Source organism: Phacochoerus africanus, chromosome 15, assembly GCF_016906955.1.
Source record: "Phacochoerus africanus isolate WHEZ1 chromosome 15, ROS_Pafr_v1, whole genome shotgun sequence".
Classification (NCBI taxonomy): domain Eukaryota; kingdom Metazoa; phylum Chordata; class Mammalia; order Artiodactyla; family Suidae; genus Phacochoerus; species Phacochoerus africanus.
This window is the reverse complement of record NC_062558.1, coordinates 131,205,087-131,349,265: the sequence shown is the minus strand read 5'-3', so window position 1 is coordinate 131,349,265 and position 144,179 is coordinate 131,205,087.

Sequence of the window (144,179 nt, the reverse complement as noted above, 5' to 3'; positions counted from 1 at the left end):
TGATTCTAACTCTTGCTCTTGTTTCCTTTCTGGACCACATCTATATAAAATGCTGCACATGGCACACGTGTTGCTGGATGTGCAACAAAGAGGAGCTCTTCCTTATATTCCTGCCCTGGCATCCACCCTTTCCTTAGGTGACATCCTTTTTTCATTACGTCTAATCTTAGCAGGGCCTTCCGTTGAGATGCTCTGCCTTCTCTTGGCCACGATAGGAGCACATGACCAAGCTAAGCCAATCAGAATTTCCTCTTCTGGGAATCTCTGTATTACTACACGAGTAGAAGCTGTTAGAACTGATCCTTTTTAATAGCTGCTCCCTAAAGAGGTTGTCATTATTTCTTGCTACCTGAATTCCTGAAGGTGCTCTGAATCTTTGCTCTCTGATACTTGATATTTCATCCTTTTCTTCAGCTCTGTGTGCACCCCATACCTTCCCAGTATTTCTTTTCTTTTCTTTCTTTCTTTTTTTTATGTTTAAAGGAATTCTGGTTGGTTTCCACTGCTGCAAAAATGAGTTATGTTTCAGCCTATTTATTTGCATTTGCTTCACAATCATAGAATTTCAGTAGGATGGAACCTTAGAGATAAACTCAAAATGCATTGAGTGGGGTCTGAAAGGTTGGCTGAGCTCCTGGGCTACATTATAGTTTCACCTATTAAAGCGGTCCAAAGAATGGTTATCTGGAGACTGACAATATTTTTATCCCCTCGATTGTCCCCTGGTGATGATAATTAAAGTAAAAAAAAAAAAATCCTCTTCATTGTAGACTTACAGACTCCATCGCTCAACGGGCATTGCTACTTGTGAGTCTCACAGGCACCTCAGCCACAAACTGTCTAAAACCACATGCAATTGCCTCCAGTCTTGCTCCCCAGGGAACCACAGATAAGGACCAGAGGGTTCTCATTTTCATTCTGTTGCAACGTCTCACCTGGCCTCCTTATTAGAAAGGTGACATCTAATAGAATAATTTAGGACTGGGGTTTTTCTAGAAGCTTCTAAGAGCTTTTATCTGTCTCTTTATCGATTATTCTTTATCATTACTCTTCATTATAGATAATTACTAATTTGAGGATATAGACAAGAAAAAAATCATACCCAGTCCTAGTGTGCAACGACAGCTCTTGTTACCATTTTGATGTAGTTATTTTCCTGTGGATTTTCATGTCATGTTACTAACAGATCATCCGCATTTTTCATCTTGCTTTTCCCTTAACATTGTATAATAAGCAGTCTCTGTATGGTAATACAGGTTTCATAACCATTCTCCAAAGAACTAGGTATTATTCTATTAAGTGGCTATTCTGTATTTACTGAGCCATTTCCCTTCTGGACATTTAGACAGGTTGAGTAAATATAAAATACTTATACCTACACTTGCAGAGGTAGAGTGCTTCAGCCAACTCCAAAACTTGCCACAGTGGGAGATTTACACACTGTTTGCATTTCATTTGGTTCTTTAGCTACTAGAGATGGGATTGCTCGGATGTAATTGCTTATCACAACAGAAATAAATAGCTGTGATCACAAAGCGGTGGGAAACTTTTATAGTCCAAATTTGATGCTTACGCATGAAAATTTGAAAGAACAATAGTTTTTTTTGTATGCCTAGCTGCTAGAGTTGGTAAGATTTGACTAATTTGTATTTAATTTCTATCACTGAGTTTATTGGGTTTAAGTTTTGGCTCTCAGTTTCTTTGGATTTACTTCTGCTCCTTCCGCTATATTCCGGCAGCAAGTGATTATGTTTGGGTTTCCACTCTTGGAGGGCAATCCTTGGTCTGAACTGTTTTCATTTATTTTATTTTAAAATCACAAAGACATTTCCAGTTATATTTGGTTTTGCAATTCACTCCTCCTCTGTTTCACAAAAACCATAAAACCCACATTGTCTAAAAATGCTGTGTTGGGCAAAATGGATTCCGTCCTCTTCTGCAAGCGAGAGAGGATGGAGCCAGTATGTATTATAAACATTTCCAGGGAGATTGTCTCTTTCCCAGAATTGCTTTTAGTCAAAGGCTGCTGACCAGTTGTGTGATTTCATTTGGGGTTGCTGACCCTGGACCGTACTTGAACTTGACTGTGAATGTCATGTAGGCATCCACTCACATCGTATCTATGTCCTCAATCTCCATTCCTGCTGGTTCAGCCCCTGTCATTACTTTTTGAGGACCCGAGCCGTAAAAAAAACCGAGTTTGGATTTCTGAATGAACGCGTCTGCTGTTAAACTCGGTGCTTTCCTGTCGCAGAGGCAAAGGCTCCGTGGATTCTGATTGTTCTGCAGTGTGGATCTTTCTTTTCCGGGCGGATTAAACATCCTCATTCCCCTAGGTTGGAGCATTTGATCTTCCACGTTCAGCATCTGCTAATTCTTTGAACAGTTTATTTTCAGCAGAGGATAGCTGGCCTTTCATTTTTCCATGCCGAAGAAAACCAAGTGGAAAGTGTGGGTTTTTGGGGGGATTTATTTTTTTTTCCTGTTTGCCCTCGGATTTCCTTGAGGACTGTGATAGATGGAAGTCAGATGGGGGACGTTCCCGTGAAGGCCCTTGCTTCTCTGTTTAGGCACTCATGTTCTAAACGTTTGACCAGAATCATACATCCCTGGTGTAACATTGCAGGTATTAGGACCTGGCCATTGTGTCAGTGGCAGCTGTGGTCCCAACCCAAAACCTGAGCGACAGTTTCGAGAGAATCCGAGCCTTGCTCCTTCCGCAACCTGACTCCTTCCACTCACCATCCTCCTTGTCATCCCCCAGCCCTCCTTCCCTTCTCTGATTTGGGGGAGTGGAGAGAATGGGGGGGATATGTGGCGAGCATATTGCTTACATGCTGGTATTCTTGAGGTGGGGAGAATTGTCCACGGGCGACAAATGGCCATGCTCTTTTTGGAGCACCTATGGAGATGCAACATCCCACTCCAGTCTCCCACACACTTTCCATCCCCTCCTGGGCTCACTCACGATACTCTTGGTATTTTTGCAATGCCTTCTTTCTCTGCTAAACTATGATCTAGCTGAGGGTAGAGATACAGCTTGATCAGCAAGCGTTTGTTGAGTGAATAAACAAATGAGTCATTGCCGAGAGCCTCCTGGGCCTTCTATGCTTAGAGGAGGATTGGTGACTTCCTAGTTGGATTTGAGGAGGGTCACAGATATTCCATGGGCCTCCTTTCCCAGCAGCTCCCTGTATTGGATTCTTGTGGCTCCTATAACAAATTCCCACAAAGCAGGTGGCTTAAAACAACAGACCTCTGTAGGCCAAACATCCAAAATCAAGTTTTTAGTGGGGACTCTCTCTCTTCAGAGGCTCTAGGGGAGAAGTCTTCCTTGCCTCTGCTGGGTTCTGGTGGCTCAAGTGTTCCCTGGCTTGCATTCCATCTTCCCGTGGCTTCCTCCTCTCTGCTTGTCTACTGCTCATAATCTGTCTGTCATGAGAACACTTGCCATTGGATTTAGGGCCCACTCCTGTAATCCAGGATGTGCTCATCTTGAGGTCCTTAACTTAATGACATCTGCAAAGACCCTTTTCCCAAGTAAGGTCACATTCACAAGTTCTGGGTTAGGATGTGGACGTATCTTCTGGGAGACCACCTAACGCACCCCCAGCCTGAGCTGTGCAAAAGGGAATTGGGTTTCAGTGGTTTATAGTCTTCGTCTGAAAGCCGACGTTGCATTAGGGTTTGGTTCTGCCAAGTAGCTAGTCAAGGGCCATGACTGTCTCGTGCCCCCTCCCTTCACTTCTGCCCGTTGAAGAGAAGAGAAGAAGAGAAGAAGGGCAGCTTCGATGTTCATCTGTCTTATCTTTCCATGTTCAAACACGGATCCTCTTCCCCGAGGACCAGGGCAAGAATTCCACATTGGTTGCTAATTCCTTGTGAACACGCAACTGAAAAAAAATGCCTTCTTACTTAACGATTCATTTCTTAATAACGTGTTTATTGTTTATGTAGAGACAGTTTTGTAAAACATATTTTTGGCTTGAGTCAGTCTTTGACCTGCCCTAAGCACTGATGAAAGAATGAATTCCCTCCCCTTTTCAGAGATGGTTCTTATTTGTTCTGTGTCAAATCAAGGCCCTTTCAGCAGCGGATTTCTAAGGACAGCCCAGATGTTAGGCAAACAGCTTCTTTGGAGAAACTATTACCTTTTGTTTGTTTCTCTCATCGCTTGATTTAGTGATTTTTGTTTGGCTTAAGTCAAGTCCTGACATTACAGAATCAACCATTAAATGGGTTTTTAAAGGCAGTTCATAAAGGATCCCTTAGAGCCACCTGAGGCCTGCCCTAGAAATAAACAGAGTGAGTCAACCATCTCACTTTCACTGAAGAGTCTGAGCTTTAGTACTTGAGTTTAAGAAGAGAGAGAGTAGACATGATTAGGATCAGAGGATAGGAATTCTGGCTCCTTTGCTAACTGATGACACAGATGTGTCATTTCAGCTTCTCTTGTCTAAGATGGTGTTTCCATCGTACATGGGTCTCAAACTCTCCCTCCTCTAGCTGTGAAAATCCAGTGCTCCCTGGGACTCATTCTAGCTCTAAAATTAGTTTCTACAATTGTTACCTTTATCTAAATTATTTGCAGAACTAGTTTGGAAGTTGGAAAGAGATAATCTATGATGTTACCCATCACTTTCTATGTATTCAGTCCTTTTCCAAATGTATATGTATAAATATTTATATGTATGTGTGTGTGTGTGGGGGTGTGTGTGTGTGTGTGTGTATTTCTTTTTAGATTGCAGCTTATAGAGTTCCAGGTTGCTTTAGATGGGGAAAAATCTTGGATGTCCTTACCTGGGTCTTAGCTAATTCCATTTCTCCACGTGGATTTTTCATAGCTGCCGTGGTTTCTCTTAAACAGGAAGTTGTCTAAAATTTTAGGGGGAAAGTAGCTGTGTGAATCAGCATACTTCATGCTAAGAGCAACTCAAATGTCAGTGACTTAACACAATAAAATTGTATGACTTGCTCACACAAAGTGTAACATAGATGTTCCTGATGTGGAAATTCTACGGGGAGGAAAGCTTCTTCTCCAAGCTGTGACCTAGACGTCCTCCATCATATGATTTCTCTTCAGAGCCCATGTTTATGGCCTGGAAGGAAGAAAGAAAGAGAGGGAGCACAGAAGATGGCACCAGAAATTATGTGGTCCCAACCAAACTGCCAAGGATGTTGGGAGGGCTGTCTTCCTGACCTAGCCACTCCGCCCCAGGAGAAGGAAGGATGCTGAGAGATGTTAATTTCATCTATGAAAGTGTCTGGACCCTTTAATAACACCTTTCCCAACTGCTACAGTTATTCTTCAATCAGTGTCCCCCAAAGCACAGCTCCTTTGGCCAGGCAAAGGAAACAGGTTTGGTGAGCATATGGTATTATCTCCGCCATCATAATTCTGCTTCCGACTTTGGAGCGATGAAGACACAGAGGCCAAGTGATTACCCTCAGCCCTTGTGATATAGCTGGGTACATCTCAGAAGAAAAATCTGTAATTTCCATTGCACTCCTGAAGACATTGATCCAAGCTGGCCTTGTCATCATGCCTTTCCACAGAAACATTATGTTACCCAAGATTGTGGTTTTATTCTTTAATTTGCATCATGTGCTCCCAATGCCTCATGGGAATAAAATGGGAAAGAATGTGCGTGACTGACAGCCTCTGCTCATGGAGGCTCATGCTTGTAAAAGGGCATCTAACCACATCTTAAGAGGTTGGAAGGGTAGTCATCATGATAATAGCCAACATCTATTAAGTGCCTGCTGTATCCTTAGCTCCATGGTGGGCATGACTTAGATCTACCTTATTCAATCCTCTCATTTAATCTTCGAGTCTTACTTTTTTTTTTTTTTTTTTGCCAAGTGACTTGGACACCGACTAATTTCTGAGGACAGACCTTTAAGTGATTTTGAGGAGAAGAACAATTATAATTCTTTTTAAGGTGATCCCCTTGAGAACAGCAATCATTTGGATGGACAAATTCTGACGGATTTGTGAAAACATTGGTCATGTGATCAGAGGGTCCCATTTCAAGTGACTTGGTGGGGGCCTGGGGCTGGCCTGTCATCACTTCTGCTAGCAGATGGGGTTGTCCATCTGCTCTTGATTTTCGATGTTGCCTGCTCAGCGAACCAGCTTGCAGTCAGAACGTTGGCGAGATCCCCCCTGCCCATCTAACTGGACAGAACTATCTATCAAAAATGGAGTGTGTCGGTATTCTCTCGGGGTCTTACGTGTTGGGGAGCTGTGCTTTGGGGGACACTGATTGAAGAATAACTGTAGCGGTTGGGAAAGGTGGTATTAAGGGGTCCAGACACTTTCATAGATGAAATTAACATCTCTCAGCATCCTTCCTTCTCCTGGGGCGGAGTGGCTAGGTCAGCTCCTTGTCCAGCAAAAACTTGGGCTCCCTATGCATTATTTGGATTTATCCTATATAAAGGTATGTGGTTGAGGGATGTCTGAGTCTTTTCATCTCTTTCTGACAGCTCTGGAGATGGCCCTAAGGATAAATTTCCCAGGCACTTTTGTGGGGCTGGAGTGGAGTGGAGTTGAAAGTCATCAAGCTGTTAGAATGGACATCTAGTCTTTAGACAATGGAGACCTTCAGTGCAAAATATGTTTTTATTTGAGATGGACACTCACAAATATTTTCAGACAGGTTTTCAAGGGACCAAGACAATGGGAGACATTTTTCCATAACAGAAGAGCTCTGCCTGGTGATGTTTGCCCTGCGGTACCAAGGTGATCAGAATCGGGGCCAAGAGCCTTATGAATTACAACCTCTGTTGTAAGTAGGCATTAGGATTTCTGATGAAAATGGGCCAAAGCACAGTGTCTTTTAGGTGTAAAAATCATAGCTTTTAGTTCCTGAAATATAGGTTAAATTCCCTGAATATTCAACTGTCCAAGGGGAGGAAGAAAGAGGCAAGATGGCAAATGCTTTGAAGCCCTCTTAGGAGAAAATAGCAGGTTTGAGCACAAACCCTTGACCCCCTATGTTCATCCTCTCCCAGGACCTTTTTTCTCGGCTGGCTGAATTTGTCTGTGATGACTCCACCACACAGCCTCGAAAAGAGGTGAGCTTCCTCTTTCATTCATTCTTGAGGCACTGAACTGCTGAGCTGGAGGTGGTCTACATGCAGTAGATGGTTAAATAAGACAAGATTAAAAAAAAAAAAAACGAGAGTTGGGAGAAGGGAGTTGGTGGGTGACCTTGACGTTTTAGGAACATATACTCTGTGAGTGTGGCATAGACCTTTCTCTCTGTTTTCTGATCACAAGGGATTGTCTTTGGTCTCAGCCCTGATGCTCCTGGGCTCTCACGGCACCAGGGCCAACAGCCCCTGCCTCCTCGCTGTATATCCTGGGCCTGGTATTTATAGAATAATTAAATAGAGCCTCTGAACAAGGATACAGTATATCAACAAGGTTGTTTGATTTGAAAGTCTTTCTCTAAATAGCCATAATAACCATAAACTGCAGGAGACAGGCTGATGATGATCATAAAATTCATTATTGAAAGTATGTTATCTCCCTGAGAGATGCCCTCTCTTCATCACAGTTGAGCTGATTACATTTCCATGGTTAAAATTTCATTACGGCCTGCGTTTGGCTCAAGGTCTCATAACTGGCTGAGAACTTGGAGCCTGTCAGCTGGGAGCTCCTTTGGGGAATTTGATTTTATTAATATTTTAGAGGTAGTGGCCTTTAATTACTGTTAAATGAGACTGATATTCTAAGAGCACTACAGAGGACTTTTCACTTGGGTGTCAAAATAATTTACGGTGATTAATAAGCTTTAAATGACCATCAGAAGAGATCATTTGAATTCCATTTTGATGGTAAGGCATTGCCCAGAATATGTTTATAATTTTTTTTTTTTAAATGTGTCCTTGGGAAAAATTTCTGTCCAATTCTGTGAGCAACTGTTATGTGCCCCTTAAAAGGTGGCTGTTAGAACAGCAGGCAAAGAGCTGCATTGGTGGCCTGCACTGCATTACTATGGGATGCATTATGGGGTGACTGAGCCAGCTTTATTTATTCACCCCTTTCCCCTCCTACCCACCCCATTCAAGACACACACATGCACACACACACGCACACACACACACTCACACTCACACTTCTATTCTGGGGAAAGGTGGCATATAAACAAATAAAAGCTAACATTTACAGAGAGCCTGTCATGTGTCAGAGGTGCCCTATTTATAGGCAGCATCTCATTTAATTCTTACAGTAACTCCCTGAGGTCTTATTCTCCCCATTTTATGGATGGAGCAACCAAGGCTTACTGTGATTAATGACTTGCCTAAGGTCCTCAGCTAGTAGGCGGCAGAATAAGATTTAAATGAAGTGAGTGTCAGAACTCAGAACCCGTATATTATGCTGTTTTTCATGGATAAGCAGATACAATTTCAAACCCCCGCTCTCCTGCGGGCAGGCCGGGGATTCAGGGTGGGTCAGGGGACAGGCTCTGTGAAGCATACCAGGCATGCTCGATGGAGGGAGAGGCCACATCACAGTGGCCACCACGGTACCCAGTGGCAGTGGGTGGCCTTCTGACCCATTCTCACGGGCAAGCAGCTTTAAGGGGGAAGCAAGTTGCTGGCAGTGGGCTTTGTTGAGATAAAGAGCTGTCTTGACTGCACCCTATTTTGTAAACATTGCTCAATGTGTTTACTATAAGGTTTTCCTTCCCATATTTTTATATAACACATTAAAAACAGGTCTGAAGCATCACATAGATTCGAGTTGGTCCTGGCTTACCCCTCCCTGGATCACCCAGTGCCAAGTTTTAACTCCGTCTGCCTGCCCCTGTCCTGGAGCTCCCTTGGGGCATCTGGTCCCTTCCCACCTTCACTGCAGGTTCTTTTCTCTCTGAGGGATACAGACTCCTTTGCTGGAGGCTTGGAGCCCAGCATGACTAGGACAGTAAGTGACCCCGGGAGACAGCACCAACTCCTCTTATTAGGCAGCTTCTAGGTCCAGGCATGGCCTGAGCATCCCATGGTTCTCTTCTTGGTTATCCTTCACGGCAGCTCTGTCTCTGTCTCTCCTGCTAAAACCACGCGGAGATGCCTGCAACCACACACACACACACACACACGTGCATGCACACTCACAGTACAGTACACAGGCACACTCACACACGTATGTGCACACACTCAACACTCACACACACTTGCCTGCACACTCTCTCTCACACCCCCCCCCCAAGTGTGCGTATGTGTTGATCATGAGTCTTTGGAGGACCTCAGCCTGCTTCTCCCCAGGCTCCTGGGTGTTAGGGGGTCTGGGGGCAGTCACAAGGAAGCTCACATCACTGGGTCCCCAAGCAGGCCAGGCAGTCTGTAGGTAGACCTTGTGTCACCTTGGTTGTCACCCTGTCTTGCCCCATGGGAGGACTGGAGCCCTTATCACCATTGCATCTTCCATCTGTGCCTGCGTTTGGGATTGACGTCTGCCTCCACCCATGGCTATAGACTCCAGGGGGACAGGGGCCCTTCCCCTTGCTTCCCCGAGGTGCTCAGCCTGCGTTTTTGGTCTCCTGAGTCCGGGAGGGTGGGGTGGGGTTGGTGAGCTAACACTCCGGGTTCGGGCTTGCTGTGGTCTTTGCCCACTGTCACATGTGCTGGGTCCATGGATGTGGTGTCACCTCGCTCCTGAGCCTTGTTCAGCAGAGATGCTGGCGGGTCACCTGCGGAGAACAGTCTGAGAGACCACGGGCCCTTCAGGTGCCCATGGGTTGCCCGCGACTTGCCCTCACATCGGATCTGCCAGGACAGGGGAGCTGCTGAACTTCAGAGCTGAGAAAAGTAAACGTCGCCATAGAAACGGTCTGCTTAATTGGTTGAACTTTATAATGCGCCCTCCCGGAGAGGCCTTGTGACCAGAAACTGGTTTCTCTCAGGTCCTGGGGGTGGGGAGTCTGCAGTGACAGCCCGGCCTTTGCTATCGCTGCCCTCCCGCTGTGCAGTTGCTGCGGCCTCCTCTTGTCCTGTATGTGTGTGCACGCACACGACCGTGTTTCCATGTTTGTGCTGTGAGCTTGTGCATCTCTGTGTGCATGTGTGTTGGGTGTGAATACATGTGTCTGTGCCTGGTGTGAATGTGCGTCTGTGTGTGCTTGGATGATTGTGTATGTGTGTGTGTATTTCCATCTGTGTGTGCATGAGGTGATTGTGTACTCGTGTGTGTGTTCGTGACTGGGTGTGCCCTTGACCGTGTGTGGAAGCATGTGTATCAGTGTATACATGTGGATGTCTGTACGTGTGACTGGGTGTCTGTGTGTGCTTGGATGTGTGTGTGTGTATTTCTGTGTGTGCATAAGGTGATTGAGTGTTTGTGGAAGTGTATGTATCAGTGTGTAAACGTGTATGTCTGTTCTTGTGAGTGTGTGTGTGTCTGTGTGTGCCCATGGCTGTGGGTGGAATGTATTTGTCAGCATGTGCGTGTGTGTGTGTGTGTCTGTGTCTGTGTGCACATGGCTGGGGCAGTGTATCTGTCGTTGTGTGCAGGCGTGTGTGTCTCTGAGTATGTGTGTGTGTCTGTGTGTGCACTTGGCTGTGGGGGGAATGTATTTGTCAGCATGTGCACACATGTGTGGCTCTGAGTGTGTGTGTGTCTGTGTGCCTGAGCGGCCCCCGCTCCCGCCTGTGAAGGAGACGCTGGTGCACTGGGCTCCCCATCTCTCCGCATGTTGATATTATCACTTCTGCTTCCCAAGTCTGGCAGGAGACGCAGAATTAAACACAGACGCTCTGGTGCCAAAACAAAATCGTGAAAAGATTTGAAGCCCCCGTTCCCCCAAACTTGCAGCCTATCAAACTGGGAACAAGCCTGGCTTTGTTTTATTTCCCGCATTGAATGGGGGTAGAACAGTCTGGAGCCACATTGGTTCTGATAGAAGAGCTGACTCGAAGCCAGGGAATTTAAAATTGCTGAAACCCAAGGCAGAATGGAGACAGCAGGATGTGATGGGAAAGGGAAAAAAAACCCTGTGCGTGAGGGGGGAAAAAAGACCTTCTTACCTCGAGTTAGGAGTGAGGAGAAGTGGCAGCCCCATCTCTGAGAAATATAGAAACACAAAGAGGAAAAAACAAAACACTGATTCAGGCAGAGAAACCCAGCAGAGGTCGGCGGCCTCTGATCCTGCCTTGCCGGGACCTGGGGCCAGCTCAGTGGGTGGTACCCACCATAAAAAGGGGCAGGAGGAACCAGTTCCATTTGAACGTGTTCCCGTGTCCTACCCTTAATTTCACTTCTGGGGAAGTAAAGGCCCAGTTGGGAAGGCGCATCCCTGAGGCACAGGGGTCTAGGGCCAAGCAGTCTGGGGCTGGGGTCTCTGGCTCCCTGCACCTGGAGGTCCTAACGGGAGGCGAGAGCTGGCTTCTCCGGGCATCTCCCACTTTGCTGCCCTCCTGTCTCCTTGCTTCACTTTCTGAAAACAAGTTCTTCTCTTTTACGTGGAGCCTCTGATCTTGAACCTGCCTAACTTGAGTTTTCTGTGTTTATTTTAATAATAAGGTTCAGCACAATGGTATCAACCAGGTCGTGTTTTCACTGATTGTGACTCAAGAGTTTCTTTCTTCACATTTCCCCCCTTTATCGGCCCCAAGGGCATCAATGACCATAGTTCCCCCAAACCCATGGATCTCGAGGAGGCTGGCCTCTAGGTCAAGATGTCTGTGGGAGGGGCAGACAAGGCCAGGAGAATAGACTTGGGGGGCAGGGGTGGGCATCTGAGTCAGCCGGGAAGAAGCCCTCAGATGTCAAAGGCTCATCACCAACCTCATGGAGTGTAGACCGTTACCCCAGAGGCAGTGTCCCTGTGAGCACACAGGGCCCAGAGCCTGGTTCCTGCTCTTGGCCCGGCTGCTCTCCTAGAGGTGGCCAGGCCCGGGTGTGGGATTTCTCCCACGCTGCTCTAACCCTTCCTCCACTCTCACCTGCTGGAAGGGCCACAGCTGCATAGAAGACCAGGCCTTCCCAGGAAGAGGCCTTGCTCAGTTCAGGGACTTGCAGGCTGTGGGGTTTTTAAGCAGTGACTACTTCAGCTGCTGACTTCACTGTTGCTGACTCCATCCCGTAGGCGTCCCCTACCAGCCCTTAAAGCCACATTTCTAATCTGCTCAGGTTCAAATGGTAACTCTTCCCTCTCTTATCTTTTGCCAAGAAAACTGTGGATTATAAATCTCCTTTATTGGGGCTTGTAAAAAGGATTGGGGTATAATCATCAAGGAGACTACTCCATGGCAGCTAAAAGGACTGGGGCAAACTTATATATAGGAAAGATATCCATAGTATCATTCCTGATTCTTTCCCTTTGTGCAGTGAAAGAAGCCAGCTGTAGAAGAGCATGGCTTGTTTGATTCCAGTTTTATTACGTAATGAGTATATGTGGCTGGAAAGCCATAGACCCAGCTGATAGCAATAGTTATCTTGGGGAGGTGTTGGGAACTTGAAATTTTTATTTTATGTATCTCTGTTCTACCCCTCTCCCTCCCTCTTTCTCATTCATTCTATTGAGCATAAATAGTTTTTAAATTAAAAAATCTCAGTCCAAGATGGCAAGAGTTCATGGTAAACCCTGTTCTCCTGCGCCCCCCCTCTTTTAAATGGGAAGAACACAAAGGTAAGAGTTTAGGAAACCTGGCTTTTCTTTTAGCCAGGGGTTTTAAATCTTTCTTATGCCATGGGCTTTTTTGACAGGCTGATGAAGAAAGGTCCCTTCTTAGAAGGATGCTTCAAATACCTAAAATCAAATTCACAGAATTACAAAGGAAACCAAGAGTGTTGAGGTATAGCTATAAAAATATTAAAAAACAACAACAACAAATGTTTGGAGTTTCCATCGTGGCTCAGCAGTTAACAAACCCGACTAGTATCTGTGAGGATGTGGGTTCGATCCCTGGCCTCACTCGGTGGGTTAAGGATCCAGTGTTGCCGTGAGCTGTGGTGTAGGTCATGGATATGGCTCGGATCTAGTGTGGCTGTGGCTGTGGCATAGCCTGGGAAACTCCAGGTGTGGCCCTAAAAAGTTTGCTGTGGTAATAATAAATGTGCTCCTTAATGCATTAAAATACAAGATCTATCTGCAGGTCTCATAACTACTGTGATTTAGAATTAGCAAGAACATACGTGATATTTTGAGAAATCTGCAACAACTGAATGTTACATGAAACTATCTGTGATCACCATTAGTGACAGAGTCAGATAGGCTAAGACTACTGTGGTTTGTCATTCTCCTTCATAAATGAAGGAGATGCTAAATTATAGTTAGGGGTATTGAAAATGAAGATTGGTTTTTATTTCCCATCCACTATCACAGACCCCTGTTTGAATTTCCCAGGCTGAGAACTCATGCTCTTAACTAGCTGTGAGACAGTGAATCATATTATTCCCTCTCTCAGAGTCTTAATCTCTCCATCTGTGAAATGAGGGACTTAGTTATGGCACACGGTGTCATCTTACATGTTGACTGTCCTTGATTGACAGTGACTTGGTGAAGCATGTTGAAAATGTTACCAAGGTCACCTCTGAGATCAGCTGGAAAGGATGCCATGGGTACTTGGTGACGTCTGCCATGGGCACTAGGTGGGAGACAAGGAAGAGTGTGATGGCACGGACTTCCATCCAGGGACTAGAAGAGTCCATGGTCCCTTCCAGCTCTGATAGTCTAATCAGCCTGAAAATAATTATTCTCTTCTGACTCTAATTAAAAATATCTTCTGTCCGACAACAATAACAACATCAAGGACTATTGGTCCTTCCTGAGGGTTTTGTATATTTTTTTTGGGGTGGGGGGAGCATTGGCACCATTCCCTTCCCCCCTTAGACCCCATCTTCTGAAAGACTTTTCTTTACATGAAATTGTTAAGCATTACCTCAAGTTTCAGCAATAGAATGGTTTCTGGGAACAGATTGTCTAGAAAGAAAACAAGAATTAGTAAACACAGTCTTACAAATGAGCCATCTGGAGATTTATTTACATAAGAAAAGAAGGAAGTCTTGGTATTTTCATGCTAGGGTTTGTTTCTCTTGCAAGTAGCCACAGGGGTGTATTTGTCATGAACACACATTGAGCCTTTTAGCAAAGATTGCTGAAAGCACGAAAAAGCAATGCTCATTTGGTTGGTTATTTGAGGAATGGGAAGAAGGAGAAAAGAGTGGGAGAGTCACACACACACACACACACACAAAACCACACACATACACACACACTCCCACATTTTTTGAATGAAATTTAGCCTATGGGATTTCAAAATAGCATTAAGGCACTCACACCCTAGTTTTAAAATTATACATTATCCCAAAGTATCTAATGAGAATGATTTTCCCATACCAAGGTCAAATTTGGAGGCATTGAACTTTCTTGGAAATGCAGAAGGACCATAGAATATTGCTGGGGGATTAAAATCTAGGCAGTTTGACTAGAGGTCGGAAGAGTGGCCTTTCAGTCCCAGAGAGCTCCCTGGGTCTCAGACCAGCTCTGCAGAACCACTGAACCCCCTCAACTTGTGCCTTTTCCACTGTTCCCTCAGGAAACACGTTGAAATAGGAGACCAGTCACGTGACCTCTCCTCCCATCCACCCAGTGTTCGTGAGAATAGATAAGACATGGGTGGGGAGGGTCCCATGGGTGACGTGATCACTAAGCCTCCCATCCCCATGTTGCATGACACCAAGGAGGCCCAGGTTGCAGGGTGTGCTACGCCTGCAAAGTGACAGTATGGGTAAAAATAGCCCCACTGTGTCTGGACAAGCACTGTTTGGCCAATAAATTCTTCTTTTTCTTCTCTCTCTCTCTCTCTCTTTTTTTTTTTTTTGGTCTTTTTAGGGCCACACCCATGGCATATGGAAGTTCCCAGGCTGGGGAACCAAATTGGAGCTGCAGCTGCCGGCCTATGCCACAGCCCTAGCAACTCAAGATCCGAGCCACATCTGCAATCTACACAACAGCTCATGGCAACGCCGGATCCTTAACCCACTAAGTGAGGGCAGAGATCGAACCCACATCCTCATGGATACTCGTTGGATTTGGTACAGATGAGCCCCAGTGGCAACTCCCTGTTTGGCCAATAAAATAGAAACTAGTAAGACAACAGTTGGACAGACTTTATGGAAAGATAGCTTTCTGCTCTTGCACTGGGCTGGGTTGTAAAGTCTCTTACATGTTTGCACTGGATATTGTATAACTCAGGGCAGCCTTTCTTTATAGGGGCAAGAAGAGACATGACTGAAAGGGCTGAGCAGGTCTGCTGCCCCAGGGCTCCTGGAGTCAGGAACAGCTGCAAGGGGGAAGGGACGTAAAGCTTGAAGGGTGAAACATAGCTGGAAGGCACCCAGCAATTCAGAGCCATCAGCATAGAAGCTAATTACCTGCTGACAGGTCTCTGATGTGTACCTGGATGGGGACATGTGTGTATTGCGAGGCGGGGGGGGGGCATACACACTCACACAGGCAGGCTCTGGTTAACCAAGCTTTTGCAGGCAACTTAGGGGCATATTCCATACTCCATACCTGGGCAAGAGGGAGAAGAGCTCCTAAATAAAGATTCAGAATACTTAAATATTGTGAATTACATGTGAAATCTGCAATTACATGTGAAAATGTGGAGGGTGTAAAGAAAAAAAAAATACGAAATGTGGGAAGCTCCTGGAAGAGGCAGAACCAGAGCAGTGCTTTGGGTAAGTGTCTGGTTTGGAGATGTTTCACAAACAGCTATAAAGGAGTGTATGATCAATTGACCAACTGGCCGAAGGGAAGTATAAGAAGAAAAACAGCCAAGAGGGATGGTAAATACTTGGCTTGGCTCTGGGGCTAAGACCCTTCGCAGCCCAACCCACTGTAGACATTCTTCATGGATTCATTTTCCTGAAGAACATCCTGAGACTGAGAGCAGGGAAGTAAGTTGCCCAAGACTATCCAGCTGGCTAGAGCGGGGGCTGGGACCTAAACCGACATTGCCTGAACCCAACACCTGTCTTCTTAGCTATTACTTAAGCAAGGTGACCTTGACCTTATGGAAATGACCGACAGGAGGCTCTGTGGAGTGGCAGGAGCATTAGAGTAGGAGAAGACCCCCCCCCCCGCCCCCCGCCCAGAATGTTGGGCAAGTTATCATTATTTTTCTGTACTCTTCCTGGTGTCATTCTCATTACAACCACGAAGATTTATCACTACCAGTATATGGAACAGGACGATAAAGTTGTAGCATTTTGGGTTTTGTTTTTCACATTTTTAAACGGATATTATTTATGGGGTTCTTAAAGTGACATTGGACAATAGTGAAATTGGGTAGTCTTCTAGTTCAGTAATCCCAACCTTGGAGGACATCCAAACACACTCACGATGTCTAAAAATTTCACAGTTCTCAAACTGTAGTTGTATATTTAGTACCCTATGTTGGCGAAATGCATAATGTCAAAAGCTACTCTGAAGTTAGAAATTTCGTTAAGTGAATTGGTACGTAATTGTTATGACAGCATCTGCACGTATTTGAAAACGGTCATATATACATGGAGGAGATGATACGATTTTGTAGAACACAGAGCAGGCTTTCTGGCCAAGGGTCGTTAGGAAGATGTGTTTCCATCCTAAAATGAGAGAGGAATGGGTACTTTTCAAGTGGCATAAATATGCTTATCTCTTTAGTACCAAATGGACCCCTTAACTGTCTGTATAATCCAACTTTATACCATGCAACCAGTATGATTTGTTCAAAGAACGAAAGTCGAGCTCAAGGAAATAGTGGTCCAATTTGACCATTAAGGATGTCAGGCTAAGAGTCTGACTTTCATGTGAAGTAACGGATGAGACTTGTTCCCCCAAACTCAACCCAGAAGACGGGACTAAAGGGGCTGGCAAGAAAGACATGAGTTCAGGGCCCGTTTTCCACTCCCGTTTCCTATTATTGAGAGTCTTTGCTGGTTCTCTGATGATAATAGCTGGGGGAAATGTGATCTATGGAGAAATGAAGCCTGCAGCTCTACTGATGAGGTACATAGATGGTGCTCTCCCAGCCTCCCATTTCCAAAAGCAGAACTGGCTCTGCTTAATTCACTCTTGCTTTTTCAGCTCTGATGCCAGGAGCAGCAAATTCCACAGGCACTTGGTAGGGTTTTATCTGATGGTCCCTCCCAGGGACTGACATAGTGTAACTCATTGCGGATGGAAATGAAAGGTAATGTAATACTGATATTATGCTACTTTTCCACAGAGGCCTGTAAGTAAGCATCATGTTCATTATCCATTCATCTTTTGCCCTTTCTGAAGTTGGCAAAGTTTAGCCAGCCAGAACAAATTTGTGTCCTCTGTCATCATGATAGAACTCATGGCGCTGGCATTTTCTAACATTCCTGGTATTTTCAACCTGAGTGCCAAATAGAATTCTTTTTCCTGAGAAAATGAATGATCTCTGAAATTTGCAGATACAGAGACAGGAGGCACTATGTCTTCCTCTGTCTTGACACATAAATACCTACCCAGAGAGGACAGGGGTGTTCGTGGTTTCCTCTCACTTCTGCTATTACGTGAACTTGAATGGGATTACATTACATGAGTGGCAATTCCTTTGCAACGACAATATTATGCATTTTGCTAAGCTCTCAGAGAGAGCGCAAGTGTTAAGGATTCGACAATTATTGGGAGGAGACTCTAGTAGGCTTACAGTTTCAACTTGTTTTGGGGCTCCACTTCTGGAAGACAGCCTACAAAAATAGCAATTTACAGGAAAAAAAAAAAAAAGCGGGTCCTGAGGCATTTGGTCAGGGCAGACATTAGTTCTATTTAGGGCTTAAACCAACCCACAGTTAATTGTAGGTCTCTTGCATTAGCTTGTAGGAGCAGTAAAAGCATGTAATTCAAGCTAATCTGATGGGCAAATGAACTGGGTGCTTGGTGCCAAGTGAGACCGTGAAACAAAAGGACACATGTGTTTTCAGGGAGGAAAAAAAGAAAAAAAAAATCAACACAACACAGTTTCAACTGTTGCACACGTGAAACTCTGGAGAATGCTTTGGAAGTTTTGTCATTTTAGAAAAGGACCCTGAGGGTACAGTGGATGAACTCCTGGAGCCCAGAGCTCTTGGTTTTACCTGGGCAGTGAAGCATGTGGCCTGGAACAACTGGGGGGTGGCTTTCAGAGGTTTATTGCAATGGATTGTCAAAACTCTCTTTAGAAAGCGCCTCTGTCTGGTGGGTCTTGGCGGTCATCTTCCCTGAGTGTGTGTTCGAATTAGCCAAGGCCCCGTCCCTGTCAATATGGTTTCATTGGTTTGGGGTAGGGCTCGGGAGTCCCGTGCTTTCTCTAAGTCCCCTCGAGATGGGTCCGATATGCTGGTGCCGTTAGGATTCAGAACTCCTGATTTAGCAGCACGTATGGCTGAAGGAAGGGGCTGCTGTGAGGTTAATACACTTGCCTGTAGCTGCCTGAGAGGGAAGAGACACAACAGCCAACCTATGGTTGTTAGTGAGCACTTGACCTTTTACAATGAAGCCATCTTGTTGTCCATGTTTTAGGATTTGTGTTCCTGGGGAGCTGATGCACTGGTGATTTTCCTAATGTCATTTGTCCAGAGACTGACTTTCTTGACCAGAAATGTAATGTGACCCTATATAAGATGAATTCTGTGTGCTGCCTGCCAGAGCAAGCCCCCCAAAGAGATGACCCTGCCCTGCTTTCTTTGATCCTAAACCTCAAGTGGGCCTCTGCTATGTTTTTCCAGGCAGGGCTGCCCTCCTGGTGTCCCAGGTACGAGTCCCTGTAGGTAAGGTGCCCTTAGGAGAGTGAAAGAATCAGGCAGTTGAATCGTTTAAGTCAGAAATTATCCATTTCAGCCAAAAAGTGTTAAGCCAGTAATTTAAGAAAATATGTTAAAACAGTACTCAGTGTGCTTTGAATACATTTTGCTAATTTAAACTAATTATGTAAAAGGTTGTGTTAAAAAAATCAAAACTTTTTACTATTAGAAGAAAAGAAGGCAAAAACAATTTTAGTAGCAAAAACGTATAATTTGGACTGAATGTGGGATTAGCATCCTCAAAAATTGGAGGCAGAAGATTAAATAGTAACTCAAACATAAGCTGTTACTTGGCTTAAAAATGAGATTAAAAAAAAAGAAACCACACACTACTGATTAATAGTTTCATCAATCTTTTCTGTTGCAGACTAAATATTAACCCCACATTAGAGAAACAATGGTTATATTGTTTTAATACTCTAGGTGTTTATCTATATATATACTCCAGAGTATAAAACAATGAGTATATTGTTTTATACTCTAGATGTTATGAGTGGAAACTGAATTACTGCATATTGAGTTTGCAGGTCAATACAAAAGTTGCAAATATATAAATTATGATCTCACTGGAGGGCATAACGAGCAACATCACCTGTCCTCAGGTGTGCCATTAAGGATCTTAGATCAGGTGATTCAGGTATGGGAAGGAGGATGGCAAAAATGATTTCTTAACATACATTTAAAATAGTAACAAAATATTCATACTTAGGTAGGAGCTTGCGAGCTGGTTAAGTTTGATCATTTTGCTAGTATTTTAACTTTCCTGAATTTCTCAGAGGACTCTGAGTGATGGGCCTAAAAGGGCTCCATTCCAGGGTCCAAGGATAATTCACTTCTCCCTCCTTCACACAGTAAATATCTTGGAACATCTACTCTGTGCCAGGTGACACCACATGGCACATTTATGGAAGAAGAACTCTATGTCAGACAGTATTCTCCAGAGAAACAGAGACAGTAGAATATGAGAGAGAGAAAGAGAGAGAGAAAGAGTTTAAGAATTGGCTTATGCAGTTGTGGAGATTGGCAAGTCCAAAATATGCAGGGTAGACCAGGAGGCTGGAGACCCAGGAAAGAGCTGATGCAGCTCAAGTCTGAAGGCTCTCTGCTGGCAGAATTTCCTCTTCCTTGGGGGGACATCAGTCCATTTTCTGTTAAGATCTTCAACTGATTAGATGAGGCCCGCCCATGTTATGGAGAGTAATCTGCTTTATTCAAAGTCTACAGATTTAAATGTTAATCTCATCTTAAAAAAATACCTTCACAGAAACATCTAGAGTAATGTTTGACCCAATATCTGTGGTCTGGTCAAGTTGACACATCAAATTACCCATCACAGCCAGACTCCTTGTTGTGTGTAGGATGAAAGAGTCAGGAGTCTAAGTGGTGGGCTCTTTGGCCCACCTTGCTGGTCCATGCTTACCCCCTCTCTGTCATTCCCAGGGAATACTGAAGATGCTCCCTGATGTCCCACGAGCTTGGTGGATGGGTATAACCAGATGAGGCTCAGAAGGCAAGGAAAGGGGCTTCTGATTCTCTCACATACAATTTTCTCTTGCCAAGATGGAATGGACATGTACTGAGAAAAATCAGCAGCCCCTGTGTGGAGTTCAGAAAACAGGAGGAAACTCCTCTATTCATTCTTTGTCCATAAAATTGTCCTCATCTCTAAGTTTATAATGGAATCATGTGTTGACTTTCAGCTAAAACTCAATGTTTCCTTCCCCTGCATCTTCACTAGGGGCATCTGGTGGCTGTTATTTGAACATAAATAGGACTAGTAAGACCGTAGTCAGTAGTGCACGTGGATTAATGGAATTATTTCCCATAGTATTTGTATGATTGACTGAATTTCTTCTGATCTTTTCTATATGACAACATCTCAGCAAATTGGGAACATGGAGGAAAAAAAGTAGGCCCACCACATCATACTTGTGCAGTCCCCTCTAAGTCCTTTTTCATATAAATACATTTGCTTGCATGATTATTATAGAGTCCATATATTTTTTCCTTTCCGCATTAACATTTTATCATAAGTACATTTCCATGTCTTTTATAGTTAGTCTTTGCGGAAACATTCCATCAAAGGGATGTAGCATAATTTAATTAACTAACCCTCATTGTTGCTTATTGAAGTTGCCTCAAGTCTTTTTGCTGTTATAAATCATGTTGCAGTGGTTTGTTTTTCTTTAGGATAAATCATTGAAAACAAGATCTATGAGCAAAAGACAGGAGCATTTCATGACACTTCGCACAGACCGCTTTTGTTGGATTTGATCGGATTATGTGCATTTTTCTAAAATTTTGGGTTTTTCATTTCGTTTTTTTTTTTTCCCCTTGTTTCTTTGGTAATAACCTCGCATTAGCATGTCTGGTTTCCAACAACGACCTCTGCAGCCAAGGCGACACACAGATGCCCATCCCAACTTCCTGATTCCTTCGGTCATATCTTTCTGACAAAAATAGTCTTCGAGGCTAAAAATGTCCCTACCTAGTGCTAGCAGGAGAGAGATTTATAGCTTGGAAAATCTGCGTACGATCTCTGCAGACATTTTTCAACCGAGAGTGGAACAAAACTACATTTCACACCTAAAAGCAATTTGGGATTTATTTTTGGTTCTTTGATAATTCACGGAGACTTTGAAATGCTTCACGTCCCATGGCTCCTCAGCATAACTGAAGACGAGCCCCAGGTTGAGAAATTTAAGGAATGATAGTTAGAATTTGGAGCAAACATTATAGAAAACAGAAGTCAATCATGCGACTATCTCTCTAAAAAGAGTTCATTTTTATTTTTTGTTGCAATCTTTGGAGCTTCATGTTAAACATCAATGTTCTGTTTTGTTGGGTGGAGTCTGGTAAATATGATTCAGGGCTCATTTTAGTACAAGGAAGTAATGTATTTAAAGAAGTCAGTTTAAAAATTGGTGTTAGGCACAGTGCTAGCCTTAAGCGTGAGGACTGAATTACCTGTATTCTGGGAAAATTGTTTATACTTGAACCCATATGTTTTTGCAGATGAATGGAATTACACACTAGGTGGCCTTTGGTGACTGGCTGCTTTCCCTTGCGTTATGTTTCCGAGGTTCCCCCATGCTGTAGCATGTTTCAGGTCTTTGTTCCTTCTTATGGCTGAATAATAGTCCATTATATAGCTATGACACATTTTATTTATCCCTTCGTCATTGGGTGCACGGCTTCCACGTTTTGGCCACTATGCATCATGCTGCTATAAATATTTGTGGACGAGTCTTGGGTGAATGTAGGTTTCCATTTCTCTGGGATATATCCTTAGAGGTGGACTTGCTGAGTCCAGTGGTGGGTCCATGTTTAGTTTTGTAAGAAACTGCAAGTATGTTGTTTGTGGCTCGCCCATGGAGATGGACGGGATTATGCGTAGGCCTGCTGGTGTCAGCTTGAGTGAAGGGACTCCCCCTGGTTGGGAGTAAGAAAGTGGTGGGGGCGCGTCTGACCAAGAAAGTTTTAATGAGCATGGTTTTTTTCCCTCATCAGCCGTTCATTCAGAACAACCTTCTCTGTAGTTTCCAAGCATATTTATTTATGTAATAGCGAAGTTGTAGCAGGATATTAGTGGTCTGAAGGATTAGAGGTGATCCATGTATAATTTTAAATGCCTCATTTACTTTTTAAGAATTAGCTGTTGCTTTGGAAAGCAAATACCCCACCTCCCCAACACCTCCCCCCCAAGCTTTCTCAATAAATATCCTGTTTGCCCTGCTCATAAAAACACTCTCTGTGCCGGCCTTCAGTTAAATATGCTAATGGTGATTTCTTGACAGCCAGTGAGGGAAACCAACAGTTCCCCAAATGTTTGAACTCTCCCTGAATTCTGCTGTGTATGTGAAGGTTCTAATAAAACGGGTTTATTTTACCCCAAATCCCTTTAATAACATGGAGACAGTGTTTGGGGAACATTTCTGAAATTGACATTGAATACATTTAAAAAGATACACTATACGCATGTTGATATTACTATCAGATGCTTATTTTTTCAGCTCGGAAACCTCCGAATGTGAGGACCTCAGGAATGCGATACGAGCCTCGGTCTCAAGCCGAGGAAGGTTCATTCACGTCAGTGTTGGCCGTGAGGATCCCTTTTCCTCTTCTTTAGCAGAAAGATGATATTAGCTTGTGTAATTATATCCCTAGGTGGCATTAACCACAGAATTGAAGGTTTGGCTTCCTTCTGGCAAACAAACCTCGGTTTTTGACTCGACACTCGCACTGCTTTTGCTTGTATAATCATGCTACATGTAAAGGGTGGAAATTAGAGTGGAGGATGGCTGATTTATATTCCATGAACTGAGTTTTCCCGTGCCAGCCCAGAAAGATCTTACCATGGCTGAAGTGTTCAGTGTTTTTTCTTGTGGCTTCTCCAGGACTTGTAAGTGATCCAGGAGGCCGCTTTTGGTACATTCCGGCAGAAGGCCTAATTATGGATGTAATGACTGGGGAACATGGAAAGCAAGAGCCTACATACTAAACCCGGACCTTCCTGTTTTTGAATTAAAAGGTCAGTAACCCAGTGTCAACAATTTTAGACGGCTGGGGTTATACCTCGAAGAAATAATCGAAGTCAGCAAGAAACAACAAACCCAAACCACTCCGCTGCTTCTAAGTGAAGGAATCCAGTTGTCTTAAGTGTTGTAACCGACACGATTTGACATGCTCATTTTTTTTCAGTCCTTGGGTTTTGAATAATTGCTTCTTGCAGAAAGCCTATATTTTCTGTACTCTGTGGTTGCCAAGCTGTACTTGACTTTTAAAAAGAGAGTCAAAGGAACGTATTCTTGTGAGAAATTGCTGCTTTGTGGAGTACAGATGAGAGGTTTCATGATCTTTGAAGCTAGCAAGGCCACATCTGACTTAGAAACCCCATCGCCAGGCGGCATTTTAATATTCTCCATCGCTTGACTGAACCGAATTGTCCTTCTGTCGGTAATGAAAAGAAAAAAATGTCGGGGTGCGTTTGGATTTAGATATGTGATTTTCCCCATCTGGCTCAGAAAGCAGAAGGCTGCCCTTGACTACTGACTGTAATGCAGGACTCGGGCAGAACGGCAGGCCGTGCCCCTCCTGCCTTAGACCTGTGGGTCTCAGCTGGGGGAGATTTCTGTCCCCCAAGGGACCTTGGGCAATATCTCCAGTTGTCCCAACTGGAGGGGGGTGGTGCTACTGGTATGTAGTGGGTAGAGCCCGGAGATGCTGCTAAACAGCCCACAGGGCACCGGACAACAAAGAAACATTCAGGCAGAGATGCTGACTTAGAGAGATGACTCTTACCAGCGGGTGTTCTGCTGTTGACAGGGGGGCAGAGAAGAGAATGAAGATCCAGAGTCTTTCTTCCAGTAAAACGTTCTCTTTTGTTTGGCGCTTCATTTCTTGGGTCTGCTCTTCATTTCTTGGATCAAGAAACGTGAAGCAAGCTGTCCACGTGCACAAGTGCCGTGGAGCCAAAGGACAGGCACACACACGGCCAGTGTCACATAACTTCAGCCTCTCCCTCTACCGCTCGGTGAGCAAGTGGCAAGCTCTTACAGGCCTGGACTTATTTGCTTTATTTGTCAGATGTCTAACTGCTTTCGCCTCAGGTTAATTTTCTTCTTCTTTGTTATGAAAAAAAAAAAAAAATTTTTTTTGTTTTTGGTTTTTTTTTTTTTTTGGTGAGGAATTAGTTTTTAAGCCTTCACCTTCCCTGGAAGGGAAACACTTTGACAAACAGATTATAAAGTCATCCAAAGTCACCATAACCCCTAGTAGGTTGGGGGCCCTGCTGATACATGAGTGTTTCTGTTTTCCTTCGCTGTGTCTGCAAGGAAACAAAACTGCTTTCACCTCTTTTCTAGAGTCAAAATCCCCAAGCGTTCTGGGGGTCCGTTGTGGTCTGAGGGCAACTGTGTAACCCAGGGTGGCCTCTTCCCCAGGGTCTGAGCCTCGACCCCACTGTTCGAGCACCGCTACATCCTGGGGCTACTCCAGGCAGGAGAAAAGGGAATGAAAGATTCATGCTAAGATGTTCACGTTCTAGCTGACGTCCCTTCTCCAGTTTTTAAACAAAGGGCTCAGAGAGAGTGCCACAAGCTACAAGGGTGACGGTCTGCCATGGCTGTTTCAGAAATTGGTCGTGGTGGTTGGGTGAGGAGAGATGCCTTGGAAGCTGTGCGCCTTCTGCATCTCCTTAACATTCCCAAATTGGGCCAACCCTACTGAGCATCGTCACTATCAGCAAATACCGACTGCACTACCCGGTGCTAAACTATGAAAAATGAGAAAGTGAATTAAGTGTGTTTTGTGCCGTGCACTTCACTGGGGCTACCTCATTTAATTAAAAAACAAAAAAAATCTGGGCGTTCCCGTTGTGGTGCAGTGGTTAACGAATTTGACTAGGAATCATGAGATAGCAGGTTTGATCCCTGGCCTTGCTCAGTGGGTTAAGGATCTGGCATTGCTGTGAGCTGTGGTGGAGGTCACAGATGAGGCTCGGATCCCGCGTTGCTGTGGCTGTGGCGTAGGCCGGTGGCTCCAACTCTGATTGGATCCCTAGCATGGGAACCTCCATGTGCCCCAGGTGCGGCCCTAAAAAGACAAAAAGACACACACACACACACTCAAAAATCCCATGAATGGAGAACTTACATAATTTTCATTTTGCAGATGAGGAAACTGAGGCTTAAGAAATCAAGTATTTTGTCAAAGGTCACAGAACTTCTAAGTAATGCTATCAGCATTCAAACTCAAGCAGACACCTGTGTATTTTCTAGATTCAGTCCTAAAAGTAGGCGCTCAACAGATGTCCCCTGAGCTGACATTTTGTCCACACACCCAGTGAAAGCATATATATGCTTTTAACTTTTCATTTCAACTAGGTGTGCTGAGCAAACTAATGATCAAGTCTCAGGGATCTACAGAGGGTGGGAAATGGCTGAGGAGATGCCGTCCTTTCTCTGTTGGTCCAGAAGTGTGTCCTGGAAGTGAGAACACCTCGCTCAGTGAGTGATTCTGGTCCTTCAGGATAACGTTCCATCTTGGGCCCCAAGTGCAAACTCTCGATTGTGGTTCTCAACTAAAGAGACAGGGGCCTGCCTCAACATGGGAAGAACTCCTGGTTGGGTTGCCCTTCTGGAGATGTGGCCTCTCTCTCTCTCTCCAGCAGACACAGTGACACTCTAGAGCTGTACTCTCTAGTCCTTGAGATGGCTACTGACCATTGGAAATGCGGCTAGGCTGAGTTAAGGTGTGAGGCCGGTGTAACATGCACACTGGATTTTGAGGACTTAGGATAAAAAAAAAAAAAGTGAAAACATTTCATTAATAATTTTTATGTTGATTACACGGTATCGTAATATTTGGGGTAGATTAGGTTAAATAGAACATGTTATGAAAACACATTCGACCTGTTTCTTTTTGCATTTTTAATGGGCCAACAGAAAGTTTTAAAATACACATGTGATTCTCATATTTCTATTGCACAGCAACAGGCACGTTAGTGAGTTTTCAAAGAAAATACGACCCTATGTGTTAACTTTCTAACCTAACTTCCTCCTACCCAACCCCAAATAAAAATTTGACTTTATGATAACTTTCAAAATAACCCTGTAGGAGCCGGTGTTGCTGCATTTTTATAAATGAAAAATTCAGTGTGTTGGCGAGATTAGATAATTGAGGCAAATTCTTGCAACCATGGTGGTCATATTTGGAGCTGAATTCAGCTCTATTTGAATGTTCTCATTCATTGAATGGTCTCTTTCCCTTATAGTTTGCGAGGAAGAAACTCAGAATGAAAGGGGATGGAGTTCCTGTCGTGGCTCAGTGGTTAATGAATCAGACTAGGAACCATGAGGTTGCAGGTTCGATCCCTGGCCTTGCTCAGTGGGTTAAGGATCCGGCGTTGCCGTGAGCTGTGGTGTAGGTTGCAGATGTGGCTCTGGCGTAGACTGGCAGCTACAGCTCCGATTCGACCCCTAGCCTGGGAACCTCCATATGCCGGGGGAGTGGCCCAAGAAATGGCAAAAAGATTAAAAAAGAAAAAAAGAATGAAAGGGGAGACATGTGGCCACAAGCTTTCTGACAGTTTTTGTTTGTTTGTTCGTTGTAAATCACTGTATTTACTTAAACAGAGAAGGTGGGCAAATTCCAGTGAATTGAGGGTTCTGGTTAGTTGGTCTTCAGTGAATACAGGTTTCATGGAATATGTCAATTTTTTAATTCATTGTAAAGGTTAGAGAACATAAAAGAAATAGCAACTTTAAAGATGACAACTTTTGGAATTCCTGTCATGGCTCAGTGGTTAACGAATCTGACTAGGGACCATGAGGTTGCGGGTTCGATCCCTGGCCTTGCTCAGTGGGTTAAGGATCGGCATTGCCTTGAGCTGCGGTGTAGGTTGCAGAAGCAGCTCGGATCTGGCGTTGCTGTGGCTCTGGTGTAGGCTGGCAGCAACAGCTCCGATTGGACCCCTAGCCCCGGGAGCGGCCCCGGAAAAGGCAAAAAGACAAAAATTAAAAAAAAAAAGAGATGACAACTTTTCCTGCATCTTATTGAGATGTAATTGGCATGTAACATATTAGTTTTAAGTGTACAACATGATATCTTGACATCTGTGTCCATGTGAAATGATAACCTCAATACATTTAGTTAACATCCATCATCTCCCACAGTGACGCATCTTTGTCCAGTGTTGAGAGCTTTTAAGATCCCTGATCCCAGCAACTTGGAAATGCCCAACAGAGTGTTGTGGAAGAGAGTCGCCATCACCATGCTGCACATGACATGCATATCATCACCTCTTTTTCACTGGGATGAGCAGTTCGCTACCTGCGCATTCTTTAATCCCCATCGGGCAGGCCTCTGTTTTGGGGACCATGCCCCAGTTTTGGTTTTGTTCCAGGAGCATTTAGAAGTTAGGAAGCGTTGTCAGCCAACTTCATCACAGTCTGCTGCTGCACCCTACCTAAGGCCTGTGTCTACACAGCAGAATGTACAGCTGAGATCTGGCAGCTATTCACCTTCTCTAGGAGAGATCAAGTGGGTGGCCTTTGCTCTGGTTTGCTTGTTGTTTTTAATTTCCAGCCAAGGGGGCATAGAAACGAGCTATTTGTTCTGTGATGTCTTGGACTGGGATCTCGATTCCCACCTGGGAGATACCCACCCAAGGGTCCCTCCCTCTGTCAATGCTCCGTCTATTTGATTGTCCCCTGCTCCAGCTAAGAATTGTGTTCTCTATCCAAGTTAGCAAAACATGGGGGCAATAGAGCCAGGGTCTTCTCCTGCCCTCAAGATATGCATTTCAATTTTGCAACAATCACAATTAAAAGCTGGAGAACATGTTTGAGTGTAAGTAGCTCAGCTCCCAGTGTAATAGATGAGAGACGGCCATGGAAGTGGCTGGGGGCAAATGGGGGGTTTACTGCTCTCTGCACGGCCTGTGTCAGCCCTATTGGTAAAGCAGGTAGTGCCCAGTTGGCCAGCGTACAGCTGGGGCTGAACTGTAGGGATGAGGCCATTATTTTTGTATCCATGTCTGCGGTAATGCAATGGAAATCATGCTTGTCCCCCTTGCATATGTCACTTAGCTACACGTTGCTAATGACAGATGATCGAATAAGAAAAATTGAAAATAAACTCTGTGTCTCCGGTCCTGGCCGATCTCCTCAGCTCCAAATGGACATCTTTAGCCAAATGACATTCCCATCTAAAGGTCTGATGACCAGGGAAGCACCTAATATGTGCCAGGTATGGCTCTAAATGTTTCGGGTGCATGACCTTATTTCATTCTCACAATGGCCCCACGAAGTAGTCACGGGCATCACCCCCATTTTCCAGATGGGGAAACTCAGCTATAGGGAAGTGAAGAAAATTGCCCAAAGTGACACAGGTAAGTATTACGGCCAGAATAGAGTGCAGGCAGAGGCTAGGTTTTAGAGACTTTATTGTAACCCCCTAGGCTGTGCTGTCCAGTCCGAGAAACCCTCAAATGTATTGGGTCCCAAAGTCAACACCTATCTGCACCCTCTGCCACCCCCTCCCCTTACTGCCCCATTTCTCTGAATGGTTTTGTCACCATGCTTTCTGGACAGGAGTGAGGGATGGAGGCTAAAACCTCCTGCTACCTACACGTACTCAGAATGTTGCCAAGTCTTGTACATGTTGCCCCCTGAGAGTTTCTCAATTCTTTCTATTCCTTTTTATCACCAAAGCTACCAGGGAGCTCAGATGCTGGTTATAGCTTAGGATCATAGAGTCTTAAGGGGGAGGGGCTTTCAGGAGCATCCAGGCTCAGCTTCCTCCTTCTCAAAGAAGAGATGGTGCCTCCAACTGTGCAAGAGCCTCCTGTCCAACCCGCCAGCCTCCTGTCTCTCTCCACCCCCAACCCCCATTCTGGGCAGAGCACTGGCCAGGAGAGGAGCCACCCACAGCGCTCATGTACACGCAGGCTGTGGGTCCCACGCCAGCCATGCAGAAGCAAGCCTCCTCCATGAAGCCTGGTGTCTCCACTTTTAACAAGTTCCCCAGCTTTTCTGATAGGCAGGGTTGGGGGATCCCTTCCAGTTTATTCTTCCATCAGGCCATTCCTGTTCTGCAGGAACACCCCGGGCTTGCTCCCTTGCTGTGTCATGAACTCACCCCTTTGCTCGCCTGCCCAGAGCCCTTCGCCTTGTGGCCGGGGCAGCTGCTCCAACGTCATTTCCAGCTTCTCCTCCACGTGCACCCCGTCTGCTCCAAATCCTTCACCTGGGCGGATGCACAAGGAAATGGTTATCCGTTGGTGTCGTTCACCCAGCAGGGCCCTTTGCTGAGCTCAGGAGCTCCCGAGCAGAGATCGTGCATGTGAGCGTGGGCGAGGCCTCCGCGGTCAGACTACACGCGGTCGGGGAGCTCTCTGGGACCTGGGAAGGCATGTGCCGAGCACAGCCCCTTCTCAAGTGGTGTTTAGATGGTTTTGACCGCGGTCTGTGTTGTTTTTGTTCAGGACCCAACTCCCTAATCGGAAGGCAGAGGATGCTTCCAATTCCTTAACTGCAACCGGGGTGTTAGATTCATAGGCTGAGACTCTCCAGGGAGTAGCGTTCCTCTCTGCAACGTCCTGCCCCACCCTCGTCATGCTCTGGACTTGCCTCTGCTCCGACCTTTGCTTTGGCCCATGACCTCCCTGCCCCTGGAGGGCCTAAGTGACTCTGTTTCCTGTCCCCACCCCACAGCCCATTCTTCCATCTCTGTTGTCATCTGTCGGAACAAGGATTTCAGGACACAGCTCTGAGACAGCATCTGTGGAGGGGCAGCAGACAGAAGCCTATGAAGAAGGGCACCTGGCTTGTCAGAGGGGAGCCCCTGCTTCTCTGCCCACCCCCTCATGTGATGTCTCTGCAGAGGCAAATCAGAGATATAACCTCCCTTCATGTGCCCCTCTCTCTCTCTCTGGACCCGCCAACACACAGGATACTTAAACACCATGCATCACATTTTTTTCCTCACTTGTTTGTTCATTCATTCAATTCATAGTCAGTGACTGCCTGGGGCCTTCTCTTTTTTTAGGGCAGGTTGCACCTGCGGCATATGGAGAGTCCCAGCCTTGGGTTGAATCAGAGCTATAGCTGCTAGCGTATGCCACAGCCACAGCAATGTGGGATCCAAGCCACGTCTGTGACACCACAGCTCATGGCAATGCCAGATCCCCAACCCACTGAGCAAGACCAGGGATCAAACCTGTGTCCTCATGGATATTAGTCAGATTCATTTGCACTGAGCCATGATGGGAAGTCCTGTCCAGGTCTTCCTGCAGCCACATGACTTGCTGTTCTGCCTCAAGCGTACCCAAATGAATGCGACCACTCCTCTGCCTTTTAAAACCCATGTCTTGTTCACTGAATATAATAATAAAAAAAAGGAGTTCCCGTCGTGGCGCAGTGGTTAACGAATCCGACTAGGAACCATGAGGTTGCGGGTTCGGTCCCTGCCCTTGCTCAGTGGGTTAACGATCCGGCCTTGCCGTGAGCTGTGGTGTAGGTCACAGACGCAGCTCGGATCCCGCGTTGCTGTGGCTCTGGCGTAGGCCAGTGGCTACAGCTCCGATTCGACCCCTAGCCTGGGAACCTCCATATGCCGCAGGAGCGGCCCAAGAAATAGCTAAAAAGACAAAAACAAAAAAAAAAAACAAAAAAAACTTCATGTCTTCTTGTATCATTGGTTGAAATAAAAAACCAAACATATCTATTGGGGCTGAAAATTAGAACGCTAGTGACTTTGGATGGTTCTCCCAGCTTCTGATGAACAGCCCCACCCCAACCTGCCCACAGACTTGCCCAAATGTGAGATGCCTCTGAGTGTGATGGGCTGGATTTGTTTCCTTCCCTCTGTGGCACCCACAGCCAACTAGGAACCGTCATGGCCAAGGTGACCACACTTGCACCCAATGCATGGCAGGCACTGGTCAGTGGGGGTGAATCCACTTTGGTTTTGTAGCTGGCCTTTCCCCATCCTTTTTTGGATAAACACAAAATCTTGGAATGGCTGCTCAGGCCTGTCCCTTCTCTAGGGGTCTTTGTGTACCCTCTATTCACATGTTTTTGTCCCATCTCCCAACGAGATGGGCAGACCCCTGAGGGTAGAGGCTATGCCCTTCTTCTCTTTCTCACTCTCTCTCCCTCTTTCTTACTCATGGAGCCAAAGACCGTCCCCTCCAGTGCATAAGCTGAGATGATTAGAAAAGTAGAAATTTAAAAATTGGCGCTAGAATGCTTCCAAGATCCTGCCCAAGGGGATGTGAGCTGTCTTCCTTTGAAACTACAACTAAAAGTATGCCGTATTGTTTTTCTTTCTAATATTCCCATTTCCTTCACCAGGAAAGGATGCCACATGTCTTTGGTGAGACAGGTTTGGCCTGTGATGCTCATGGGTGGTGGCTCTCTTGCCAGGTGTGATTTTGAATCTAGAGCCAAGGCTATCTCATTGCCCTTGGGGACCTGGCTACTGGGAGTCTCCCCAGCTCCTTGAAAGGGAGAAGAGCTTTGGCTGCAATAGGAGGTAGGGTTGCTCTTGCTGCCTCCAGCAGTACTCAGTACATCCCTGTGGCAAGGCTCGCCTGTGACCTTGACTGTGACACCTGACACGGCATCCAACACCTGTGCTTAACCTGGGCCATCCATGCTCCAGGTGGCTCCCCAGGTGTAAAGGAGGGAGCAGGCAGACCAGCGAGGGCTCTAGTAACTGATGTAAGTTCTCTTAGGCTGCTAACTCCTGCCATGTTTTAAGGCAATGCAATGGAATGTCCCTTCTTGTCTATCTAATTTCTCTCTTGTCACCCCAGAGCCCTGCATTGGAATCTTTGGAATTTCGGGAAGACCTCACCCAGCACCCAAGACTAAGGCTGGTTGTCTTAGTGTCTGAAACTAACAACAGCGAACATTCATTGTGACAACACCCAGCATGGTGCATATATGAGTCACTACATGATTTAATTTAATTATAATCAAATGCTTTGAAACAAACAGTACTGTGCCCATTTAACCATGCAGGAAACTGAGGCTCAAATAGTGAGCAATCCCCCCTGAGTCATAGTCCTGGTAAGCAGCCAGACTGGGATTTGAACCCATGTCAGCCTGACTCTCAAGCTCTTACTCTTTTTCTGGATACTTGACTACAAAACAAGTTAATCCTGTAAACAATGTTGCAAAAAGAATGCTTAATCTGCCAAAGAAAGTGAATGCTTCAGCAGCATAGGGACAACATTTATTGTTGGCTGATTGATACATTAGTTACAAATCAGGTTACATTCTCCATAAAGCATTTCCTAAAGGAGCTCTATGTGGCAGTGATATTAGCAAAGTATGAATTATTTTAGTACTTGAGAATTATTAAACTGCTTGTCATTACAAATAATGACTTATTCAGACTTCCTTCTCATTCAGACCGGCAGTTTCCTGGAAGTAGACTGAGTTACCATCCATGATCATTGGCTAATTCACTGGGCCACAAAAACAGTCAATTGGTGCGCCCATAGGCTTACTTCGTCCTGGCTCTGTTTATCAAATGTGCTGATGGCTTTCGCTCCACCCCCACCATCAGAAGCAACCACATCCCCTTCCAGCTTGATCTCGTCCACGGGTCTGCTAAGGTTTTGTCTAGGAGGTGCCTGGCACAGACTTATGTGCTCAGGGGGTACTTGCTGAAGAAATGAAGCCATGTGTTTGTTTGACATTAATCAAAATGTTGAACAGGACGGGGCTGGAATGCACAGCTCCGTATGTCTTGGTGTCACACTGCCTGGGCTGTGCTACGGTGCCAATGGCTGCTTGATGGCTAAACCCAATTCTTTTCCCTCACGTCCATCCTTTCTCCTTGACTAAGGTCCAGGACAAAATTGTCCCCCCCCCCTTTTTTTTTTTTTTTCCTTTTTAAACCACCCTGTCTCCTCTGTCTCCAAATCTTGCTCTCCGTCTCCTCGGGTTATAGCCCTTCAAGGCTGGTGTTCTTCCCAGCTCCACTCTTGGCCTCCTTCTCCCTTTGGCGGCTGATCCACCCACATGACTTTTGGGACTACGTCTAGGGTGATGACTCCCCAGGCCATCTCTCTTCCAAGCTTTGGAAACACATATCCAGCTGTTTCCTGAATGCCTTTTCCTGATTGAAAAGCCCTGCAAAACAAACAAACAAAGACAACAAACAACCAACCCACCTTTTCCAAAATCAACTTATCATTTTTCCCCTTTGCCAAATCTGAGCCTCTGTTTGTATTTTTTGGCTTTTGAGCTTAGCGGGTGGTAGGCTAAGTTTCCTCATCCAGAAGCTTCGTACCCTCCCTCTCGGCTCTCCCATCACCTTCTAACTAGTTGCTAAATCCCAGAAATGCCCCACAGAGCCAGCCCTTCAGCATCCTGGCTTCTGCCCCTATTCTCGTCTCAGTCAAGTTCATCCTCCACAGGCTGCCAGATGGGAGTATCACGTGCCAGCAGAGTGGGCCAGGAGCACTGACCAGTCTCAGACTCCTCTTGCCCAAAGACTGACAGCAGTTGACTCTGTGTCTCCTCCAAACTTGTTAGGGATTGAAGGGGCTACTGCATCACACGTTTGAAATGAAACAGCCCAAAACATAGAGACAGGTTGGCATCCCTGAGCTGACCTTTCACCTTCCTTCTGTGCTGTGGTCCTCAGATCAGTGTCCAATCAGCAGTGTAGACAGGGGGAGGGTTCAGGGATCCTTGCAACCTGCTGCACATAACCCGAGACCTCATCTCTGGTTGTGCAAATGGTCTTCCTGGTGTAACATCCCCCCCCCTTTGGTTAAATGTACTATATCAACATTCTGTGTATGTATGTGTGTGAGTGTGGGTGTGTGCATGCGAGGGTGTGTTAGAGTGTGTACTTTAATCAGCTAATTCATATTGAGGAAAATCTAACCCACATGGCCCGGAAGAGAGAGATTAGGTCAAATAAGGCCAGGGTTAATCTATTAGCAAAACCCTTGTGCTTTTAAACAGGAACCACTAGAAACAGTCATTCCTCTGCTTAAAAATCTTGGTTCCCTCCCTGTTCTGTACAGGATTGAGTCTGGCCCTTTGTCCCAAGGTCAAAGTCTCTAACCTTGGACCTTGCCACTCCCCACCCCACTCCACCACAGCCTGCCCTGCAGCCATTGCACCTCTGCAGCCATACCTCGTCTTTGGAGTGGGAATGGCTCTCAGGACTCCTGCAGTGTACATGTTTCAGCCTGTCCTTTTGAACACTTTGCCCTCCTTTCTCAAATTCTTGCCAACATCAGCCCTGCTGGGAATGTCCCTGATTCCTTGTCAGATAAAATGTAGGATGCCAATTAACTTCAAATTTAGATAAGCATCCAATATTTTTTCAGTAGATGCTCCAAATAATGTAGCCATTGTTTACCTGAAATTTGAAAGGAACTATGGCCTATATTTCCATGTGCTATAATATCTGGCACCCCAACCGCTGACATTCTTTCTGCCTCCCTGTTCCCATAGAACAAGGTTGACACATTTCCTATAGCTCTTCTTACATTGTTTGATTTATTATTTCGCCCACTGTCTTCTCTATCAGTTTATGTATCCTTGAGGCAAGAATTATGACCATCCACTCACTCACTCCACATTTTTCAATCACGTCCCATCTGTGAAGTGCTATGAAGGGTGTAGGTTGTGAGACCAGTAAGATCAAGGCCCTGCACTAAAGCAGGGATTGGCAAACGATGGCCCTAGCACAGGTCCTAGCCCCCAGCCTGTTCTGTAAGGGCCATAGACACTGCCACACTCACTCATTTATGTGTTGTCTGTGGCTATTTTCACACTGCCGTGGCAGAGCTCATGGCCTCTTGGCCCCCAAAGTCTAATATATTTCCTCCCTGGCCCTTTACAGAAAAAAACTGCCAACCCTGGTCTAGAGGATCTCATCATCTAGAGGAGAAAGACAGACATAAACAAATAAAGGCATTCATCTTTCATCTCTGAAGCCTCATACCTATCAATGTGCGGTCTGAGACCACCTATCTGAGAATCTCCTGGAGCCTCATTCTGATTTCTGGGCCTGGCCTCTGCCCTTTTAACAAGCCTTCCTGGGATCCTTCGTACCCAAGTCTGAGCACCACTGCCCTGTGCCTGCTACCCTGTCTGGCATGTGTTTAGCCCTGGTCAACATTTGGATGAGCAAAAAGTGTCTGTTGGTTGGTTGCATCTCAATTCTGTTAAGAAAAAAGTCACTGGCATTGTTTGTTACATAAAGTAATATTTCAGCCTGTTCTGCTCTAAGCGAACTTAGCAAAATTGACTACCAACTCAGGCGTGGTGTGGGTGGGCTCAGCCCAAGAGCTGTGGACTGTAGGCTGCTACCCACCCCTTTTATTGGTCTCGCTCTCTCCCTCTTTCTTTTTTTTTTTTTTTGCCTTTTCTAGGGCCACACCTGTGGCATATGGAGGTTCCCAGGCTAGGGGTCCAATTGGAGCTGTAGCCACTGGCCTATGCCAGAGCCACAGCAACGCCAGATCCAAGCCGCCTCTGCAACCTACACCACAGCTCACGGCAACGCCGGATCCTTAACCTGTTGAGGCCAGGGGTCGAACCTGCAACCTCATGGTTCCTAGTCGGATTTGTTAACCACTGAGCCACGACGGGAATTCCTGCTACCCACTCTTGAGCAATGGAACAGAGCCACCCTTTAGTACGATGGCGTCTTCTACCTTGGGGTCCCTTGTCTGGAGCTGATGTGGGCGGCATCACTTTAGTAGCCATGTAATCAAAATAAGTTAAATGATTCTTTCATGTCCCCAAGCTCAGAAAATGCCGTCTGCTCATGGTGCAACGTGAGGGGCTGACAGGAAAGAAACAAGAGTGAATTCAACCCATTAGTATTTGGAAGGCAAATGTTTCCCAGTGAAAAATACAGTCTGTGACTATATATTGAGACAGATGTTCACACTTGTTACTCTTGTTAAATGACTTAAGAAAATAAATTCAAGATAAGAGAGCCAGCCATGGGCAGTCCTGAGGCCTGCATGTTCCTGCCTCTTCAAGCTTCTGCAAACAGTGATCAGGGCACAAAGGGAATAAAATATGGAAATAATTTTCCTGGTAATTCTACCTAAATTTTCTTGTGATGGCCAAGTAATAGGGGCAAATGAATTTAAAAAGCAAAACAAAACAAACCTTGTATTAGCTGATATGACTCTATTTCACCTACAAAGATCCAGACTAAATGTTCTGTTGATGTGTTGGTGAGAGAGACAGTGTTTAGACCATACCTTCTATGGGCGGTAACGGGTACCGTAAACTCAACCGGGTCACCCTTGTTCCTGCTGTTCGGGTTTAGAGCAGCCACGCTAAGGAATTTAACTGCAGTCCCTCCAAGGTAATTGAAATGTCTGGGCTTCATGGGATGCTTCAAGTTTCCCTGTAACAGATATCAACTCTCCTACTCCATCTTTTTAGTTGATGCATGAAGTTATCAGTTGTGGACATGTTTTTATATGAGTGATTGTTAAGCTATATTTTAAGTGAAATGCCACTGTATGTGCACCTTGGCTTTTGGATAGTAAAGGAAATGAGAACTGCTTTCTCTGTGACAGGATTTGGACTAAAAATCAAACCAACTATAATGGGAAAAATAAAAATCATTAAAAGAAATAAAACAAATGTAGCAAAACATATGAACCTGTCTGAAAACAAAAGGATAGATCATGAAAAATAACATCAACTTTCTGAATGTCATAAAAATGCAATACAACTGTATGCATATAAAACAACAACAACAACAAAAAAAAACCCCTAAATATCACTATACTTATCTTTGGCTCTTTTGAAAAAATTCAAACAGCCTAGGTGATTCTGTTTTATGATTTCTTTGCTTGATATATTCCTCGTATGTTACATTTATTATATTCCAAGCAGTTCATACTATACTACATTCTTGTATATGCTCTTATTCAATCTAAAAACTCTTGTACGCCCAGTTATATTTCATATTTAAGGCCCAACATTTTTTGTCTTTAAAATATAATAATAATTTAATGCTTTTTTTTTTTGGTGCTTCCATCATTTATAGAAACACACCAGAGAGGGAAACCTGAGTCAAAAATTGTCTTCTCACATTTTTTAGAAAGGAGCCTTAGAATTGGTTACTAGATTTCACCGGCACGGGACTTGTTAGCTGATTAAAGCCCTATGTACGTACATCGTGAAGGGAGGCCGAATAAATTTTATGTGCAAATCTGAGGTTTACCAAGAAAAAAAAGATCCTGACTTACGCAATCATGCCGAGAAGGTGGTGTTACACATCTAGGACACAAAATAAATACAAAAAAGCCAGTCCCCCACCATTCAGCTGGTTTTTATTAATAAACCCCCATCCATCATAAATTGCTGGGAAAGTTGGCCAGATGTTTGAAACCACCCCACTTGTCACCTAGGTCATTCCTGCAGGAGTTGCAATTTAGTTAATTTCACTCCTACAGTAGCTTGATGTAATTAAAGACTCAGTAGGGTGTGTTTTAAATGCTATTAAGTCATTACGGGGGTTTTTTAGGGGAGCAGGAATGTTCCTTCATTGCAGTAAAGAGGGTAACATTCTCTTAACACAAAGAAGCCAATGATCCCTTTTTAAAAAGTAGGAGTTGAAGTACCAAGGGGTGAAATGCAGTCCTCTGCCATCAATTATGGAAATCAATAAAGAAGCTGCAACATGCACAGTGCTTTCTTTGCCCTCCCTTGATTGAAGGAGAGACCATGGCAGAGCCAAGGCTTGGTTAATCAAAGCAATAAATTCTCTTTGTCAGAATTGCTTTAAAGATGCCCTAGGATTTCTTTGTTTCTTTTTTTTGGTGCTGAAGACTGTCTCTGAATCCAGTTTACCTAATTCCTGAGAATAAGAAAGACACAGGAAAGGATTTTTCCCACCAAACAAATTTAAAATAACCTATAGATATTGTTCCACAAATCTTCCAACAGCTCATTTCTGTGGGCGAAAATATGAGGCCATTGGAGGAAATCAAGGACTGAACAGGAATCTACGTGCAACCAAGTTGCTAAAAAAAAAAAAAAAATAGCACCAGCATTTAAATCAAATTAAATTATAATAGCATTTAAATGGAGAGAGTGGGAGTTCCCGTCCTGGCTCAGTGGAAACAAATCTGATTAGTATCCATGAGGATGTAGGTTCGATCCCTAGCCTTGCTCGGTGGGTTAAGGATCCGGTGTTGCTAAGAGCTGTGGTGTAAGTCGCAGATGCAGCTTGGATCTGGTTTTGCTGTGGCTGTGGTGTAGGCCAGCAGCTACAGCTCTGATTTGACCCCTAGCCTGGGAACCTCCATGTGCCACAGTTGTGGCTCTGAAAAGATAAGAAAATAAATAAATAAATAGATGGATTGAGTGGATCAGAAAGTGGACCCCTCTGAATGTCATTTGCTGAGGCGAGGGAGCTTTCAAGGTCTTTTTTGGTTCAACCTGTGACTAGTACGTTATCTACCCTTCTGAGTGGGCCCCACCCCACCCCCAGAGCTCCCCTGGCACTAGGAGCCCTTTCAACAGCCCCTCTAGGGCACCAGGGAAGGGTACCCACGAAGATCTACATGCTCTGAGTGCTTATTGAGTTCGGTTTTACTGTGTAAGTACTACAGCCATTAACAATCACATTCAGAGATGACTGTCATAAATCAGGACAACAGGAGTTCCCGTTGTGGCCCAGTGGGTTAAGAACCCGACGTCATATCCATGAGGATGCGGGTTCCATCCCTGGTCTTGCTCAGTGGGTTAAGGATCCAGCGTAGCTGCAAGCTGTGGTGTAGATCAAAGATGAGCCTCGGATCCAATTTGAATCTGGTGTTGCTGTGGCTGTGACACAGGCTGGCATCTGCAGTTCTGAGTTGACCCCTAGCCTGGGAACTTCCATATACCACAGGAGTGGCCATAAGAAGAAAAAAAAATAAGAAAAACAAATCAGGACCACAGCCCCCAAAGCCACCATTCCCTCCATTCTGGCAACAAGGAGAGAACAGAGCACCAAAAGCAGTTTTTTAGGTTATTCTCTAGAGCTGCTTGGGTACTCTCAGAATTGCCAGGGATGTGTTACAGTGAGATGCTGATGAGGAGTGAGAGTGAGGCTGTGGTCAGAAAAAGTTGGGGCCAGACTATGCAGAGGGTCGAATTATGCCAGACTCTCCTGGGCTCCAAAACACTTGTTTGTCTCGATCTGGAATGTTTGGGGCACACCGAGAAAGCCTGGGGGAGAGCTGGGGGCACTGGGATATCCAAAAGAAAGTCACAAAACTGTGATGAAGGGTTCAAGAGTCACAGGGGAGCTTGAATTCAAGGTCAAGGATGTGTCGTACGACTTGGCCAAAGGTGGGCTGGCTTACACAGTCACTGTCAGCAGGAAGTATGCGAAGGGTCCAGGTAGCTTGGTTTTAGCCAAGGATGGAGAGGGCATACCATCAATTATATCATTAGGCCTAAGAGGCTTCAGCATAGCAACCCCCAAACATATCAGTGAAAATCCAACTGGACCCTAAACTGGCTTAGGAAAAATAAAGAAATCTTGTCCCATGGGTGCTGGCCTAAGGCTAAATCCTCCTCACTGACATGCCTGCTCGGGGCTGTCATGAAGAAGAGGGGCCTGATCTAATTGGAACCTTGATTTCCGACTTGATCCAATTAGAATGCCTGGTTTGCTGAAGTCCTTTGGGGACTGGCAGGAGTCTAGTGACCAGCAGCAATGGAAAGTTCCTGTTTTGAGCTGGAAGGAAACCAGATGTTGCTTGCACGACTGGCTGTCAGTGTTGATCTGGGTTCACATGAGGATGGCTCCTTGCAGATGTATGAGCTAATCAAAGCCAACTGGCTTGGCTGTCTGGTTTTAAATAGATCTGCTCCTCTTGCCTGGTCCCCCACTCCCACCGTAAATGCTTCAGCTTTTACACCAGTTTAATTGCAGCTCAAGTTAAGAATTCATCCATCATTTACTGAGCACCTACTATGTGCCGGGCAGCATGCCAGGCACTAGGGATACACGAGACAGACTCCTCCTTAACAAGGACTTCAAGGTGTGATCTGTCCTTGGCCTCTTCTCCAACCAGAGCTTGTAACTCCATGCCTTTTGTGCTGTAGTCACACTGGCCTCAGGGCCTTTGCATATGTTGTCCGTCTTGGAATGTTCTTCCTCTTGCTCATCACATAGCTGCATCTGTCCCAAGTGCCTTTCCTGATCACCCACCCCTTCTTGATCCAACAGACAGCCATAGTATTAGTAAATGTGGCATCTTAACCCCACTCACCTTATTTTTTTTCTTTATAGTCCTTACTACAATTTGTAATTATTTTGTTTATGTTTGTTTGCCCCATAGAGCATCTTGTTTAAGAGAATGAGCTCTGAAGTGAAACTGCCTGGGTGCAAATCTTGACTCTCTTGCTCCCTGGCACAGGGTCTTAACCTTAATACCTGATTTTTTAATCTAAAAAATATAAATAATAACGATCTTTTTTTAAAATGTCAGTTGAATTAAATCTTTAATGAAAATATGACATTTCTTTTTTTTTACTTTGGACCATCTTTTTAGTAAAACAATGTAGCAATGACTAGAGGCAGACTGCTTTAATGCACAGACTGCATTAAACTCAAAACCTTGTATTTTTAGACTACGATTATTAAAATCACCATATATCTTTATTAAATGAAGAATTTACAGCTATAAAATATGAGGAGGAGATTTTGCTGGCCTGTAAAATATATAAAAATAGTTCCGAATTAGGAAAAGACAGTCAGCCTTCCAAGCTCACGAAGTGTTTTGTAGCCTGAGATTTTGTGGTCAGTGGACCCATGTGTGTAAAACAACTGAATTCAGATGGTTCAACTTAATCTCGGAAAAAAATAACCATTTCTAGGGTTTAATCACTGCTAGCTCTTAATGAGAGGGGACCAGGTAGTTAACACGTCTAAAATACAGCAGGTGTTAACGACAGGAATGAATTATTGTAAACTATCATGGGCAGTATGATGAGTAGCTTAAAACAGAAGAAAAATATGTTTTAAAGCATTATGAAAAGAAATGTAATAAGTTGTTGGCTATAGATAATGTTTTACAAGAGAAGGCTTGTGTTTCGGAGCATGCTTGAAAGGTGGATCTTGTGGTGAAAAGAAGCCTGTTAGTTTAGAGTCAGTATGAATTAATGTGGTTAATGTGATAACACGGCAGCTGTGGTGATGGCAAGGATATGACATATTTCCAGGACTTTCACTAGCAATCTAGAACGTCCTTTCTTCTCTAATGAGAGCATTTTGAATAATCCATGTATCATCTCTTGAAGGGTGCATATATCTTCACAGTGTTCAGATAATGGGGAGATGCAAGCGTTTTCCCTCCGTTTCTCTGATAGCAGATACTATTGGAGGTTGGTAGTCTGTTGAATGAAAGTGTCTGGTTAACTGAATGACTGTATGCAAACTGTTTAGTTTCTGAATGTTCCGTCTCACCCCCAATAACATTCACGGGACAATTAAAGCTCTTCTGAACAGCATTTCATTTTTAGCTCAGAAATGATGCTGATTGTGATGTTTTATATTCACCGTTCTGAGCCCCAGTGATCCTTCTGATGATGTAGGACTGGTTGGTTGGTCATCCCAGGTGATGGCTTGGACAAACCTATCGTTCCTGGGCTGGATATAGATTTAAGTGATGGAGTCATTCACACTTAGAGCTTTTCATGCGTCAGGCACTGATCTAAGTCCCTTGTAGTTAGTTTCTTTAATCGGCACAGCAACCCCCAGTACTAGTGTTAGTCTCATGCATGTTACATATAATGAAACGGGGGATTCCCTCCCGCCCCCCGCCGCCCCCCGAAGTGCAGTAACTTGGTAATGTCCCTCTTTATAAGCGGAGGTACTGGGATTGGAACCCAGGCCATCTGGCTCCAGAATTCATGTCTTTAAGCCATTACACTGTATTGATTTTTGTTTGTTGTGGCCATTTTGGTGGGGCTATGTGTGCAGAGACGAGTTGGATAAAAAAATTTACTTAAACAGTAGAAAAATGTGACAGTGCTGTGTGTGTATTCCCATTTTTACATGATGTATACATGTATGTGTGCGTGGTTTTTATAGGCCATTTTCACCTTTAGTGGGTAAAATTATTCTCCTACCTTCCGGATGGAAATCCCATATTAGTTATTAAAGTCTTTGGGTTAAGTTTTTCTCTCCTCTGGTGATTTTTTTTTAAATGAAAATACTCTTGGAGGAGAGATATTTTGTTATGAATTAACACTTCAAATGTCCTGAGAAAATTAGTTTTTGAATCATATTTCTTCTGTCTGTAAAGCATTCTTTAAAACAGAGTTCTCTTGAGACCCTAGACAAACATTTGTAGATTCATTAGGCTGGATCTCATTGTAAACCTTAAAACTATAATTTAAGAATGGAAACAAATATAAATTAACTCTAGTTATGGGCTACATAGTGTAAAATAAAGGAATAAAAATAATCCATCCTCACTCAAAGGCTGGTTTGCAAGTGTTTGAGAAATTATGACACATATCAGTTGTCAGCACAGATTAAAAGTATTGTTACTTCATAGAATGATGACTCTTTTATTTGATGGCTGTTTTATTTCATCGACTGTTTTTAAGTAATTTTAATTGAAATGGCTCACATATTAAAAAGTGAATAAATTATAAGTATATGTCTTGATTAACTTTTGCGAAAGAAAGACAGCTATAATTGGTACCTAGGTCAAGAAATAGAATATTAACGACCCTCCCCAGAAGTCCCCCCTCTTGCCTCATCACTGTTATACCCCAAAGGTCAACTACCCCAACTGCTAACACCAACGATTGATTTTGCCAGCTTTTGAACTTTCTATAAATGGGATTCATACAGTGTGTGTTCTTTAGTGTATGGTTTCATTTTGATGGTGCACTTTATTCCTGCTCTTGAATATAGCAGTATCTTTTCACTGCAGCAAAATATTACACTTTGGGGTTCATTCCACACGTGCCGTTTAATAAGCGGATATTCTCTCCATCCATATTTACTTCTATATCTATAATCAAATTAGTTCATTATTTGGTGAGGATCTCCCATGCTATTACTGATAGTTTGGTTGCCCTGTTGCTGAGAAAAATGTGATACATCAGTTACAATCTCTGTTAGAGTCTACTATGGTTATGGATTTGAGTATTTCTCCCTTTAGATCGATTGATTTTTGCTTTATATATTTGAAAAAACATTATTTGAGGCATGCAAATTTAGAATTATATATCTTCCTTTTGGAGTGATACTCTATCATTATGAAATATCCTCTTTAATAATGTTTCTTATCTTAAAGTCAGTCTTATCTAATGTTAGTATGTCTACTTTTTTGGGCTGACATTTGCATAGTGTATTTTTCCAATATTTAGTATTTCTCTGTCCTTCTATTAAAACTTATATTTAAGGAAAGAGAAGGCATTTTATGTATATAAGATATTATAGGTATAAAATTTTTTTTAATTTTCCCACTGTACAGCAAGGGGGTCAAGTTATATACAATACATTTTTCCCCCACCCTTTGTTCTGTTGCAACATGAGTATCTAGACATAGTTCTCAATGCTACTCATCAGGATCTCCTTGTAAATCCATTCTAAGTTGTGTCTGATAACCCCAAGCTCCCGATCCCTCCCACTCCCTCCCTCTCCCATCAGGCAGCCACAAGTCTATTTTCCAAGTCTATGGTTTTCTTTTCTGTGGAGATGTTCATTTGTGCTGGATATGAGATTCCAGTTATAAGGGATATCATATGGTATTTGTCTTTGTCTTTCTGACTCACTTCACTCAGTATGAGAGTCTCTAGTTCCATCCATGTTGCTGCAAATGGCATTATGTCATTCTTTTTTATGGCTGAGTAGTATTCCATTGTGTATATATACCACATCTTCCGAATCCAATCATCTGTTGATGGACATTTGGGTTGTTTCCATGTCCTGACTATTGTGAATAGTGCTGCAATGAACATGCGGGTGCACGTGTCTCTTTTAAGTAGAGTTTTGTCCGGATAGATGCCCAAGAGTGGGATTGCGGGGTCATGTGGAAGTTCTATGTATAGATTTCTAAGGTATCTCCAAACTGTTCTCCATAGTGGCTGTACCAGTTGACATTCCCACCAACAGTGCAGGAGGGTTCCCTTTTCTCCACAGCCCCTCCAGCACTTGTTATTTGTGGGGTATAAAATTTACATCTTTTAATGAAAGTATGTAGAACATTTATATATTTAATGTGATTGCTGATGTATTTGGATGTTTTATATTTTGCCTATTTTATTTTTATTTAAAATTTTTTTTTAAATTTCCCCAATACTATCTATTTTAAATGTTAAAAAAAATTTTTTTAACCACACCATTTTTCCTTCTTTGTTAGATCTCGATACATCATTTACTGTTCTCTTGGTGGCTAATGTAGGGATTACAACATGCATCTTTGACTTTTTGAAGTATTATTTAAATAAGTACTTTCTCTCCTCCAGACTTTGCTAGGATTTTTAAATATTTCTACACTCTATTTATCCCCTTTCCTATGTTTAATTGTTGTCATGCATGTTACTTCCCAATGTTTATATTTTACAGATTTATTTGTATAAATAAATAAAATATTTTAATAGATTTTATATTTATGTAGATTTATCCATATGACACAACCAACTCTGTCCATTTCTCTTAATTTCTTCCTGTCTTGCTGGGTTTCCATCTGGGATCATTTTTCTTCTGTCTAAAAACAAACTAAAACCCCAAACCAATTCCTTTTAGGATTTCTTTTAATACATGTCTGTAAATGATTAATTCTCTTAATTTTTGTTATTCTAGAAATGTCTTTATTTTGCTTCCAGTTTTTGTTTTCAGTTTTTCAGTTTTATTGATGTATAAGTTACGTAAAGAGCACGGATTTTATCTTTATGGCTTGATTCACTTTTATATATCTGCATACCTGTGTAACCACCACCAAGATGAAGATACAGAACCTTTACAGCTCCCCAGTTATTCCAACTAAATAATTGCTTGCCCAGGGGTAATTACTGCTCTGACCTCTAGATTAGTAGATCAGGTTAGTTTTACCTATTAAAAACATTATTATAAGTAGAATCATATCAGGACTCCTTTGTTTCTCCTTTATGTTTCTTAACATTATAGGGGTGAGTTTCATCTATGTTATATGTATAGCAGTAATTTTTATTGTTATTGCTGCATATTATTCCATTGTATGACATTACCATAATTTATCTGATCTGCTGCTCATGATCATTTGATTTATGTGAAGTTTTGGCTGTTGTAAAGAGTGCTTCCTTCAAAATCCTTGCTTAAGTCTTTGGAGGATATAGCGTAATTTACTTGGAAAAAAAAAAAAGAAGATAATGTGTCTTTTTATTGCCTTGTCTGCTTTAAGATTTTTTGTTTGTTTTTGGCTCTTTTATTGTATTTTGCTCAGGTTTTTTTTTTTTTTTTTTGTATTTCTCCTACTTGGATTCATAGCATTTCTTGAAACTGTGGCTTGATATTTTGGAAAATTCTCAGCGATTATCTCTTCAAATATTGCTTCTCCCCCATTCCCTTTCTTTTCCCCTTCTAGGACACTAATTAAATACATTTTAAACCTTTTCATCATGTCCTATATGCCTTTCATGCTGCTTTCTATGCTTCCCAACTCCTTTTCTCTTCATTCTTCAGTCTGGGCTATTTTCTATTATATTTCTCAATATTCTTTTTCTCTCTTCAGCCGTGTCTACTCTCCTGTGAAAGTACTCTATTGAGTTCTTCGTTTCAGTCATTCTATTTTTATCCTAGAATTTCCAATTATTTCTGTTCTAGAATTTCCACCTTTTTACACATTTCAGTTCTATTCCATTTTCTTGAACATATTAATTGCAGTTTTTTTAAAGTCTGTGTCTGAGAACTCTAACATCTGGGTTAACTCTAGTCTGTTTTCATTGCAATTTTGTTTTATTTTGGTCTTGGTTCTGTTTCTTGGTATGATCAGGTAACTTTATATGATAGGTCTTTCTGTATGAACCTGCAGAAGCTTTCCATACTGTTTTATTCCTCCAGAGAGAATATACCCTATCTTTGGGCAAGCAGTAGAGAGGCAGATTATTTCAGTCCAATCAGGGATTAAGGTGACCCAAGCCTGGTTTAGAGCCTTTGCAATGCTTGGTCCTCTCCCAGCTTGCTCGCAGTCCTCGGGAAAGCCATTCTCTGGTGTTCTCAAATGAATGCCTGGGCTGTTTTCTCAAGCCCTAACTCTTGGGTGGGGCAGAACTCAATTTTTTGCCTGTCCATCACTTTGAGATAGGCAAAAATTCTGTTCTGCTATTAAACCCGTCTCTTCTTGGCTTCTTAGCTTCTCTTTCAGTGCGGCTTATTGAGAAAATACTTCTAGGAGAATCAGTGAGTGTTGGGCTCAGAACTGTGTACTTTGCTTTTCTCCAGAATCTTTTCCCTCAAACTCTGGCTGTCTTGGCAATCTTGAACCACATTCTATCTCTCCACCTTGTAGGATTGCCTAAACTCTGCTGACTTCTCTGCTACTTAGCAGCCTTCTTTCTCTTTGCTTCTCAGATTTTTGCTTCATGCCAAATGCTCACAAATGCGCCAAGGAAAGAAGAGGTGTGCAGAGATCCTGGCTCACCTCTCTGAACTTCCCATCTCTCCGGGATGTGTCTTCTCAAGTCCTGGATGCCCTGGCAGTTCTCTGATGCCTTTAGACAGATGGTTTTGGTATTTTATCCGACTTCTCTCCTGCTGAGATCTACTGCAGGTTACTACGTCATAGCTGAGAAGCTTTTTACCACTTTTAAATTTTAATAAACATGTGCTCCAGTCTCCACCGAACCCAAAGTAAGAAAGATGCAGCAACATTTGACAAAATAGAGCACGATGTGACTATTTTCCAATTTCTTCACTACCTATTGTGAGGCACAATAGCTTCTGGGATGTCGTAATATAAAATCAGCTAGAGTGCAGGTTTTGGTCTTGTTTTTGTTTATGTTAAGATAGAAAAAGAGAGGTTAAAATGCAACTCAAGAATTCATCTGAGCGAAAGACCCTTGGTTTCAAGGAAGGCTGGTGGTACCACAATGAGGTCCTTGGGTGCGGAAAAGGGCTGGCACTGTGGCGAAATAATTCATCTCTATCTCGATTCTCCATATGCATGTGTACCGAAGTGTGGGCACTGATGTCCTTTATGGGCTAAGGTGAGTGCCATTGCTTGGAATCAACATCGCCCTTCTTCCTGCAAAATACGAATAGCTCCGTGGCCCCGGAAGGCTACAGCTGCCAATCACTTCTGCGGTCATCAGAGGCAGAAGCTCCATTGTAAATGAACAGTGTTTTAAAAGCTGTCAAATAAGAGCAAAAAGGGCAAGAGGCAAGCCTGCCTTGCTTGGAGCACATCTCATCTTCAGAAAGTGCCTTCAGATTTTGTGAAGGAACCAAGTGGCCATTTTCCCAACTCTCCATTCTTTTGATAAATATTATGTACTTACTGTGTGTGTTCAGGTGCTGTGAGGGATACACAGGAATACAAAACATCATCCATGGCCATTCCAGCAACTTCACACTCTAGGAAGTAGCCAAGACGTAGCGCACAAGTCAAAATAGCCCGCTATTCAGGGTGAAAATAATTTCTCCGGAAGATGAGTGCTGTGGGAGTTTGGCCAAAGGGGGAGGGAGGGGGAATCTTTGAGATGTGGAGCGTGTCCAGGAGGGCTTCCTGGGGGAGGCAAGTCTCACTGATGCCAGTGCTTGGCAGCTCTTAGCTACTCTTCCAGGGAAGAAATGGTGCCCACCTCTGCTTCATGCTTTCCACTGGCTCTTTCTTCCTCCTCTGGTTCTGTAGTCTAAACAAGATTTGACAACGGCCACTTTAGCATTCTGTGGTTTATTCCTGGGCAAATCCCTCACCAGGGCAATTGGGTATTACAGGATGTCTTCCCAGGCTTTCTTCTCCTTTGGCTCTTTGCCATCCAGATCGAACACTCACCTGCAAACAGCTCCCTGTGGTGCACTGCGGCTTTGCCTTGGCCGTCAGTACTTGCCAGGGGACGGATGAAAAGGCAGGGGGATCGGACTGATAATCAGGACTTGAGCTGCTCGAGTGCCATCGCTCAGAGCTTTGAAGGGGCTTCAACAAATTAGTGGTGGTGAGAGAAAATTCTTTTTAATCGTTTCCTCCCTTTTTCTTGTTGGCTCTGTGAATTTTCCAGAAGGCAATGGCCAGAACTTTATGGAAACCAAATGAGATGTTATTTGAGAGAAATAAAAGATAATGGATGCATACTATCAGTTCATCTCTTCCCTGTAGTTCGGTAGAAGGGTGTTCCCAGCCCCCTTGTCCTTGGAATCTAAAGGGGGTTTGTTATTGAAGGCTGATGTTGATTTGTCAAATCATTCAGCCTCAGAAATAGTTTTTAAAATAGGCTCAGGCTCCGGCAAGGAGGCATCCTGTGTATAAAGGGAGGGCACTGAGCAGGACATCAAGGAGGCAGGGTGGTGAGCCTGCGTGGACGGCAGAGCCCGAGGGTTGAGGGGGCTCCTTCTGGCAGGCAGGAGGCTCCAAGGTCAAGCGCATTATTGAGAATACAGCAGGGATTCACATTGTTCAGTCGAATTAACTGATTATTGGAGTTGAGTTGTGTTTTTTCTTCTTTTTTTTTTTCTTTTTGCTTTTTAGGGCTGCACTCACGGCATACGGAAGTTCTCAGGCTAGGGGTCGAATGGGAGCTAAAGCTGCCGGCCTATGCCACAGTCACAGCAACAAGGGATCTGAGCTGCATCTGTGACCTACACTGCAGCTCACAACAATGCCAGATCCCTGACCCACTGATCGAGGCCAGAGATCGAACCCGCATTCTCATGGATACTAGTCAGATTCATTTCCACTATGCCACAGCGGGAACTCCCTGAGTTGGATTCTTGCATGTGCTGGTCCTATGCTCTCATGTACACATTTCACCTGCCTGAGAGCGAGTGTTTCTGGGCCCCATTTCCTGCCTTGGAGAGCTATTAGAATGAGGGCTACCACCCTCAGGAAATTCTCAAATCCACCATCAACTCTCCCTCCTGGGTTTCAGCAACCTCCCATGCAGCCTGTGGGGACGTGATGGAAAAATGGAAGCCAAATGCAGTCTGAGGGTCCATATCCGGTTGAAGAAACCCAGAGGTTGATAAATGTGGGCTGAGCCCTGCTGGTGGGAGGTCTCCAGAGTGTACATGCAGTTCCAACTTCAGTCCTTGCCTTTGCTCAGCTTCACATTTTATTTATTTATTTATTTATTTTTACTGCTGCATGCATGGCATGTGGAGGTTCCAAGGCTAGGGGCTGAATTGGAGCTACGGCTGCCAGCCTACACCACAGCCACAGCCACATGGGATCTGAGCCGCATCTGCGATCTACACCACAGCTCACGGCAATGCCAGACCCTTAACCCACTGAGCGAGACCAGGGATCGAACCCACAATCTCATGGATGCTAGTTGGGTTTGTTAACAACTGAGCCACGAGGGGAACTCCAAAGTATTCTAATCTTATTGGTGGAAACTTGAGGTGATTTTGTGGGGCCTGAGGTTTGATGTCCCTTAATCTTCATCACCCTCTTCCAAAGCTCCTTAAATAAAAATTATAATATTTCTTAACGTGGAAAATTAATGTTTTCTTTCTTGATTTTACATATGAAAGGAATGAAAGCATCTTTATTTGTATTTATTTGTAACCAACACACCAACTAAAAAGCAAAACAGTATGCTTGCTGTGCAGACACAACTTGAAGAAAACTTTCTGTCCCCTCCACAGCCAGACTGCTGATCCAAGGCTTCTCTCCTGTTAGAAAACCAATAGTGATACTCTCAAAGGGAGGTAATTTTATTTCAAGTTTGTCTTTGCATTTTATAATCCCTTTTTTTTCATCAGCACTCTTCCTTGCAATGTATAAAAGAAGCTAGATGCAAGTTTTATATGTACATATATATAAAGATCAAGGTTATTTTTTTTTTGGTCCATTGCTAACTTGGAGACTCACTGGATATGAATTCCCAGCTACTCTTTTCATCTAAATCAAGACCAGGAGACTCACTGATGTGCTTGAACTTGTGGTAAGAAGATTACTCTGCACTCGGGCTGGAGGTAGAGAGACTTCATTCCCCATGTTAGAATCTGAGAGTGAGCAGCATGGATGGTGTGACTGGCGATTTAAATGCTTTCGACACATCTTCCTTCTGGTTTTCATTCTGGGTAGTTCTTTTCAGAGTTCAAAGACTTTCTCTTCCAAGGCTAGAAACTTGGTGATATATAACTGTCTCTAAGTTTGTTCTACTTTCTGCTTTTAACGGTGATCAAACTTCATTCCTCAATTTAATTTGGCTAAAAGGGCTTGGATTCTAACTTTCAGGGATTTCTTTTGGTGTCAGGGAAACATAATTCTAGGTTTCTTAGCCTTCACAATGGATAGAATAAAGAGGTTGACAGGCTTTTATAAAATAGATTATTTTCTTTGTCTTTCTCTTTTCTTTCTGTTTGAAGTCATTTTGTACAATTTAATAATATCTGCTTTCTTTTCACCATCTTTGGTCCAAAGCTTTGCGCTGGAAGAAATAGAAAATAAAAATATATCCATGGGAAGCTCTACTAACCACATAGTCTGCCTAACTATATAGCATTTCAACATCTAGTCTGGGAAAAACAGGAAAATTTGTATTTTTAACATTTCAATATGTCAGTTCTTTTAGCTCCAATTTTGTTATTAGGCAGCTCTGCACAATAACAAACACAGCAAAAAAAAAAAAAATACAATGCATCAAATGGAGACTCTAGCATTGTTTTTGATTTTGCACATTTTACCAAATGTTCCAGGGATTTTTTTTTTTTTTTTACACAAATGTTTGGTTAATACTAATAAGAGCTTTTGGGGACATGTCATATTTTTCAAAACCCAAAGGGAACATTCTTTTCACCCTTCCCAAGCGTCTTCATGGTTCCCCTAATCTGAGAATATCTCCAACCTGAAGAGCAGTTAGAAATCAGCTCACAGACCTTGACTTCCATCCTGTAAGATTCTGTTCATGTACCTGGGAAAACTTCACCAGGAAAATATTTCATCTGTACTGGAAACTGAAATGGTCTTTTGAGTAAACAGAGAATCATGACATTTGTTTTTCCCCTACGTCCCAGCCCCGCTTCCTCCTCCCTCCCTTCCTTCCTTCTTCTCTCTCTCTCTCCTCCCCCACTTTCTTTTAATTTGGCATCTAGCAGCTCAGCACGAAGATTATTTTCTCTCAAGAATGACTTCTCCCACTATATAATACATAGTTTTTGAGTTCTTTAATACGTATTCTTAAAATCAGTGTTTTTTTCTCATAAAAGTTGTATTTATTGTACAAATGGATTTTAAAAACCCTAAAAATGTAATGAAAAGAAAAATCATCCCAATGCCAACATCAAGTTTGGGTATATTTTCATCTGGTGATTTTTCTCTGCAAAACAACCTTTTTTTTTTTTTTTTTTGCTTAGTTGAGATTAGTTTGTAATGTATTTTGTGTTCTGCAGTTTTCACTTAATAAACTATTATGTCTTCCATGTTATTAAAGTGATCTATAAATGTAATTTTTGATGGCTGCATACTATTCCATAAAATGTTGACCATATTACCTTAACTATTCCACTACTGTTAGCTGTTTAGGGTGCATCTGATTTTCACTTCAGTTTATGAATCAATACAATTACATAACGCCCCTCCTCCGCCCCCCAGGGAATAAGCCATTATCAGCGTTTTACTTCTGTATCTTTTCCTCATGCAGAAGTCTACCTAGGTCTTTTTGGTGAAGGCCCAGATTGTAAATAGTACAATTACTTAAAGCCTGCTTTGCAAAAGCAAAGCAGCCACAGACAATATGCAAATAAATGGGCATCACTTGGTTTCAGTAAAACTTTATTTACTGAAATATGATTTGGCTCCTAAGACCATGGTTTGCCAGTGCCTGCTCTACTGCTACAATTTTAGATTTATGGGTCTCCAAACTTATTTTAGAATCAGGCATGTAATTAATTACAAATCAATTGCATCATTTTCTCCCAGTGAGTCCTTTAAAGTTAACATTTAGGTCCAACCGGGCTCATAGGCAATGGTCCACTGCCAGCCCTGAAGGGAGAGGAGCGGTTTGCTGCCCGCTGCTCTCCTGGCAGGTCAGATGGGCCACCTCCCAGCCTGCGAAGCTCCAGGGAAGCCACCAGCTGGCCTGGGCCAACGACACTGTGCCATCGTTTATCCACACGTCAGCTCTGTTTGCAAAGTGACTCCAGAGGGCCTTATCTCTGTTTGTACCTACATTTGCCAGTCCATCACTGGTTCTAGCCTCCAGCCAGCCAGGTAACAAGCCAGAAAAGCCAAATGAAAGAAAAAAAAAAATGCAGGGAAACAAGTCCAAGTGTCTTCACAGAGCTCAATTCTCCAAAATCTTAGGGGCCGGATCCCACGTCTCCAAACCCAGATCCTTTGAAAGTTTGAAATGAAACCAGTTGAATATGAGAGCGACTGATACCTCTTCTCAGACTGGATCACCTCGAGCTCCCCTGGAGCTGTTGCATAGAGTGTGCCTCAAAGCGAAAGGATTCTTGCATGTCTCTAGGCAGTGTCAGAAATACCTGTGTGGACACAGAATTGTGGGTGATTCCTTTGCTCTGGGGAATCGTCAAAAAGGAGCTCAGGGGTAGCGATGTCCACATATTTCCATGGATGCAAGACATGCATAGAGTTGAAATTAAAACCCCAATCACCCTGCTTTCTTCCAAGGCGGGAAGGTAGAGCTATCAGTTAAGGTTGAGCTAAATATTTCCTCAAACACCAGGAGGTGGTCTCCGAATACATATCGCCGTTAAACCAACCATATTATAGAGTAAAAAGCCAGACTGGGCTTTCATATTGTAACTTGAGATGGGATTTTTTTTTTTTTTTATTTTCAGCCCATATCAGGGTTGTCTCAAGTTCTCTGGCTGTGAACTCCAACTTATTTATAATTTATTGCTCATGAGGAGGAGCTAACGTGGGGGTTATTCTATTTTGTCTGGAAGCTGATATTCAAGAGAGAAGTAGATTCATGGCCCACCCACTCTAGGGTCTGGCCACTCGAAAGGACAGATTTGTCCTTATTTATTCTAGTCGGTGGAGGAATTTTAGAGGAGAGAAGACAAATGCCGGTGGAAAAATGTTAACTTAATAAAACTGGCTAAGATCAGATTTCCCTCTCTCTGGCTGCCTCCCTCCTGGAATCTTTCTGTTGACTCCTTGAAACTTCCTGTGATTTATGAGAATCCTCTCCTGCAGGCTGAGTGCCTTTTGATTAAGAAGTGAACCACAGCTCCGAAACCACAGGGACAGCTGTTGTTCGAATTATCCAGAACACTCACGGCCGTTTCCCACTTTGTGGTGCGAAGACATCATCTTAGTGCTGAGAGTGGCCCCGAAAGCAAGAGGGCACCCCATTGACCTAGACCGTTCTTGCTCCCCCATTTTTGCACCTTTTGGCCAGCAGAGGTCTTGAAGAAAGTCGTTGGGCATCTTAAGTGGATGGTGGGTGGGACCCTTCTAGAATGTGTGTCCTGGGTTCCTTTCCACCCTAAAATTCTGGGTGTGTTGAAGGCTCTGGGATCCTGTGAGTAACAAACATCTCAATCTCCTAAAACAGGGCTTCTAAGGGAGTGGGTGGGAGATTTCCCTCCCTGGAGGGTCCTATCAGGGTCCGGGGTGGTTGGGGTGGTGGGGGTTGGGGAGGGTGTTTATCGTTTGAAAACAACACGTGATTATGCCTGTGCGCCAGATGTTTCATGTCGTTTTAATTTCAAATAGCATTAAAAGAGAGCATGGCGTTTTCGTTTGTCAAAGGGGAGCGCCGGTGAAGATGGGAGGAAAAACTCACCCGTGGATGATGACAGGCAGGTGGGAAAAGAGATGGTGAGACGTGACTAGGAGTCTCTAAGGTGCCTCGAATGGCCAGGATGAGGGCCTGTCCTTTGAGACGAGCTGATCAATCAGAAGGACTTAATATGTGTATCTGTGGCACCCAGGAGGGGGGAAACAGACTGAGGCCCCTTCACCCAGGAAGGTAGGAAGGGTGTGAGGTTATCTCAGGGCTTAGAATGCAGCTCCCAGCCACCTGGGACATGGGGCAGGCAGGTATGATAAAGAGGGAGGGGCTGGTCTGGGGCAGTGGTTGGCAAACTACAGCCCATGGGCCCATCTGGCCCCCTGCCTGTTTGTGTGAATAAGCTTTCCCTGGAGCACAGCCATCCTGCTCATGTACACATCATCGGCGCTGCTTCTGCTCTGGCCCTTGGTACAAAAAGTTTGTTCCCTCCTGCTCTAGCGTACGGGCCTTCAGAGGGAGATGTCCCGAATGGCCCTTGAGTGGCAAGACCAGACACAGCCAGGGAGCGCTTGAGAGCAGGTGCAGGGACAGGCAGAAGGAAGGAGAGGAGGAGGAGGAGTCTGCTCTGCGTGCCCATTGCTTTTCACTCCTTTGAATTCTTTCTCAGCAGCTTTTCCCTTTGTATTTTGTCCAGTTTAGCAGGAAGGGGTGGTCGACGGGGGACGCTGCGCAAATTCATTCTCTGTCTCCTTATTGCCATGTACACGCCTTTGGGCCATGGAGAGGAGATCCAGTCTGGAACGTGTGCACAACCCTGTTGCTGAGCTTGACCTCGGTCAAGTGCAGAGACGTGTTCTCTGGTGAATCATGAGCTGAGGTCATCGTTCTATCTGAAAACAAACAGAATGGAAGGCACACCTGAGCCGGGGTATCCTCGGCAGCTTCCATAGCATTGGAGAGCCCTAATCAGGAGCCACACACAGACATGTACCTGCCTTGCCTCAGTGAGCTGACATCGAGGAGGCCACGGTGCATCAGCTCTGGCCAGCATGTGCAGAGAGGCAGGGTCCCAGAGAACCAAGCCCTGGGGAGGACATAGCCCTGCTTATTAGAGAGCCAAACGGAGGGCTTCCGGAATGTTCTCGGACCCCGTATGTAGAGTCCTCAGTGACTTGTTCCCATGATGCCAGCAGTTTGATCAGCTCTGAAGATGGGCTTCCCTTGGGCAGGCTGGGGGAGGGGACTGCACAGCCCTCAGAAGCCTGTTTGCCAGACCCGCCTCCTTTTCACTCCTTTTCCATCTCCTGAAACTTAGCAAAGCAACCTAATAGGAGGCAATCATTTTCCCCTCCTACAGAGCTGTTTCTGTGCCAACAGCAATGAGTCGGCTGAGGGTTCCACCTTCCTGATAAAGGCTTGGGGACCTAAGGGATGGGGTGGGCATGTGATCCTGATGGGATGCTCCTGTTTGCTCCTTTGGATTTTTCTAGTTCCATTTTAGAGTGTTTGGGGGCTGAGCTAACAGACATGAGCCAACAGACATTTTCAGTCCAATAAAAGATTACGTTGCAGAACTTCTGGATCTTTGACTACGATCCACTCAGCCAGGGACATGTGAATGGGGCTGGGGAGGTGGGAGGACTTAACATTTAACTTTGCCAGGAGCCAGTCCCCCAAATTCCACGATGTGTAATCTTGTTTTTCTTTAAAACAGAAGCCGAGTATTCCCAGTAGCAGGTGATTCATTGAAGTCGAGTTGTAAAGTTTCATCATCTTCACAGCGTCATCTTGTCTGCTTTTCCTTCGGACAAAGTCTCTCTGGGGAGAGGGGTGTTGTGGTCCTGAGCCATTTTTGCTGTTAGATTTGGAGTTCCGATCTATGTTGTCTGGCTGCCTTTTAAAAGCATGATTTTGCAGAAACCGTATTTGCCTGGGATTCGTTTGCAGCCTGGTCTCTGAGCCATTTGGGGAGCACATTGATACAGATGAGGCTCTCTTGGGTCCTGGCAGGTCTGACTCAATGCAGATCCTGGAGCGCCCTGCCTGCTACTCTGCTTCTCCCAATTTTCCTGCGATGACTTTCCCATTGAGGATTTTCTCTGAGTAGAGTGTAATCCCCTGATCCCCTAGTTACAGGCCAAGGCAAGCTCCTAGGAGCCCTCCCACAAGTCCAGCCACTAAGGCAACGTGGTGGCGTGGGAAGTTCCTCGACCTAAAGAGAAATAACTCCTTTTCCCTGAGATCCATCTTCTAACCATTAGAATTTCAGAAAGACTTAAGATTTTTCCTGTCTGCAAAATGGAGATGTGGGCACCTACGTGGCCTATTCCACAAGATTTTGAGACAGTAACCTTTATAAAAATACACTGCTGATGAAATAAACGAAAGGGACCTACAGGAAGAGGCCTAGGGAGTTTCATGGTAGTGATAAAGGAAGCTGGTTCAATGTGAGCCCCAGAAAAGGATCCATAAAGGGAGACATACGTCAAGAGCCAGATGCTGCTGTATCTGGGTGAGATTATCATTCCTTGAACTATGTGGGCAATATAGTTAAGCACAGTTGAGCAGAACAAGTAACAGGTGCTCTTTGGCGCTTTTATTGTTTTGTTATGTGTGTAAGACTCTTCATCCAGAGCAAAATAAACACATATCCTGGTTATTTAATAACAAGGAAAAGGCCACACACCAAATCAGAGTGAAAAGATAAATAGAAGGGGAACAAATCCTCTCCTTTGACAGGTGGCAGGTACCAGGGGGCAGGGTCCAGAGGGGTATTAAGGTGAGAGGGGTTTAGCTGCAATAAGGAACTTTCCAAAATTGAGGTCTGAAGCCAAGAGGGTTGCTGGGTATTGAACCAAATCCGACCACCCTTCTTGGTGGGTGGGGGAGGAGCCAGCACACCCTCCGAGGATGGCAGACTCCACCATCCCCGTGGTCCCGTCTGTTGGGTGGGGAGAAGTTCAAATGAGTTGCCAAATGGGAGGGGGTCAGAGGGCACCTCCAAGTCAGGGCGCTGTGAGTTAGAGAGCAGAGCTCTTTGTTCTAGGGAGTTGGGGTGAGTCAGGAGAAAACGGGGTGGAGCCAGAAGAAAAGGCAGCCGAAAAGAAGCTGGCTGCCGCCTTGAGCCTCCGCCAGATTTCGTGATCTCTTTTTATGCACCAGCTGGGCAGGGAGCAAGTGTCCCTGGGCACAGCCTCCAGGATGGGGCTGGGCAGACCTGAGGTCCCGAGAGCCCCTGGACTTCGATGCGTTTGCTGGGGCATCTCCAGTCATGGGTCTGATAAAGGGCCACCTTCTTTGGGGAACTTGTTTAAAGAATGGCTTCATTTGGTTATTTTTGTTGTTTTTGTTCTGTGATTGAGATGATTTTGAAAATAGATCCCCGTTTACACTTCCACAGGCTCAGAACCCATGCAAGCAGGGAATGGATGAAACCCCAGGAGATGGTCTTTTGTTTTGCACTTATTTGTGGAAGAGTCAATAAAATAACTTCCACTTTTTTTTTTCCTTTTTCTTTTATGGCTGCCCCAAGGTGGCATGTGGAGGTCCCGGGCCAGGGATCAGATCCAAGCGATAGTTGCAACCCAAGCCACAGCTGCAGCAATGCTGGATCCTTAACTCACTGTGCTGGGCCAGGGTTTGAACCTGTGTCCCATTGTTCCCAAGACACCACCGATCCCATCGCACCACCGTGGGACCTCCTAACTTCCACTTTTCAGAGCATCTCTTTTCTTTGGCCTTCAGACTTCCCTCTCCTGCAGATCTCTTTGGAAGTGTTTACAGCAGCTGTGTGAATTGCTGAGATCTCCTTGGTGGGAATATAACCTCCTAGAGATGACGGCCCTGAACATTTATCTTTGCAGTAACTGGCAACAATTTCTTTAAAGAGCAGGGTACACACGTGGAGTGGCCATGCTTCTATCCCCTTTTACAGACCTAGAGGCCGAGGCATGGCGAAGGCTGTGCCTTGCACCCTCACTCAGGGGACAAGGGGATGCGTCTGAATCAGTTCTGAACACACTGGGGCTTCTCCCTTTCCCCACTGTACAGCCATGGGTGGAAAAACGAACCAGAAACTCTCAAAAGGCAGAGAGTTTCCATGCGTGAACAATGATAGGCCAAGGAAGGGGAGAGCCTTCATGGCTATAGGAACCCAGATATTTATCGTCTTTCATAGAAGGTGAAAATGACAGCAGTTCAGGGCCTATGCATGACCTTGCTAATAGCCAACCAACCCACCAACCCAACCATCTCCTGACTGCCTTTCTTCCCATCAGAGAAGGGATCTGAGAGGTGGGGTAATTTAGATAAATTCTAATCAAGTCTGGGCAGAAAATCAGGGTCAGATTAAGCAGTTACTGACTCAAGGTAGTGGTTAAGATGGGCAACCATTAAGGATTAGTAAAAGAGATGCCAAATGCTACCCAAGGATCTGTCTGTCTTCAAGGTTCCTGCAAATCACTTGGTGATTTTGCTTAAAATTCACTTTAAATCCCTGATGCCATTCCATCCTGTCAGTGTCCAGGGCACACATGGGCCTGAGTGCCATGGGGAAAATTGAGCAACTGTCCTATAACTAATATGCAAAACAGGAGTTCCCGTTGTGGCACACCAGGTTAAGGACCCAACTAGAATCCATGAGAATGTGAATTCAGTGGGTTCTATGGGGCATCGCTTGGTGGGTTAAGGACCATTGTTCATCACTGTGGCTGTGGTGTAGGCCTGCAGCTGCAGCTCTGATTTGACCCCTAGCCTGGGAACCTCCATATGCTGTGGGTGCAGCCCGCGCCCCCCCCCCCCCCGCCGCCGCAAATGCAAAAATTAGTGAACCACTTGGAAAAATAAACTTTCTTTGGTGTTGATGTGCTTGATTCTTTAGGGTTACCTGCAGGGACAGGGTCCATTCCACTTCTGCCCTTACCCCAGGCCTCCTCTACTCACCCCCTTGGCTGGGTGAGGTTTCCAGCTAGATCTATAAGGTATGGGAGGGAGACACAGATTCTCTTCATCAACCGCCTTCATATGGGCATCTGGGCAGGGAAGTTAAACCACGATCTCATCTCTAGATCTGTCCTGCTCCCCAGAGGAGCGGATGCTGGAGGTGGGGGTGGGAGGAATAGGGGCCCATGGGGGCCTCTCCTCGGGCCTGTCCCTCACCGTCTTGTCCAGGGGAAGAGGGGCTGTGCCGTCCTTCTGCCATTGCTCTTTTTACATGCAGGTTTTTCAGTAACCTGGCAAGGCGGGAGGCTGATGAGGAAGGAGATGGATAGAGAGGGCTGATGGTGGGTGGGGAAGATCAGAAGGGGAGGGGGGCGAGCTGATGATCAGGGAGCTGATGGGGAGGTGGCACTGTGGCGGAGGAGGGCCTTTGGGAGAGAATAGATGAGGGATGCTGCAGGAGCGTGATGGCTGGACCACAGCTGGGATGAGGGCGACGGGATGGTGATGGGAAGGGAGGCCAGGGGAGAAAGGGAGACCAATACAAAGGGGACCAACGGGGCAGAGGGCTTCTTGACAGGGTGGGATCTGGTTGTTTCCAAAGCCTTAACCATAATAGTATCAAATTCGGTCAAAACCCTTTTCCTTAACCATGTCATTATCCTTTCAGAAATGTCGAGCTGTATGATGAAATATTTCAGTTTCTAATTAGCCCTCTAGTGCCCCATCGCTTTCTCATACAGCCAGGCTAAAGTACCAATGCCCACTGTCACCTGGTGGATTTTACCTTAAGTATAAGCGAGGAACCCTAAGGAAATGAATTCTTTAAAGACTGATGTTTTAAAACTGAAATAGAAAGTAGCAGCCGTTATCACACACCAAGTGGTAGGAAATGCACACATTCTAGTCATGATACTGGGTGAGAAAACTCCCTATCTTGCTCAGCCGCACATATTCTCACATTGCTTCCTTCTTTTTTTTTTTTTTTCTTTTGTTTTTGCTTTTTAGGGCCACACCCATGGCATTTGGAAGTTCCCTGGCTAGGGGTTGAATCAGAGCTGCAGCTGTCAGCCTACACCCCAGCCACAGCCACCAACATGGGATCCAAGCCGCGGCTGAGACCTACATCACAGCTCATGGCAATGCCAGATCCTTAACCCACTGAGCAAGGCCAGGAATCAAACCTGCATCCTCATGGAAACCAGTCGGCTTCCTTACTGCTGAGACGCAACAGGAACTCAAACATTGCTTCTTTTTGTAGAGTTTGTAAAGAGTAGCTGGCAAGCCAGAATACTTTCCTGCTGTTACTTCCCATCCCTATGTTTTGAAAGTAGATTTCTGTCTAGCGTTTAACGTCTTGAAGCTTAAAACATTATAACAACATGTTCTTTTATACGTTGAATAATTAAAATGAACCAATAACAGTTCATTAAAAAGGACACAGTATGTTTTTATTTAAGAACAATGACTAAAAATTGGGGCTATAGATTGATTTAACTTTCTACAAATGGTTTTCTGAAGTTAATGAAAGAAGCTGGCAGAAGATGCTTTGGATCATAGAAACGGATGGTAATTGGTGGTATTATTATCCCTTCTTTCAGGAAAGCTCTGTTTCCATCATGGTGTGGTGCTTTGAATGTTATCCTCTAGAAACTGAGTTTGGGAGATCTGGTCTTTGGAGGGTGAGGGTGGTAAAGGATGCGATGGAAACGCTGGTCCATTTTCCATGATGCTCAGGCAGACTCCGACACAGAATCCCGCCCCTGACGCCCCAACCTCCCAGCATCTACAGTCTGCCCCCTGGCCACCCAGAGTGAGCCTCAATGTAGAGACCTCAGGCCTGACCATTTGCTCTGCGCAAGGACCAATCTCCACCTCCTCCTTCCTGAGTATGAGAGCTTACCTGTCCTTACTTTTTTTTTTTGGTCTTTATCCCATGCCTAGCTTTTCATTCTTGAATACTTTTTCCTTCTGCCCTCCTCAGTCTCAGCTTCTTGCTGGATTCTGAAAACCCTCCTTCCTACCTTGACACCATCCCAATTGCTCATCTGACCCTCATATGAATTATGGTTCTGTCCAAAGAGATCCCTGCTGCCCAGTCATCCCTGGTGCCTCAATCAGAAAGAGGCTATGTTGTCCTCCTGTATCTGGCAGGTTGACCAGGGAGAGAGGTAGCCTGAGGCCGAATGGTGTGCCCTGGGCTAGGAGCTGTCCTTGGAAGATGTGACAGTCAGCAGCTTTGGACCAAGGGGAGTCATCACATAGAGAAGTTTAACCTGAGGGACAGAAGGCCAATCCCTAGGGACTTTCTTCTTTCTTCCTGTGCATCCCTTACCTGCCACTGTCCAACCCTCATAGTCAGGAGCTATTGACCTTGACCAACAGGCCAGCGCAACTTCAAGCCCTCAGAGCCAGTCCTAGCCCTGTGTTTGAGTAAATGGGTGGGTGGGGAGACAGGAGGCCCAGGCTTCAATCCTGGGAGCCTATGTCACCAGAAGACACTGCTTTATTTTCCTATGAGTTCCCAGTTCCCACAGGCATAGATATCCTACCTTTGAACTGAAATATTTAAATGCCCTGTTTCCCTGCCAGCTTCCATGCATACTGGAGTTACTGACCCCCTCGGACTGACCCTCTGAGACAGTTTGGATGTGGGCTAGTAGTACAGCTTTGCCTGTTTGTTCCTATGATCTTCCGGGGTGGGTGAAGACCTAGTGGAAAGTTCTGCCCCAGGGCTAATGAAAGTGCCTAGGGAAAGGCTGGACCAGGATGGTTAATAACCAACAGGGCCCAAGTCCACTCTGTGGAGGGGAGCTGAGGGTGATGCTGGAGGAATGACATTTGACATTGGAGCCAAGAGTCAACTGTGAGGCTCGAGGCTGGCGTTGAAGTCAGGGTTGAGGAAAATGGGAAGATGGAGGGGATGGTGCTATGAGGTGGAAAGATTTGAAATGAGGGCAAATCCCCCCACCCCCCAAACTGTCTCCTCCAGAGACCATAAGTTTTTCAATGTCTGTGAGTCAGCATCTGTTCTGCAAAGAAGTCCCGTCTGTCCTTTTTTCAGATTCCACATGTCAGTGAAAGCATTGGATGTTGGTGTCTCATTGTATGGCTGACTTCACTTAGCATGATAGTTTCTAGGTCCATCCATGTTGTAAAAAATGCTGGTATTTCGTTCTTTTTGATGGCTGAGTAACATTCCACTGTGTATATGTACCACATCTTCTGGATCCACTCCTCTGTCGATGGACATTTAGGTTGTTTCCATGTCTTGGCTATTGCAAATAGTGCTGCAATGAACGTCGGAGTACACGTGTCTTTTCGAGTCATGGTTTTCTCTGGATAGACGCCCAGGAGTGGGATTGCTGGATCAAATGGTAGTTCTATGTTTAGTTTTCTGAGGCATCTCCATACTGCTTTCCACGGTGGTTGCACCAATTTACAATCCCACCAACAGTGTACTAGGGTTCCTTTTTCTCCACACCCTCTCCAGCACTTATTGTTTGTAGACTTTTGGATGATGGCCATTCTGGCTGGTGTAAGGTGGTACCTCGGAGTGGTTTTGATTTGCATCTCACTAATAATGAGTGACATTGAACATCTTTTCATGTGTTTCTCGGCCATCTGTATGTAACAACTCCTTCTCTTAAATCCAAATACATTCATAATGTAAGCTTCTGGTTGCCCATTACATTTTGAGGATAGAAGATACCCAGCCCTTAGCTATCGAAATAGAGATTATTTAAGTATAAATTATTTAACGTATCATTTCTCTTTATATTATAGTTTGAGCATGATATTGATTTGATTTTTTAAACTTTTCTGGCCACCCCAAGTTTTATTGAGTACCTGGACCAGGGATCAGATCCAAGCCAGATCTGAGCCACAGTTGCTGTGGCTGTGGCAACACCAGATCCTTAACCCACTGTGCTGGACCAGAACCTGTGTCTCAGTGCTGCAGAGACGCCACTGATCCTGTTAAGCCACAGCGGGAACTCCTGATTTAATTTTTTTGAAATTTCATGTGCGGTTATGTTATATAAGCTCTGAAATTCATTACAGTTTCATAAGAAGGATGTTATAAAGTATTTATTTAAAAAAGAGGGCATGGGTCTCAAAGCATCGCACTCTGACCCTGTTCTTTGCCCGGTCTGTCTTTCAACTGGAGCAACCTGGCGTCTGATTCGTCAGGGGAGGGAGGCGTGGTACCCCTTGAAACTAAGCTCTATTCTAAGTGAGAAGTCTTGGAGACCCAGTGCCTTTAATGTGATTTAGGGCATACAATTTTCTTCTGTTTTTTAAAAAGATCAATCCTTTGCAGAAGTCTGCTTTCTTTGATGTGGCATGTTCCTGTGAAATCTCTGCAGAATTCCATGTTGACTTGGGGTCTTGGGCAACCTGGGATGAGAAGTGCCCTCCTGCAGCCCACGGCGTTTACTGATGGATGGGAAGGTGGGGTCCCCGACTCCTCTTGTGGCCCCTGGGCTGAGAGCTTCTCCTTCAGGATTTAAGCTGGGGAGGTCAAGGGCACCTGCCCTGCCCCCTGCTAGACTTCTACATCTGCCCGACCTTTGCCAAGGGCAGCATCGTGGGAACTGGAAGAAATCCCAGCACCTCAGACGTGGGGAAGGATAATGGGGCCCTTGATCACTTGAAGTCTACAGCTCCTCTCTTGCCAAAATTAGCTCGTGAGAGGCCACCCTCCAGAACACGCCATTCCCGCAGCCCTCCCAGGGCTGCCCCCTTCGACCTTTGACCCCACAGCCCAGTGGCAGAGTGCCACCACTTGTCCACTTCCACTCTGGACCCTGCTGTGCTCCTGGGAATTGTGGTCTCCAGATGGAGGCAGAAAGACAGGGCTGGAAAGAAGGAAGGGTGGGGTGGGTGGAAGCTGGGGCCATGTCAGGACATCGTCCTGGCTGGGGGACTCTGTGTCCTACATCCTGGGCACGTACACGGAGTGCATGGCGAAACCCACACTTTATCTTTCACCAGCCTGGCTCTGCTTTTCTGTTACAAAATCCAAGCACAACAGAGCAGCTCTAACTTCTCCATGCCACTTAGGCTCAGTGTCTCTTCCAGAGGTGGCATGTCATGAAATTACAGCACAGTCTGCCACTGGCACCTCTGTACGTGTGTTCAAGGGTGATACATTTGTTCGTTCACTTACTCAACAAAGATCTGTGGGGGAGCCTGTTCTGTGCCAAGGACTCTTCTGGTCTCTGGAGACACTGTGGTGAGTAAAATCCTCATCTCTTCCCTGGCAACTTTAACAAGTGAAATAATAAATAAAGTAAATGATTTAAAACTCTGACAAATGACAGGAGGGAAAAATAGAGGAACGAAGAAGAAAATAACAAGGCAACTGACTCAGGCTGGGCAGTTGGGGCAGGCCTCACGGAAGAGGTGACATTCAGCCTGAGATCTAGGGACTGGGAAGGGTCCAGGCAGATGAGGAACAGAGCATTGTGAACAGAGGGAACAGAATCTGCAAAACACTGGAGGCAGGAACGTGCTTGATGTGCCTGAGCTCAGGACATTTATTATCTCATTTTTCAAGAAGCCCAGGTGTCAGGTGACTGTTGGGGGCAGGGGCTAATTCAGTGGCTCACCAGTATCATCAGAACCCAAGCCCTTTTTGTCCCTGTTCTTGGAATGTTGACTGTGTCCCCAGACTCACTCCTCTCGTGGGGACCAGATGCTTGCCAGGATTCTGGATGTCATGTCTAGAAATGACAGTGTCTAGTTGAAGCAAAGGCCATCTCTTTCCATGTGTCTCTTCGGAGTGTGGGAGCCTTTCCTGGAAGCTCACACATATCACTGATGAGAATTTCATCATATGCTCTCAACTAATCCATCTGTGGCCAGGCCACCATGGACCACCATGATTGGCTCAGGCTAGACATGGTGGTGGCTTGGAGTATGATTGTGGCCGTGAGGTGGGAAGAAATGGATTTGAGAGTTATTCTGTGAAAACCAGGAGAGAGGTGAGAACTGCATATGGCCCTTTTTTTTGGCATGAGCAACCAGGGGTTCAGAAGTACCATTTTCTTTTCTTTTCCTTTCCTCTTTTCTTTTCTTCCTTCCTTCCTTTCCTTCCTTCTTTTCTTTTCTTTTCTCTTTTCTTTTCTTTTCTTCCTTCCTTTCCTTCCTTCTTTTCTTCTTTCTTCCTTCCTTCCTTCCTTCCCTCCTTCCCTCCTCCCCTCCTCCCTTCCTTCCTTCCTTCCTTCCTTCCTCCCTCCCTTTCTTTCTTTCTTTCTTTCTTTTCTTTCTTCTTTCTTTCTTCTTTTCTTTTCTTTCTTCTTTTCTTTCTTTCTTTTCTTTCTTCTTTCTTTCTTTCTTCTGTCTTTCTTCTTTCTTTCTTTCTTTGTCCATTGCCTTTTCCTTTCATTTCCTCCCTTCCTTCCTTCCTTCCTTTCGTTGAAAAAACCCCTCTTTACTGAAGTGCATTTGGGTAGAACGAGAACCAGACCCAATCATCCCTGTCTGGTGGGAAGACAACTAATGGGTCAGAGTCCTGGGAGCACCTGACTTCTTACTGCACTTTGCAGAATGTGGGGGAGGTCAGAGCTCCCTCTGCATGAGACATCTGCACTCATGCCTCAGTCTCTGGGCCCCTTGGCAGCCCTTCAGCACCCACAGCTGACCTGGGGGTTCCTCTTCCCCTTGGAGCTGGGCAGCCTTCTGGGTATGTGTCTGAGCCCAGGGCCCGACCCTTGTCACCTTGTTCATCTTGACTGCTGACCTCCTCCAAGGGTGTTCTTGAAATTCTGTGGGTAGAGCTGGACCTCTTCCTCAGAAGGACATTGGGTACATTTAGGCTTTTTTTTTAATTTTTAAAAAAAATTTTAATTTTTTTATTTCCCCAATACATTATTTTTCTTTTTTAAAAATTTTTTTGTAAGATTTTTATTTTCTTTTTTTTCCGATAATATCTTACTTATTTTTTTCATTACTCAGATGAATTTATCACATCTGTAGTTGTATAATGATCATAACAATCTGATTTCACGGGATTTCCATCCCATAACCCAAACACATCCCCCACCCCCCAAACTGTCTCCTCCGGAGACCATAAGTTTTTCAATGTCTGTGAGTCAGCATCTGTTCTGCAAAGAAGTCCCGTCTGTCCTTTTTTCAGATTCCACACGTCAGTGAAAGCATTGGATGTTGGTGTCTCATTGTATGGCTGACTTCACTTAGCATGATAGTTTCTAGGTCCATCCATGTTGCAAAAAATGCTGGTATTTCGTTCTTTTTGATGGCTGAGTAACATTCCACTGTGTATATGTACCACATCTTCTGGATCCACTCCTCTGTCGATGGACATTTAGGTTGTTTCCATGTCTTGGCTCTTGCAAATAGTGCTGCAATGAACATTGGAGTCCATGTGTCTTTGAGAGTCGTGGTTTTCTCTGGATAGACGCCCAGGAGTGGGATTGCTGGATCAAATGGTAGTTCTATGTTTAGTTTTCTGAGGCATCTCCATACTGCTTTCCACGGTGGTTGCACCAATTTACAATCCCACCAACAGTGTACTAGGGTTCCTTTTTCTCCACACCCTCTCCAGCACTTATTGTTTGTAGACTTTTGGATGATGGCCATTCTGGCTGGTGTAAGGTGGTACCTCATTGTGGTTTGGATTTGCATCTCTCTATAATGGTAAGATTTTTATTTTCTATTAGAGTCGATTTACAATGTTCTGTCAATTTCTGCTGTACGGCAAAGCGACCCAGTCATATATATATATATAGTTTATACATATAAACACATTCTTTTTCTCACATTATCCTCCATCATGTTGCATCACAAGTGGCTAGATATTTAGTTCCCTGTGCTAGAAGTACCATTTTCTAAGAGGAGACCCCTAGAGGGGTGCAGCTCTGCCATGGGGGAAATAAAGAGTTTGTTTGCTACTTCCATGGTGAGGGCTCATCAGACCCAATTTGCTAACTACCATCATATACTTGAAGAATATGGTACCTTTGCTTCAAGATGGACTCCCCAATGATAAATGTCTAGCACCGTCACAGGCTGGCTAGGGGGTAAATTCAAGTGAGGGAGCCCTTTCTAACTAAACCACAATGGCTGTAGCCATTTCTTTTTACAGCTAAGGTTTGCTTTAAGGATCATGGTTAAAGACCTTCATTGATACTGTAAGTTGCAGCATGGGTTTTGATGGGGTCCTCGGATCATTTTCTCTGCAGTGGACAGTTTCATTAGCCTTCTTGGCAGCCAAATGCATTACCTTACAACTTCCATGAATAATGATGACAAGAGCATTTGCCTCTAGGTTGTACTTTCTATTTTTAAAGTTCTCTGCCACATTAATGGATTGTTCCATAAATGTATAAAAGCTATGGAAAAGAAACATTCTTATCACGTTTTCAGGCTGTATATTATTTTATATGGAATTAAGACCAAAACTCTATGTGACAGCTTGGTTTGACAAACGTTTCTTGAATCTCTGTTGTTCCTGGCACTGTCCTAGGTGCTGAGAGGACAATTATGATAGTAGGTGCTCAGTTAACACCACTGACTGTTGAATGAATAGAGTTAGAGGTACTTAGCCGAGGAAGAGATAAGAGAGGCAGTTTTCCTCTTTGGCAGAGTTTCCTAAATTTCCTCTTTGTAGAAATGATGGTGGAAAAAAAAATCACCCTGGCCCTTGAGTCCTGGGATTTTAAAAGAAAATTTCCAGAGCTGAGATCTGATTGGATCTTACTGGGTGATGTCATGCTTCTCTGTAGGGTTGAAATGTGGTCTCTACAAAGGTACAGAACCTTTAAATTGATTTGAGTCTTGAGGTCCCAAGAAAGAATTCCAAAAGCCTAAACATGAATTATAGTGATGTTGGATTTGCTTGGCTAGAAGTTCCATCGTAAGTCTGAAGATTAACCAAATATACTCTACCAATCTTTTTAAAGAATAAGTTAAATTAATTTATTTCCCACTATTAGAAATGAACTTGTTTATATATTTGTTTTTGTTTTTATTATCTGTCGCCTGCTGAGACACTAGTCCTTAGGACAGTCCCTGGCATAGACAATGAAATTAAATAGTTGTTGTAAAATGGGTGAAATCCCCTCCTGTTGGAAGTTTTCTTATTATTTCTCTCTCCTCTCCCTGGATTCCAGTTACCCTAAATATTATACAGTAAATTCTTCTTGTTTAGGACTTGACTGTTTAAAATTGTCAATTTAAATTGATACCACTATAACATCCTTGAGGCCAGGAACCAAGTTTTATACTTCTCATAAAGCCAGGCTCCTAAACTCAGATAAAAGGAGTCTGTATTTGACTGGTCAAGGTGTGAAGCAGGTAGAAATTCAGAGAGGGCCCTTCCTCTACATATCACGCCCCCCTGCAGAGAGCTGTTCCTCATGATGAGAAATGCAAGTCTAGTTTCCAAAAGAAAACTCACCAGCTTCAGGAGGTTTATTTGCTTCAGGACAGTGGCACTCAGCTCTGCAGCTATGTGGCTTTGTGTGAGATTGAGCAGAGCATCATAAAGCTCTCAGTTGTGTATGTGGCTTGGAACTTAAATTTGCTGCCAGTTCACACCCCCAGGAAAGGCATAATGGCATTAGACTTGTGTATTTTTAAGAAAGACCAAAAAAATAAAAAATAAAAAGAGTCAGAGAAACGTTAAGTTTTAACATGTGCTTTCCACCCATTAAAAGGATGAGAACAAGACACTATGGCAAAGACGTTGCAGGGTGGACACAGTTGGAGGCAGGAAGTAAGGACAGATTTTATCATGGCAGAATTCTGGTTGTGTTGCTCTTGAAGTTGTGCAAAAAGAATCAGAAGAAATGTGACCCAAATTAAGACGATGCCTTTGTTATTAAATATCTTTGGGGCTGTTTGGCTCATTCTTTCGGCGTTCCGTGAAGACAGAGCTCACATTGTCTCCAAGGAGACATTAAGTGCAGCAGTGTTTGCCTCTGATGAGTGGTCCAGAGTGCAGAACGGTTCCCAATAGCTGGATTGTCAGTGAACTGGCAAGGTCAAAATGTGGTTTTGGGGTCCCGTGGATCTCACTCTCTAGAGAGACACCCTTTGGAGCAAGAGCCAGGATGGATTTTACAATTACTCTGGCTATCTTGGGAAAGTTCACTTATTTTTTGAGGTGCTCGGGAAACTGTCAATATGGCTCCCGGGGTGATTGTAAAGGTGTGTGTGTGTGTGTGTGTGTGTTTGCCTTTTCTAGGGCTGCACCCGAGGCACGTGGAGGTTCCCAGGCTAGGGGTCTAATTGGAGCTGTAGCCGCCAGCTTATGTCACAGCTACAGCAACTCGGGATCCGAGCTGCATCTGTGACCTACACCACAGCTCACAGCAAAGCCAGATCCTTAAGCCACTGAGCAAGGCCAGGGATCAAACCCACAACCTCATGGCTCCTAGTCAGATCCGTTAACCACTGAGCCATGACGGGAACTCCGATTTTCAAGGTTTTGAATTAAGTTCAGTCTTTCAGAAAAGTCCCTAAAGCAGCACAGTATTTCCATATACCCTTCATCCAATTTCTCCTGACATAAGCATGTTTTATAACTACAGGGTCACCAGCAGAACTATGAAGTGAACGATGATGCCATGCTATTAATGAAAGATCTTATCTGGCTCTCACTGAGTTTTCCACTGATGTCCAGGCTCTCATGTGGCATTTAGCTGTTATTTCTGCCCCAAGCTGTTGCCGAAGTCACTCAGTCTTTTCTTGTCTTCACAACTTTGACACTTTCGAAGATTCCTCATCATCGATTTTGTAGGCTATCCCTCGATTTGGGTGTATCTGATGTTTCCCACGACTGGAACAGCATATTTAGTTGTGCATATTTAGTAAGAATCCCACAGAAGTGATGTTGTTTCCTTCTCAGTGTATCCTATCATGAATTCTTGATGTTGATACATCTTGTTACTAGTGAGGTTTACCTCTTGGCTGGGTTAAAGTGGCATCTGCCAGTTTTCTCTGCGCTCTTTTTTAAGATCGTTAATAAATATCTTGGGGGAGATACTATGAGATGAAGCAAATTCTGTTTCCCTTCTAACTTTCACTCTCCAATTTCAGCATCCATAAGGGTCTCTTATCTGCAACAGTTCTTATTGTGGGGTGGTGCCTGTTATTACCATGTAGTTTTCTATTGCTCTTTGTCCTTCTACCTTTACTCATTGGAATTTTAGTTTGAGAAAGAGTAGTCTTTTCTCCTCTAGTGAATTTATGAATATAAATCAGTATGGACTAAAGATATTTATTCTGTATTCAAAGAGGTATCATCCAATATTCTTGTTATTGACTTGTGCCTCGAATTGTTCCTATGTAGGACATTATGAGCTCCTCTGGCTTGGTTTGTCTGTTCCATCAGCAAGCCCTTATCGTTTTTTGAGCATTCTCTTATTTTCTGGCAATAGAAGATGTTCCTGGCTCAGTAGTGACTATGGGGTGATCATTCTGGCCTTGAATTCACATCCAATTTACTTAGAAATCAGGAACACTTAAGAGATTTGATGGTCTATCATAAGGCACCTCCCATTGGTCCAGATGTCCCAGAAGATCCTATTCATAATGCATGCTAAACTTTGACTGCCCTTGTGGGAGGTGAGCTCTATTTCGCATCACAGGTGAAGGGGAGAGCTTTTGACACAGGAAGACTCAGAGGCACATCTCTACCACACATGTGACCCCACACATGTCACATGGCCACTCTGCAGAGGGACCAATTCTGACTGAGCACTGAGCTCACAAACTTCCTGTGGGGATCAAAGGAGCCATGCATTAAAACGCTTATGAACTGCAAAATGTTATAAAAATGTAAGGTGTGAGTGTTATTGCTTCTATAAACACTTGTTCTATGACAGCTGTGGTGGAGCTAGAATGGGCCTGAAAGATCAGCCCGTCCAACACCTGTGTTTTACCTGGAGCAAAGCAGAGCTCCAGACAGGTCATGTGATTTATCCAAGGCTCCAGGGTGTTTGAACGGTGACAAGAACCCAGGTCTTCTAACTCCTCATTGGGTGTTCTCTCCACTACAACATCTGCTACTTAAGCCATTTTTTTCATCAGCCAACATGTGAGGAGTGACCATGCTTTTATCTTTTTCCTTTTTTTTTTTTTTCCCATTTATGGCCGTACCCATGGCATATGGAGGTTCCCGGGCTAGGGATGGAATCAGAGCTGTAGCTGCTGGCCTACACAACAGTCACAGCAATGCAGGATCTGAGCCACTTCTGCAAGCTACACCACAGCTCACGGCAATGCCAGATCCTTAACCCATTGATTGAGGCCAGGGATCAAACCCGCATCCTCACAGAGACGATGTCAGGTTCTTAACCTGCTGAGCCGCCACGGGAACTCAGCTTTTTTCTTTTTAAGACATCTTTCTAAAATGGAATTCAAGTAGACCAAAGAAACAGTGCCAGTTTTACTTTGGGGAATGTTGTTGCTTTAACATTTTCCTGTATTCATTTTCACTCATTGTACTTGGCTCTCTAGTTAGGGCAGGGCTAATTCTCTTCTGTAAGAAACAGCACAAGATAAGCTATCTCTGTTCTCAGAAAACGACTATCTGAACCTGGTTCTGGGAAGTGATTCCAATTCTCCCTTGGAAAGGGACTCCTACACACTGTGGCAATGACTAAGTGATGCCAGACGCCTGGCTGTGTGGAAGCACGTAGATGATTTTGCCTATGTGTTTTCTCTGTGTTTGTTCTCGATGTTTGGGATCCTGGAGACAAAGTCTCTGTGTCTAGAATATCAGGGAAGAAAAGGTTTTATTTTTAAAATTGAACGTGTTCTCACAGGGTCTCGGAACAGAGCTTTATTTATGGTTTTCTTTCCTGGAATGTTTGTCAAGCAGGCACTTGGAACTCCGGAAATGTATGATTCGTAGAGACCTAGCTCTCAAAAAATTTCCATTAAGATCCGTAGGGGACACCTGCTGTCATTTGGTGTTCATACCCTTCTTTCCATTGGGTGATGGTTTTCTCACCCATCCCATGTGGATCTGGGAAATTGTTGGGATGCTCTGGTCTCTGGCTGCAGATACGGCTGTATGAAGAGCTCTTGCTAATCTTGCATCTCATATGTGTCTACAGTAATTGTGCAGAGCTGACCATCACATTTGTGTTTCTGGATCTGACTGAATTTGAGCCGCACCCCAGGACTTCATGGTCAAGTGAAAAACAATAATGACAACAACAAAACCCTTCTTTGCTGAAACGGATTGAGTTGGTTTTCTGTCTCTTACCCCCACAAGGCTTCAGAATTCCTGGTCTTCATCTCAGCAATGTCCCCTTTTACCTCATCTGCTCACTGCAGACAATCAGGACCTGCATATTGAATACGTGAGCACATTGGAGATAAGCATAGCATGGGTTTTTTCACTCTTAAGTATGTGGGTCTGTCATTTGGACCTCTTCTTCCAACAGTCATTTGCCAGGGTGCAAGAGAAAAAGGGGGAGGGGAACATTATTTTGGAACCATCAGTGAGCAGTGACATAAGTCAAAGGACAAGAAGAAAGACAAGCAGGTATCTGAATAATTCACAGACTGGATAATTAGCTGGAATGCTTAGCATCACTAGAAATTCCACTGCTCAGGATCCCTTTGTTCAGCCAATAGTTGCAATCTGTCTCATTTCATTACATCAGATTTTTAATGAGAAGGGAAGGAGAAAAAAGGACATTCATTTGTTAGAGCCACAGTACCAGCCAGACACCAGGCTGGGCGGCAGGGCCGGCTCCCTGGGCACGACCTGTGCGGTCCCAGGGTCCCAGGCTCTGAAAGGCCCTGTGCTTGGTTTAATGCTCTGCTGTCACCAACCTGGAGTTCTTAATAATTTTTGAACAAGTCCTGTGGTTTCACTTTTCATGGGGCCTGACAAATTCTGTAACCAGTCTTGCTGGAGTGCTGGCTTTCTTTCTATGAATCCTCATAGCAGCACAAGGGTATAGTGTCATTTACCCCATTTTTCTAGAAGAGGAACCTGGATAGATGTCCAGCCCAAGGTCACTTTGCAGAGCCAGGATTTGGACTCACATCCACTTGGTGTGAAAGAGCCTCTGAGCTTTCTTGTGCCTCCTCTGCTCACACACAGGTAATAAGGGGGCAGGTCCTGCCTCCGAGGGGCCTACATCTAATCTTAGGTGGGTTACATGGAACACCCAAGGCCAGGTGAATTCAGGGAGTCTCCAAACACTGTATGTGTAATTGGACTAGAAATTTCTCAAGGTTTTTTTTTTTTTTTTTGTCTTTTTAGGGCCTTTCCTGAAGCTCATGAAAATTCCCAGGCTAGGGGTCTCATCAGAGCTGCAGCTGCCAGCCTCCACCACCGCCACAGCAACATCAGATCTGAGCTATGTCTACAGTCTACACTGTAGCTGGTAGCAACATAGGATCCTTAACCCACTGAGCCAGGCCAGGGATCGAACCCACATTCTCATGGATACTAGTTAGGTTGACTAGTATCCATGAACATATGGGTTCAGATCCCCAGTCTTGCTCAACGGGTTAAGGATCCGGCATTGCCATGAGCTGTGGTGTAGGTCGTAGATGCAGCTCAGATCCCTAGTTGCAGTGGCTGTGGCTGTGGCTGCGGCTGGCGGCTGCAGCTCCAATTTGACCCCTGGCCTGGGAACTTCCATATACCACACCTGCGGCCCTAAAAAAGAAAAAAGAAAAAAAGAAAAAATTTGCTGGCCCTCCAGTTAGTGGGAAACAAAACATTAAATTCTGTCTCTGGCCTCCCTAAAGTGATAAACTGATAAAGGAATTGGTTTTAGATGGTGACAGCCTTGGAGGGACAGACACACGAATCTGAATTGAGACCTCTTTGACCACATAAATATTTATTGCAAATTTGCATCACATTTTCCAATGTCCCGTCTTCCCCCCCCCTTTTTTTTCTATTTAGGGCTGCACCTGCAGCATATGGAAGTTCCTAGGCTAGGGGTTAAATTGGAGCTGCAACGGCTAGACTATGCCACAGACACAGGAATGCCAGATGTGAGCCGCATCTGCAACCTACATCACAGCTCAGATCAACACAGGATCGTTAACCCACTGAGCAAGGCCAGGGATCGAACCACATCCCCATGGATACTAGTTGGGTTCTTAACCCATTGAGCCACAATGAGACCTCCTCCAGTGTTCTATTTTAAAAACAAACAAACAAACAAAACCCCCAAACCTCCCAGCACAGTTTATATGCCAGGGACCCATATATCCTCGTGGAAGGTTGCAGTTTGACCTGGGGGTGGGGTGGGCAGAGAGCAGACTCATGTCATGCAGATTCCCTGTTCCTCCTCTCCTGAGTTCAGCATCTCCTTACCCTGCCTTTGAAGGTCCCAAGACCCTGACAGATGAGAATCTCAGCTCCTAGAAGGGCCAAGTTTCAGCCTGGAATCACATACACCCAATGGGACGCTCCTGACACCAACTCTGCTAAAGAAGGTGGATGCACTGTCACCTCAGATTTGAACTGTGTCCTTAGAAAGCCCTGCCCTACAGTCCCTAGGTATATCAGAAGTGAGCCAGGCTGCTAGGAGGGGTGAACCTGTTGCTACATTCACAAAAAAAAAAAAAAAAAGCACAACCAGAATTTCATCTTGCTTCAAGTCCCGTAGATGAGAAAAACTTTTGCATTCATTGCCTTGCCTGGAATTATTTTGGGTGGATTTTAAAACCAGTCACAGATAACAATAATGATTATTATGAATGTTTAAATGTAAGACATATTCACTTAAATAGTGAATGTCAACAATCATCACGCAGGGTAAGATGATTTAGACCTGCAATATATATTTGCGATTCAGCTAAACGCACTAAAATTTGCATTTACGCTTGTTTTAAAACCGCTAATTTTAGTGTGCTAGTTAATTACTGGGTCATGTCATTGCTTTGTTAAGAAACCAAGCAAAGATTTGTTAAACAAAAACGTGATGAAATGTGATTTTTACAGTAAGTTGTAGAAATCTACCTGCCACAAAGCTAACGAGGATTTCTGGATGTAAAAATAGCTATTTTTGATAGTTTCATAAAACATGTGGTATTTAAATTACAATGCTGAGTTAATGACAACAGCCCAACAGACAGCCACTTCTGACTTTTGATGTACTGAAGGCAAAGGAAGAAACTCTAAAAATTGTATACATGGCTGCATCTGGCAGTAAGCAGCTTATCTTTCCTGGTATTATTCTTGGGGGGGCATTAATGAAAATGTCCTTTACAGAATGTCAAATGTGTCTGCAAATATGTGATTCCGTTTGGACTTTCTAAAGGTAGAAGAGGTTTGGAGGTCGATGGCCTCCCAGTCGATTGCATTTTATGTTCATCCATGTGAATGAACATTTTCTTCTTCCTCCTCTTCCTTCTCCTCCCTCTTCTTCTTCTCCCCTCCCTTTTCCTCCCCCTCATTTTTTTTTTTTTAGGTACTGCACCTGCAGCATGTAGAAGTTCCCAGCTATGAGTCCAATCCAAGCTGCAGCTGCCAGCCTATGCTACAGCCACAGCAGTGCCAGATCTGAGCCACATCTGAGACCTGCACCATGGCTCACAGCAATGCCAGATCCTTAACTCACTGAGCGAGACCAAGGATCCAACCCACATCCTCATGGATACTTGTCAGATTCTTAACCCGCTGAGCCACGACGGGAACTCCCTGGAATGAAGTTGCACTGCAGGTGGAGTCCTCCTCTCTACAACCCTTCTAGGGGGGCGGGGTGGTAGATGTGGAGGAGTAAGTGTATTCATTATTCTTTTACAATCCCTGCCCACCCTGCCAAATATACCATCACCGGTCATCATCAGAAGCTTTGCTTTGCAGGTGGGGGCCAGGGGCATGCTGAAGAAAGATTATTCAAAACTCACCGCTTCGTGCTTTCAGCATGACCCTGGCTAGTTTGGCAGTGATGCCTCCAGGCAGGTAGCCAGGTAGACGTATCTCCCCTCTCTCTCTGTCTCCCATGGTCCCTCTTAGCCCTTCCACCTTCTTCCGTGCTGCATCCTCTGTATGTGGATGCTAGCCTGCTTTTATTTTGATCTGTGCTGACAATGCCACAGGGACCTACTTGTAAGTCACCACTCCCCACTTGACCCAAGTTTCAAGCAATTAAACTCATTTGGCAATCATCACGGGCCAGGCACACAACAGACAGTAATGCCTGCTGGACTAGTCTGGAAGCGCTCAGATTCGTGGGGAATATCTACGCGCCTGGTTTCTGGTGTGAGAAGAGCCTCACCCCACCCCTGGCCCCTACTCGGGTCACTGTTATGGTATTGTAAACAACAGGAAATCTGAGAGAAGTGTCACCTCTCAGCAGAGCTGGAGTGCACAGGGAGTTCTGAAACTGCACCGCTCTGCTGAGCTTGTCCAACGAGCCCCCTCAGGAAACCAATTTGGCAATAACAGAAAAATACTTTTCCTGCATATTTCTTACGTTTCTTGTCTTTCCTAGAGAAATGGAGGGGGTATGTGTGCTACAAGAGAGGCATCTTCTTTCCCTGAGCTGTGAAAACACACCTGCTCTCCAACCACAGGGGCGGTGAAAAAACGCTGGACTCAGCACCGGGGTCCCAATTCCAGAATAGCTATGGGCTCGGTACCTTTGTAGAATATCCCAGTTCATTCTCTCCAGATAATCCCAGACTGAATCGGAATTATGTCCAGAGGGATCCTTTCCCACGGACTCTGCTATTACTGGGGGCGGGTGGGGGTTGGGTGGAGCCTGGTTCAGCTGCCTCGCGGTCAGGTCAAGGTCATCCCGTGCTCTTGGCGAGCACATGTGGATGGTACCCGCATGCTTTCTGCTCCAAAGACAACAGTTCTCTCAGGTTCATCATGTTCCTTTTGCTTCACAAGTTGATGTTTGGGCGGAGACACGTGGGGGGAGCACGCCCACTCCAGGCGACCTGGGAGGTTGAGTTTTAGGGTCCGCGGGTGGTGACGTCCCTTTGCCCTGCCTGAACACTGTCGTGTGTGGTAACTTGAGGACAGGATGGAGCAATCCGTTATCTGCTTCCAGGTCGCTGAGCGACACGTGCGCGGAGCACCATCTTGAATCGATGGTTCGGGAGACACACGGCAGAGGCGAGCCGCGTGCCAATCCCGCCTGCCAGCAGAGGGCTCCAAATGAGGTCATTGCTTTGACAGTTTCACAAAAGAACCCCAACAGCCTGAACAAACCCTTACACATGTTGGAGCATCCCGAACAGTCGTGAGATAAAAAATGAACTGGGACCCAAAACGTTAGGAGGTGTGAAACACCGCCGAGGGTGCCTCACGTTCAGGGAAAACCCCGAGCAAGACTGGGGAAGAGAGGTCAGGGTCCCCTCCCAGCGTCCTCTAGCCCCGGGGTGTTGGAACTTCTTGGGTGGCAGTGAGGATCTGATTAGGGCAGGACAGTGATCTCAAACCTCAGCGACTGCAAACTCCATTGAGAAGCGTCTTGGCAGCCTGGACACTGATATTCTTGGAACACCCTGTGTATTTCGCCAGTTTCAAGAGTGGATGTGTAGCAAGTCACGTGACCCCCAAGTAACATTGGAAATTCATAGAATCAGAGCATCCACTGGGACTAGTTATCATTTGGGTTGGGAAATTAGGAAAGCATATATCTTTCTTAGTTCTTTGCTGGGGCGACCACTGTGTCTTGGCTTCTAGAATCTGCATCCGTTGACAGCATCGCTCGAATCCTTAAGCAACAAATCAGCTTATCCTAGTCCTGCAAGCTTGCACCTGAAGGAGAGACAGTTTCCTGTTTTAAATCTGTGTGCTCATCAGAGCTGGGGTCAAAAGTGATCGCATTTTCCTCCTCCTTTTTGAGGTGATAGAAAGAGCCCTGGATCAGAAGTAAGTTTTCTATCTTTAGGTTCTAGTTCTGGAAACGCATGAAGGCAAAAAATGTGCTCTGTGTTGGTATAGTTTCCCATAGCGCCTATAACCAGGTATCACACACTGCATGGCTAACACAGCAGAAATTTAGTCACCCACAGCTCAGGAGACTAGAAGTTTGAAATCAAGGTGTTGGCAGAGCTGGTTCCTTCCTGGGGGGCTCCGAACAGAGGGAGCGTCTGTTCCATGCTTCCTTCGCGGTGGCTGCCAGAAATCCTTGGTGGCATAACTCTAACATCTGCCTCCCTCCCCACATGGTGGCTTCTCTGTGTGCCCCTGTGTCCACACTTTTCTCCTCTTGTGAGGACAGCAGTCTCAGCATCAGATCCCACCCCATTTGAGCACGGCCTCACTTGAACTCATTACATCTGCAAAGACCATCTTTCCAAACAAGGTCACATTCGCAGGTACCAGGGTTAGGGCCTGAAGGTGTTTTCTAGGAGGACCCTTCAATCCCCTGCAGGTGTTGACTCCTAGGCCCCTCCCCCATGCCAGCCATCTCTTGCCATCTGTAAGCTTTTGGTAAATCAAGGAATTTCTAGGCTCGAGTTTCCTCATCCTTGGAATGAATGAATCTGAGGACCCCAAATTAGACAGTTTCCCATGTCGTGCCCTCTGCTCTATGTTCCCATTCGTGGGCATTATTGCATATGTTCTAGGGCATCTTTATCTGGGTAGGGATGAAGAGCAACCCAGGAAGGACTCAAACTTTGTATGTGAATTTCAAGTTCTCCTCCATAGTTTACTCCCAAATGGGGCCATATGGGTGAAATGAGTCTTAAAAATGAAAACCATTCAAGTGCTAGTCTTCAGACCCATGTGTAGATTTTTGCTAGTGGCATAGTCTCCACACAAGATTTATGGGCTAGTGTGCACACATTGTCATTTCTCTCCTTGGAGTGGAGGGTTTGCAGCAAACTCCCTGATTTTAGAGAGACAGGCTAGCAGGTGTTCTGGGCACAGGACGGTCTTATTGGCATGCCAGGTGAAGAGGTCAGAACTGAAAGTTCATTAGCAAAGGCTAATTGAACCCCAGCAGTGCTGTCACTCCAGCTCCTCCCAGGTGCTTCTCTACTTTTACCCTCTGTGCAGTGATGTTCATTTCATCACTTCAGCTTTTTCTTATTCCCTCTCATGGCCTAGGGATTGTGAAGCCCCATCTAAAATCTCCTTAAAGGCCTTCCTCTCCTGCCATTACTTCCTATCCCTGCTCCCATCACAAGTGCATTATTTATCATGGCGCTTCATTGATTCTAGAAGCTACCACACAGGGTACACATGAGCCAGGCCTGCTTGTGTAAGATGCCAGCTGCTCCAAACTGACCATGACACAGACACTCTCTTCCAGGAGCTCACACTCTAAGAGCAGAAAGGCAGAGCCCAATAATCTAAGTGCCAGGATGGAGATGGGTTGATGGGCAGGGGCCTCATCCAGTGTGGAGGTAGGGGGTGCCCAGGAAGACTTCCAGGAGGAAACAGAAGATTCAAGGGGAAGGAGGCATCATTAAGGGGTTTCTTAGGCTGTTGAGGCTCTGCAACCTGTGGGGGGGATGAAGCAGACGAGAGGCAGGAGCAGCAAGCTAAGGGATGTGTGTGTCTTGTTGTCGGTGCCCAACTCCTACGCTCAGCATTCAGCTAGTGAACCTCGGGGATCACGGTGAGTTCGTCTTCTTCCCACAGCACTTCCTTCAGATTTAGTTTTGTCTTAATGTTGATTGTTAAGGGAGGGGGGCCTCTGCCAGCTCCCCATGCTGGTGTGATTTACTTATAACTCTCTTAAATGCATGTGTCGCGTGAAAGAGGTGACCATACGTATGGCAATTCATCTTCCTTGTTGTGAAGACACTGAATGAATGAATAGCGTGCGTTTGCTTGTGAGCAAAATCATGGGGGAGGTTGGTGGGGCAGCCCGGATCCAGAGAGTGTCCCCCAGCCCCCGTGGTGCCCTGGCTTGAAATAGGAGCAGCCTGTGGTGGGGGGTGTGGTGGGGGGATGTTATAATCCTCCACCAATTAAGATTCTGCTCAAGGTCTTTGCTCAGAGAGCCCGTGGGGGTCAAGCCTGTCCTTGACCTTATCTTCCAAGGCAGTTAATCCCTGGAAGAAAGTTTAGCTCTTCTGTAAGGTTCTGCTCACCCCAGACAACCTCCCTGAATCTGTACAAAACCCTCCAGGAAAAACTAATGAGCATGCTCCATGATTGATATTCTTTTGGTATTTTTTCCATAATAATAACATCTTCCTGTTGACAATGGTGGTCAGATGTTGTGCTTGATATAAGCATAGTGAGTCTGTACATATTCTGTCATAATCTGCCTGTAGTGGCCGTGGACATAAACCCCTCCCAGCTCCCCCTGCGGGGAGCATGTTTGCTGACGGCTTAGCCACTGTGCTCTGAGCTCACCACTACTGTACATCACTTTCCAAGCCTGTGGCCAAGTTTGGTAGGGATTCCGCCTGAGAAGTATGGGTCTCCCTTGATGAGCAACGTGGACCCCAGGGTGCCCCATCAGCTTGCTGAAGCTTTCTTAGAACTTCACAGCAGGCTCAAACTTTTCCTGCCCAGCCTACCTGCCTTCTCTCCCTGTCTCCTCCACAACCAGGTCTTTTTGGTTCCAACATCTTCTCCTTTTACTCTGCCCTGTGGCTTCACCCCTCCCTTGGTACTTGATATTGTGGAGAGCCATTCCTGCATTTATCAGTTCCTCTTCCAGGCTCCATGCCTCATAGGGGTTTTATTATCTTTAGAAGCCCAATTCCTAGCCCAGTGCCCTACAGAGTCAGTGCTTAATAATTGCTTGCTGAATGAATGCACCCTGACACCGATTCACCGAGCTATTTCTGACCTCAGTTCATCCAGGAAGCCTGGCTTTGTCCCCTCCCAGCCCGTGGGGCCTGCTCTGTCTCAGACCTTGCCTGCTGCACTTGGAATCCTCATCGTAATGGGGACTTCACTATTCTCTAATGACCTGTCTCTCTTCAAGTCTCCAAACAGAGCAGAGCCTATTATTTAAAGGCAAGGGTGGCATCGGTCGGCTTCTTCAGGATCCTCACACATCTAGCAGTTGGGGACGTTGAGTAGACTTTTGATGACTACTTTTGGATTCACTGTAATTCATTCATTTTTCAACTTGCTTGTTACCCATCTTCTTTTTGTCCCGCCTCCACCCTGACAGAGGCTGTTGGTCTCCAGGATCTTTTAGCTTCTGGGATTTGTTCTGTTCTGTGTCTTCATGCTCTCAGACATGTGTTCTTACTGGGGGCAATATTGTCCCAAAGGGGGCAGGACAGAAATGAGTTCTTGGAGGCTGAAGAAAATCTTATTCTATACATGCATAAAGCACCAGTATATACTCAGGACACAGATATACAATATAGTTGTGATGTTAAAATGTCATAGGAAATGATTAAGAAAAAAGGTTTGTTTTGTTTTGTTTTTGTCTTTTGTTCTTTTAGGGCTGCATCCAAGACATGTGGAGATTCCCAAGCTAGGGGTCTAATCAGAGCTGTTGCTGCTGGCCTATGCTAGAGCCACAGCAACTTCAGATCCGAGCTGTGTCTGTGATCTATACCACAGCTCACAGCAACGCCAGATCCTTAACCCACTGAGCGAGGCCAGTGATTGAACCCGCAACCCTGTGGTTCCTAGTCAGATTCGTTTCCACTGCGCCACAACAGGTACTCCAAGAAAAAAAGCTTTAACAGCCCTTGCAGGGAGGGGATGGACAATATTGGGGGAAAAAAAGGACAAAGAAGGTTGATAACTACAGCTTGAGGAGTCATACTGGATCACAACAGTGTGGGGACTATGTCTGTCTTATCCATCAAAATTACCCCTGATGACTCAACACAACATGTGGCAAAGAGTCAGTCATCTTTATTAATGAACTTTTATTAGGTTATTTATTTATTTATTCATTTATTTGAACATCCTTATTGAAGTATAATTTACATATTATAAACATTCACCATCATAAGTGTATAGTTTGGTAATTAAAGTGGCTTTCAACAGTCATCACAATTCTCGTAAAATCTAGTTTTAGAACGCTTCAACCACACCAAAAATTCCCTCCTATTCTTTTTTTTTTTTTTTTTTGTCTTTTTGCTATTTATTGGGCCGCTCCCACGGCATATGGAGGTTCCCAGGCTAGGGGTCGAATCGGAGCTGTAGCCACCGGCCTACGCCAGAGCCACAGCAACGCGGGATCCGAGCCGCGTCTGCGACCTACACCACAGCTCACGGCAACACTGGATCGTTAACCCACTGAGCAAGGGCAGGGACCGAACCCGCAACCTCATGGTTCCTAGTCGGATTCGTTAACCACTGCGCCACAACGGGAACTCCTCCCTCCTATTCTTACACAGTCAATTCCTGGTCCCACTTTTGCTCCTCTGATTTGCTTTCCATCTCTACACCTTTGCCTTTTCTAAAAACTTCGCCTAAATGAAATTGTACAAAATGTAGTCTACTACGTCTGACTTTTTCTACTTAGCATGATTTAAAAATTCATCCATGTTGTTGCATGTATTAGTAGTTCATTCCTTTTAATTTCTAAGCAGTATTCCATTTGGATGATGTCCAGCTTGGGGTGTAGAGGAAAGAAAATAATTTCCCCTCTACCTTCTGAGTTCTTGGCTGAGACCCCTGTAATAAATGACAGATTAACAGAAGAAAGACAAAAGGGACATGTATATTTTCAAGTATATCTGGGAGATACGCAGGAAAAAATTAGTAACTCCTAAAGTGTTTAAGTCTGAGGCATCCTAAACTACTATCTTCAATAGTTATTTTCAACTAAAGACAAAGCTGTGTGCAGAGAGGAGGGCAGTGGAGTTTTGAGAGGCTACAGAAAAGTATGGTCAACCAGGACAACATTCAATATGCAGCTTTAAGTCCATGCTTTCTCCATCATTCAGATTCTTTTGTGATTTAGCGTTATCCTTTACTTCCTGGTATGGAGAGGGAGACAACTTTGTAAGTGGAAACTTCCTTCATACATGTAAATTTCACTGACAAAAGAGTAACTTGTACTCTATTTCCTGTGTCTGATGTTTCTCAAAATAATCCTTGTGCCAAAGAAGTCTATTTTGGGGTGGTGTATTTTGCTATCCTTCAAGGACTATTATAAACAATGCAGCTATGAACATTTGCATATGTTTATGTGAATCTGTGTCTTCATTTCTCTTGGGTAAGTACTTAGGAATGAAATTCCTAGGTCACATGGTAAATTTATAGTTAACATTTATCCAAATTAACTCTACCATTTTATATTCCCGAAGGCAATGTATGAGAGTTCCAATTTCTCCATATCCTTGCCTGTAGTTTATATTGTCAGTCTTTTATTATAGCCATTCTAGTGGTGAGTAATAGCAGTTCACTGTAGCTTTAATTTTTTTACATTTGCATTTCCTCTTTTCATTTATTTATTTTTTTTGTCTTCTTTCTTTTCTTCTTCTTTTTTTTTTTAATGGCTGCACCTGCAGCATATGGAAGTTCCCAGGCTAGGGGTTGAGTCAGAGCTGCAGCTGAGGCTTACACCACAGCTCATGGCAATATCAGATCCTTAACCCACTGAGCGAAGCCAGGGATCAAACCTGCATCCTCACAGACCCTATGTCAGGTCTTTAACCTGCTGAGCCACAATGGGAACCCTGCATTTTCTTATAACTAGTGATGTTGCCCATTTTTCGTATGCTTATGACCACTTTTATATCTGCTTTGGTGAAATGCCTATTCAAGTCTTTTGTTCATGTTTAAAAAAATCAATTTGTTTAAAATATTTTCTCCCAGTCTGTGGCTTGTCTTTTAGGTCATTCATTTATTAACTAACCTTTATTTATGGAGTAGATAAATGATTATTAGAGCTGAGGAGATTTTTTAAAAAAATTTGTCATAAATGTGTAGTTTTATGGCATCACTTACCAGAATGGTGTATTTGTTATCAAGGATGAACCTACATTGACAAGTCATAATCACTTTTGGTTCATAGTTTACCTGAGGGTTCTCTCTTGGTTTTGTATATTCTGTGGGTTTGGACAAATGTATAAAGATGTATATCCATTCTTATAATGCCATAGAGAGTATTTTCAGTGCCTTAAACATTTTCTGTGCTCTGCCTATTCATTCCTGCCCCAACCCCCAACTCCTGGCAACAGCTTTTGATTTTTTTTTAATTTTTACTTTTTAGAGAGTAGATCTCTCTCTTTCTCTCTCTCTCGCTGGCTGAAGTGCTGAAGTGTTCAGAGGCTTAATGTAGGATATCAGTTCCCAGATCAGGGTTTGAACCCAGACCACAGCAGTGAAAGCGCCAAATCCTAACCACTAGACCACCAGGGAATTTCCAACCGCTGACTTTTTAATTGTCTCCATAGTTTTGCTTTTTCTAGGCTGTCATATGATGGAATCATCCAATATGTAGCCTTTTCAGATTGCCTTCTGCCACTTAGTAATACACATTTAAGGTTCTTCCATTTCTTTTCCTGGTTTGATAGCCCATTTCTTTTTTGTACTGAATAGTATCCCATTGTCTGGATATACCACAGTTTATTTTTTTATTTCTCTACTAAAGGATATCTTGGTTGCTTTCAGGTTTTGGCATTTATGCATAAAGATGCTGAAAACCTCCACATGCAGGTTCTTGTGGGGCTACAAAATTTCAGCTCCTTGGGGTAAATACTAGGGCGAGGATTGCTGGATCATATAGAAGAGTATGTTTAGTTTTATAAAAAACTTCCAGTTGTCTCCCAAAGTGGGTGCACCATATCGCATTTCAACTGACAGTGTATGAGAGGTTCACTTGCTCCACATCCTGCATTTGGTATTGTCAGTGTTTTAAGTTATGGCCATTCTAATAGGTGTGTAGTGATATCTCATGGTTTTGATTTTCATTTTCCTGATGACATATGAAGTGGGGCATCTTTTCGTACATTTATTTGCCATCTGTATGTCTTATTTAGTGAGGTGTCTGTTAGGTCTTTGGCTCATTTTTTAATTGGGTTGTTTATTTTCTCATTGTTGAGTTTTAAGAAGCATTCTTTGTATATTTTGGATAATAGTCTTTTATCAGATTTTTATTTTGCAAATATTTTTCCTCCAATATGTGGTTTATCTTCTAATTGTCTTCATATCATCTTTCAGAGAGTAAAAGATTTTAATTTTAATGAAGTACAGCTTATCAGTTATTTCTTTAATGAATTGTGTCTTTAGTGTCATATCTAAAAAATATCATCACACCCAAGGTCATTTAGGTTTTCTCCTATGTTGTCTTCTAGGCATTTTGTAGCTTTGTGTTTTTACATTTAAATCTATGATCCATTTTAAGTTCATTTTTGTTAAGGGTATAAGGTCCAAGTCTGGATTCTTTTTCTTTCTTTCTTTCTGTTTTTAATGTGGATATCCAGTTGTTCTAGCACCATTTGTTGAAGAGACTATGGTTTCTATTTGTTAATCCCCTTTGCTACTATGTCAAAGATCAATTGACTATGGGGGTCTATTTCTGGGTTCTCTATTCTGTTCCATTGATCTGTCTTTATTTTTTAAATACATCTTTTTATTATTATTGTTAAAATATAATTGATTTACAATGTTTTATCACATTCTTTTGTACAACAAAGTGACCCAATCACACACATTTCCCTGATATACAGTAGGATCCCATTTCCAATCCATTCCAGATATAACAGTTGGCATCCAACTCCCCCAATTCCCACCCATCACACTCCCTCCCCTTTCCTATCTAAAAATAACAAACAAACAAACAAAGAACAGAAACAGATTATGGCCAAGAGGAGCAGACTTGGGGTTCCCAAGGATGAAAGGGGAGGGTGTATTTTTTTTTTGCCAGTACAACACTGTCTTGATTACTGTAACTTTATACTAAATATTAAAGCCAGGGAGTGTCAGTTTTCTTTGTTCTTCTCCTTCAGTACTGTCCTGGCTATTCTGAATTTTTGGCTCTCAAGCTTTAGAATCCATCTGTTGATCTCCATAAAATAACTTGCTAGGATTCTGATTAGGATTGAATTGAGTCTACAGATTCAATATTGGTAACGTTGAGTTTTTCTGTCCATGAACATGGACTACCTCTCTTGATATTTTGTTCTTTGTAAAATTTCTTCTATAATTTTCCATATATATATATATATATATATATATATATATATATATATATGTATGTATGTATGTATTTTAGATTAATATTCAAGTATTTAATTGGGGGGTTGCTGATGTAAAAGATATCATATTTTTAATTTCAAATTCTACTTTTTCATTGTCAGTGTAAAGAAAAACAATTGACTTTAGTATACTAATTTTGTATGCTGCAATCTTGTTATAATTGTTTATTAGTGCCAGGAGTTTTGTTGATTCTTTAGAATTTTTTATGTAGACAATCATGTCATCTGTGAACAAAGATAGTTTTATGTCTTTAACCACAATCTACATGCTTTTTATTTCCTTTTCCTGTCTTGTTGCATTAGCAAGGACCTCCAGTACAATGTTGAAAAGGAATAGTGAGAGGGAATGTACTTGCCTTACGTCTGATCTTAGTGGAAAGCTTCCAGCTTTTCACCATTAAGTATGGTGTTATCTGCAGTTTTATTTTATAGATGTCATTATCAAGTTGAGAAAGTGCTCCTCTATTCCCAGTTCACTGGGAGTTGTTTTTTTTTTTTAAATCATGAATAGTGTTATATTTTGTCAAGTAGTTTTTCTGCATCTGTTGATATAATTGTGATTTTTCTTTTTCATTCTGTTGATGTGATGAATTATAATAATAAATGATTTTTGAATGTTGAATTGGTTTTATGTACCTGGAATAAATCCCATCTGGTTATGGTGTATAATTCTTTTTATGTATATTTTTGGATTTGATTTACTAATATTTTGTTGAGGATTTTTGCCTCTATGTTCATGAGAAATATTGGTCTTAGTTTTATTTTCATGTAATATCATTGTCTGGTTATGGTGCTAAGGTGATTCTTACCTCATAGAATAGTTAGAATAAGCTAGCACATATTCTCTGTTTCTATCCTCTGAAATAGATTGTAGAGAAATGGTATAATTCCTTCCTTAAATGTTTGGTAGAATTTACAGTGGACCCATCTGGAACTGGTGCTTTGTTTTGGAAGGTTATTAATTATCAGCTCAATTTCTTTGATATATTTAGGCCTGTTTATATCAGTCATTTTTTTTTATGTGAGTTTTCCAGACTGTGTCTTTCATGGTCCGTTTCATCTAGGTTATCAAATCTGTGCACAGAGCTATTCAGGGTATCCTTTTATTATACTTTTAATTTCCGTGGGATCTCTAACAATGCCCTTTCATTTCTGATATTAGTAGTTTGTGTCCTTTCTCTTTATTCTCTTAGTTAGCTTGGCTACAAGATTTTCAGTTTTATTGATCTTTTGATCACTCATAATGTTTTTACTCCCAGTGCCTACTTTCATTTATACCTTGTCACGCTCATGTTTGTCTCATGAAATGTTCAAATTGGAGTGTTAACCCCTGTATTACAATCATTAACCTAATGACTTTCTTAGGAGAAGCATCAAAGAGGAGTTCTGGTGAAACATCATCCTGGAAAGAAATCTTTTAGGGAGATTACTCTGGCGTCTTTTTGATTTTCTTTTATAAGTGGCAGCTTATAAAGGGTGGGAGCTGAGGAGTGGGATTCTGAAGGGTCTAGGAATTTCTTTTGAATTTCCTCTCAACACTGAATTGCAGCATGAGTTGCATTTCAACAGCAAGTGTATAGGTTTCACTTAGATTACACTTTTGAATGGGGGGCGTGGGTTATTGGGAGGGCGCTGGTGAAGATAATGGAAGAGTGTAAGGTGCCTTTCCCTCCAGCTGCCTCTTGGCACCATCACTGCTCTTGGGAAGTTTCCTTATATGTAAACATTATTGTACCTACTTCATTAGTAATACTATTATAGCCCCCATTTTACAGATGAAAAAAATTGATGAGCAACAGTTTAAATGCATTGTAAATATCTAGTAAGGATCAAAACCAGGATATTAAACTGAGCCTATCAAGTTACAAAGCACCTTTCCTCATCTCCTGTAGACTCGACTAGGATGCATGAAGTTTACAGATGGCAGAGTATTAGCTAATTCATTTATTTGCATGTTCTGCCTCTGCTCAAAATTACTTGCAGACTGCAGCATCTTAATTAAGAGGACTGGAATGTCGTGACTCAGGCCCCCATTGACTGAAGAGTTGCCTGATGGAGGTGCAAAGAACCCTACTTTATATATTTCTTTATTTTTCCTGTTCCCTTGGCACCTAAGCCTGAACAATAGTTTAAAAATGGCAATACACATAAGCATTAACAAATATTATACCCTTAATTGTTGTTAATCATTCCCACCCACACTTAGCGTCCTATAGGCTATCTTAGCTCCTGAAGGATGATTTTAACTAGTTATATTCAACTTAAGAAATCTAAATGCTCTGGGAGATTTCTCTTTTCTGACTTAGATGTATGTGTCAGGGACTCCCACTACTCTTGGTGCTTGGTGTGGACCTCATTCCCACTGATTCTGGGTATGTCATTACCTATTTGTAACTAAAATGTTAACTTTCAAATTAAGTCACTTATTGATCATTCCTTTGTGTTCAATGGGATGGGATGGAAAAGGTGAAGAAAATAAAAGTATATCTGTAAAGCTCAAAATTTAGCCAAGGCTCCCAGGCATATTTGCTGGACAGTCACAGACTTCAGGTCCCAATCTCAGAGCAGAATCCTTTTTATATGAAGGTTCTCCCTCAGTCTTGGGGTTTTTTAGGAAAATGGAGACAATCTAAGCATTCCAGGAATAAGGGCTTATCCGAGTGTTAGAAGAGCTGGTATTGCCAAGGTCTGAGATGTTACTGCAGAAAACCAGGGAAATGCATCCAGAAGGCTGGGAAAGTAGACACAGAAGATTTCAGGCATCTCAAAGCTTCTAAGGAAACTGCTGTAGTTCTTAAGAATTTCTGAAGAAATGCCTACCAACTTGCTTAGTCTACAGTAGCAAAATGGGTGATTCACAAGCACTGGCTGAAAAGCAATCACGGATCTCACATCTGCTCCCGTGCCTACTGAACTGATCTCTAGAACAGAATGACCTCTGCTCCAGCCCACTGTGCAGGGTTCCTTGGCAACCTTGACATGGAACCATGCAGGGGAGAGGCTCTGGAAACCAGTTTCCTAATCCTTAGAAGGTTGTGGGGGGTGAGGGCATGCTGGTTGGCAAAAGGCCATTCCAGGTGGTCCTCAGTTGGGCTTCTATGCCACTATTTGTTTTAGTGTAATTATTTCAGGTAAACCTGACTTACAGATAGCACCTCTAGGAACATTCCTTTCCTGTGTTACTTTTCTGCCTCCAGTGTCATGGTCATGCCTGAGAACTCTCCTTGTCACTCTTCCTTCTTAGTCTTGTCACCAGGAGGTCCTCATCTCCCTGCCTTGGGTTTTGCTTATCTCTTATCTGTGGGCTGATTCACTAAATGGTTACCTATCTTTTCTTCTGGGAGGATAATGGGTGCCTTGTTGAGCACCTACTTTTGGTTACATAATTAAGCCCTCAGTGAGTATAAGTTCCTTTATTCCCTTTAGTAGGTATTTGGTATTTGGTGTTTGGGTGTTTTTTACCTTCTATTATCCACTCATCCTTCTACAGGTCAAAGCAGCTCAATTCACTTGAGAGACCCTCCTTCTCTCTTTCCATAGTCATGTATCCATGTGGTTTGGATGAGGCTGACTGTTGGTTTGCTTCCTTTCTGTCCACCCCTCCACCTGCTATGGGCATGGGCATGGGCATAGGACTTGGGCTTGACCAATCAGTGTTTCCTGTCTCTCTGGTCTTCATGATTGGCTGAGAGCTGAGCACATGACTCAAGTTGGTCTACTGAGAAACAAACCTAAAAACTGAGTGGAAACTGTAGGGAAGAGGAACATTTTGTTTTTTTTTTTCTTTTTGACTGGGTTGATTAAAGTGGTAAAATGCAAGCCCAAAGGTACCGGAGGGCTATTTATCTCCAAGAGTTGAGAACCTGCCTGAGATGAAGGCATGCCAGTGAAAGCTGAGTCCAGGGATATAGAAAGAGTCTTGACAACCTTGTTGAGTCCTTAGATTAAGTTGTATCTAAGGCTTCTGGATATTCATGCCCCAGGTTAAACTCTCATTCTCGACCCTCAACCTACGGAGATTCTGCAAGGCATTTGGAGAAAGCAAGGGAGAGGATTTTAAATCAAGGGTAATGGAACTCTAGCCTGTATCAGGAAAAAGAGAAGGGAAATCCTTAAAAGTTGATTTAGACACAAAGTTCTAGCACCATGAATCTCTCATGCTCTTCTTAAACCTTCCCAGAATGTTCCAAGAATTTGTCTCTAAAATCTTTAACTACCTGCTTTAATAAAACTTGCTTTACCTCAACCATTGGAATATAAGAAAAGTAAAACATGTATTCAATACTTTTCTCCAATAATTAACAGTATAAGAACATATCAAGTAATAACTACATCTACTAAGACAGAATTGGGTATTCTCTATGTTTAAATGGCTTCTTTTTTAATTCATTATTTTCTTTTCTATTGAAGTATAGTTCGTTTACAATGTTGTATCAGTTTTAAGTGTATAGAAAAGTGACTCAGCTATATTCAGATTCTTTTCCATTATGGGTTATTACGAGATACTGAATATAGTTCCCTGGAATGAAGATATCTGTTATAGATATCATTGACCTATAGTATTAATTTTAGTTACACATTATAATGAGTCAATATTTACAGTTATTACAAAACGATCACCACAATAAGTCTAATGACCATCCGTCACCATACATAACTACAAATTTTTTTTTCTTGTGACAAGAACTTGTAAGATCTGCTCTCTTAGCAACTTTCAAAGATGCAATATGGTATTATTAGCGATAGTCACCATGCTATCATGACTTATATATTTTATAACTGGAAGTTTGTGCCTTTCAATCCCCTTCACTGATTTTGCCCAACTCCTCTGAGGTTTTTAAAAAATATGCTTAAAAATATGGATCCTTATTAATATTTTATACCTTATTTCAAATAAAATACATTTCAATTATGGGAAGGCTATAGTGGGCTTGGTGATTTAATCTGTGCATATAATCTTCATGCACCACAGTGTTTTGATTAAAGTTTTGATTTCAAATAATTAGCCTATGAATACATTTTTAAAATACAGGCTTTGAGAATTACTTGCTTCTCTAGCTTAGCATTTGTTACTACAAAGGACTTAATCTATGTATGCTCTGTACTAAAGAATGTAACTTCAATGGCAAAGAAAAAAAAAAACATGTGGAAAAGCCAAAATGAGCATGCTTTTGAGCTATGAAACTAGAAGTACAATGTCTGGCTCAAAAGTGACCCTCTGTGCTGGTTGGACCACACAGGGTATGTCAAGGCATGACAGAGGTTTGCTTTGCTCAGCTATGGAGGCACATTCTAAGGATACTTATAAACTGGAGCAGGCTAGGGGAGAGTAGTGGCATATTGGCTCATAAGAAACTCTGACAGATAGTAGAAGGACCCAGGAGTGTTTAGTTTGGAAGACAGAGGGCTCGAGGAGGACATGTGGTCATTCACTGGGTGATGGGCTCCCTTATTCTGTAGTTCTGAGGGCAGATCAAAGCCAGTGAGTGAAAGGTGGAGGAAGACAGAATAAAAAAGTCTGGGTGTGGTCACAGTTGAAGGGGTCAACCTGACCTGGCCACCAGCAGACTTAGCCAACAGGTAAGAGCTCCAGGTGTGGGGTTAGATGCCTTGGTTGGGATCCTGCTTAATAGATACGTGACCTTGGGCATATTCCTCATTTATCTGCAAATTAAAACAATGTTAATACCTAGCATTTAGGGTGGTGACTCAAGTTGACTGAGATGAAGGCAGAAGTCTTCAAGAGTATGCCAAATAGTAAGCTCAGGGATCACCCTTAGCACAGTGCCAGGCAGAGTGGGTGCAGGTGCCCAATTACGTGTTATTGAATGAACGAATCACTAAATGAATGAATGAAGCTATTGTATCATTCCTAAGGTCTCATCCGTCTGTGAGTCGGGTGCCTAATCAAAAATAGCATTTTCTATGCAAATCAAAATTACTATGAGATACCACCTCACACCAGTCAGAATGGCCATCATTAATAAGTCCACAAATAACAAGTGCTGGAGGGGTTGTGGAGAAAAGGGAACCCTCCTGCACTGTTGGTGGGAATGTCAACTGGTACAGCCACTATGGAGAACAGTTTGGAGATACCTTAGGAATCTATACATAGAACTTCCATATGACCCCGCAATCCCACTCTTGGGCATATATCTGGACAAAACTCTACTTAAAAAAGGCACATGCACCCGCATGTTCATTGTAGCACTATTCACAATAGCCAGGACATGGAAACAACCCAAATGTCCATCAACAGATGCTTGGATTCGGAAGATGTGGTATATATACACAATGGAATACGACTCAGCCATAAAAAAGAATGACATAATGCCATTTGCAGCAACATGGATGGAACTAGAGACTCTCATACTGAGTGAAGTGAGTCAGAAAGACAAAGACAAATACCATATGATATCCCTTATAACTGGAATCTCATATCCAGCACAAATGAACATCTCCTCAGAAAAGAAAATCATGGACTTGGAGAAGAGACTTGTGGCTGCCTGATGGGAGAGGAAGGGAGTGGGAGGGATCGGGAGCTTGGGGTTATCAGACACAACTTAGAATGGATTTACAAGGAGATCCTGCTGAATAGCATTGAGAACTATGTCTAGATACTCATGTTGCAACAGAACAAAGGGTGGGGGAAAAAATGTAATTGTAATGTATACATGTAAGGATAACTTGATCCCCTTGCTGTACAGTGGGGAAAAAAATAAATAATAAAAAGCATTTTCTTTTCCTTTAATATACATCAACTCTATTTGTATGAGTTTTAAGAGAAATGTATATATAGTATTATTTACATTATCTGTAATATGCTCTGTAAAATATTATGTACATTATATAATTTATATATGTGTGTGTGTGTGTGTGTATACACAGCTTCAAAGTATAGAAAATCGAGAAGCAGGAATGAAACACCCATGATCTCATACACTAGAAATAATTACTAATATTTCCTTCGACTCTTTTCTCATGTGTTTGTTTACACTGCTGGATCAGTCTATGTATAGATTTTGTCTGTTGTGTAGACTTTTTTTTTTCTTTTTTTGGCTTAGCCCTGTGTGATAATTTGATTGCTTTCAGAGATGCTTTTTAGTGTTTATTTACTCTTTGCTGAATCAATCCTGAGCATTCACTGAACACCTACAGTGGGTTCTGGTCTAGAAACAGATGAACAGGGGGCTGTTCTTGTCCACTCGCCAGCACAGGTGCTAGATACTGGGTTCATAATAGCAAATAACTGAATGCTAATTAAAAATCTTTGTCTTCACGATCTTCATTGAAATGCCTGCCCCAAATGTGTATTATCAAAAGTTAACATGTGTTTCTTTTTGTCCCTGGACTAGAAATCTTCCCCCAAATAACCAGTTTCTTTGCCTTCAACCATGCCGCCTCCCCCTGTAACCACCCGGATTGCTGGGAGTTGCCAGCACACACACAAAGCTACTAGACATGTTCCCAGACGATGCTTAATTAAATCCTTTAATTATCAGCCACTCACCATATTTGCATCATTCCCAAGTGCTTAGCGCCAGACTCACTTGGGGAAGAAGCCAGCCTCCTATTTGCCCAAATTACTGCCTCAATTAGAGTTTTATCAGATTCAGGAAAGTCGAAATTCTGAAAATATTTTTTTGGAATGCACTGGCATTTAGCTCCATATTAAGCAAGGTTTTATGCCTTGAAAATGCCCTTTATCCAAATCAATAAGCCCAGACTTCAGGTTAAATCCAAATATAGGATTAGCTTAATCATACCTCATTGATGAGAGTAGCATTATCAAAAGTAAAAGTAACTGGGAAGCAATAATTTTATAGATTTATTTTCAGAACCAAACCCTGTGCTGCTATGGAAACTCTTTTTTTTTTTTTTTTTTGGTGTGTTTTCCTGGGGAGGTGATTCAAGATAAAAAGACAGGGAGGAAAGAAGAATGGAGAAATTCACCTGGAATTGAATTTCTGCTTGGTCACCAGTTAGCTGATGACCTGTCATTCTCTGTGTCTGGGTATCTCAGACTCCTCATCTCTGAAGGTCTGCACCCCCCTGAGCAGTGCAAGAATTAACTGAGACAGCAGCAGGGAAAGAGCAAGAAGAGAGTGAGAGGATGAATTGGCAAGAAGTATGGTGGCCAGGAGGGGACAAGAAACCTCTACACACCTCCTTCTGGTGAAGAGAAGGAACAACGCAGACCATGCGCCTTTGTTCATTATCTACCCTTAAAATGTATTTTTATTCTCACTGGGCAGATGTGCAGGGTCGGAAGACAGGGCTGGTGTTAAAAATCTCCATTTTACAAGTGAGGAAACATTCTCAGAGCACCTAAGGGGGCAGCTAACTTCTGCCCAGGGCTCATGTCCCCAACAAAACGTCTCAAAGCATAACAGAGTGGGGCTGGTCAGTCCTGAGTGCCTTGTCCTCCTCCTTCTCGTGAGAAACAAGGAAGCTGACCCTTGGAGCTGGGGTTGCTGTAAAGTGGATTCTGCCACCAGTGGCCTCCACCCTCCCTTCCCAGAGTTCCCAGGCACAGGACCAAAGCTGCCTGTAGGCACCCGATGGTGTGGCAGAACTGGTGAAATATACGCTATGGCCTGGGAGCAGAGAAAGTATTTGCAGTACTAAGCATAGATGTTGTGCCCAAAATATGTTTTAAATAATAAATTATGGAGTTCCCGAAGTGGCAAACTGGGTTAAGAGTCCAGCATTGTCGCTGCAGCAGCTCAGGTTGCTGCTGTGGCACGGGTTTGATCCCTGGCCTGGGAACTTCCACGTGCTGCATGAGCAGCACAAACAAACAAAAAAACCACCAAAAAAAGAATTTCCTCATGCACATACCTGTTCTTACCTGGCATTCCTGACCTAAAATAGCCAACTCCCTCCCACTCACAGACATCTGGGCCCTCACCCATAGGGCCTGTTACTCTATTACATACTAGAAAACTTTAGGTCTATTTGCTTATCATCTAACTCTTCCCCAGCTTCCTTTGCCAGAAGGCAAACTCAAGGAGGCTGGTTTTTTTTCTGTGTTCTCTGCTGTATGCCCAGCCGTAGCATAGCGCCTGGAGCATGATAGGTGTTCATTAAATATTTGTTGAGTAAACGAATGAGCATGAGCAACTCCTAGAATCTTCTGAAGTTTGCAGGTAATGGTGTCTGCCTTGAGGACCCTTTATTTATTCAAAAATACTTAATGAAGAATGATCGTTCTCTGGATAAGATGATGGGGGAGGTTTGCCCAGGCTTGTAAATCACACTCAGAAAAATGGCTTCTTCATTTTACACTTATCTCATGAGCACTGTTTATGTGCCAAGTATTGTGCTGGGCACTGGCATTTTAACAAAAAAGCGAATGGGCCATGTCTCTGCTTCCAGACTAACAGGGGGAAAAACAGGTAAGCAGGTTATTAGAGTAGAACATGCAATAATTGAACTGCTGAATGATCTGGGACGAGAAGCAAGTAATTATACCTATGAGAGCTGGGAAGATGGTCTTAGAGTGGGGACAAAGAGGAGAACTGAAGACATGCCAGGCAAAGGAGAGAATGTGCAAGGGCAAGACATTGCTAGGGGGCAGGATGGCTGTGCATGGCTGTGCAGGTTGTACACTGCCCAATCCCAGGTGTGGGTGAGGGAGGCATTCATACTGTAGTCTATGTGCAATATGGCAAGTTCAGAGGATGGAGAGAAATGCAGAGGCTAAGGAGATAGAATGGATTTAATGGAAATGAAGAACATGGCTGGGGATTAGGTTGGAAGGTGATGATGTCCAAATGTGAAGGGCCTCATAAACAAGGTAAGGAATTTGAAGTTTCCTCTCTAAGACACTGGAGGCTAATGGGATGAAAACCAAAGACAAGAAGGCTCAAAGGGAAAGGGCTTGGACTAGAGCCTGTGGAATTTTCTTAAGCTGAAGGAACTTTTGTAGAGAGATAGCAGCTTCAAACACAGGTAAGGGGCACCTATTGGGCAGGTGAGAGCTTTACGTGAGAAGATCAAGGCAGGGTCCGTGGACTTCCAGGCTGGGAATCAGGATTGATAGTCAGAGGCAATATATAGATTAGGGTAGAGTGGAGTTCTTGAAACACAGCGAAGAGAGTTTCAGAAAGTCACATGTGGTCCATAGGGCAGAAGGCAGAAAGATTAACTCAAGTTGGAGAATGGACATTGGGGCCACTCATTTGGGATTTCCCTGGGGTCCAACAGGGAGTTAGAGTGAGGAAGGAGGAGAGCCAGGAAGAAGAGACAGAGGCAAAGAGACCCCTCAGAACTCAGCGTCTACCTGGCCCACTGGGAAGGACGACTCACCAGCTGGAGTCAGGAGCTCCCAAGATTTCCTTTTCATCTCTCCTTGAGCTTTGGGGTCTTGATGTGTGTGAATATATCCACCATAATCCATTTACTCAGATGATCATTCATTCACAAAATATACTGTCACTTCCTCTGTGCCAGGCTATTGGAGGGCACAGCAAAATGGGACAGACAGAGTCTGTTTTTGTGATTCTTACTATCTGTGGGGAGAAGTGGGGCCATCAATTCCTACTTAACTGGATATGAATCTTTCAAATAGTGGGCTCTAAAGTCTACATAAAAGGGTCATGGAATAGGAGTGATGGCTATGACATGGGACAAAGAGTGACAGGGGTGGGTCCAGGTGGGCTGCTCCAGGAAGGCCTCAGGGAGGAGATGACATCCAAGCTGAGACCTGAATGATGAGCAGTTGTCTGCAGCGCAAAAGTCCAGGGGAAAGTATTTCAGGTCAAGGAAACTGGAAACGCCCTGAAGCCAGAAACAGAACAGGAAAAAAAGCCAGGGGCCAGAGATGGGTGAGCCAGGAGGAAGGTGGTGGAAACTGAGGATGAGGGTCAGAGCCTTGTAGATTAAGTCAAGAGGGCTGTTTTTTTTGTTGTTGTCATGTTGTTTTTTGTTTTGTCTTTTTTTCAGGGTCACACTCATAGTATATGGAGATGCCACAACAGTGTGGGATCTCAGACTCGTCTGTGACGTACATACACCACAGCTCTGGACAACACCAGATTCTTAACCCACGGAGCAAGGACAGGGATTGAACCTGTGTCTTCATGAATACCAGTTAGATTCATTTCTGCTGAGCCACGATGGGAACTCTTGGATTTTTAAAATTATATATATATTTATTTTTTGGAAATGGAAGTATAGTGGAGTTCCTCAGAAGGCCCAGAGGTTAAAGGATCTGACATTGTCACCGCCATGAAACAGGTTCTATCCCTGGCCGGAGAACTTCCATATGCTGCGGCAAGGCAAAAAAAAAAAAAAAAAGAAAAATTAAAGTATAGTTGATTTGCAGTGTTTCAAATGTACAGCAAAGTGATCCAGTCATACATAGTATATGTATTTATTCCTGTTCTTTTTCAGATTCTTTTCCATTATAGTTTATCACAAGGTATTGAATATAGTTCCCTGTGCCACACAGTAGGTCCTTGTTTTTTATCTATTTTATGTACAGTAGTGTGTATCTGTTAGGCCCAAGTTCCTAATTTATCCCTTCCAGCCTGGATGGATTTTAAGTGCAGTGGAAGCAACTGGAGGCCTTGAAGCAGAAATGGTGATTCTGCCTTGGGGTCAGTACATTTCTTTGCTAGTTTCCAAAAATATCTTCAAATTATGACACATTTGTTGAATTAGTGGTTTCGGTCTCACTGTTCTCTTCCTGCCACCTGAGGGGGGGTGGGCCTTTTGCTTTTCCTTTTGAACCACCAGCTGAGGATTCCCTGGGCACCAGCTCTGGTCGTACTCGGCCCTGGGTGGGAGAATGGGACTGGGATGCCCACGTGATCTGCTTGCAGAGACAGGACCTGTTTTCCTCTCCTGAGTGATTCCGAGACAAAGGAAGGTGACAGAATACAGCCCTGGAGCTGAGGATTCGCAGGTAAGAGCCTGCAGGGAGTTCAGAGACCCACAAGGGCTCAGGCTGCTGCAGAGCTTTCCTGCCAATCAGGAGGCCTCTGAAGGAGTGGTCGTGGATAATCTGACTGAGGGATGGAGCCCTGTGGCTTGTGGGTCACAGGAGCCAACTCCTCGCCAGGACCCAGGCTCCCTGTCCTTGGCATCTTCAGCTGCCCTGAGACCAGAACGCAAGCTTGCAAATTGGAGACAGCGCTCCGGAGCCCTGGGGCTGGTCAGCGGATTTTAGGATTGATGTCCTGTCACCTCTACTCTGGTGCCTTCCCTTTTCCTTTCCCCTCCCAGCCTCCTCCTCTTCTCTCTCCCTCCCTTTCTCTTTCAATTTCTTTGCCATCTCTTCTTCGTCAGTAGGACACAGGATGCACTTCTTTGGTCTCTGCCAGCTACTCAATTCTCAGGTCCTCTCATTTTCTTGGGCCTCAGCCTTCCGGTCTTCTTCCTAGCGTTCCTCCCATGACTCTGGAATTGTCTATGCCCAAGTGAAGATATGCCCACCGGCTCTTGACTCCTGCCTCTCCAGCAACCTCTTCTCTACTTCACTTCAAGACCCCTTCTGACTTTGACTGTGACCTCAGTTCTCACTGAAGCTCCCAGCTCAGGAGAAGCCCTGCATTTCACATGGTGGGAAGGCTTGGGGGCAGTTGTCTGGTTGGAAGTTGTAGCTGAGAGATTTATTTGCATTTATGTAGCAAATGCGTGTATACTTTTTTTTTTCACCAGAAGTATAGGTGGTATACTCTACAAAAAGTACTAATTTTTACTTCCATTGACTGTTGGAATGGGGAGGGAAATGATGGAGGTTGTAGGGCTAAAAATCCTCTTGCCACCCCTTGGTACCTTGTCTTAAATTCATTCATCCTACTCTCTGACCATACCATTAACCATGTAGATCTTACACTCCTATTCTCACAATTCTTGATCTTTTATTTTACCAAAATCTCTGTCCCTTTGCCCCCCATTTCCATCACTGTCTCCTCTTCCTTTTGTCTGTCTGCCTTCTTGAAATGTTGGCATTCCATTATTGATCTTCTCTCTTCATCTCACATGATTTTCCTGCCTTATCTTCCCCCATCCCATATCCTGTCCATAATGAGTGACTCGCAATATCCAGGGTGTCCCTCTCCTGAGTTTCAGGTCCCTTTAATCAGTTGCTTCTCCATCTCTCCCTCTGGCTGTCCTCCTGCCACTTCGCATCTCATAGGATACCGACCTTTGACCCAAGCTGAACTCATTTGTGAACCTTGACTTTCTCCTCAATTCCTTTCTCAGTGACCTGGCCGCCAGTGGCCAACAGCCCAAGCCAGAAACCTGGTCTTGTTCCTGACACCTCCTTTCTCTGACCTCCCCATCAGTAGCCTGGTTATCAATACCTCGGCTAATGCCATCAGTCTCTGCTTGGCCTCCCACTGAAACCACCTTGTTTCTGGCTCCTATTCCTGGCTTGAATCGATGTGATGGCTTCTCAAGTGTTTTCCCAGCCCCCAACAAATCCTTCTTTGTTGAGTTTCCAGAGTTTCCTCCTACAACCCTCATCCCACCTGACCTCCTTCTGCTTAAACTGTTCCCTGGGCTCAGTCTCCTTGATCAGCCAGCCCAGCGGCCCTTCCATGCCCCTGCTTCACCCTCCAGCCTCATGGCTGGCCACTCCATCTCCCCTTCTGTATTCACACTCCTCCATCCTCATCTTCAGCTCCTCAAAGCTGTACCACACGCTAGGCCCACTGCTCAGCCTTTGTGAGCTGCTCCCTTGACTCGTAATGTGTTTTGGGCATCACTCCTCCTAAGCACCCGACTCTCCTTCCATGAGGAGTCATCCTTAAGTAACCAGAAAGCTTGGCCATGTCCTCCCTCCTGGCCTGACCACAGGTGTCACCCTCCTTGGCTGGGGTGCAGACCCATCAAGGACAAAGATGTTGCCCTCTTCATTTTTATAGGGCATGTTTCTGGCTGTCTCTTCAGTAAAAATTGTATGAACAAAGGTGTCTTTCCTTGTTTGTAAGTTTATCTGCAGATCAGCTTGGGCAGACAATGCCTCTTCTCTAGACATCAGACTCCTCATGAAAATGGATTGAATTCAACTCCTTATGAAAATGGATTGAATTCAATCATCTCTCTCCTCTCTTCTGGCATTGACTATGTAAAAATTGACCGAAAGGCTTCGGTATCCAAGGAAAAGAAATATGTGGCTTAACTTTTTTTTTCTTTTAGAGCTTTACAGTCTTAAGTTGGGGCTTAAATTTAATGTGTATTTAAAGTAAATACCATGGCCATTGGTAGAAAAAGACAAAAGTTTGAAGAGACAGTGTCTTGGTTTTTTTAAATTAAAGTATATTCTGAGTCCTTCACTTTTTTTTTTTTTTTGCCTTTTTAGGGCTGTACCCACAGCATATGAAATTTCCCAGGCTAGGGATCGAATTGGAGCTACAGCTGCTGGCCTACACCCCAGCCACGGCAATGCCTGATCTAAGCTGCATCTATGACTTACACCACAGCTCAAGGCAACACCAGATCCCTAACCCACTTAATCCAGGCCAGGGATCAAACCCAATCCTCATTGATACTAAACGAGTTTATTACCCCTGACCCACAAGGGGAACTCCCTGAGTCCTTTGCTCTTAAATCATCTTCTGTGAAAATTCTGGAAAATGGATATGGTTTTCACTTAAGTGGTGGGGGAGGGGGGGATGAGCAGGTGGAAATGAATGTATGTTCCAAACTGGGTAGCCAGTCTTGACTGTATTTCCCTAGCCCCCTCTGATGGTTGCCCACCCTCTCTATCCATGGCCATGACTCAGCAAGGACGGGGCAGGGGTGTGGAGTGTGGGGACACGGCCCCTTGTACTGACTGGCATGGCCCATTGGAACGTTAACATAGCTTGAGCTTAATTCCTGCTCCAGCCCCACAGCTCTGCCCTAACTCTCCCTTGGCGGCCTCACCGTTACTATTTCACAGGTGGGGAGAGACAGATGAGTAACTGGGTGCTCGCTTCTGGTGGTGATGGAAGGGGCGGGAGGCCTGGTGACAAGCCTGACAGGAAGGTGTTATTGGTTATGTGCAATGGGACCTTAAATTGCATGAACTCGAGGGGAAGTTTGGCACGATCCTGAAAAGTCCCAAGGCTGAAAACTCCCATCGTTCTCTTCCCAGCTGTCCTTCCAGACACATTTCATGCTTTGGTCCAGGTCTAGCCTTACACAGAATTTTTCTTCTCCTCCTGACATGTTATGTGCATCTTTGAAGCCGCTGATGTTAGCTTCTCATGTGCCATGAGGGCTGGGTTCCAGAAGCAAGGATGCTAAATCACACTGGGTAATAGTCAGCACTTCAAAGAGAGACTCTCAGGGAAGCCCCCAAGTTCACGAGGTGTTCCTTATGAGAAAGTCTGAGCCCATGATGCTGTTTGTGACCATAATTCTTTTCTCTTTGCGATAATTTATTTTCTCTGTAATGAGTGGACAAGCTGAAAAAAAATCTAAATGTTTACTTTCACATGGTAATATTGTATTTTCTGAAGATGATCAGAAATGATTATTTGTTGACTACTTATCAAGTACAGTGGTGGAGTTTTCTGTGATTGAATCACAGTGGCTTATTCCCTCTTTCTGGGTGGACTTCAGTAACAGCTGTATCAGGGTTCCCATCTAGATGGTTACACCAGGCAATAGAGGCAGGTATGTACAGATTATCTGAGCGTTCTTGGTTCTAGAAAAAGTAAAACCACTTAAAAACAAGGCCAAACCTGTCATATTACATAGAGGAAAATAGAGAATTTAAGAACCATGAAAGTAGGTTTACCTCGAGTAAGCAGAATCTAGGTTACTGTTCAGCACTGTGCTGATTTCTTAGTATGAACAAAGAGCGAATCAAATGTTAGGGCGTAATTTTTTCTGAAAAAACGATTATAGTACCAACACCTTGCCCTTCATGGATGACTTTCAGAGCACTACATTGCAAAGAAGCTCATTTGGCTTAAATGAGAGACCATCTCTATTTCGTCCTTGAGTCCTCTTCAGCCTTGACTATTTATAGCTCCTGCTTCAGCATGCCCATTGTGTCATCACTTTAGGTGATTTTTCCTCCTCTTTTGTTTTTTTGTTTTGTTTTTTGTTTTTTGTTTTTTTTTTTTTTGCTTTCTAGGGCTGCACCTGCAGCATATGGAAGTTCCCAAGCCAGGGGTCAAATCAGAGCTGTAGCCACCATCTTACGCCACAGCCACAGCAACACCAGATTCAAGCTGTGTTTGCAACCTACACTACAGCTCATGGCAACGCTGGATCCTTAACCCACTGACCGAGGCCAGGGATCGAACCCGCAACCTCATGGTTCCTAGTCGGATTCATTTCCACTGAGCCACTATGGGAACCCCTCCCCATCATTTGTTAATTGGACCTATTCTATCATTTCTTTACCTATCAGTGATGGTGGCTCTAGTCTGAGCTGTTCTAATTTAATCATAATTCTAGTATTCTCTGTAAGTGATAATGCAATAAGACATTTTTTCTAATTTTATAAATAGTCCATTTTTCAGTGTGTTCATGAATATTTTTGTGTTCCAAAAAAAATTTTTCCTTACTCATGAAAACCTCACAACAGAGAGAAAATATATACCAAGTTGTCTTCCCTGTAAAAGGAATGAAAAACCAGAGGTGGTGGCTAATTGCTAAGTGAGTGGTCCAGGTGTTTGTGGTCCAGGTTTGCAGAAGGAGACTTGTGGAGTGCGATGCCTGTCATTTTAGAGTCTTTGGGGCACTGTGCCAGGCCTTATCAATGCTAACCTCTTATTTCCTGCCAGGTCAGAGCTGATAGGCTCATTTCATAGATGAGCTTTAGAGGAAAAAGGCTCATATGTGCTGGTCAGTGTCGTGGCTGGGACTCCAGCTAGGTCTCTTAATTTTAAGAGCATTGAGGAAGGCTGGGAGGAGGGAGGGCGCTTATGTGCAGAGAAAAGGGAAGGATTCTAGATGGGGAGCCTCTGGTGGAAATAAACTTGGGGTACAACGAATGGTGAAAAATTCAAACAAAAGAGTAGATGTGAAATATATAAAAGGGACTTTGAATTTTGTGTGTCAGGTGGCTGGGCTTTTGGTATTTCATGGAAGACTCTGGGCAAACAGCTGGGACATTTATTGCCTTTATCTGTACTTCCCCAACTGTGGGGAGTTCCATTGTCCCTGGCCCTTATCGCCTGTAACATAGGCTAGGCAAACTCTTGAAGTTAAATGGAAAATAATCTTTTTATCCTGCAGCAACCAGTCCTCCAGATCACATCTAGATAAGGCACCCAGAACCTTTCACAGTCCTTCCCACACAGCAAGTGGGTTTTGGCAATAAAAACCGTCAGTGTAGAAAGAATTCAGAAAAAAAAAATCTTTTGAATTATTATTTTTCCCTGAGGTCTTAGAGGAAGAAAGAAAGTTTACTTAAAGGAGAATGCTTTTCCATAGACTCTAGTAGCTAGTAATTTGGGTCTGTAAAATGGTATTCCAATGACAACCTTCCCCAAATGTCTTGAAAATCACTTTTGACCCAGGGAACAGCCTCCAGGAAGCCACTGTTGATATATTTAAATGAATCCAGCTGGATTACTCTAATGTATTGATCCCAGGGCTGTGGTAGGGCGTCCGGGGACAATGCTGGAGGTCGATTCAATGCATTTTGAATAAAAGTTTATTTTATTGAGACTTTTATTAAAAGTCCTAAGACCAAGCTGCTGCAGTGAGAATGCACTGCAGCCTGGGGCACTCAGTTCTGGATCCTTCCAATGTCTCCATCAGTGGGTAGAGCACAGGCCCGCCCAGGGTGCCAGCTACTCCTGGGCACTTCCCTTTCAGTGCCCTGGATTGGCAACAACTGGTCACAGATCAAGCTTGTAATCATTCTCATGAATGTACCTTAAACGTTTGTGGATTCTGGGAGTTTCTGTGTGGTGTGGCGAATTAAGTATCCAGCATTGTCACTGCAGTAGCTTTGGATGATGGTGTGGTGTGGGTTCGATCCCTGGCCCAGGAACTTCCACATGCTGCAGGCACAGCCAATAAAAAGAAAAAAAAGAATTGTGGATTCTGGAGACCTCAGCAAAATCCCACAGTCCTCTCCTTTATACTTGTCCTCAGAAGGTTGGGTGGGACCTTGAGTCCTTCCCAGCTGCCCTTGCCTTCTTTCCACCATCATTACTCCTCCGGCCTCCTGCGTTGTTGGGGCTCAGCCCCAGGCTGCTCCCAGTGTCTTGGGGAAGGAGCCTGTGTACTGCCTGGGCTTCCTTCAGGAGGCTTCAGCCAGTGCCCAGGCCAGGCAGCCCTGCTGAGCCCTCTGTTTACCAGTTTGGGGCAGGGATGGTGCCTGAACTGAGTCCTGTCCCCAGTGCCACCTGGGTCCCTTCAATGGCTTGGATTCTTCTTCTCTGTGTGTGGACCAGAGCCAACCGTTGGTGATATTGGGGGATGGGGAATGCACAAAGGCACATCTTGCCATGCTAGATGCACCTAAATAAATAAATAAATAAATAACCCCCAAACGCAAACAACCCACTTTGGACTGACCACCAAGATGCGATGAATATGAGGATTCTAGTGCACATAAGCCAAGAGCAGCAAGCTGAGAAAAAGCAGAGCCACGAGGGAGGCAAATAACTGACAAAGACAAAAATGGTCTTTGTGCAGCTTGGAGCCAGCCAAGTGGGAAGCCGTTGCCGATGAGTTGCCCAGGGCAGAAGGACTGCCCAGACCTGTCTGTCCAAACCCTCCACTCTGGATTAAGCTTTAGCAAAGGAATACGGTCCCAATGCCACTGGGATCTGGAAGGACTTTTCAGGCATGGTCCTTAAGAGCTTCCTGGAAGCCAACATTTTGTCTGCTTTTCTGATATCTGGGCTCTGATTTGAAGGACAGCATTGTGAAGATGTCACCCTGAAGGATGGATGCCTAAGGAGAATGAAGAAAGCAAGCCTTAAAAACACCTGTTGCAGTCTCAGAGGCCAAAAGACAATGGCGTAACATTGTTAATCAGCTATACTTCAATAAAAAGAAAAAAAAGCACACAACAGAGAACAAAATGTTCCACTCAAGCCTTGACTTGGCCACACAACACAAGCAAAACCCAGGTGACCTCGTGCCATGACTGAGTTTGATTAGACTCACTCTTACTGATATAGCCTTGTCTGAACAGAGCCATGTTGCAAAGATCAGATCTATCCTTTTGTCTCAACCTTCCGTTCTTGAATTTGATGACTGGTTAGGCCTGTTAAGAGGTTATGTTGTCCATAATTCTTCAGTCTAAACAGAAATCGTCACTTTGGGATAAACATTTATTGTATTTGTACCACGTTGCAGGAGCTGTGCTGGAGTGGAATGTTGCTCATTTTGAAGGACTGAACTGTCTGCTGAAGGAGATGCATAAATAAACAATGACAATGTCATGCCACAAAGATTATCATGGAACTATGGCTAGCCCAAGCAGATACCTGTCGTCTTTCTTTTTCAAATTCTCTAGCCAAAGAGATTTCTACTCTCTTCCTTGGGAACACATGCAGTATGGCAGCAAGCCCATAGGGCTTCATTCCTAGGCTTTCTGCCTAGGACTGATGGGTTTATGGGCTGAAATGGGTTCCTCACCAGGCTAACACATCTTCCAACTCTCTTAACATTTTCCTTGTCACAGTGAACCAGATGAGAACATATGGACGGACTTTCTGACCTCACCCTGACCGCCAGCTCACAGCTCACCTGGGGGGATAAATCAAAACTGACTTGGTCATCTCCTCTGTGACACTTATAACAAAAGTCCAAGGAGTTATACCTCCAACAGGCACATTGCTCTTTCTAACTCAATGGTTACCTTTAGCTTTTTTCCCTTAATACCTGGAAAAAAGTACTTGTGTCCCTCTGGTCTGTAGAAGAAACTTTGTTGCTATGGAAGAAAAATAAATTCTCTGGTTGCACTTATCTGCACGGAATTTTGTGGTCAGATTTGCTGCAGTTCCTTTTTCTTTTCGCTGTGCCATTTTGAAAGCAGCCCAAAGTGAAACCCTGCTAAGACACCAACCAACATCTCCACCCTTGGCTGCAACAGGAAGGGCATTTGCAAGGCCCAGCCCCCTCTAGGAGATAGTTCTCTCAAGAACTGTGCTGCCACAAAGTATGGCCCATCCTGATTTCTGGTTGCCTCTCCATGGGCACTTATTGACACTTTCACAGTTGTGCTGAATTGGACCTGGAGTGATTCAGCACCTTTCTTTCTTCAACTTACTGAAGGTATTTTCATTTTGTAGTATCAGGAGGGAGAAATCACAGCTAACATTCTACAGAAAACCTTCCAAAAATAAAAGCCAGAGCATCTCCCACAATGCACTGGCTTATTCTCACAGCTCCCAGAGGATGCATCTTTAGTCACCCCTAAGTTAATTGTGAATAATTGTGGATAGTTCAGGTCACTAGTGAGGTCTTCAGATCCATCATTTCCACTGAATCTCTTGATCTCAAGTGGGGAGCCTCTCTTGATTGTCAAATGCATGTTTTCCCCAAACAACAATTTTGTCAGGGCTTTATTTGAGTGTTTCCCTAACAAAAAGCCTAAATGTTATTTCTGAAGATATTGGAGATTACTGCAATTTCCCTATAGAAATCTGAGAAGCCTGCCTTAATTGACACCAGCAAAATATTTGGCACTGGGAATTTCAGCTAGGAGCAAATGAAAAGCTTGTCTCTGCTGTAAAAATTTCATTTTTAGTGAATGGTCCAATTCATATGCAGAGTCATAAGCCAGAATTCCAGGGGGATGGTTCCATCTTAGATTTTAATTGATTTTTTTTTTCTGCCTAGAGATGATTGACTATGAGACTTTTTATTAAGGGAAATAACATGGTAAGTCTTTCTAATACTGTTTCTCTGAGGGGAAGTTAAAAGTGCCAAGCAAGCACTTAGATGTTATAGCACGTTATGAGTTAGAACATTTTAGAGCATTAATTATTACCAAGGCTAATTAGATGTCATTGGGGGAACCATAAAGTTCAGAGGCTATCCTATTTACCATGGAAAGAAGTCTTTGATAAAATAAAGTCTTTTTGACAAAGATTTGAAAGATGGATGTTGCCCCTGCCCAGGTTTAATCAGAAAAATTCCACTTTGATATGCATTCAATATTGGGGTTCCACATAAATTTAACTTTAAAAGGGGTTGCTTAAAATATTTAGTAAAACCACTCTCTGTGAAGTATTGCTTTCATCCTTCTAAAAATTTTTATCACCTGTTTTCTTAAACACATATACCTATTTTCAAAAATAAATATAATTACAGTAGTGTGTGTATGCCAATCCCAAACCCCCAATCCATCCTGTCCCCAAATCTTTCCCCTTTGGTGAACAGAAGTTTACTTTTGAAGTCTGTGAGTCTGTTTCTGTTTTGTAAATAAGGTCATTTGTATTATTTCTTTTTAGCTTCTACACATGGAAATCTATACCCAATATTCTATGATAACCTATATGGAAAAAGAATCTAAAAAAGGATAGATATGTGTATCTGTATAACTGAATTACACTGTTGTCCAGCAGAAATTAACACTACATTGTAAGTCATCTATAATTCCACAAAGTTTTAAAAAAGAAAAAAAAATACACAATTGAATGCATTCTGACCCAATCTTATACTCTGTAATACCCAGCCCTCTTAGCCAGTTCTCATGGCTTGGGAAACATTACTTAAGTCAGACATGTAATTCAATTGGCAGTAGAGTAGGCTGTTTAGACGACTGGACTTTGCTAACAGGAGTGCCAAGCTTCAAGAAAAGGAAGAGGAAAAATTTCCCCTTACAAAGAGATCATCATTACCTAACAGTCTTTTTACCTCCACTGCTATATTTGCAGGATATAACTCTAAGAACCATATATCTCAAAGAGTTTTGACCTCCTCAAAATTGTAACCTTTGGAAAGGCCTCAGTCATTCCCAGGATACAACCATTTCTTTTTGAGAATTATCTTCAGCATCTGTGCCACTAAAATCCTCCTTTTTGAGAGCACAGTACAGTTGTTGGATGATGCATAGGATTATAGGGGGCCCACCAGAAATCATGAAAAACCAAACTGGATGCCTGAAGCGATCATCAGCCTGCGTCATGAAGTTTTAAGTGAAAATATATGGAGGCCAATTTTCTTTTGGATTCATAAACTGGTTTTGAAGAACTTACATTGACAAAAATCATTTCATTATTTCAGTCACTGCTTATTGAACGACTTCCCCAGACAAGTAAGTTCTCCTTAGATACTATCTTTTATTGTTCAGTGAAAACTATTTTGCCTCTTGGCCAGTGTTACTCATTGGTTGAGAGCAAGCGTTTCATGTCAGTCACTCAAATGAAAATGGAACTGTTGCTTAAAGGGTCTCAAACCTTTCCTTAAGCTGCCGTACTTGAACTCAGGCTTCAGAAATTCTGCTTGCATTCCACAATATTTGGGAGGTTGACCACAGTCTGCAGTTATTCTGGGCTATTTTTAGAGCACACGCTGATGCCAGCACATTATTTACATTGGTCAAATTAGCTGGCGACTTGCCAGGTGGCCTTTTTCTTTTCTGATATGCTGACAGCAGCTTAATTCTGCTGCTCCTAAGGAAGGCCTAGGTTTCTTGGGGGGCACACATGCTTTATAACTGCAAAAGAAAAATAACTATCTCAAGCATCTGCTTACATAATCCATTCCTTTTTCTCAGAAAGAGCCACAAATAGAAGCTGAATTTTTTCATACTTTTTTTTTTTTCATGATAGTCATCATGTTGCCAGACTCCTGGGGTGCCGAGTAGATTCAGCTAAAAACACAGGACACACAGGACAAATTCTGGAAGACCAGAAGAATGTCAAATGCCATTCCCTTTGTTTCCATAGAACTCTGTTGGTATTGATGGTTTCCTTTAATTTTCTTGCTTGTCAAGTATTTTGGCGAGACATGGGCCTGTTTGGAATGTAGGGAGGAAGACAAGATTTCCAAACTCATGGAATGAAACGAGATGGAGGTTGTGAAAGCACAACGCATGGAGCAGAGACATGGTTCTGCAACGTTTTCTAGCTGACCAAGTGTTTTAAATATCAAACTGGGAATGTTACCCAAGGTTTCAACACATTTCAGTGTATTATACACTGCATTAGTCATTTCAGAACAGCTTGAAAAATTACACTGAGGGCAGTGGATGACCCAGTCACGTTAGAGTCCTAATATCGCTAAAAAAAAAAATTCCTCCATGCCTCCCTCTTTCATGCGAGAACTCACTGCACTTTACAAACTTGACTTTGTTAATCCTCACAATTTTGTGGCCTGGTTGACATGTTTTCCAGTCTTCCAGTCTTTCAGTCTCTTTGTCTCTCTCTTCTTTTCCCCTCCCCTCGGTAAGTATACAATAGCAAGGCCTTCATTTTAGAAAATGGATGCAGTCCTTGACTCTTGCCCATTCTAATTTGATCATTAAGTAACACTGGAGGAAAAGGGAACCCTTTGAACAAGCGACATGAAGCAGATGGAGCTTCAGAAGTAACGTTTAAAAATGTGCATTGGATAGGACGTCTTTTCACATTTCAGAAATTGCCAGCACAGTGGATTGTTTAAAATATACGAAGTGAGATTTGGCAGCTGGGGAACACTTGTGTATCTCCTTTATGGTGTTAAATCCCAATAAATGTTTTGAACAATGAACTGGTATGTAACACTACCAAATAACTCTTTCCATGAAATGAAACTTGTTAGACCTCATGGCACAGCTGAGTTTTGTAATAGCAAAGGATTATGGACCACATGTTAATTTAGGATAGCATATAATCACATAATTGTTAGAACTGTATTTCAGAAGTTAACTTTAGTATGCAACTTTAGTTTATACATCATGGTGAGATATGCTTTATAGTCTGGAAGCAGGGCCCATCAGAGAGCCTTAGGTTGCGGGGTAGAACTACTTGCTTTGATCAAATCATCCATTGAGGAAAAACAATCAGAAGGCCTAGATGGCATTTTGTGATAAAAACTACCTGTTTGGTTGACCAGATATCCATTTTTCATCTTGGTTGGGTGGGTAATAAGTCTGGCCTAGCATGGTGTCTTGGGTTTTAGTTCTGCCAGAGACCACAATAGGACACAAATCCTGCTGATCTGACTCATTTCAATTCATATGTCAGCCCTCATGTGGTGGTAAAAAAAAAAAAATTTTATCTTGCCAGTTTTATTTTCCTTGGCTCTTACGTGAAGATTATGAAAGTTCCTTTCCCTGGAGCCTGTTACATAATGTGGACGCCATATACCAAAAGTTGATTGAGAGGAAAAACCAAGACAGCAGGTATGAAGCTCGTGTCACAAAATCTGGTGTGTCGTCTTCATTGTTCTCATTCTGGGTTTTGTCCAGGGAGGTGGGAGTGGCTGGCAAAGTATCAAAGGCGTAGAGGCGGGCATGTGCTCTTGTGGATGCTGTCTCTCCACAGAGGTGCTTCCTTCCTCGCGGGCCAGCTCTTAGTCACTGGTTGGTTTAGACCTCTGCTCTTTTACTGATATTCCCAGCTGCAAGGCCACCTGCCGTCCTGTATCTCTCTTTGCTGCTTTCATATCTCATAGGAATCCTTTTGTGGCTCCCAAGGCATTTGAGAAATAGAAAAATTGTGGGGCTAAATCCCCATCTACCTAGAAATTCCATGCTGCTATGTCTTTCCTCCTGGGGTCACTCCCAGGAAATGGCTCATAGGCATCTCCTGCTCTTGGATCCCGCAAACTGGGGATTGACTCCTTCCTAGGAATGGAGTTGGGGGGATGGAGCAGGCAGGAGGTAGAGTCTTTATCCTGAGCCCTTCTTGTTTTTAACCCTCTTATCTCTTTCTTCTGGACTCCTGGAAATCCTATTCTTGGGGGTATTCTTACGCAAGGACTATCCTTAACATTTTAAGGTTAATCATCTTCTTTCCTCAAATGATCTGAGGTTTTGAAAGGAAAGACAAATTGAGAATGAGAGAAGGAAATTTTGATGAAAAAACATTGCTAAATACATCAAGTCATTAAGCTATTATACAGCCATGGAATGCTTATAAGCCAGGCACTGTGTTTATAAATAATATTTTATCCCATTTTCAATGCCTTACAAAGTAGGGTCCTAAGCTTTCAGACATATACATATATATGGAAATTGAAGCTCAGGAAGGTTCAGTAACTTGTCTAAAAACCAATAAGCAGGAAAAAATGAGATGCGAACCAGACTTTTCTGACTCCAGAGCCAAGAATCCATCCTCTAAAACAGTGGAATCCCTAGAGATTCTGATATGACTGGTCAGGACGCTGTCTGGGCATTCAGATTTTTTAGTTTCCCAAGTGGTTCCGTTCAGCCAGGATTGAGAGTCAAGGCCCTAAATGATATACCCCACAAATACAAGCACTGTTTCAGGCACTCACCCCTTGGTTGAATGTATCTATTGGAGATGGACCTTTGGTTTTCACTCATTCTTGTCTCTAAAAGGTGAATGTTCTTCTGAAAAGAAACTATAGCCCGAAGAATCATATATATTGGGATTTTTGAGCCCCAGAATATACGCTTCACTTCATATATTTTTGTGGCCAAAAGGATTCCTAAAGTTTCCTAGGAGTAAGATAGACCTCTGGTCATCTTAGATTCAATAACAAGGAAAACGTTTTGAACGTTCATGTTTAGATTAAAAGTTTAAGTTTGTCAAAGAGTGGGGGGAGCTAGGAATAGGCTAAGTGATGTCACCTGGAAATTTCATTTGGGAAAAGCTTTCTTTAGAACACTGGCTGAGGGGGTGGGGGAGTGCAAGGACTACTTTTACCACTTCCAATGAAACTCATAAACGATCTTCTTCCAAAAGGACTAATTTCATAGGAGGCTGGAGAAGTCAGTAATAAGTTGAACTTCTTTAGTTTTCACCGAAAGGCCATTCTCAATTGCAGCCCTTGTTAAAAGTTAAGCCGGGAAACGTCTCTGAGGAGAAATTCAAGCTTGACTTCCAGCTTGGACTGGTCATGAATGGTGATTATCTGACTGTAATTCAAATCATATGTGCTGCCCTTGTTTTCTGCCCTACTCAAGATTATTTTCCCCCTTTTCAATCGAGCACAGTAGGCCTTGGCTTAAGGCAGAACTGTTCACATAAAGACATGCAATGAGATGGTGTTCCAAGACCTCAGACTGCAACCCAGATTTATAAATCTCCAGCGCAGCCGAGGCCCGGTATGAACACATCCATCATGAGCCTGATAATCTTCAACTCAGCCTTCCCCCGGTGATTCATGAATGAAATGCTTTTCAAAACTTGAAACTAAAATTGTCAGAAAAATACAAACAGGGACAAAAGAGAGTCAAATACTTTATTTATATTCTGGTAGCAGAAACCACTCTGTGTACAGACGGGCCTAATTATGCTTTTGTCTCCAAGCAGCTGGGGGGAGAGTGAAGGACCCAAGTGTTTTTAGGAATGTTTCCCAGCATCTCAGTGCTGGATGTCACTGTGGACGATGTGTGTAGATAGATGGTTTTCCTTGTGCGTTTGGTGTCTTTTTAGACAGAAGGTTAGGCCAAGTGACCTGGTAGGGTGAGCTTGTCATCAAGACTTACCACACAGGGGTGGAGGTTCTGCTCTGTTTCTTACTGGTAGGTCTGTTAGAAAATCTGTGTACACCTTGAGTCTCAATTTCCTTATCTGTAAAATGGGAGACAAGAATTTGTACCTCCCAGGGTCCTTGTGAGGGTAAAATAAGGTTATGAGGATTTCCCGTTGTAGCACAGTGGAAACGAATCCAACTAGGAACCATGAGGTTGTGGGTTCGATCCCCCCAAGGGTCTAAGGATCCAGCGTTGCCATGCGCTTTGGTGTAGGCTGGCAACCGTAGCTCTGATTCGACCCCTAGCCTGGGAACCTCCATATGCTGCAGGTGTGGTCCTAAAAAGAAAAAATAATAATGATAAGGTTATGAGTGCAGTTTGTGGAGAATCATAGGCACACTAGTGTTTGCTATTGTCAGAGGCCTTGGGAGGATGTTGAAGACAACAGAAGAAATAAAAAAACATGCCTTGAAAAGGAAAGAGTGAGATAAATACCCACAGCCTCTTCCGTGCTCTGCACAGGTGCATAGCCACCAGGAGACCCATCAATTACCCAACCTTTCTGTGCTTTTCTTTTCATTAGCCTTAGATTTCTCTTTGCTTTTCAAAATTGTTTTCACTGATACGGACCAGATTCCTTTAAAGGTTCCTCAGTATTCTAAGAATGTTAAGACCCTCTCCTAAAAATTTACATTTTCTGGAGTTCCCATCGTGGCTCAGCGGAAACTAATCTGACTAGCATCCAGAAGGATGCAAGTTCGATCCCTGGCCTCGCTCAGTAGGCTAAGGATCTGGCATTGCTGTGAGCTGTGGTGTAGGTCACAGACGTGGTTCGGATCTGATGTTGCTGTGGCTGTGGCATAGGCCGGCGGCTATAGCTCTGATTCGACCTCTAGCCTGGGAACCTTTACATGTTGAGGATATAGCCCTAAAAAAAAAAAAAAAATTAATTAATTAAATTTTGAAAAGACAACCCCCCCAAAAAAATTTGCATTTTGTCCTGTGTTGCCAAAGGCAACAGTTTTTCCCCTCTGGCTTGCTCATGAAGTATAAACGGAACTTTCTGGAACTTGCCTCCAGCCATATGTTGTATTCCACAGCAACTGGTCAGCCCAAGGCCCTATGCAGCACTGTCTCCCCATCCTACCTCTGTTCCGTGTGTGCCTGTGAGATACATTTCTGTGGGTGTTTGTCCATCAGCCCCTTTTCATAATCCTCAAGTGTTTATTTGCTTGCATCAACAAAACAGGATTATAGCAGATCTTTTGGATAGGCCCTTATATGGCATGTTTATCATAAAGTATTGCAATGTACAGGGTTAGTTTAAAAACTCGGAGTTCTTGCTGTGGCACAATGGGATGGTTGGCCTCCCAGCAGTGCCAGGATGCAGGTTTGATTCCCAGCCTGGGACAGTGGGTTAAAGGGCCTGGCATTGCCGCACCTGTGGCTGGGCTCTGATCCCTGGCCCAGGAACCCCATGTGCTTCAGGGTGGCCAGAAAAAGAAAAACAACAACAGCAACAACAACAAAAACCTCACCTATATGGCAACGTATTCCCCCAGCAGTCTGCCCCAATCAGCGTGGGACAGCTGTCGCTGAAGCAAAGAGGATCTGGCTGCTGCCGTTCAGATACTGGGGTGCAAACATCCCCTCCTGAGCTGTGGGAGGAAAAGAATAGAAGTGAAAATTATGAAACACTGAGCATCACCATTGGGCACCGTTTGGGAAGGTTAGCGCGAACTGACTTGTAAAAGTCTGACACCGAAGTCTTTCCCTGTGTTAAACACTATGTTCCTTTACTTCTTTGGAATCACAGAAGCAAGAGTCAATAGCAATTCGATGGAAAAAATACCTCCGTTATTTCTGGGACATGTCCTGTTTCTGTGTTTATGGTGTTAATAAGATGTCAAGCCACAACGTAGCCTTGGGTTGTGTTTCTTGGGAAATTTTGAGGATCAGAAAGAAATACATGGCTGAAAGCAATAGATATCATAGAAAAAGGCTTCCTTGGGAGGCATTTTACCTGGTTCAGATCACTAGAATACCTCACGAGACATCAGATGTCTTTTCCCAGGGTGTTAAGGCACCTGCCTGGGTACCTCCTACATTCTTCAGCTTACCCCAGAGCAATGCCTGCCTGTAATCTCTAGCATTTTCCAAATGAATCCCAAATGCCCTTTGAATAATCAGAGATCTGGGTACTCAGCAGAACAATTTTAGCCCTTAATTCCTCTGCTGTAGAGTCAGCAGTGGCCAGGCACAACCTTGCAGGGTTGGTGAGGGTTTTCGAAAAAAATCTAATTTAGCACAGCGGATACATTCCAAAGAAAGAGCGAACATGCCTGGGTCGTGTTTGTTTTTACAAAGGGAGCCCTGATTTTGTTAAGGATGACAACTGAGGCATCTGCAACTACAAGAAACATTTTTGCGCCTTGTTCCAACCCAAATTTTCCAACAGATTTTAATGTCATTTTCTCTCCCCGCAAAGAGAAATATCTGCTTCCAGGATGAGAAAGTCAGGTTTCAGCAAAGAATGCTACTCTCTTTGCAACTCAATTGTGAGTCACTGAGAAGTGGTTTTTGCACAGCACAGTAGGGGATGCCAGGCTTGGGTGGGGAGGGTGGTCCTTAGCCATCTTCTTCTGGAAGAGCCTCCATGTGCCACATCTCTGCAGGCTGATGTCTGTGGGCTTGTGGTGGCTCTTTGTGAAGGTACCAGGGCACCAGCATCTGTGGGGTGGGAAGAACTTTGTTCCTTCAGAACCAAAATGGATGGACTAACCGGCTGCCTCGTTGCCATTTCCACTGGAGCTTTTTTGCACACATCCTCTGATAGATGCATGTCCTCTCAATTGAAAATAATATCGGAATTCCCTGGCAGCTCAGTGGATTAAGGATCCAGCATTGTCACTGCAGGGGCTCAGGTTGCTGCCATGGTGCAGGTTCAATCCCTGACCTGGGAACTTTTCTATGCCCTGGGCTCCGCCAAAAGAAAAAGAAAATACTAATACTATCACTTGTGAGGGAAAATGGAGAAGGCACTCTTCTTACCTCTTTAGAGCTTGAAATGACACCAGATGATGCTTAAGAGAAGGAGGGGCCCCATTTTGTCCTGTGTTCACAGAGTGCTTTTGGCAGAGTTCTGCAGGCTATTACATTAATTACAGGTAATGCTGGGTATCAGCCTAAGCATTGACAAGCCTCATATTATTTACTCCTTTTATGTTATCATCCGGATTGAGTCTCAGACAGGCCCAAGTTTAGGCAGAGAGTAAACCTAGTCAGGAATCAAATCCACTAAAAGCATTTTGCTGAACGTGTGTCTACTGGTAAAGCAAGTTCTTAGAAGCCCCCGATCCTCCCTGGGCCTTTGGCCTGCCTGCTGTTCTCCAGATCATCCTGTTCAGCAGGAGAGTTGCTAAGGGTAAAATGTGAGCGTCCAGTTAGCGGTAGGACGCTATCGGGACCAAGTGATCTCCTGTCCATTTGTCTTTTCCTTTCCTTTTGACCGTTTGCATGAGCCAGGATATTCATGGCTTCCTTAGACATAGATTGATTGCTCAACTCCAGCCAGATCAGCCCAGTTGAACGGGGGCAGGGTATACGCAACACGGTGGGGTTGTTAACATGGTCTTTTTCAGCAGAAAAGTAACAACCTGGAAAATATGCGCCTTCATGCCATATTTTCTTTTGCCCCTTTCCAACATTTGCATCAGTTAGGAAAGAAAGGAGCTGTTCTTTCCCTTGCTTTCCTAGGGCACTATGTTCTTCGAGAGTACAAAATAGTGCGCAAGCCAGGATTTGAGGCCCAAGGCAAGTCACCCACAGGATAGTCTAGATGGAAGCCCGAGGTTCTCTTCTACCAGGTGCCAAATGGTATAATGGTCTTCTATATGCATGGAGTATACGTGAACATTTTCCCCACTTGAACCAACTGAAATATGCAGTGGCTTTGATTAATGAGTGATATGAAATTTGCTGAGTGTTTCATTGTGTGAACACACGGTTAATGCAGACATGTGATGCAAATTCAGAATGTTCAGAAGAGCACCCAGTAAAAAGGCTTCTTTCCATGCTCCCTGGAAGTCCACTCAGTTTCTTTCATTTAAGGTACACCAATGTGACCAGCACCATTTTCTCCCTTTCCTTCCTCTCTCCCTCCCTCCCTCTTTTCCTCCCCCCCCCTTATTCTTTCTTTCCTTCCTTTTATCATTTTTAAAATTTGAGTGTTATTAAGTCAATCTTCTTTTCAATTATGCCAGAGGCATTGGGATTAAAATCATTGCAGGTTCCCCTCTAGATGTAACATTTGCTATTGAGGTGTTGAGGTTGTATAATAAGCTCCAGCAGAGTGTCTCAAGGCACTTCCCTTCCAGTAACATTCATTAAGTACTTACTCTATTCTAGACTCCATGACACAACAGTCGGCTCATGGTGTCAATCAAGTCAAATGGTTGTCAAATTAGTTCTTAGAAAATTGACTGATGGCCAAAAATTCCAACTGGAAGCTAGATAATTTATAATTAGGAAAAACAGATAAATAACATTAGACAAGAGAACCCTGAAAAAAAAGAGCCGTGAGGGGAATGGGCCTCCATCAGACATCAAAACATAGTAGGAAACCTTCACAATCAAACAGTTTGATGTTGACACATGCCTCGGTAGACTAACGGAGCGGAGTAGATCCAGAAAGAGAGCCATTTTCATACAAAAACTTAGTGTATGAAAAAGGGGGCATCTTGAATGGGTGGAAGAATGGACATTTCTACAAGCTGTGTTTGGATAAGTGACAGCCACTGGCAAAAAAAAAAAAAAAAAATTTGGATCCATGACTCATATATCAGGTTAAATTTCAAATAGTTAAGAGATTAACATGTTGAAGCTGAAACTATAGAATTAAAAAAAATGTATTGACAAATTATTACCTGACCTTAGAGTAAAACTTCTAAACTATGATAAATTTGGTTACAGTAAACTTGGTTGTATTAAAATTTTGAAAAATGTATGGAAAAGAATCAAAGAACAGAAATAAAAACCAACAATAACAGAAACCCATCATGAGTAAGATACAAAGCAAACAACAAACTAGGGTAAATATTGGCAACTTAAAGACAAAGAGTTAGTAGCCCTAAGACATAAAAAAAAGCTTCTAAAAAATAGAGGAGAAAAACTCCAACAATGCTATAGAAAAATGGACTAGAAATACAAGAGGACAATTGACAGAGAAAATGCAAATCTCCCTAAGAATACGAGAAGATGTTCAACTTCATTCAAAAGAAACAAATGTAAAATTAGATTACACTAGATACGGCTTCTCATCTATTAGATGCCAAAATCTGAAAGGTAGACCACAGGGTCTACTGGTAAAGCTATGGAGAAGCAGGTACTCGTACGTGGTGCTGGTGGGCATGTGAAATGGTTCAGTCCCTCTGGAGGAGACTCCAGCACGGTCTAGCAGCATTACCTATGCATGCCTTTACCCTACCATCCAGCAATTCCACTTCTAGGAATCTCCAAAACACCCTGGCAAAAATACGAAAAGACAGACGCACAAGCTTCCTCACTGCAGCACTATTTATAAGAGTAAATGACTGGAAACAACCCAAATGTCCGTCACTAGGAAAGTGGTTGAATAAACTATGGACCATCTGCAGAATGGAGTACTGCAGAGCTATAAACGGGAATACGGTCAGGCCTGTGTACAGCTGCGGCCTGGTTTCCAGGGTAAGTTAAGTGAACAAAGAAAGGTGGAGAAGAGAGTAGTAGGTTGTCATTTACCATTTATGCTACTACCTACTTACGTTAAGGGAACAATGAAAGAATAAACCATACATTCAAAAAAATGACCACTTTTTCTGGGGGGCGGGGGGCGCAGGGAGGATGGTGTCACAAGTGTGACGGGGACAGACATGAAAGCTAGCCTTGTTAAATCTGTTTCCTTTTGTAGATTTGACTTTGGAACCATGAAAATGTTTTACATATTTATAAAATGGACTTCTAAAACAAAACTGCAAAAGCAGTCTCTAAAAGTGGAAAATAAAATGAAACACACCTAACAGTGTACAGAGCTGGTGGTACAAGCAAGGAGAAAAGAACTCCTCCAAGAGACTTTAAGAATTGCCATTTGACTGTATGTTCCTGGGGGGTACATATTCCAAGGGCCAAAAGGACAGCAAAAAGAAATCTTAAATTGTTTTCAGTAATCACCTTGTTGGTCCTAGTGCTTGTATTATTATTCTGACACTGTTTTAAGTATGGTAGAGAATACAAAAATAATGATAAATAAAAGAGAGGGGAAATTTTTGGAGGTAATGAATAGGTGTATGGCATATGATTTTTAAAGCCATATCTATGTTGTATTTACAGTCCAGATAGATAAAATTTATATGACATTCATAGCACAGATTGGGGAGATGAATGGAATTATAAAAAACAAAGTTGCTATATTTTAGTAGAGTTTGGTATTAAGCTGAATGAAGCAAACTGTGCTAATTAAAGGGGTAATCCCTCCAGCAACCACTAAAAAAACAAACAAAAAAACTTGAAACCTAACTTAAAAACAATAAAGGAAGTAAAATAATGTACTAAAAAAAAGATTTAATGCAAAAAATTTCTTCTTTCTTGTACTCCATGCTTTCAAGACTAACGGATCAGTATTGCCCAAACTTTTCCAATAGTTATGACTACAGAAAAGGCCAGAATCCGTGAAGGCCTGCCCAACATGACCCTCCATGGCCAAAGTTGTTTTCATTTTGATCTTTTGTATTTTATTGTTAAAATTACTGAATTTTATCTATCTTCTATTACATTTGTGCTTGTTTTGGTATAAAAATGATGGAGGTTTTTATTTGTTTTCCTACATTTGTTTTCATCAAAATTTTTGATTAACACTTGAAGAAAATGTAAAAAAAAAAAGTATGGTGTGAGATAAAGAAAATAAATAATTGTGTTGATATAATTGAGAAATGGGATTTGGGGCATGAGTATAGATACAGTTGTGAGATCGGGGAGTTTAAGCAGAATTTTATTCTGATTTTAAATTGTGAGTACTGGCTCAGATAGATTTTTTTTCAAACTCTGTCCAGTCATGATGCCTGGGACCAATGCTAAACTACTACTGAGCACCCAGACTCTGGTTCTGCTAAAAGGTTCTTCTTGCCAAGGCTTCTTGGCAAGATGGTGGATTCCATGTTTGGGAGGAAGTAAACAAGGTGAGCCTGGGGCAATTTGTCATAACTGAAAGCGAGGAAGCTATCAAAGACTAGAAGGGACATGTCAAAAAGGCTCGGGAGCCAACTTGCAAGCTTCCACAGGGCAAATATTTTAACATCAATAAAGATAACTAAAGTGGATGGAAACACATCAAATATGTTTGCATCCAGGAGTTCCAAATCATGATGGAAAAGAAAATCACTGGTTGCCTCTGGAGAGTACTAGGAAATAACTCATTATTTTGTAAATTGGTAAATGAGGGAAAGAATGAAGCATCTACCCTGTTGTTTCCATATGGACTGTAGCTCAGGGGACAAAAAAGTTGATGAGAGGAAATTTCTTTTTATATAAGTATTATAGCTAATGAAGAGGAATGAGAGGAGAAATGAAGCCAGGGAGAATGAAGCCTCAGCTTCTGATGCCCCTGCCTGGGGTGATAGGCTGGAGAGAAGAGGACCAATGTGCAAAACCCCAATGAGTTAATGGATGTAGGCAATGATTCTCAATGGCTGCAGTTGTTACAACATAGAGAAAACCCTACTGAGGGAAAGATACAACACTGCTTGGGAAGCGGTCTCTCCCCCAAATCAAACTTGAATCTGATCTAGACTCCAGATACAGCTACCAGTTACAGAAAGGACATGGGCCAGAGCAACAGGTCATGTCCATGGGGATGCAGTTGGTGAAGGGACCTACAGGACAAATGACCCAGTTTTTCAACAGAAGATTTCGTGGATATGTAAACAAAAAGAGATGAGGAAGAGCCTCTACATTAAAAGAGACTTTAGATGCAGTTCCCATTGTGGCTCAGTGGTTAGTGAATCGGACTAGCATCCATGAGGACAATGGTTTGTTCCCTGGCCTCACTCAATGGGTTAAGGATCCGGCGTTGCTGTGAGCTGTGGTGTAGGTCGCAGCTGCGGCTCAGGCCAGCACTATAGCTCCAATTGGACCCCTAGCCTCGAACCTCCATATGCCGTGGGTGAGGCCCTAAAAAAACAACAGACTTTAGAGAGTAACAACCAATGGCATTGTATGAACCTAATTTGCATACATCTTCAAATAATTTAAAAATGTTTAAGAAAACTGAGAAAATGTGAACACTGAGATATGGGCTAGATAACTTGGTGGTAAAGAATAATTATTTCTCTTCAGAGGTGGTAATATAACTGAGGTATTTTTAAATGTTATTTTAGACATACATATTGAGATGGGTACAAGATGAATTGATGTGATATCTGAGATTTACTTTGAAATAAATTGTAGTTTGAGGAGGGAGGTTGATGGGGTATAAATTGGCCATAAATTGATAATTTTTGAAGCTGGTGACCTCTAGGTTCACTAAACTGATTACGTATGAGGACATTAAAAAAAATTATTGAAGTATAGTTGATTTACAGTGTTGTGTTCATTTCTGCTATAGAGCAAAGTGATTCAGTTATACACACATATATATATTTTTCATTTTGTTCTCCATTATGACTCATCCCAGGATATAGCTCCCTGTGCTCTACAGTAACGCCTCGTTGTTTATCCATATTCTGTGTACGACAGTTTGCCTCTGTTAATCCCAGTTCCCAATCCTTCCCTCCCTCACGGCTTCTGCTTACATTTAAAATTTCCATAATAAAAAATTTGAATTAAAATTAGAGCGTGAGGAAAGCATAGAGAGGCATTTTCTTCATTTCAGAATCGCTTTTTTCTGGTTATAATTCATAGTCCACTCAAAAAATGAATTTGGATTTTCACATTTCCCTGATGAACAGCTTACTTTAAACTTAAAAAAAAAATTACAAGGATCTTTATTTCAGTTCACGTCAAGTTTGTTACCATCCCAATGATTTTTTTAAAAAAGCCAAATAAAATACAAGTTATCTGGGAAATGATTACAAAAGGGTGATTTCAGCATATTCTTAAAATTTCCTTTTTACAAAAGACTTGGAAACCTCAGTGCTAAAAAGAGGCAGCTTACCAACCACCACACAAAGACCTTTCTTGGGTAATTAAAACTCTTCCCTTCTGTCTTTCCCCATCTGTTTCCATTTTTGAGGGTAGATACTATTTTTTTTTTCAATTTGCAAATTGCCATTGATAAGATTGCAGTCATTGTATCAGAGTTTTGAGAGATTTATAGCCTAATAATAGATTTACTATTAAATGTTCCTTGGGTTGAACTAATTTTTAAAGTTAAGGTTTACATGTAGGTCCAACTACCCTGTGAATAGAAATGCATTGTGTGTGGTACACTGCTTAGAACTTTGACATTTGAAAGTTGGTTGTTTGGAAGTTTGAATAGCTAAGGGCTTTCCTGGCTTTGAAGAAAAACTTCCAAAGGGTTACAGGAGGAACGGGGCATCCTGGGACTGGGGGTGGGGGTCGGGGTGGGAGGACCAGCTGCCTCCTGAGCTCCCATTGTGGCTTGTGGCCCCGCCAGCAGCATCTGCTGCTGCCCTCTTGGGAACGGGCTCTCAGAGGGGCCATCAGCCACCAGCATTGGGGTGAGAGCAATTAATTTCAAAATTAGTAACAATTATAAGCTCCATCAGGAAGGTGTTATGATGGCTGTAAGAGTGAAAAGTGAACATTCAAATTAGTCTGCACAGGTTTTGTCTTCTATAAGACACCTCACAACTAGGTGGGGAATGTTCATCCGTGATTTGGTGGCCTGCTTTGCATTGTAAAGATAATAGTTTCAGAAACAAAGCAAGCCGCCTGCACCCACACCGGGGATGAAGGTTATTGGACAGTGAGAGGTCTCTCCACTCAGGCACCAAACAAAGAATAGTGGAAGCCACTGAAGCGTTTTAAGCGGGGGCGGGGGCAGGATTATGATCAGAGGTGAATTTTAAGACTATTGCCTGCGCAGAATGGATTGGCAAGGGGTAAGAATGGAAGTGGGGAGATGGGTTAGGAGATGGGTCTCGTCATCTAGGGACTTTACAGGCATAAGATGAAAACTGGAACTAGGGGTGATGCAGATCACGGGGACAGATGGTGCTATTAATATCAGGTTTGGCGCAGTGTTTTGCAAAGTTTTCTGTGTTGCACATGCTCTGGGGCTTTCTGGGACATATTTGATTACCCAGTATTGTGACGGGATGAATGCTGTGGTTAGGAAAGTCTTGTCCTGAATAGATGGTTTATTTTCTTAGCACTTGCGTGGCGAGCGATCCGGTTAACTGTAGCATTTGACTTGTCTGCTGAAAGAGAGGCTTGTAGAGTCCTTGAGTCACAGCTCCTCTCTGTTGGTTGTTGACTTGCTGACTCTTGGCTTTTCTCACTCGATGTGAAGGCAGACACTGTCAATCGCTTTCCCGCCAGGAACCAACTCTGACAGGTGGGAGGAGCTCGATAAATCTTTTAAACGTGCTCGAATCTGGACTTGCCTGTGAACATCAATTATCTGTGTACTGGAGCCTCTCTGGCTCGCATTTGTGCTGTGGGAGAGATGCCCAGGCTGGGTGGCAGGGTTGAGCGTTGGTGCTCCGGGCCCCGTGCAGTTTGTTAGTGCTCTCATTTGCAAAACACCTGCCATTTTTCTTTTGCAAACATTTTCCTTCCTCGTGGAAGAAGAATCGAGGGGGAAATGAGCAGTAGATAGTGCCTGGTACCCAAATGGCCACTGGCCCCACCGAAGGCAAGATGCGTCGTGGCCCCTGGACAGACCAGGAAAGGCAGTGGGGGTCTGTTAACAAGGAAAGAGGCAGCTGTGTTTGTGATCATGCCTCTATTATGCTTTTCCCTGCGTTTTGAGTTTTCTTTTTTCCTTAAGGAACAATTTAAAGAATAAGTATGCCGCCTTTTTTCCTTCCTCCGTCTGTTTCCACCTCTCCCCTACCTTACATTTGGTAGAATAGCTCATTAATTTTAGTGGATTACAGATTGATAATTAAAAACAGTAATGGCAAAGATATACTGAGCTGTTACTCTGAGCTAGGTATTGTCCTAAACACCTCAAAAAGGCCCATCACCTGGTGTCCCCACTGTGGCTTGGCTGATTGGGGACCCAACTTTGTGAGGTTTCGGGTTCCATCCCTGGCCTCCCTCAGTGTGTGAAGGATCCAGCGTCGCTGCCAGCTGCGGTGTAAGTCACAGATGCAGCTGGGACTGGCATGGCTGTGGCTGTGGCGTAGGCCAGCAGCTGCAGCTCTGATTTGATATCTAGCCTGGAAACATCCATATGCTTCAGGCGAGGCTGTAAAAAGACAAAAAGACAAAAAAAAAAATCCAGCCGTTGACTGCCAGCAATAGCCCTCTGTTAGCTCTCTGTGTTGTGCTGCAATTAACCCCACTCTGCAGATGAGAGAACTGAGACTTTTTAAAGAGGCCAATAAATGTGCTCCCTCTTGCACAGTCACATGGCTCATGAACGGTGGGTCTGAGAATGAGGCCCCATCTGGCCGACCCCAGAGCCCATGGACGAACCACTGTACTATGCCCTGTCCTCCTGCAATGTGATTTAACTTTTTCTTTCCTGGCGAGGGTCGTTTCACTGTAGCGCACAGAAGGGCATTTCCGACACCGCAGACTCATTCCTCGTTGCCCTAGGAGATTCTCGGAGAGGAGGCGCCTCGCGGTGTTCATCTTTCTATCCTCGGGCCTCCCGTCGCTCAGATAGGTACTCAATAAATCTCCACTCCACGAAAAGCCAAGGACCTTGTTTCTCATTCCGCTCAATCCTCAGATCACAGAGGTGAGTGGCAGGAAGGATCTGACATTTATTTTGACTTTTGCGAAATGTTAGAGCTCAGGTGAGCAAGGCAATTTGCTGGCGCAGTGCTTGAGAACTGCTTCAGGATTCGCTTGTGTCCTTGGATGCATCTTAATGAAACCTGATCACAGGAGTGGCTGGAGATGGACTTGCTAGCCAGGTAAATTCCACTCTAGGTGAAAAGCATGAGAACCAAGTTCCAATGAAATAGTGGGCATTTTATTTGGTTTCATGGTGAGTGGCATTTCCTGTCTTTTCCTGCTAGATCCTCTGCCACCATCCCACCAGTGTCCTCTGACAACAAAAGCCGGCAGATGTGGGCTGAGAGGCAGGATGCATAGCTGGGATTTAGCATCGTGCCAAGCTCTAGTCTACCCTACACTGGCCCCATCATGCAGACCCGCTGGACGGTAGGGCTATGTCCTCCTGCCTTAAGATGGGCCACACCTGCTTTTCAGTCTAGAGGGTTTTTTCACCTATGATATCACAAGCAGCCATTGGCATCGTATGTCTGTTTCTTAATTTTTGAGGTTCTTAACCACTCAGCAGCTATTTAATATATAGAGTTGTTGAAGGGGTTAAGAACTGCAGAGAGGGATTCCTTATAACATCAGGATCTTCTGAGGTTTCACCGCATCATGGCGTCAGTATGGTCCATCAGGACCTGACCTTTGAGACATCCATGTGGCTGAGGGTGTTGGGCAAGAGCGATCCAGTTACAGCTCAAGATATCTCCAGGGAGAGAAATCCTAACTTGATGACAAGGGGTGACAAGCAATTGGACCAAAAGCACACTTTACATTGCATTATCGGGGGAAAGGTTACATCTTGGTTACAAAAAAAAGGAAAAGAAAACAAATCTTTTTTTGGGGGAACTGCTGTAGTATAAAGTGGAGACCAGTTGCTGGGATAAGAATTAAAGAGCTAGTCTTGAAGCGTCAAGGCAATGTCTTGTATTTTTATCTTGTGCTTGGTAGGCACTCAATAGATATTTGATGCGTGTTATGTGAAGAAAAGTCTTGGGCTGGGTACTTAACCTCTCTGGCTCTCATTTTCTGTATCCATAAAATACAGATTTCTGTGTCCATAAGATACAGGTCACAGGATTTTGAAGGTCTTTCCAAGCTTTGACGGTCTGTAGCTATGATTTTTTTTTTTTTTTCCCTAGGAAGACATGCTGAGGAGAGAAAGATTTACATAGAGTGCAATTAAGTCCGTGTATCTTAGATGAGATCAGGCAACTAAGGCATCCTTTTAATCAGTAACGTTTTATAAATGGTGAGTTGACAGGTGGCGGTGGCGGGGGGGGGGGGTGTGTGGGTGGGTTCAGAAACACCGAAGTTACCAGCAAGAATTCAGGGGTGGTTGTGATCGGAGGCTGGCTGTGGTAGGTGAGTCCAATACAGCTGGTAGAATTTCCTTGTTGAGAACATGAATCAGACTGAGTCTGCCTCCTGGTTTTTCGACTTACTGCCGTGTCCTTGGGCAAGTGTTGCCTCTTAAACTTAGGTTTATGTGATGCGGTGATAACGAGACGCCATTCCTCATACCATTACTGGAAGGGTTGAATGGAAATGCCATGAAAGCACTTGGCACGATGCCTAGCAACGTTTGGGAGACAGGAAAAAGGACATGTTTAGCTGTTCACTGTGTACATAATGTTGTCCAGAAGACTTAACCAAACAGGGTTTTTTTGGGTTTTTTGTTTTGTTTTGTTTTGTTTTTGCTTTTTAGGGTCATAACCACAGCATATGGAAGTTCCCAGGCTAAGGGTCAAATTGGAACTGCAGCTGCCAGCCTACACCACAGCCACATCAACACCAGATCTGAGCCACATCTGTGACGTATGTTGCATCTTGTGGCAACACCAGATCCTTAACCCACTGAGCAAGGCCAGGGATCGAACCCATGTCCTCATGGATACTTGTCAGATTTGTTACGGCTGAGCCATGGCGGGAACTCCCCAAAATGTTTAAAGAAGAGTGTTCTCTAATGTTCTCCAGCATTCTCTAACTACTCACAATATCTTTCATAAAGACGATGCATTCAGAACAGTCGAATTCCTTTATTCTGACTCAAGAGTCACCCAGTTCGAATGTGCTTATGCTTATTTCAGGGGAGGAATGCCTTGACCTGCTAATGTCATCATTCCAGTCTGCTAACAGTTTACTGTTCCTCATTAAAAATCCATTCATTGGCATTCTGGTTATATACCAGTCTTTTACGAGTTTAGTGACTGAGAGTTCATTATCCAGGGTTTTCCCAGCTCTGGGAACTAACCAAACCTGCTGAAATGGATTTCCTGGAGCAGCAAAGTGGAGGGCCACGTCCTGGTCTGAGGTCCAGGCCCCAGTGAGATGACCTGAAGGACATTCGATCACACTGGATAACACGGAGGCCACACATTTTTTTGACCCTCTACCTGACTTTCCTAAAGTCAAGGATTCTGCATGGACCACTCAGGCTACAAAGGCTCCAAGAAATACCATCTAGGCATTGCGTCTTGTCACTGCTGGCCCTGGGCATCCAAATGCAGAACTTAAGGTCTAGTAAGTAGAGCAGGAAAGCTTCCCTTGGACAGTGGTTCTAATTGCCTTGTGTTGATTGGCATGAAGCCAAGATAATTGCATTTTACTATAATTATGTAATGCATACAGAAAATATTAAGTAAGATTGCAAACTTATACAGAGCGGATTGCAAACTCCAGGGCAGTAGTTTGGAAGCAGCAGCTTGAAGCCATCTCTCACACCCCTCCTCCCACTTAATTCTTACTAATATCCTGCTCTGGGGATTTAAAAGGAAGATATCTTCGGTTTATAATGAGGGACCTGAAGTTCAAAGAGGTCAAGGAACACCCCTAAACTCTTGGTTATTATAGGCAAAACTGGGGCTCAAAACCAGGTCTTTGATGTCAAAATATCTTTTGTCTTTGCGCTTAAATCAAGGTTTTCCTCTGTACAGGTATATATTGGGATATGTTGAGGAAATGTTTGTGAACTTGATGAAAATGTCAGAGGCAGAATTCAGAAGAAAAGGCTGTTAGGAACAGGCGCAAGCTGTATTATGGCATGTCTTCAGCCAGGTTGAGTTTATTGTATCTGGTATCTAAGATGCTTGAAGGTTGGCATGACGGTGGTTTTTAAAGTATTCATCCTGTTATGCTTGGTTCCTCATGTATAATTCACTCAGAAGGCTATTTAAAGAGAGAAGGGTAACACAGGCTTACCTAGTGATTATTTTTGTTGGTGTGTATAAAACAGTAGCACATTGCCACCAGTGCTCCCCCTGCACACCTTTCAGAATTAGCAGGTGCCAACTCTGTTCATTGACAAGTTTCTAATTTCACCCCCAAGAATCCAATAGGCACATTTTCTGCAATAGCGTAGTTTTGTGTTTCAGAAAACCAGTGCCACATCATCATGGGAGAACTGTTCTGGGCTTATAAAATTTTTTTTGGCTTCCTAACTCTCATCCTGCCAGCAGTAAAAATATGAATAAATGTCAAATAATGTGCTGCTTCCATTAAGACAGACACCACACCTGTGACCAGGTACGTGTGAGAAGGCAAAGGTACTGGTTCCAGACTGGGTTACTCAAGTGCCATGTTTATCAATTCCGTTCCACTGAACATGAGCTGGAGGGTGGGAGGGAGGCGCCTCGCACTCCTTGGAAGAAGCCCGTTAAGGAAGACAGCTCGTTCCACTGTCATTACCAGGGCTGATGCCAAAAGCAGGCTTTGGATCCCCAAATTGCGTAGGTGCATTTGAGGAAGAGCTGGCTCCTCAAATCCTCATGTAGACTTTTGGAGCCTGTACTTTCCAGGATTGAATAAAAGAAAGAGAGCATCCAGTGTATAACACAGCATGGTGCAGCCTAGGGAAATGCTGTTAGGGAGCCAACTATTCCAGAGCTGCTGGTGAGCAATGCATTTGGTCAATGCTTTGGAAACCAAAGAGCCATTTTTTTCCTGGCCTCTTTGATGACACTGAGTTTTTTTCACTCACGCTGTGTGTAGAAGCAATGCATGACTTGTCTGCTGGCATGGTCCTTGGCTGTCTCTTCGTCTTCCCCTTAAGTCGAGACCATGCTTCTAGGACAGCCAGATCATCATTTAGTGATACTTCAGACCTGCAGAGAAGGCCTTCAGCTCTGTGGGCACAGAGCTTGAAAATCTTCACTGACATCCATTTCTTTCTTTCTTTTTTTTTGTATATTTTTTTAAAATTTTTATTTCCCCAATACAATTTTTTTTTTCTACTGTACAGCATGGTGACCCAGTTACACATACATGTATACATTCTATTTTCTCACATTATCATGCTCCATTATAAGTGACTAGACATAGTTCCCAGTGCTACACAGCAGGATCTCATTGCTTATCCACTCCAAAGGCAATAGTTTGCATCTATTATTCCCAAGCTCCCAATCCACCCCACTCCTTCCGCCTCCCCCTTGGCAACCACAAGTCTATTCTCTAAGTCCATGAGCTTCTTTTCTGTGGAAAGGTTCATTTGTGCCATATATTAGATTCCAGGTATAAGTGATATCATATGGTATTTGTCTTTCTCTTTCTGGCTTACTTCACTCAAGATGAGAATCTCTAGTTCCATCCATGTTGCTGCAAATGGCATTATTTTGTTCTTTTTTATGGCTGAGTAGTATTCCATTGTGTATGTATACCACATCTTCCTAATGCAATTGTCCGTCAGTGGACATTTGGGTTGTTTCCATGTCTTGGCTATTGTGAATAGAGCTGCAATGAACATATGGGTGTATGTGTCTTTTTTAAGGCAAGTTTTGTCCAGATGTATGCCCAAGAGTGGAATTGCTGGGTCATATGGTAGTTCTATGTGTAGATTTCTATGGTACCTCCATACTGTTCTCCATAGTGATTGTACCAGCTTATATTCCCACCAACAGTGCAGGAGGGTTCTCTTTTCTCCACACCCCCTCCAGCATTTGTTATTTGTGGGCTTGCTAATGATGGCCATTCTGACTGGTGTGAGGTGGTATCTTGTGGTAGTTTTGATTTGCATTTCTCTAATAACAAGTGATCTTGAGCATTTTTTCATGTGCTTGTTGGCTATCTGTATATCTTCCTTGGAGAAATGTCTGTTCAGGTCTTTTGCCCATTTTTCAATTGGGTTGTTGGCCTTTTTGCTGTTGAGTTGTATAAGTTGCTTGTATATTCTAGAGATTAAGCCCTTGTCAGTTGTGTCATTTGAAACTATTTTCTCCCATTTTGTAAGTTGTCTTCTTGTTTTCTTTTTGGTTTCCTTTGCTGTGCAAAAGCTTGTCAGTTTGATTAGGTCCCATTGGTTTATTTTTGCTTTTATTTCCGTTGCTTTGGGAGACTGACCTGAGAAAATATTCATAAGGTTGATGTCAGAGAATGTTTTGCTCATATTCTCTTCCAGGAGTTTGATGGTGTCTTGTCTTATATTTAAGTCTTTAAGCCATTTTGAGTTTATTTTCGTGTGTGGTATGACAGTGCGTTCTAGTTTCACTGATTTGCATGCAGCTGTCCAGGTTTCCCAGAAATACTTGCTGAAAAGACTGTCTGTACATGTTTATGGAACCAATCAAGATTTACTAAGTAGTCTCTTAGAAACAACAACCAAAAATAATAAGCAACAACAATAATCCCAGTCATACAGTAGTGTCCTGATCTTCACTGCTTTCTTCATTACAGGCAGGTTGCTAAGTGCTGAACACATACTATTTTTTTTTTTTTTTGTATTTTCTAGGGCTGCACCTGTGGCATATGGAGATTCCCAGTCCGGGGTCTCATCGGAGCTGTAGCTGCTGGCTTACGCCAGAGCCACAGCAATGCCAGATCCGAGTCACATCTGAGACCTACACCACAGCTCATGGCAATGCTGGATTCTTAACCCACTGAGCAAGGCCAGGGATCAAACCTGCAACCTCATCGTTCTTAGTCAGATTCATTAACCACTGAGCCACGATGGGAACTCCCATACTATTTTAAAAATTTCATTATATATATATATTTTTTGAGGTATAGTTGATTTACAATGTCTCAGGTCAGATATATATACATATACACACACATACACACACACACAAAGAAGATATATATATGTGTGTGTATATGTATATATGTATTCTATATATATTCTTTTTCAGATTCTTTTCCATTATAGATTATTATAAGATATTGAATATATTTCCTTGTGCTATTCAGTAGGTCCTTGTTTATCTATTTTATATGCAGTAATGTGTATTTGTTAATCTCAAATTCCCAATTTATCCCTCTTCACCCCTTTCCCCTTTGGTAACCGTAAGTTTTTTTGTTGTTGTTGTTTTAATTGGCATTTGTTTGTTGTGTAGCATATTTTTTTTTCCCTAAATTTTTTTAAATTAAAGTATAGTTGATTTACAATGCTGTGTCAATTTCTGGTGTGTAGCAAAGTGATCCAGTCACCTTTTTCTCTTATTATCTTCCACCATGTTCTGTCACAAGAGACTGGATATAGTTCCCTGAGCTATATTTTATTTAATCCACATGGTGCAACCCTAATCTCCATCCCACAGACCAAAAAAGAGTAATGGTAGAACACCACATTAGCTCTTTGGATGCTATACAATGCATTTAGCTGTCGCTTTTAAAGAGACTGTCATTCTACAAAACTTTATTGAGCACCTAACATGTGCCACTGAAGACATGGGGACCCTTGGGAGGCAGTAAGCACCCTGATCTCAACAATTTCCCTCCTAAGACATCATGACATGTGCATATGTAACTCAGTATTAAGTGGCTCAAAAAAACAAGTCAGCTTGCATAGAAATCACATATCAAACAGCATTTGTCAAAAGCTATGTGTGTAACTCTGATGCCCGATTGTTTCGTAATGGGGACTTGGCAACTACCACAGCCTTTCTTTCCTGCCTCTACCTGTTGTCTTTCTGTCCAGCCTCCTTGAATTTCTAGACCTGCTATCTGTACAGACCTGTTTTGTCATGAAGTTACCCGTGAGATGCAGTCTCCCTTGGAACAGTGCTCTTTCCTCTATCTAGAGAGTTCTTTTTTCTTTGCTTTTTTTCATAATTTTGTTGGGTTATAATTTACTGACCCACACAAAGTATACAATTCAGTGGTGGATATATTCACAGATATGTGCAATTATCACCATAATAATTTTTTTTTTGTCTTTTGTTTTTTCAGGGCCACACTTGTGGCATATGGAGGTTCCCAGGCCAGGGGTCTAATCAGAGCTATAGCTGCCGACCTATGCCACAGTCACAGCAATGCCAAATCCTTAACCCACTGAGCGAGGCCAGGGATCAAACCTGCAACCTCATGGTTCCTAGTTGGATTCGTTTCGGCTGTGCCATGACGGGAACTCCTTTTTTTGGATAGAATAAATTTTAAAACATTTAAACCTCAAAGAGAAATCCTGTATCCATTGGCAATCATTCCTCATTTCCCCAAAAGCCCTAGTCCTTGGAAGCCACCAATCTACTTTTCGTCTCTGTAGATCCACTTATCAAGAGATTGATTATAAATGGAATCATATAACGTGATCTTTTGTGAATGGTTTCTTTCACGTAGCCTCGTATTTTTAAGGTTGCTTTTTGTTCTGTTTTGTTTTGTTTTGGTAGCATGTATCAGGAGTTCTGTTTCAGACTGTTTTCCAAAAGTAGCTGGACCGTTTTACATTCTCACCAGCAGTGTATGAAGGTTCTGCTTTTTCCACATCCTCACCAGCCCTTGTTACCTCTTTTAGATTAGAGCCATTATAGTGGGTGAAGTGATAGCTCATCGTGGGTTTGATTTGCATTTCTCTGATAACTAATGATATTGAGCACCTTTTCATGTGCTTATTGGTCGTTTATATGTCTTCTTTGAAGAAATGTCTATTCAGATCTTTGGCCCACTTTAAACTGGGCTTTTGTAATTGAGTTGTAAGAGCTCTTTATATGTTATAGATATAAGTCCCTTATCAGATAAAACAGGTGTTTTCTCCCATTCTGTGTTTTGTTGTTTTTGTTTGTTTGTTTGTTTTTACTTTCTTGATAATGTCCTTTGGAGCACAAAAGCACTTAGTATCAATAAAGCCCAATTTATCTATTTCTTCTTTTGTGTTTTTGGTGTCATGCCTAAGAATCCACTGCCAAATTCAAGATTATGGTTTACCCCTGTTTTCTTTTAAGAGTTTTATGGTTCTCTTACATTTAGGTCTTTTATCCATTTTGAGGGTTTTTTTTTTTTATGTGGTATGAGGTTAGAGTACAGCCTCACTCTTCTCTTGTAGCTATCCAGTTTTCCCTGCACTATTTGTTAAAAAGATTATTCTTTCTCCATCGAATGGTCGAATGGTCCTGGTACTCGTGTTAAAATCAGTTAACCATAGACAAATAGGTTTATTCATGGACTGTCAATTCTATTTCTTATGTCTATCACTATGTCAGTATCACACTGTTGCTTTGAACCAAGCTGTTATCAATATCACACCGCTGCCGGTCTATTGTTATGACAATACCATGCTGTTACTGTTACTGTTGCTTTGTAGTGAGTTTACAAATCAGAAAGTGGGAGTCTTCTGACTTCTTTTCTTTTTCACCTTTGTTTTGACTATTCTGAGTCCTATATTCCACATGAATTTTAGTATTTGTTTTTCAGTTTCTACAAAGAAGACCGCTAGGATTCTGGTAAGAATTGCCTTGAATCTATAGATCACCTTAAGGAGCGCTGCCATCTTAACACTGTTAAGTTTTCATGTAACACTATTAAATCTTCTGATCCATGACCATAGAATATTTTCCCACTTATTTAGATCTTATTTAATTTCTTTCAACAATGCTTTATAATATTTAGAGTGTAAGTTTTCCCTCTTTTGGGGTAGATATAGTCCCAACTATTTTATTCTTTTAGATACTATGGTAAATGGAATTATTTTCTTATTTCATTTTTAGATTTATCATTGTCGTTGTATAGGAATACTTTTTTTTTTCTATGTTGATCTTGTATCCTGTAACCTTGTTGAATTCATTTATTAATTCTAATACTTTTTTGGCAGGGCTGTGCTTGTGGCATACGGAAGTTCCTGGGCCAGGAATCAAACCCAAGCCACAGCAGTGACAACTCCAAATCCTTAAATGTTAGGCCACCAGGGAACTCCCTAATTCTAATACTTTTTTTGTTCATGGACTTATTAGCACTTTTCTATACACAAGATCATGTCACCTGTGAGTAGAGATAGTTTTACTCTTCCTTTCCAATATGGACTCCTTTAATTGTTGTCTTGCTAATATCTTTGGCTATCATCTAGAGTACAGAGTTGTATATGAGTGGCAAGAATAAATGTCTTTGTCTTACTCCCGACTTTAGTGGGGAGGAATACTGTCTTTCACTCTTAAGTGTGATGTTACCTGCTTCATTCAAGTCTTTGTCCAGTTGGGAGAATTCCCTCCTATTCCTAGTTTGTTGAGAATTTTTATGAGGTTTTATCAAATGCTTTTTCCATATATATGTTAAGCTAATCATGTGGCTTTCGTTTTTTATTCTATTGGTATGACGCATTACATTCATTGATTTGGGGGCATTAAACTAACCTTGCATACTTAGGATAAATTCTGCTTGTTCATAAATTCTGCAGTACCTTTTATAAGTTGCTGAATTTGATTTACTAATATTTTGTTGAGGATTTTTGCATTCATATTCATAAGAAATACTGGTCTTCAGTTTTTGTTTTTCTTGTAATGCCTTTGTCAGGTTTTGGTATCAGAATCATACTAACCTCTCTAAGAGGGTTCTTGGCCTTCTTCTTTTACTTCTTTTTTTGCTGCCTTCTCTAGGTCCCCAGGAAACCTTAAATCTCTATTTATGAATATCTATGGGTGGTACTTGATGTAATAGCTGGTCCCAAAACTAATCTGTGCGTGAGAATTTCCTGAGAAACTTTTAAAAATACAAAAGTTATTCCAGATTTTAAGAGTCTTTGGAAATGGCACTCGGGAATCTGTGTTAAAATAATCCCAGATGATTCTGGTGATTGGCCAGGTTTGTACTCACTGTTATAAACATGATGTTTGAGCAATGGGCAAGTTTTCTCAGTTGGACTTTGAACACAATGGATGATGAGTCAATGCTGTCATCTGCCTATATCCATTGTTTACAAACTTAAAAACTTGGTTCATTGTGTGAGATACATTTTATATCCTGACTCAGTAGACAGTCCATACATTTGTGGGTGTGTGTGTGTGTAAATTGAAATTCTCTTTTTTTTTTCAATAATACTTACTCTTATTACAGAGAATATACTTGGATTTTTTCTTTTCTATTCTGTTCCATCCTCCTTTGTTCATTAAAAGCAATGATTAAAATCCACTACTTAATTTCACAAACAATGCATGGGGTAAAAACTCAGTTTGAAAAGTAAAATCCTAGAATGCATCTCAGAAGCCTTGGCATCCCCCCTATCACTGCAGTTCTGGAAGCCTCAGCTTCCCCGTCTGAAAAATAAGAGGTTTTAGATTAGCTGAACTCTAAACTCTTGGATTCTGTACATTTGTTAGGGGTAAGTGTCCTTTAGTTCTTCGCTGTTAACAGTTCTCTTGCCCTGGCTAAATGTGTTATGCTTTCCAATCCATCATTAGTTGAATCTCTGTACCCTCTCCAAGTACCCTGTGTCCCTTTTACATCAGAAAGGCCAGAACTGACTCCAACAGATGTGTCCTGTACCAAGGATAACCCAATAAAATCAATCATCTCCTCTCTTCTTATGCTTTTGTCTGCTGTTTGTTCTATCTATTAGAAGCATTAGAGAAAAAAGAAAAGAAACTCCTTATTAGTCTGCACCAGTAATGTTCTGTTATTCAGTCATTCAACAAGTATTTATTGAGTGCCTGCTATATGTGTAATGATCTCTGTGTGTTGGATAAATAAAGAAGTCTTAAAGAATTCTTTTTGGTATTATTCTTATTTTTTATCCACACACAGAGATGGAAGAAAGAACAAGGGTTGGCAGAGATTACCACATCATGTTCTAGTTGTGTAACAAACTACCAGTCTCTACTGAGGTGGAGGGTGGGGTGGAGGGATAATGGTGTAATTTATATCATCTATCCAATGGGAGGGGCACTTTCAAATTTTAGCTTGGCTATCAGTAAAGACAGTCTCAAAAACACTCTCAGCTCTAGTGTCAGGATTCTTTTGGATGGAAGTAATGGAAAACCCAGTTTCGACTAGCTTAAGCCCTATAGGTTTTTTTTTTTTTTTTAATTTACATGCCTTAAAAGTTCAAGATGCCGGCTAAATTCAGGGTATCAATAATGCTGCAAAGGTTTGGTTTCCCCCGTTTCTTGACTCTACCTTCCATGATGTTGAATTCATTCCATCTAATTTTCCTCAGCAAATCCAGTTTCTCTCTTATGATGACAAACCTAAACCAAACATCCTCTTCATGTTGAGATTAAAAGCACCTGCTGCCCCTGCATTTTCACTAGCAGAGATGCTGACTCTCACTGACTGGGTCTCATGCCTTCTCCTGAACCAGTCATGGTGGCTGGGAAAATGCAGTGGGCTGGTGGGCTTGGTCTGGGGAAAATGTCCCACCTACCCAGAGGTAGATGTTGAGCTCCCTCCCGACCATGTGGTCTGAGCAAATGAGGGGTGGATGCCCAGTGAAAACTGGACTATTCGTGGAGAGGGAGGAATGACCGTCATGGAGGATGGATCCATCAGATCTTTGGGGATGGGAAGAGATCTAAGCAAGTGTCCTCAATTTACCATGTAGAGAATGGGAGTCTTCAAGCAAAAGTGGTCATCTTTGTGACTTTGATTTGGGATTGCTCTTAAATCTTTCTGCCATTCATTCACTTAACAATATTTATTAAGAACCAGATTTATAAAGTGCCAGATATGTACTTGAGATAATCAGTAAATAGTACAAAGATCCCTTCCTTATGGTGCTCCCATTCAAGTGGTGGAGGGAGTTGGGGTGTTTAAGGAGATGGATTTTATGTAGAATGATCTGAACAGATTTTTGAGAAAATATTTGAGTGAACACTTGAATAAGGTGAAGGGAGTTGATAGGAAGAGAAAAAGGGCCATTCAGAGACCCTAAGGGGTTATACCTAGCTTATTTGAGGAAAAAAGAATAGGTCAGTGTATCTGGAGTAGAAAGAAAGGGAGAAAGAGTCAAATGATGGACAGAGACGTAAGGGAGAGGGAAGTTCAGATTGGACTTTGAGGATCTTAGCTTTTACTCTGATGGAAGTAAGGAATCATTGCACGGTTTGAATGAATGAGTGCCATCATCTGACATTTAAAAAAGACAACTCTGGAGTTCCCCCTGTGGTACAATGGGATCAGCAGCATCGTGGGCGTGCTGGGACATAGGTTTGATCCCGGGCCAGGCACAGTGGGTTGAGGGTCTGGCATTGCCACAGCCTCGGCTTAGGTTGTGACTGTGGCTCAGATCTGATCCCTAGCCTGGGAACTCCATATGCTGTGGGGTGGACAAAAGAAAAAAAAAGGGCAACTCTGACTATTTTATTTTATTTTATTTTTGGTCTTTTTAGGGCTGCACCCACAGGATATGGAGGTTCCCAGGCTAGGGGTCCAATCCGAGCGACAGCTGCCAGCCTACACCACAGCCACAGCAATTCAGGATCCGAACCGAATCTGTGACCTACACCACAGCTCATGGCAATGCTGGCTCCTTAACCCATTGAGCAAGACCAGGGATTGAACCTGTGTCCTCATGGATACTATTTGGGTTCGTTAACCACTGAGCCATGATTGGAACTCCCCTAACTCTTCTGATGAGTAGTTGGGGGCCAAAGTGGGAATAGAAAGATAACCTAGGGGCCATCACAATAACTAAAGTAATAATCAAGAGTCAAGATTGGCTCCAGCCAACAGCAGTGCAGGTCATGAGACGTGCGCAGGTTCTGGATCTGCTTTTGAAGTTTGAGCCAACACCCTTCATGACAGACTGGATGTGGAATATGAGAGGAAGGGGAGAATCAAGGACGACATCAAGGCTCTTGGTCTGAGAGAGTGGAAGGATGAAGTTGCCATCACCTGAAATGAAAAAGCCTATGTGTGGAGCTGGTTGGGCAGAGAGAGCAAAGGTTATGTTTGAGATGTCTATCAGACATCCAAGTGGAGATATTGAGTAGGCAGTTGGAAAATGAAGTCTGGAGTTTGGAAGATGAGTCTTAAGGCATATTAGGGAAATAGTCATAATATACAGTGTTTAAAACCATGAGGCTGGGTGAGACCACTGATAGAGTAGCTGCAGACAGAGAAGTAGGCTAATAGCTGAGCCAAGGGGCACTCTAACACTATGATAGTTCATTCTATGTCAACCCAACTGGCCCACAGATGCGCAGTTTAAATGTTATTTCTGGGTTTGTTTGTAAGGATGTTTCTGGATGAGACTAACATTTGAATTTATGGACTCAGTGGATTGTCCTCCCCAATGTGTGTGTGTATCAACCAATGCATCAAGGGCCTGAATAGAACAAAAATTGGAAGGAGAGGAAACTGAGCCCCTTTTCTTGCCTCAGTGCATGAACCAGGACATCAGATCACATCTTCTCTGGCCCTTAGATTGGGGCTTGACACCATCCACTCTCCTGGTTCCCAGGCCTTCACACTCCGACTGAATTATACCATCAAATTCCTGGGTCTCCAGCTTGCAGAAGGCAGGTCATGGGGCTTCTCAGCCTCCATAATTATATGAGCCAATTCCTATTGATTCTGCTTCTTTGGAGAATCCTGACTAATACAAACACTAAAGGGCAGGAGAAAAGGAAGAACTAGAAAAGGAGCTTGAGACGGAGGAACAATGGAAAAGGAGGAAAACCAGAGGATTGTGCTGCCTGGGTGCCTGATGAAAAATTGTGTCATGGAAGAAAGAATGATTGCCTGTTTCGAGTGCTTTTTATAGGTCAAGTAACATGAGGCCTGGGAATGGAGCCATTGGGTTTAGCAATGTGGATGTTATCTTGAAAGAAGGCTTTAGGGAAATATGGTAAAATCTGATTGGAATAAGTTTAAGAAAAAATAGAAGAGAAGATTTGGAGATAATGAGTTGACTAAAACAGTAATTACTGGAGTTCCCACCATGGCTCAGTAGATTAAGGATCCAGTGTTGCTGCATCTGTGGCTTGAATTTGATCCCTGGCCTGGGTACCTTCATATGCTGTGGGTACAGCCAAAAACAAACAAACAGACAAGCAAAAAATACAATTACTTATGATTTTTCAGTTTGGGTAGAGCCCAACAGGGACCACTGCCCTTTGTTTCACAGTAGGACAGTAGCAGAGATGGCTCAAAGATGACTCATCTGGGGCTAGCAACCCACTTCCAAGATTTCTCACTTACCTGCCTAACAAGTTGGTGCCGATTGGTACCTGGGAGCTCAGGTAAGGCTATGGGACAGGAAACTTGATTCATAATGTGAGCCTCTTCTCAAGGCTTCTTGGGTTTCCTCATGTCATGGAGGCTAGGTTTCAAGAGAGTAAGTAGCTTTCTTAGTGCCTAGCCTTGGAAGCTGAGGAATATTATTTCTGCATTCCGTTGGTCAAAGCAGTCACAGATCCAGCTGCGATTCAAGAATAGGGACTCTAAGCTCTACCTCTTGATGGAAGGAGCAGTTTGTACACCAAGGGAAGCACAGAATTGTCTCAGGCCATCTTTAGAGATTAATCACATATATACATACACTTATAACAGGGATATGTATAGAACAGGGATCTTTGCCATGAAAATTAAAATGTCTGGACAGAAAAACCCACCAAGAAGATGGCACACCAGAAATGTAAGAAGAGGGCAGAGGTATGGGAGCGTGTCCACCTGTAGCCCCGTTGTGGAACAACTAGGCAGAAACTCTAACCTGCCATAGACTGTATTTACTTGTGTATTTCCTCACTGTGTTTTCACCTTCTTCCCTCTTTCCCCTCCTCTACATTCAGAGGATAAAGGAGTAATCTATTCTTTACTCCCATCACCTTGTTTCTCCCACCCGGATGGCTGCTCTTGTCCTTGACAGCAATAGAGTTGCTCTTACCCTTGTGACTTTTTTGACTCAGGATTTCTTTGATTCAAGAAGTGGGAGTCACAAGTACTATTTCATAAAAAGACACAAGCCTGAAAGTGGTTGGAAGTTTTCCATGACATATCACGATCCAAGAAAAAGATAGAAGCCGGCACCTGCCTGAAATAAAGAGGAATAATCTAGGCAAGGGTTGGCAGATCTACCATGTGCTTCCTGTTTCTCTAGAGTCCATGATTAAAAAACATAATGTTTATATTTTTAAATGGTTGGGGAAAAATTAGTATTTTGTGACACACGAAAATTCTATGAAAGTCCAACTTTTAGGGTCTGTAAGTTAAGTTTGATCAGCATACAGCTATGTTCATTCATTTATATATCATCTGCCCACTTTCACATTACAATGACGGAGTTACATCATTGTGACACAGATTTCATGGCTTGCAAAGACTAAAATATTCACTATTTGGCTCTTTACAGAAAAGGCCAGTGAACTTCTGCTTTGGGGGCACCCCATTGGCAGAAATTTGGCTAAATAATATCGTCCACATGTTCCCAATCCATTTTCAAATGTCTTCGGGGAAATGGAGGTGGTATCAGCAAATACATCGCTGATAATGTCACGGTGTTATGGAATTCTGCGTGTCCATCCTGGATTAGGTCACCATCCTGGACCCTGATTTCCCCAGATTTTGAGGAGCCTTGACCTGGATCAAGGCATTTGGTCACTAAGATGTGTGAATGGCTGCTCTTCTTAGTAAATGCATTAGACTTAAAAAAAAAGCAGTGCTCTATTTTCCTCTCCCTAATATCTCTTAAGCTCCTGACATTTGGGATCTCTTCTTTGCCAGGGAATGCTCTGAGGAATTGGTAGCCGCAAATGCAAGGCAGAGGAGCTCTGCAGAGTGGCTCATGGTTCTGAGATGTCTGGTTCTTTTGTGGATGATGGTGGTTTGCTTGATAGCCACACAATGGCGTCATTTTCTGCTAGTCATTTTGCCCTTGACTTGTAAGCTGAGCTCTGCTTTCACTGGTGTTTCTGAACCCCTGCCCCATGAAAGGGTTTGAACTGTGTTGCCCTAAAGCTGGTATGATGCAGAGAGAGGACAAATTTGAGGATCAGAGAGGCAGGGGTTCAAACCCCCAGCTGATTTTCCTTCACAAGTTCTGGATTGTCCTTCACAAGTTCTGTAACCTTCCTGACCCTTGGTTTCTTCATCTGTGAAACAAGGGTGAGAGTACTGCTTACTTCACAGTCATGAACTCTCTTGGGTTAGCTGTTGCTATAATATCCAACACACACACACACACAGAGAGAGAGAGAGAGAAGGGAGAGAGAGCAAAAGAGAGAAATTTTAATCCTGGGAATTGGACCAAAACATTTTAACTTTGAACTATTTCCTTCTTGGTTGAATGAATCACTGCCCATTATCTTTATGATACAATAATATAAAATACCAATGAAAGGAGTCGGTGCTTTTTGTTTTAATGGGCCATTACCTCTTCAGGCCTGATTTTCCTCATCTTGCTCCTGAAGTCTGCATTAATTTCAAATTAAGGAAATATTTAGAAGGCCATAGCCAAGAGAACAAAAATGCTCTGTTAGTGCACGGCTGACATGGGAACCTGAGGGAGACCTAATAAGAATGACTTTGTAGTTACAAACTCTGGGTCACTGTTGGGCAAGGGCAGGTGCCTGTTTACACTTGGTCATGGTCATGGTGAAGGCCTGGCCCCTTCCTCAGGAAACTGTGGTCTTTAGCGAGAGGTCAGGCAGATGTCACTGCAGAGCTGAGCCCAGGTACCACTTCTAAAGTACAGGTTTCCTGATGTTAGTTTTAAACATATCGTCTTTAAATCTCTTTTTCTTTTCCAATTTCCTCAGCAGGGTTTTGATCACCCCATTCAGACATCAGTAGAGGCATTTCTTTTTATCTTGCTGAGCTGTTTCCCCAGGCATGTCACTAATGGGTGAGTTCATTTTTAACCCTCACCTCTGAATCATCTTCTATAAGCTTCAAGGGGGAGACTGCCCAGACAGAGAAAGACAAATATCATATGATATCACTTATATGTGGAATCTAAAAAAAAAAAGATAGAAGTAGACTTATTGACAAAACAGAAATAGACCCATATACATAGAGGACAGACTTACCAAAGGGGAAAGCAGGGGGAGGAAGGATAAATTAGGAGGTTGGGATGAGCATATACACACTACTGTATATGAAATAGAAAACCACAGGGAACCATACTTAATATTTTGTAATAACCTGTAGGGGAAAAGAATTTGAAAAAGAATATATATATATAGATATATAAACTGAATATTTGTGCTGTACACCTGAAATGAACATGATCTCATAGTAAATCAGGTGTGTGTGTAGCTTACTACAAGGCAAATCTGGTCATGTCTCTGACAGGTTTAAAATTCCTCCCTAGCTGTGGAAGTTTTATTTTGTAATTTAATTGTTGTTTTAATTAAAGTTATACATTAACATTGGTTTTTGTTAAAAAGGCAAATAGTAGTACCAGTTTATAGGAAAAAACAGCTGCCCTCTAACCCACCCGTCCCTAACCTCAATTCCTCTCTGTAAGAGGAGGTATTTTCCACTCTTTTGCACTTTTGTTTCACCTCCTTGCCCTTCTTTAGGGCCATACCTATAGTATATGGAAGTTCTCAGACTAGGGGTCAAATCAGAGCTGCAACTGCAGGCCTACACCACAGCCACAACAACACCAGATCTGAGTCACATCTGCAACCTATGCCACAGCTTGCATCAACACCAGATCCTTGACCCGCTCAGCAAGGCCAGGGATTGAACCCACATCCTCATGGATACTAGTTGGGTCCTTAACCCATTGCGCCATGATGGGAACTCTGTGAGACCCATTTCAGATTTCTGACCTCCAAAACTGTAAGACAATACATTTGTATTATTTATTATACTAGGTTTTTGGTAACTTGTTACAGCAGCAATAGAAAATTAACAATCCATTTCTTGATTTTTTTTTTTCTTATTAGTTCTAGAGGTTGTCTACGGATCTGCTGTTGTTGAAAGTGAGGACCGTAAACTGTCTTGTCCATGCCCTCCTCCCACTTTCCCCACTTCTCTTCTCACGTCCTCCCCTACAGTTACATCATCATTTGTCGATTACAATATTCAATACGGAATATTGACATTGTCATAATAGTGTATTCTGAGCTGAGTCAGGTAGTATACTATGATGACATTTCTATTCTTGCACAGCTCTTTCTTTTCACAAGCGCTCATAATTATTTTCTGTGTTTGCTTAGTTTTCTAGTGCTTCCTGTTAATGTATACCCAGACATTTCACCAGAAGTGCGAATCTTCTCTCAACATATTCTAACTCATCCACTGATCTTTTTTATTGTTGTTGTTGTTGGAAAGTTTTCTATTTAAAAAACATTTATTATAGTCTATTTACAATGTTCTGTCAATTTCTGCTATATAGAAAAGTGACAAAGCTATACATACATATATATTATATATATGTACACATATGTATAAATGTGTGTGCATATATAAACACACACATTCTTTTTCTCACATTATCTTCCATCATGTTCCATCACAAGTGTTTGGATATAGTTCCCTGTGCTATAGCAGGATCTCATTGCTTATCCACTCCAAATGCAATAGTTTGCATCTACTAAACCAAAACTCTCAGTCCATCACACTCCCTCCCCCTCCCCCTTGGCAACCACAAGTCTGCTCTCCATGTCTATGAGTTTGTCTCTTTTCTGTAGGTAGGTTCATTTGTGCCATATATTAGATTATAGATATAAGTGATATTATATGGTATTTGTCTTTCTTTTTCTTCACTCAGTATGAGAATCTCTAATTCCATCTATGTTGCTGCAAATGGCATTATTTCGTTCTTGTTTATGGCTGAGTAGTATTCCATTGTGTATATGTACCACATCTTCATAATACATTCATCTGTTGATGGACATTTAAGTTGTTTCCATGTCTTGGCTATTGTGAATAGTGCTGCAATGAATAAGTTTATTCACTAAATTTTTCGAATGAAAGTTTTTCCAGATATATGCCCAGGGGTAGACTAGCTGGATCATATGGTAGTTCTATATTTAGTTTTATGAGATACCTCCATAGTGGTTGTACCAATTTACATTCCCACCAACAGTATAGGAGGGTTCCCTTTTCTCCACATCCTCTCCAGAATTTGTTATTTGTATACTTATTAATCACAGCCATTCTGACTGATGTGAGGTGGTATCTCATTGTAGTTTTAATTTGCATTTCTCTAATATCAAGTGATGTTGAGGTTTTTTTTCATGTGCCTATTGGCCATCCATATGTCTTCTTTGGAGAAATATCTATTCAGGTTTTCTGCCTATTTTTCAATTGGACTGTTTGGTTTTTTTGAGTTGTATGAGTCATTTGTGTATTTTTGAGATTAAGCCCTTGTTGGTTACATTGTTTGTAACTATTTCCTGATCTTTTAATTTTATCCTGTGTGTGTGTGTGTGTAGACATCCTTCATCCC